Source organism: Aquarana catesbeiana, linkage group LG01, assembly GCF_042186555.1.
Source record: "Aquarana catesbeiana isolate 2022-GZ linkage group LG01, ASM4218655v1, whole genome shotgun sequence".
Taxonomy (NCBI): domain Eukaryota; kingdom Metazoa; phylum Chordata; class Amphibia; order Anura; family Ranidae; genus Aquarana; species Aquarana catesbeiana.
Window position 1 is genome coordinate 4911395 of NC_133324.1, and position 133693 is coordinate 5045087.

Consider the following 133693-nt stretch of genomic DNA (forward strand, 5'->3'; position numbering starts at 1 on the left):
CTGAGGAGGGTTCAGGTGAAGGTTGGTGATGAATTCCTGCCCCCCCTCCCCCCTCCCCTCCCTGCCCCCCCCTTTGTATAAACATTCGGCCCCTTGATCTGGTTAAGTGTTAAAAACAGCTTGCAGCGGGTTCAGACAATGGGGGGGCTGAGGGGGGTCTCTATAGAGTCACATTCATTATCTACCTAATCAATTCTTATTCATGAGCCCCCAGGAATGGGGAGGGGGGGGGGGGTCTCAGATCAATCTTCATGAGCCAAGAATGCTGTACAACCCACAAACCATATGGTGCCCCCCCTCCCCTCCCCCCCCCCATTCACATCTTCATTACTCCTAATTGAATTGTTGATAGAGACACGTGTGAGAATAGAAGGGGGGGGGGGGGGCCTCATGTATCACACAACCAATACTTGTATCAGAGGGGCCCCTGAGAGCCCGTCACAGGAGCGGAGACCGGGTGGGGGGGGGTCAAACCTCGGGGGGGCCCCCACTGACAATATGGAAAACCTGGGGACCCCAAAGCGTAATTTATTCCTCTTCACAGCCACCAAAATAACCCTACTTTCTCCTCTACAGCTTAGAAAAGATCTCAGCCATCAAATAATCATATAAAAAAAAAAAACGTTACCAAAATAAAAATAAAAAAATAAATAAAAATAGTAAAACCATTGTTTAAAAAAAAAAAGAATAATATTACAAATAAAAATAATAATAAAAATAAAGAATAATACTACAATAAAAAAATAAAAAAGAATTCATAAATGGGACGAAGTTAAAAAAAAAAGTACATAAAGACTGCCAAGCATAATATAAAAGAAAAAAAAAAGCAAAGGTTACAGATGAAAACACATAGGTAAATGCTTAGAAACAATTTAAGAAAATAAATAACACTATACAAAAAAAAAAAAAAACTGGCAAGAATCAGAACAATGAATGAAAAAAAGAAAGCATAAGTTCTAAATGAAAAAAATGAAATGTTTAGAGGATATTTTAGAAATTAAAACAACACAACAATGAAACACAACTGCTAAGAATGAATAAAAGAAAAACAAAATCCAGTGACATGGATTGCTTGCAAAAAAAATAAAAAAAATAAAGAACAATATTAAAATGAGAAAAAAAAAGGATCCATAAATGGTTAGAGAAGTTGTTAAAAAAAAATAAAAATAACTATAAAAAGAAAACTGCCAAGAAGCATAACAATAGGGAAAAGCAAAACTTCTAAATAATAAAAAAAAAAACATGTTTAGAGGATATTTTAGAAATTAAAATAACACAACAGTGAAAACCAACTGCTAAGAATGAATAAAAGAAGAGAAAAACAAAAAACATTTACACCCATTCTTTGCAAAAAGAATCAAAGAAAGAAATAAAGAACAATATTAAAAAGAGAAAAAAAAAAGTATTCATAAATGTTTAGAGAAATTGTTAAGAAAAAGAAAAATAACTATTAAAAAAAAAACCGCCAAGAATCAGAACAATAAAGGAAGGCATAAGTTCTAGATAAAAAAAAAAATATGTTTAGAGGATATGTTAGAAATTTAAACAACACAACAGTGAAAAAAAAAACTGCCAAGAATCAGAACAATAAGGAAAAGCACAGGCTCTAAATAAAAATAAAAAATGTTTAGAGGATATTTTAGAAATTAAAATAATGCATCAGTGAAAAACAACTCCCAAGAATAAATAAAAGAAAAGAAAAACAAAATCCAGTGACACCCATTGTTTGCAAAAAAATAGAAATAAATAAAGAACAATCTAAAATGAGAAAAAAAAGTATTCGTAAATGGTTAGAAAAGTTGTTAAAAAAAAAAAAAAAAATAGCTATAAAAAGAAAACTGCCAAGAATCAGAACAATAAAGGAAAGCATAGGTTCTAAATGAAAAAAAATAGATGTTTAGAGAATATTTTTTTAAATCAAAATAACACAACAGTGAAAACTGCTTAAAATGGACAAAATACAATTTTAAACAATCCAGCAACACCTATTGTTTGCAGAAAAAAGAAAAAAAAAAAAGAAATAATAATATTAAAATTAGAAAAAAAAATCATAAATGTCTAGAGAAGTTATTAAAAATTAAAATTTATATTAAAAAATGAAGAAGAAAAAAAAACAAAGGTTACAAAGTAATTCAATGCTTAGGGAAGAGTTTAGAAGATAATGAACGCAATATGTACAAAAACTGCCAAGAATTATTATTATTATTATTATTAAGAATGAGAACAATAGAAGAAAAAAAATATTTAGAGAATATTTTAGAAACTAAAATTACATAACAGTGAAAAACTGCTGCTAAGAATGGATAAAATTCAAGAAACAAAAAAAAATCCATGTCTTCTATTGTTTCTCAAATAAAAACGGAAATTATAAATGCTTACATAGGATGTTGAATTTTTCAGTTGAATAATGGGAAACATGAAAAGGAAGTGCGATCGTTTCACTCATTTTTACAAATTGGTCCCTGAGATTTGCCTGGAAAAAAAAAAATATTTTGGAAAAATACCCCCCCCCCACTATTTTGGGCAAACAGAAGATTATTATTATTAATTATTATCATATTATTCTGGAATATTGAAACATTGTACATCTGTGCCCTACACAATTGCACCTTGTAGACCATCTTCCCATAATGGGGGCATTTTATATAAGTTATGAGGGGAGATCGTCCCGACATAGAAACCCCCTCCCCCCCCCCAGCCTTCCCCTCTACTGCTCATCAGAAATGTGTATATGGTTTAATTTAATATCCAATATATAATTTAACCTTTATTATTTATATTTTTTTTAATTGCTTGAAGGGTTAAATATTTTTTAAATGTAATGTCCAAATATAACTTAACCTTTATTATTTCTATTTATTAATTGCTTAGGGATGAACATTTTTATTTTCTCTATTTTTTGTTTCCTATAAAACTATTTTAGGAAGACAATTCCTTTTTATGGTCAGTACTTTTTATTTTCTTAATTTTTATCCGAGCTGCAGAACCAAACCAAATATTTTATTTTTTTTTCCCTTGGCCACCGGTGAAAATAGTAAAAAAGAAATCTTAATTTTTTTTTTTTAAAGTTTTATTTTTTATTTTTTTTATATAGCACAAAAAAAAAAATAAGTTCTGTCTTTAAAAATTGGAAAATAATTTCTCCAAAATGTTATGCATGAAAATGATCTCTACGAGGAGAAGTAGCAGAGGGGGGAATAAATCTTATGGGAAAGGGAGAGAAATATCAGTGGGTGAAATAAATTCGGGTGGCTTGCGGTAATCTTACCGAGCCGAATGCAGCGGATTGGTGTCTGTGACACATTAGTTTATGTCAAAAATAATAATATCCAGAAAATGTCCGGGTCACGGTCCCTGGTGTTTCTTACAACGGTATTTCTATAGATTCTACTCCCGTCTACCAGGCAGTGCAGTCAGCACCCAGTCAGTAAGCCAGATGGAGAGCGGCATTGATGACCTGAGTTGAAGAACGGTAAAGTAGAATCACCGTGTGACACCACTCAGGCAGGAGGTGGACATCACACCCGTAATATCAAATTATGGGCACCCCCTGGGCACAGGTAACTCTGCATGTCCATGGAGATAGTTCTATAAAACACACAATAATCTTATAAATCTAGCTGTTCCCAATCAGGTCTAGAAAATACTAAAGAGCCAACAGCCCCCCCCCCCCCCCCCCCTCCTGCTGGCCCTATTTATGTCGGTAAATGGCCCCCATAAGGATTTGTGTTGGAAGGCACAGGCTGATAGTCAGGGACGGTCCCGAATTGTAACTGTTTGAGGAAATGTCTACTTTCCAAATTTAGACATTCTCATTGTGACATCGGGAACCCCCCCGGCCTGAATGAGTCACCACAAACAACTGGTCCATGCAGTGCGGCCATTCTACGTCTCAGGCAACTCCGGTACAGAGGAAGTTGAGAAGCTACCAGAGCTCATCATTTGTTCCATCAAAGATCTCTATACCGTACAAGGGGTTATCTACCAACGACCCCTCATATCTGATCTAGAAACTTCAGTGAGATGGTGATGAGATCAGGAGATATTGCCGGTGTCCTTGCTGTTATCACGATGTTAATCAATGGCAATTGGAACCTTTGGATGTGCAGCCATCTCTTTTTTTAGTTCAAGAAAAATACCCGACCACAAGGCGGACCTGATGAAACAAATCAGAGCTAAAAATATATCTGACCGCAGGTGGACCTAATAATACGAGGTCTAGAAGTATATCTGACCAAAGTTGGACCTCATAAAACCCTCATGAGATCTAGAAATATATCTGACCACAGCTGGACCTAATAATATGAGATCTAGAAGTATATCTGACCACAGGTGGACCTGATAATATGAAATCTAGAAACATATCTGACCACAAGAGGACCTGATAAAATTCTTATGAGATCTGGAAACATATCTGACCACAGCTGGAACTAATAAAACACTTATGAGATCTAGAAGTATATCTGACCACAGCTGGATCTGATAAAACACGTATGAGATCTAGAAATAAATCCGACCACAGCTGGATCTGATAAAGCATGAGATCTAGAGATATACCTGACCACAAGTGGACCTCATAAAACCCTTATGAGATTTAGAAATATATCTGACCACAGTTGGACCTGGTAAAAAACATACGATCTAGAAATATATCTGACCAGAGGTGGACCTAATAATATGAGATCTAGAAGTATATCTGACCACAAGTAGACATGATAATATGAGATGTATAAATATATCTGACCACAGATGGACCTGGTAAACCCCTTATGAGATCTGGAAATGTATCTAACCACAGGTGGACCTAATAATCTGAGATATAGAAGTATATCTGACCACAGGTGGACCTAATAATATGAGATCTAGAAGTATATCTGACCACAGGTGGAACTGATAATATGAGATCTAGAAGTATATCTGACCACAGGTGGAACTGATAATATGAGATCTAGAAATATATCTGACCACAGGTGGACCTGATAAAACCCTTATGAGATCTAGAAATATATCTGATCACAGCTACACCTGATAAAACCCATATGAGATCTAGAAATATAGCTGACCACAGTTGGACCTTGTAAAACCCTTTTGAGATCTAGAAATATATATGACCACAGCTGGACCTTGTAAAACCATTGTGAGAGCTAGAAATATATCTGACCACAGTTGGACCTTGTAAAACCATTTTGAGATCTTGAAGCATATCTGACCACAGGTGGACCTGATAATATGAGATCTAGAAATATATCTGACCACAGATGGACCTGATATAACCCTTATGAGATCTAAAAATATATCTGACCACAGCTGGAGCTGATAAAACCCTAATGAGATCTAGAAATATATCTGACCACAGTTGGACCCGATAAAACCTTTATTATATTCAGAAATATATCTGATCACAGTTGGACCTTATAAAACACTTATGAGATCTAGAAGTATATCTGACCACAGGTGGACCTGATATAACCCTAATGAGATCTAGAAATATATCTGACCACAGCTGGATCTGATAAAACCCTTAAGAGATCTAGCAATATATCTGACCACAGCTAGGCCTGTTAAAACCATTAGAGGAGGGTCAGACCTTACCATCTATCCTGCACCGTACCAATGAGGGAGGCTTGGAAGCCAATAATATTACCAAATACGGCCATGAAAGGAAGGCGGCTCAGAAGATGAAAATGGCGGTAATCCCCACATTGATAATGAGCAACAATGTACACCATCCCCCCACCACCACCTCCCCAGCTTGGATCTGGAGGCTCCAGTCACTACACACAGTTGAGTATGAAAACATTGATAATTTATTGAATGATCACAGACCATGTATATTGGCGGACTACGAGTCCTGGATTGTGTCCTCGTCACAGTTCAGAAAACTCTGCATCCATTATAGAATTCTCTCTATCACCTCTGGAATGGATGACCCATCCACTGACCAGCAGCTAAGGTGCAGTCCCTGTACTCCGGTCTTGGATCCTTGTCCACGAATCCCCAACCTTGAACCCCTGTCCACTGAGCCTCCATTTCTGGATTGCTGTTCCTGGACTTCCGTCCATTGGGCCTCAACCTCCGGATTGCTGTTCCTGACCTTCTGTCTATTCAACTCCTTGTCCCATTCCTGAATCTCTGTCTTTAGATTCTGTCCCCTATTCTGGATTCCTGTCCATGTATTCCCTGCCTGAACCCCTGACCATTGAGCTTCAATCCCTGGACTGCTGTTCCTGGACTCCTGTCAATTGAGCTCATCATCCCATCCCTGGATCTCTGTCTTTGGATACTGTCCCAATCCCTTTTCTGGATCCTTGTCCATGTACCCCTACCCTGAACACTTGTGCATTGAGCCTCCATCTCTGGATTGCTGTTCCTGGACTTCTGTCCATTGAGCTCCTTGCTCCATCTCTGAATCTTGTTTGGATTTGATCCCAATCAATTTTCTGGAACCCTGTCCATGTAACCCCATCCTGAACCCCTGTCCACTGAGCCTTCACCCCTGGACTGCTGTTCTGGACTTCTGTTGGTTGAGCTCCTCATCTTATCTCTGGATCTCTGTCTTTGGATACTGTCCTAACCCCTTTTCTGGATCCCTGTCCCTGGCCTGAACCCTTGTCTATTGAGCCTCCATCCCTGGAGTGCTGTTCCTGGACTACTGTCCGCTGAACTCCTCATCCCATCCCTGGATGTCTGCCTTTGAATTCTGTCCCAATACCTGGACCCCCTTTGCTGGATTCCTATCTATGGATCATTCTGTTTCTGGACCCCCATCCCTGGCAGGTGTATAACTTGACTGATGTATGAAAATAACCAGCGCTGGAGTCCTGAGTTTAAAATCTGGGCTCTACCTGCATGGGTTTTTCCTCATTATTCCTGAGGGGAGATTTATGCTCTGTGTGATAATACGAGTGTCTTGAGGAAGGAAAAGAAGTCCCAAGAGCCTCGCATAACACAAAACCCTCATGAAAAGAGTGGGAGCAGGCTTGTCCTATACTCCCTCCAGGCCTCACTCCCAACATCTTTCACCTCACCCATGGAGCTTAGTCATGGGATAGGGTGAAATATGTTGGGGTGTGGCCTGGGTAGAGTCTAGGCTGAGACTGCTTCCACTCTTTAAATGAGGGTTTTGTGTGATGTCCTGGGACTTATTTTCCTTATTCCTTGACTCCTATGGAGCTGAGACAAGCTCTTTCCCTGCCTGCACCCCCAGAGGTTGTCAGCATATAAGGACCTACTAGAGCCTGAAGCGCCACCCTTAATTTCTTTATTATGGGGTCACAGCGAGTACGAATGTCTGGGGCATTCCATTTTAAGCTCCTCAGGGGTGGGACTTTTATTTTATTTCTACCAATTAAGCTCCAGCAGAACACCTCCACCTCTACTGTAATGTGATCATGGAGCAAATGACCACAGGAGGAGGACTTACAGTGCCAGCATACAAGTTATCTTTGAGTCCTGTATGCAGGAACTTTAAGTCACGTGACACACTACCATACCCAACCATATAAAAGAGGGTCTGCATAACACCCTTGAAACTCTGGTGTTTCTACTGACATAGGGCTGCAGGTAACAGCCATCTTGGAAGTTCAGTTGAGTCCCCTTTAGATCTAAAGATCAAACAGATAACTAAGCCCACCAGGTTTTACCCATTATACTTGGCCATGCTGGACACCCAAGATTTATACCAGGACCACATTACTGGTGAAAGAAGATTCTTTCCTATTCTGTATATTTGTGCGCTGCACAGTAGTACTTATTTAGTTTTGTATGCTGAGTGTATTTAATCTTCTATCTGGGTGTAATTCTCAGTACTTGTGATGCCCCTGTTCAACATGAATTGTCCATGGACTAGGAACATACAGGTGTACCCATTGGTCGTTAATATTAATTGATGGGTGATTGTGTTTCTTGCCAGGTTACTGATGGGACTGCACCTTAGCCCGTCCCCCCAACAGAAGATCCAGAAGAACAATGCTGTCCCATATCATGAGTTCCTCCAGCCTGTTGCCCCCCTAAACGTCCACCTCAATTTCTTCTTCTTCTGAGAACTCATCAGCTGTGCGCTCCATGGAGGAACACCGAGGCGAATGGAGGTAAAGTCCTTGTGAAGTTGGGGAACACCCTCTTCCTATGGCTTCATCGTCCTCTTCTCCCACTCCAACCTCCGGCATGGAGACCAGTTTCTCCAGAGCATGTGGTGGAATCTTCTTAAGGGACTCTACATCAGCCTTCATCTCCTCCAGGTCCCTTTTTAGCTTGGCCCGTCTGTTCTGAAACCAGGTTATCACCTGGGCATTGCTAAGTCCCAGCTGCTGGGCAATGTGGTCCCGGTCTGCGGGCGACAGGTATTTCTGGTAGAGAAAACGCTTCTCCAGTTCATAGATCTGATGGTTGGTGAAGGCTGTCCGGGATTTGCGTCTCTTCTTAGAAGTTGGCCGGTGTCCAAACGAGCTGAGCGGGTCACGGCCTTTGAGTGTGAATGAAAGAGATGGTGATGACGATGGAGGTGATGATGATGGAGGTGATGATGATGGAGGAGATGATGATGATGATGGGGATATAATCAAATGATGAAGAAAAGAAAAAAGAGAACATTGTTTAGTAAAACTCAAATAACATTATTTCATAGAGAAGTAAATCAATGCATGTAAACGTAGCCAAAGTTATCAGTCATAAGTCCATGAATAAAATTTTAAAAAGTCAAATTTCAAATATCCTTCAGGAAAAGAGAATGTAACATCCGTATGATGAATGGGATACAACGTTTTCTATGTTTGGAATCCACGGATATAGTATTACCATCAATTGGGGTCCTTCAGAGGGGCTCTTCCTTCTAGGGAACAATTCCTATACAGTGTTGTATACTGCTAGCCGGACACTTTATAAAGCTTTCTCTTCTTTAGTTGCATGTTATATATTTCATAGAATCTAAACTTTTATCTAATATTGAACACCATCAACCACAAGGGAAGAGCCACGTAGAACACTATCAGTAACTGGAGAAGAATAACACAAAATGACATCAGCAACAGGTGGAGAGCCAATGGGACATCATAAACCACATGGAAAGAGCCAAAAAAGACTTTCATCCATCAAAGGGGAATGCCACACAGAAAACCACCAAGCATAGGCAAAGACCCACACTGAATGCCACCAGCCACAGGGGAAGAGCCATATTGAATGCCATCAGCCACAGAAGAAGAGGAACATCATCAGCCACAAAGAGCCACACTGAATGCCACCAGCCACAGAGGAAGAGCCACACTGAATGCCACCAGCCACAAGGGAAGAGCCACACTGATCGCCACCAGCCACAGGGGAAGAGCCACACAGAATGCCATCAGCTATATTAGGAAAGCCACAAAGGGTGCCATCATCCACATTGGAATGGCCCAACAGAATACCATCATCTACATTGGAATGGCCCTACAGAATACCATTAGCCACAATAGAGGAGGCCCCACAGAATACCATCAGCCACAAGAGAAGAGCCACGCAGACATAATTGACCTTGCTGTAGAAGCCCCGCAGAACATCATCAGCCACACCAGAAACACTACACAGAATGTGGTCAGTCACAGGTGAAGAGACACAAAGAATGTCACCAGAGGGGTAAAGCTGAACTGAATATTATCAGTAAGAGAGGTAAAACCACACAGCCATCGGTCACTGTGGAAAATCCTTATCCAATGTCACCAGACACATAGAACGCCATCAATCACACGAAGAGAGACCCACCGAATGTCCTCAACCACAGGGCAGAGCCACATGTAGACCTCTCAGCCACGAGGGAAAAGACATAGGGAACACCATCAGCCACAGGGGTAAAGAAACAATAAATGGATTAAGTGATACGCAATTACCAAAAATGCCACAGAGAATTCATTTCAATATTTATCACCCATCTATTTTGACCCAAGAACACCCCTGCAATACCTTTCTATAAATTCTCTGTTCCATCTCTGCACTCTCCTTCCACTCAAATATCTTACCATCCATCTATTTATCCATTGCTCCATCCATCCTTCTATCCATGCATCCATCCCTTCATTGCTCCAGCACTCCATCCATCTACCCATCCATCCATTCATCCATCGCTCCATCCATCCACCCCAAAACAAGGATATCAAGTCCACTAACATGTATACATATCTGCACACTTTGTACGAATGAATAAACAACCTCTCATGCAATTATTTTTATGAGATGACTTTTTGTTCTTCCACCTCTAGGCACTGGCCAGATCTGCCCTACAAGTCTGGGTCTGACCTCCCTCCATCTTGCTGGCTATTCGCTGCCCTCCTTCTACATATCTCAGAACTCTACCACCGGACACGTAGGAAACACAGTAAAGATGGCGGGCGAGATCCATCAAATGAGATCCAATCTGGAGATGTATAAAGTGCTTGACATGGATCTCATTCTGATAAATATTCTAATATGTGCCTATAATATCATTTAGGATTCTCATTTACATCCAAAAAAAAACCTCTGAAAATGCAGAAATTTCCTCTAAACTCTTTTTGCACAAACTCTAATCCCCCTATTAGTTCCCATGGTGGGACAGTGAGGTGAAAAACCCCATATTTCCTTCCCCTCAATGGGAGAATGAGGCTAATAATGAGTTTCTTCTCTTGACTGCTCCCCATTCCCTTAACACCCCAAATTTACCTCCTCTCCATGGGAGAATGGGGCCATTACTGAGTGCCTTTCCTTGGCTGATCCTCATTCTCAAATTACCCCAAATTTCCCTCTCTCTATGGGAGGATAGGGCCATTAATGAGCGCCTTCCCTTGGCTGATCCAAATTATCTAATAACCCCAAATTTCCCTCCTCTCTATGGGAGAATGGGACCATTAATGAGTGCCTTCCCTTGGCTGATCTCCATTCCCTAAACACCCCAAATTTCCCTCTCACTATGGGAGAATGGGACCATTAATGAGTGCCTTCCCTTGGCTGATCCCAATTTCCTAAACACCCCAAATTTCCCTCTCACTATGGGATAATGGTACCATTAATGAGTGCCTTCCCTTGGCTGATCCCAATTTCCTAAACACCCCAAATTTCCCTCCACTCTATGGGAGGATGGGGCCATTAATGAGTTCCTTCCCTTGGCTGATCCTCATTCTTGAATTGCCCCAAATTTCTCTAATTTCTATGGGAGAATGGGGTTATTAATGAGTTCCTTCCCTTGGCTGATCCTCATTCTCTAAACAGCCCAAATTTCCCTCCCCTCTATAGGAAATTGTAGCCATTAATGAGCACCTTCCTGTGGCTGATCCCCATTCTATTTCCCTTTCCTCTATGAGAGAATAGAGCCATTAATGAGCGCCATCCCTTGGCCGGTCCTCATTCTCTATACACCTGCGTACGTACAGAATGCAGAATGTTTTGGAATGAAAGATACGTCTCTGGGTTTTGGAGAAATAAAATGGCCTTCTCTAAAGTTTTCATCTCTGGGCGATGCTGTGATGCCTCTTTCCGGTGTTGGTGTCGTAGGGTAAGGTGCGGAGAAATGAAAGCCTACGGCGTATTTTGTCTTCATAATTAATCTCCGGAAGTTTCTATAATCCCGGACTCGGGGTACATAAAATGTATTTATTATCTCCTCCGAACTATTAATAAACTCCAGATTCTCCTACATCATGTCTCACAGCTTCTAATGTTCCAGATAATATCATGAAGGCTCCCCCACCCCATCCCCGTGTTTTCTTCCCCTTCCTGGAATTTCTATTGCTCTGGCGAGGGATGGAGGGGGGGATTATATTCACCCCCTCGGATGAAGAATGAAAGGAACATTTATAACTCAATCCGCCACAAGCCACCCTTGCTATTCTGGTAGACACGATGCCTCACACTTGTGCCCACAGATGGGAGGCTGGAGGGTGGTGGGTCTGGGTTGGCATCGGGCGTTTTCGAGGTAGACAGATGATACGTGATCTGTGACAAATCACAGAGTCTTCTCTGGATGTGGTAATTTTATAACGACACAGAAGATGTCTGAACTCATCGCTGGGGACAGCAGCTGTTACTCGCTGGTCACCTGACAGCGCCGGCGGCGTCTCCAGAGAATTTGGAATTACTCAGAACAGACCAATGTGCGGGACGGGGGGTTTCTGATAAACGATCTAACCATTGTTTAAAGACTGTAGATGTGTAGAAAAAAAGACAACAATGTCTGAAATGGGGGGGCACATGTCGACTGAGCACAGCAAGAAAGAGGAGACTGGGGAAGCCAACAAGGGGGAAAATGGGGCAAAATATTCCAGAAAAACTTCTGATTTGGGGATTTGGGGCCACAATTGTACTACTTCCACTGAGCAGCCATGGAGCATCTTCATAGTCAAGACCTCCTCCGCAAAGTCCAACATTAAAATTGGCATCCCTGCATCCACAACCAGGACAATCTGTCTGCCTGCCATGGACATGTGGATTCCGGAAAGCCAATTTTGATGTCACTTGTTTGTTGGAGAGTAACCACATTCCATAGAGAGAAGCCAGGCAGATGGAACATAGACCCCTATAGGAGGGCCTTGGCCATGTGTGGTTGTACGAGGAACAACATCTGGAATTTTATCCCTATCAGCCATTTGCGAAAACTGATCATTGACTCTCAGTCTCAGCACCTCCATTAAGCTCCTGGGACATTGAGCTGGGGAGGGGGGCTACTCCTACATTCCTGGGCTGGAAAGTGGGGAACCATAAAGTGGCCGAGCCACACTCAATGTCAAAGTGTCCTCCTCCTGGCAGCACAGTGGCTAAGTGGTTAGCAACAACAAAGCCTGGGGAATGCCCAGGAAAAAATCCAAGCCTACTTACCACCAGCTCACAGACAACCAAATAAACCTGTCTAACAGTATGCGTTAAAAACAGGGGTTTAGTCCTCACGCATTTGCACCCTGGTATCTGTGGTTAGCACTTCTGGCTGGCAGCACTAGGGTCGTTGGTTCGATCCCCAACCAAGGCACTACCTGCACGGAGTTTGTATGCGTTCCCTGTTCCTGCGTGGGTTTCCTCACACATTCCAAAGGCATGCTAAAAAAAGTGTCCTCCTACAAAATACGAAAGACATATGAAAAGGAAGTCTCCATTCTGTCAGAAACCAACCGGGTTCCAAAGGTCCAGGATCCAATATGAAAACCAAGGATTCTGATTGGTTGGAACGGGTGACAAGAAGTTTGATTTCCCCCATTCCATATGTATGCTGCATTGTGTACTGCAGGCAGATGATGTCTGGTAGACATCGGAGGTTTATTGATTAGAAGCAAGCTCAGTGTCTAAGAACGTCGGTCTCCAACCAGGGGGGGCCAAGTACTGGGGGCCCAGCCCTCAGACTATCTTCAGGGAGGAGAGCCATACAATACATATGACTGGCCCTATGAATACCACTGGACCTACTACATACAAATGACTCTACTACATATGACTGGCCTGCCCTATACATACCACTGACCCTACTACTTACCACTGACTAGACTACATAGGACTGGCCCTATACATACCACCGAACCAACTACATACCACTGGATCTACTACATATGACTGGCCTGCCCTATATATACTACTGGCTAAACTACATAGGACTGGCCCTATACATACCAATGAACCAGCTACATACCACTGGACCTACTACATATGACTGGCCTGCCCTATACATACTACTGGCTAAACTACATAGGACTGGCCCTATACATACCAATGAACCAGCTACATACCACTGGACCTACTACATATGACTGGCCTGCCCTATACATACTACTGACTAGACTACATAGGACTGGCCCTATACATACCACTGAACCAACTACATACCACTGGACCTACTACATATGACTGTCCTGACCTATACATACTACTGACTAAACTACATAGGACTGGCCCTATACATACCAATGAACCAACTACATACCACTGGATCTACTACATATGAATGGCCTGCCCTATACATACTACTGGCTAAACTACATAGGACTGGCCCTATACATACCAATGAACCAGCTACATACCACTGGACCTACTACATATGACTGGCCTGCCCTATACATACTACTGGCTAAACTACATAGGACTGGCCCTATACATACCACTGAACCAGCTACATACCACTGGACCTACTACATATGACTGGCCTGCCCTATACATACTACTGACTAGACTACATAGGACTGGCCCTATACATACCACTGAACCAACTACATACCACTGGACCTACTACATATTACTGGCCTGTACTATACATACTACTGACTAAACTACATAGGACTGGCCCTATACATACCAATGAACCAGCTACATACCACTGGACCTACTACATATGACTGGCCTGCCCTATACATACTACTGGCTAAACTACATAGGACTGGCCCTATACATACCACTGAACCAACTACATACCACTGGACCTACTACATATGACTGGCCTGACCTATACATACTACTGACTAAACTACATAGGACTGGCCCTATACATACCAATGAACCAACTACATACCACTGGATCTACTACATATGAATGGCCTGCCCTATACATACTACTGGCTAAACTACATAGGACTGGCCCTATACATACCAATGAACCAGCTACATACCACTGGACCTACTACATATGACTGGCCTGCCCTATACATACTACTGGCTAAACTACATAGGACTGGCCCTATACATACCACTGAACCAGCTACATACCACTGGACCTACTACATATGACTGGCCTGCCCTATACATACTACTGACTAGACTACATAGGACTGGCCCTATACATACCACTGAACCAACTACATACCACTGGACTTACTACATATTACTGGCCTGTACTATACATACTACTGACTAAACTACATAGGACTGGCCCTATACATACCAATGAACCAACTACATACCACTGGACCTACTACATATGACTGGCCTGCCCTATACATACTACTGACTAGACTACATAGGACTGGCCCTATACATACCACTGAACCAACTACATACCACTGGACCTACTACATATGACTGGCCTGCCCTATACATACTACTGGCTAAACTACATAGGACTGGCCCTATACATACCACTGAACCAACTACATACCACTGGACCTACTACATATGACTGGCCTGCCCTATACATACTACTGGCTAAACTACATAGGACTGGCCCTATACATACCACTGGACCTACTACATATTGCTGGGCTTGCTACATACAAATGACTGTACTACATATGACTGGCCCTATACATACCACTGGACTTGCTACATACTGCTGACTCTACGACTGGCCTGCCCTATACATACCGTTGGACCGGCTACATACAACTGACCCTACAACATATGACTTTATATACAGATTACCGATTGATCACTGCTTCCTCCTCCACTCCCTGACCAGACCTCATACAAAGCCTTTACTTTTGCCCCCCCCCCCCCATTCCCTCCAGGGACTCTTCTCTCAGCGTTTCCTCAGAGTTGTAAATGTTTTTTCTGTATTTCTGTATTCAGTTTTGAAATGATTTTTGTGTTTTTCTATTTTTTTTTTTCTCCTCCGGTTTCTATGTCTCACTACATCACCCAGCATGGAAGGAGGGGAGAGTATTGCGCGTATCACGAATAACAATGATAATGATGCCGTTCCACTTTCAGCCTGCAGACGGCAGCAGAGAGCCGTGTGATCTGTGCCGTGCGGTCACGGGGTAATTCGAATTATCCGGGAATGACGCTCAGCATTCCAGTCTGTGGGAAATCTGCATTATAATGGTTTTCTCAGTTTATAGAGCTTCTCGACTTAACCACTTGAGTACCGGACACCAGAGACCCCCTTCATTACCACGTTACTTCTCGGTTTTCTTGACTGACAATTGCTCATCAAACGCGGGACACCAATCAATGTTTTAAATTGTGTTCTTTTTTTTTGGTGGTATTTAACAACCACTGATTTTTATTTATTTTTTCAAATTTTTTTAAACTTTAGAACGGAAATAATAGTGACACGTGGTTAAACGATGCCTCTACATATACCAGAAAAAAAAGGGGGCAAGGTGTTTTCCACCAATACAATATCCATGTACATGTATATATGATATGATAGCACTTGGGTTTGGTTCTGTTTATTTTCTTCACTGTTTGGGTATTTGTTTTTCATTATTTTACCACCAATATCTACACATTAATAGGGTAATATTACTTTCATTATGGGTTTTCCAGCTGGGATTCACTCACCAATGATGGCCACCAATTTCACTCTATTTCTCGACAATGGACCCTTATTTGACTCCTTTTTTAACCAATCACTCATTTTATACATTTTTTATATTTCTACGAATTCCACCCCAAGATAGATGCCCAACGAGGTCCACATATCATCGATTGCACCCATGCACAATCACCCTCTGGGAAAGTGCCCAGTTTCCCTCATATTGTTCAGACTCTATACTACATTTTTTTCTTCATTATTCAGTATTTACATTCGCCTATACCGTTTTGTTTTTTTGAACTATTACACATGGGGTGTGATGTTTAGGAGTTTGTTACTTGTAACAAGTACTTTTTCCCCCCTTCATTGAGGTTTTACTGTTGCTGTTTTCCAACTTTCAGTATTTGCACACCCTGGACCATCGTGACACCTGGTCATTTCCTTGGACGTTTGCCTGTCTGGCTGGCCCCCTCCCCTCCACAGCCCCCAGGGGAGAACTATACAGACCATTCGGGGATCTTCTTTTGTTTTCCTTTATCTTCATTTCCACTAGGGAGAATTATGGGAACCAAGAATCCACTTGACTTTTTACCCTTTAGTCCTTCATTAGGACTAATATACACAATTGTAAATTTTTGTTTTCCCTCTCCCTTCTTTGCCTGTTTCCTCTCCCCCTGAGGAAGAGGAGTCAGAGGAAGAGAAGCTGGAGGAAGAGGAGCCGGAGGAAGTGGAGCCGGAAGAAGAGGAGCTGGAGGAAGTGAAGCCGGAGGAAGAGGAGCTGGAGGAAGAGGAGCCGGAAGAAGATAGGCTGGAGGAAGAGGAGCCGGAGGAAGAGGAGCCGGAGGAAGATAGGCTGGAGGAAGAGGAGCCGGAGGAAGAGGAGCCGGAGGAAGAGGAGCCAGAGGAAGAGGATCCGGAGGAAGTGGAGCTGAAGGAAGTGAAGCTGCAGGAAGAGGAGCTGGAGGAAGTGGAGCTGGAGGAAGACAAGCTGGAGGAAGAGGAGCCAAAGGAGGAGGAGCCGGAGTTAGAGAAGCTAGAGCAAGAGGAATTAAAGGAAGAGGAGCCAGAACATGAGAAGCTGGAGGAAATGGAGCCAGAGGAAGAGAAGCTGGAGGAAGTTGAGCCGGAGGAAGTGGAGCCAGAGGAAGAGAAGCCCGAGGAAGAGGAACCAGACCAAGAGAAGCCTGAGGAAGAGGAGCCGGACAAAAAGGAGCCAGAGCAAGATGACCCGAAGGAAAAGGAGCCACACCAAGAGGAGCCAAAGGAGGAGAGGGAGAGGGGCCATAGAAAGAGAAGCTGAAGGAAGAAGAGCCTGGGGAAGAGAAGCTGGAGGAAAAGGAGCCGGAGGAAGAGGAGCCAGAGGAAGAGAAGCTGGAGGAAGAGGAGTCGGAGGAAAAGGAGCCAGAGGAAGTGGAGCCGGAGGAAGTGGAGCTGGAGGAAGAGGAGCCGGAGGAAGAGGATCCAGAGGAAGTAGAGCTGGAGGAAGTGGAGCCACAGGAAGAGGAGCTGGAGGAAGTGGAGCTGGAGGAAGACAAGCTGGAGGAAGAGGAGCCAAAGGAGGAAGAGCCGGAGTTAGAGAAGATAGAGCAAGAGGAATTAAAGGAAGAGGAGCTGGTGGAAGAGGAGCCAGAGGATGAGAAGCTGGAGGAAAAGGAGCCAGAGGAAGAGATACTGGAGGAAGTTGAGCCGGAGGAAGTGGAGCCAGAGGAAGAGAAGCCAGAGGAAGAGGAACCAGACCAAGAGAAGCCGGAGTTAGAGGAGCCAGACAAAAAAGAGCCAGAGCAAGATGACCCGGAGGAAAAGGAGCCACACCACAAGAGCCGGAGGAAGATGAGCCATAGAAAGAGAAGTTGAAGGAAGAAGAGCCTTGGGAAGAGGAGCTGGAGGAAAAGGAGCCGGAGGAAGAGGAGCCGGAGGAAGAGAAGCTGGAGGAAGAGGAGCCAGAGGAAAAGGAGCCAGAGGAAGTGGAGCCGGAGGAAGTGGAACCACAGGAAGAGGAGACGGAGGAAGTGGAGCTGGAGGAAGAGGAGCCGGAGGAAAGAAGCTGGAAGAAGAGGAGCCATAAGAAAAGGAGCCAGAGGAAGTGGAGCCGGAGAAAGTGGAACCGCAGAAAAAGTAGCCGGAGGAAGTGGAGCCGGAGGAAGATAAGCTGGAGGAGGAGGACCGAAGGAAGAGGATCCGGAGGAAGTGGAGCTGGTGGAAGTGGAGCAGCAGGAAGAGGAGCCAGAGGAAGTGGAGCTGGAGGAAGATGAGCTGGAGGAAGAGGAGCCAAAGGAGGAAGAGCTGGAGTTAGAGAAGCTTGAGCAAGAGTAATTAAAGGAAGAGAAGCTGGAGGAAGTTGAGCTGGAACAAGTGGAGCCAGAGGAAGAGGAGCCAGACCAAGAGAAGCCGGAGGAAGAGGAGCCGGACAAAAAGGAGCCAGAGCAAGATGACCCGGAGGAAAAGGAGCCACATCAAGAAGAGCCAGAGGAAGAGGAGCAATAGAAAGAAAAGCTGAAGGAAGAAGAGCCTGGGGAAGAGTAGCCGGAGGAAAAGGAGCCGGAGGAAGAGGAGCTGGGGAAAGAGGAGCCAGAGTTAGAGAAGCTAGAGCAAGAGGAAGAGAAGCTGGAGGAAGAGGAGCCAGAGGAAGAGAAGCTGGAGGAAGAAGAGCCTGGGGAAGTGTAGCCAGAGAAAAGAGAAGCTGGAGAAAGAGGAGGCGGGGGAAGAGGGGCTGGAGAAAGAGGATCTGGAGGAAAAGGAGCCAACGGAAGAGGAGGTGCAGTTAGAGAAGCTACAGCAAGAGGAATTAAAGGAAGAGGAGCTGGAGGAAAAGGAGTCAGAGGAAGAGAAGCTGAAGGAAGTTGAGCCGGAGGAAGTGGAGCCGGAGGAAGAGGAGCCAGGGGAAGAGAAGACAGAGGAAGAGGAGCCAGAGGAAGAGGAGCCGGAGGAAGAGAAAGAGGAGCCAGAGGAAGTGGAACCACAGGAAGAGGAGCCAGAGGAAGTGGAGCTGGAAGAAGAGGAGCCGGAGAAAGTGGAGCCAGAAGAAGAGGAGCCGGAGCAAAAGGAGAAGCTGAAGGAAGTTGAGCCGGAGGAAGTGGAGCCGGAGGAAGAGGAGCCAGGGGAAGAGAAGACAGAGGAAGAGGAGCCAGAGGAAGAGGAGCCGGAGGAAGAGAAAGAGGAGCCAGAGGAAGTGGAACCACAGGAAGAGGAGCCAGAGGAAGTGGAGCTGGAAGAAGAGGAGCCGGAGAAAGTGGAGCCAGAAGAAGAGGAGCCGGAGCAAAAGGAGCTGGAGGAAGAGGAGCCAGAGAAAGATAAGCTGGAGGAAGAGGATCTGGAGGAAGTGGAGCTGGAGGAAGTGGAGCCGCAGGAGGAGGAGCCGGAGGAAGTGGAGCTGGAGGAAGACGAGTTGGAGGAAGATGAGCCAAAGGAGGAGGAGCCGGAGTTAGAGGAGATAGAGCAAGAGGAATTAAAGGAAGAGGAGCTGGAGGAAAAGGGGCTGGAGAAGGAAGAGCTGGAGGAAGAGGAGACAAAGGAAGAGGAGCCGGAGTTAGAGAAGCTAGAGCATGAGGAATTAAAGGAAGAGGAGCTGGAGGAAAAGGAGCCGGAGGAAGTTGAGCCGGAGGAAGTGGAGCCAGAGGAAGAGAAGCCAGAGGAAGAGGAGCCAGAGGAAGAGGAGCCAGAGGAAGAGGAGCCAGACCAAGAGAAGCCGGAGGAAGAGGAGCTGGACAAAAAGGAGCCGGAGCAAGATGATCCGGAGGAAAAGGAGCCACACCAAGAAGAGCCAGAGGAAGAAGAGCCATAGGAAGAAAAGCTGAAGGAAGAAGAGCCTGGGGAAGACACTTTCTCTATGGGTGAATGTGAGCTCTCCTGGTGGAATGTTCAGACACTTTCTCTATGGGTGAATGTGAGCTCTCCTGGTGGAATGTTCGGACACTTTCTCTATGGGTGAATGTGAGCTCTCCTGGTGGAATGTTCAGACACTTTCTCTATGGGTGAATGTGAGCTCTCCTGGTGGAATGTTCAGACGCTTTCTCTATGGGTGAATGTGAGCTCTCCTGGTGGAATGTTCAGACGCTTTCTCTATGGGTGAATGTGAGCTCTCCTGGTGGAATGTTCGGCCGCTTAATGGGTGAATGTGAGCTCTTCTGGTGGAATGTTCAGACGCTTTCTCTATGGGTGAATGTGAGCTCTCCTGTTGGAATGTTCAGACACTTTCTCTTATGCCGTGTACACACAAGCAGAACTCCGAAGGACTTTTCGATGGAGTTCCGACGATCGGGACTTGCCTACACACGATCACAACAAAGTCCGATCCTTTCATACGTGATGACATACGACAGGACTAGAATAAGGAAGTTCATAGACAGTAGCCAATAGCTGCCCTAGCGTCGTTTTTTGTCCGTCGGACTAGCATACAGACAATCGGACTTTTCGATAGAAACTGGGTCGGTCGGAAAGATTTGAAACTTTTCTATTTCGAAGGTCCGTCAGATTTTTAGACAGAAAAGGTCAGATGAAGCCCACACACGATCGAATTGTTCGACGGATTCGTTCAGTCGGACCTTTGATGCTGAAAAGTTCGATCGTGTGTATGCGGCATTAGGATGAAATGTTGAGGGAAAATTACATTTGGCCGGCGAAAGGAAACAAGAAAAACGTTCCACACAATTTACAAACATTCCATCAATTATTATTATGTCGGGACGATCGTAAAGTGAATTTTTTCTTTATAAGCAAACCCCCCCGGGGGGCGCTCTGCAGATATAAATTGTGATTGATCCATGGGGGGGGGAATAAAATCCTACAAACTAACTGGTTCCTGTGCGGATGGCGAGAAAACAAAAGTCCGATCTAAAAATAATTATAAGAACAAGAATACTAAGAATGATAAAAATAATAAAAAGAACAACAAGAATAATAGGAAGAATAAGGATATTATTTCTAAAAATAGGAACAACAATTTTACTACCACTAAGAACGATAATAATAAAAAGTACAACAAAAACAACAACAGCAATAAAAGTACTACTAATAATAACAATAACCACAACAATACTGCTACTACAACTAAAATCAATAATAACAATAATAATAACAGCAACAAAAACTACTACTACAAAAAATAATAATAAAAATAAACATTATCATCATCATAATCACAACATCACCAATACTACTAATAATAAAAAATAACAACGAGCACAACAATAATATTGCTACTACTACCAATATTATCAATATTAATAATAAAAACAACAACAATAATATTACCGCTAGTGTTAATAATAATGATAACAGCAACAAAAACTACTACTACTAAAAATAATATCTTTAAATATTTACAACAACAACACTACTGCTACTATGAAAATTATTAATAATAATAATAATAATAATAATATTCATAATGATATAAAAAAAACACCAACACCAATCGTATTACCACTACTATTAATAATAATGATAATAATAAAAATAATAATAACAAAAACTACTACTACTAAAAATAGTAATAATAAATAACAATAACAGCAGCAGCAACAACAGCAAGTAGTACCAGTAGTAATAATTATTATTATTAATATAAAAATAAACATTATCATAATCATCATCACCATCATCACTATAACATCACCAATATCACCAATAATAAAAAATATAGCAAGCACAACAATAATAATAGCCCTACTATGAATAATATCGATAATAATACTATTATAACAACAACAAAAAGTACTATTATTAATAACAACAACACCATTAATATAATCACTACTCTTATTATTCTTCTTATTATTATTAATAATAATAATAATAATAATAATAAAAAAAAACAACAAAAAGCATTACTACTGAAAATAATAATAATAAATTATAATAACAACAACAATAATATTACTACTATTAGTACTAATAATAATTAAAAAAATAAACATTATCATCATCATTATATCGTCACCAATACCACTAATAATACAAATAGCAATTACAACAATAATATAATTACTACTTCTACTACTTATAATCATAATAATAATATTTATAATTATAACAATAACAAGGATATTAATACTACTAAAAAGAAATAATAATAGTAATAATAATAATAATAGGAAAAAACACAATAATATTATTACTACTATTAATAATCATCATCAAATGATATCACCAATACTACTAACAATAATAACAATAATATAATTACTACTTCTAAAACTAATAACAATAATATTCATAATTATAGTATTAGCCATTATATTAATAGTACTAAAAAGAAATAATAATATAAAAAAAGAGAATAACAATCTAAAAATTGTGACAAAAAAAGAAAATGGGGGGGTTGGGGGATGTTTTCAGAGGATTTTTTGAGGGGGAAGTTTTGGGGGGCAGTTTTCGGCGGGGTGTGGGTTGATATTTCACCTTTCTGTAGTGAAATATGTGATAGAATGGAGTGAGGAGTCTGATGAGACATGGGGGGCGGGGTGGGGTGAGGTGGGGGATGGGAGGGGGGGTGGGGAGGGGAGGGGAAGGTTGCTGTTTTGGTGGAGATCTGTAGTCACCATGCTGGATGGTTGGGATGACATTTCACAATAAAAACGATCATCGTGTGAATAAATAATAATAATAATAATGGGGGATAATGTCGGGACATTCACAGCATACAGAGATAGCGCTGAGATCACCACATATCTCCACTATGATGTCATACATCTCATAGAATGGGGGGAGGGGGGACAAGAAGACACGACTCAGAATTGGCTCCTCAGATCCGGAATAATACAGAAATGGAGGATCAATAATACAAGACTGACCAAGAACCGGAATATTCCGGAGGAGTATAAAATAAATTATAATTGAATCTGCAACCAATCAGACGCAAATTATGGGTGGAGCCACTGTCATGAGGGTGTGTCTAAAATACAAGTAATAATAAGGTCCCTATACACCCCCATCCCTATACACCCCCATCTCTATACACCCCCCATCTCTATACACCCCACCCCTATACACCCCCCATCTTTATACACCCCAATCCCTATACACCCCAATCCCTATACACCCCCATCTCCATACACCCCCATCCCTATACACCCCCATCTCTATACACCCCCATCCCTATACAACTACATCCCTATACACCCCCATCTCTATACACCCCCATCCCTATACACCCCATCCCTATATACCCCCATCTCTATACACCCCAATCCCTATACACCCCCATCTCTATACACCCCCCATCTCTATACACCCCAATCCCTATACACCCCAATTCCTATACACCCCCATCTCTATACACCCCCATCCCTATACAACCCCATCTCTATACACCCCAATCCCTATACACCCCCATCCCTATACACCCCATCCCTATACACCCCACATCTCTATACACCCCAATCCCTATACACCCCCATCCCTATACACCCCATCCCTAAACACCCCCATCTCTATACACCCCCATCTCTATACACCCCCATCCCTATACAACCCCATCTCTATACACCCCAATCCCTATACACCCCCATCCCTATACACCCCATCCCTATACACCCCACATCTCTATACACCCCAATCCCTATACACCCCCATCCCTATACACCCCATCCCTAAACACCCCCATCTCTATACACCCCCCATCTCTATACACCCCCATCCCTATACACCCCCATCTCTACACACCTCATCTCTACACACCCCATCCCTATACACCCCCATCTTTATACACCCCAATCCCTATACACCCCAATCCCTATACACCCCCATCCCTATACACCCCCATCTCTATACACCCCCATCCCTATACACCCCCATCTCTATACACCCCCCATCTCTATATACCCCAATCCCTATACACCCCCATCCCTATACACCCCATCCCTATACACCCCCCATCTCTATACACCCCAATCCCTATACACCCCCCATCCCTATACACCCCCATCTCTATACACCCCCATCCCTATACACCCCCATCCCTATACAACCCCATCTCTATACACCCCCATCCCTATACACCCCCAACTCTATACACCCCCCATCTCTATACACCCCAATCCCTATACACCCCAATCCCTATACACCCCCATCCCTATACACCCCCATCTCTATACACCCCCATCCCTATACACCCCCATCTCTATACACCCCCATCCCTATACACCCCCATCTCTATATACCCCCATCCCTATACAACTACATTCCTATACACCCCCATCCCTTTACACCCCCATCTATATACACCCCATCCCTATACACCCCCCATCTCTATACACCCCAATCCCTATACACCCCAATCCCTATACACCCCCATCTCTATACACCCCCCATCCCTATACACCCCCATGTCTATACACCCCATCCCTATACACCCCCATCTCTATACACCCCCATCTCTATACACCCCCATCCCTATACAACCCCATCTCTCTACACCCCCATCCCTATACACCCCATCCCTATACACCCCCATCTCTATACACCCCCATCCCTATACACCCCATCCCTATACAACCCCATCCCTATACACCCCATCCCTATACACCCCCATCCCTATACACCCCCATCCCTATACAACTACATCCCTATACACCCCATCTCTATACACCCCCATCCCTATACACCCCCATCCCTATACACCCCCATCTCTATACACCCCATCCCTATACACCCCCATCCCTATACACCCCCATCCCTATACACCCCATCTCTATACACCCCCATCCAGGGCTGGACTGGGACAAAAATTTGGCCCTGGACTTCATCCAGACTGGCCCACTTTAATTGTGCAAACAAGCACAAAAACAGTATATAAACTATACGCAATTGTGCAAAAAAAAATAAGTAGCATAACATAAGGAGTCCTCACTAACCTCTTTTATTATTTCACTTTAGGTGGGAAGGATCGTTCCCTTGTGGTGACGGTCCAGATGGAAAGGATCGTTCCCTTGTGGTGACGGTCCAGGTGGGAAGGATCGTTCCCTTGTGGTGACAGTCCAGATGGAAAGCATCGTTCCCTTGTGGTGACGGTCCAGGTGGGAAGGATCGCTCCTTGTGGTGCCGGTCCAGGTGGTAAGGATCGCTCCCTTGTGGTGACGGTCCAGGTGGGAAGGATCACTCCCTTGTGGTGTGGTGCCGGTCCAGGTGGGAAGGATCGCTCCCTTGTGGTGCCGGTCCAGGTGGGAAGGATCGCTCCCTTGTGGTGACGGTCCAGGTGGGAAGGATCGCTCCGTGTGGTGCCGGTCCAGGTGGTAAGAATCGCTCCCTTGTGGTGGTGTGCCGGTCCAGGTGGAAAGCATCGTTCCCTTGTGGTGACGGTCCAGGTGGGAAGGATCGCTCCTTGTGGTGCCGGTCCAGGTGGTAAGAATCGCTCCCTTGTGGTGGTGTGCCGGTCCAGGTGGGAAAGATTGCTCCCTTGTGGTGCAGGTCCAGGTGTGAAGGATTGCTCCCTTGTGGTGCAGGTCCAGGTGGGAAGGATCGCTCCCTTGTGGTGTGGTCCAGATGGGAAGGATGGTTCCCTTGTGGTGACGGTCCAGATGGAAAGGATCGTTCCCTTGTGGTGACGTTCCAGGTGGGAAGGATCGCTCCCTTGTGGTGCAGGTCCAGGTGGGAAGGATTGCTCCCTTGTGGTGTGGTCCAGGTGGGAAGGATTGCTCCCTTGTGGTGACGGTCCAGATGGAAAGGATCGTTCCCTTGTGGTGCCGGTCAAGGTGGGAAGGATCGCTCCCTTGTGGTGTGGTGCAGGTCTAGGTGGGAAGGATCGTTCCCTTGTGGTGCCAGTCCAGGTGGTAAGAATCGCTCCCTTGTGGTGTGGTCTAGGTGGGAAGGATCACTCCCTTGTGGTGTGGTGTCGGTCCAGGTGGGAAGGATCGCTCCCTTGTGGTGACGGTCCAGGTGGGAAGGATCACTCCCTTGTGGTGTGGTGCCGTTCCAGGTGGGAAGGATCGCTCCCTTGTGGTGCCGGTCCAGGTGGGAAGGATCGCTCCCTTCTGGTAACGGTCCAGGTGGGAAGGATCACTCCCTTGTGGTGACGGTCCAGGTGGGAAGAATCGCTCCCTTGTGGTGCTGGTCCAGGTGGGAAGGATTGCTCCCTTGTGGAGTGGTGCAGGTCCACGTGGGAAGGATCTCTCCCTTGTGGTGTGGTGCAGGTCCAGGTGGGAAGGATCGCTCCCTTGTGGTGTGGTGCAGGTCCAGGTGGGAAGGATCGCTCCCTTGTAGTGCCAGTCCAGGTGGAAAGGATCACTCCCTTGTGGTGTGGTGCAGGTCCAGGTAGGACGAATCGCTCCCTTGTGGTGTGGTGCAGGTCCAGGTGGGAAGGATCGCTCCCTTGTGGTATGGTGCCGGTGCAGGTGGGAAGGATCGTTCCCTTGTGGTGACGGTCCAGATGGAAAGGATCGTTCACTTGTGGTGACGGTCCAGGTGGGAAGGATCGCTCCTTGTTGTGATGGTCCAGGTGGGAAGGATCACTCCCTTGTGGTGTGGTGCAGGTCTAGGTGGGAAGGATCGTTCCCTTGTGGTGACGGTCCAGATGGAAAGGATCGTTCCCTTGTGGTGACGGTCCAGGTGGGAAGGATCGTTCCCTTGTGGTGACAGTCCAGATGGAAAGCATCGTTCCCTTGTGGTGACGGTCCAGGTGGGAAGGATCGCTCCTTGTGGTGCCGGTCCAGGTGGTAAGGATCGCTCCCTTGTGGTGACGGTCCAGGTGGGAAGGATCACTCCCTTGTGGTGTGGTGCCGGTCCAGGTGGGAAGGATCGCTCCCTTGTGGTGCCGGTCCAGGTGGGAAGGATCGCTCCCTTGTGGTGACGGTCCAGGTGGGAAGGATCGCTCCGTGTGGTGCCGGTCCAGGTGGTAAGAATCGCTCCCTTGTGGTGGTGTGCCGGTCCAGGTGGAAAGCATCGTTCCCTTGTGGTGACGGTCAGGTGGGAAGGATCGCTCCTTGTGGTGCCGGTCCAGGTGGTAAGAATCGCTCCCTTGTGGTGGTGTGCCGGTCCAGGTGGGAAAGATTGCTCCCTTGTGGTGCAGGTCCAGGTGTGAAGGATTGCTCCCTTGTGGTGCAGGTCCAGGTGGGAAGGATCGCTCCCTTGTGGTGACGGTCCAGATGGAAAGGATCGTTCCCTTGTGGTGACGTTCCAGGTGGGAAGGATCGCTCCCTTGTGGTGCAGGTCCAGGTGGGAAGGATTGCTCCCTTGTGGTGTGGTCCAGGTGGGAAGGATTGCTCCCTTGTGGTGACGGTCCAGATGGAAAGGATCGTTCCCTTGTGGTGCCGGTCAAGGTGGGAAGGATCGCTCCCTTGTGGTGTGGTGCAGGTCTAGGTGGGAAGGATCGTTCCCTTGTGGTGCCAGTCCAGGTGGTAAGAATCGCTCCCTTGTGGTGTGGTCTAGGTGGGAAGGATCACTCCCTTGTGGTGTGGTGTCGGTCCAGGTGGGAAGGATCGCTCCCTTGTGGTGACGGTCCAGGTGGGAAGGATCACTCCCTTGTGGTGTGGTGCCGTTCCAGGTGGGAAGGATCGCTCCCTTGTGGTGCCGGTCCAGGTGGGAAGGATCGCTCCCTTCTGGTAACGGTCCAGGTGGGAAGGATCACTCCCTTGTGGTGACGGTCCAGGTGGGAAGAATCGCTCCCTTGTGGTGCTGGTCCAGGTGGGAAGGATTGCTCCCTTGTGGAGTGGTGCAGGTCCACGTGGGAAGGATCTCTCCCTTGTGGTGTGGTGCAGGTCCAGGTGGGAAGGATCGCTCCCTTGTGGTGTGGTGCAGGTCCAGGTGGGAAGGATCGCTCCCTTGTGGTGCCAGTCCAGGTGGAAAGGATCACTCCCTTGTGGTGTGGTGCAGGTCCAGGTAGGACGAATCGCTCCCTTGTGGTGTGGTGCAGGTCCAGGTGGGAAGGATCGCTCCCTTGTGGTGTGGTGCAGGTCCAGGTGGGAAGGATCGCTCCCTTGTGGTGCCAGTCCAGGTGGAAAGGATCACTCCCTTGTGGTGTGGTGCAGGTCCAGGTAGGACGAATCGCTCCCTTGTGGTGTGGTGCAGGTCCAGGTGAGAAGGATCGCTCCCTTGTGGTGTGGTCCAGGTGGGAAAGATCGTTCCCTTGTGGTGTGGTGCAGGTCCAGGTGGGAAGAATCGCTCCCTTGTGGTGATGGTCCAGGTTGGAAGGATCGCTCCCTTGTGGTGTGGTGCAGGTCCAGGTGGGAAGGATTTCTCCCTTGTGGTGCAGGTCCAGGTGGGAAGGATGGTTCCCTTGTGGTGATGGTCCAGATGGAAAGGATCGTTCCCTTGTGGTGTGGTGCAGGTCCAGGTGGGAAGGATTTCTCCCTTGTGGTGCAGGTCCTGGTGGGAAGGATTTCTCCCTTGTGGTGCAGGTCCAGGTGGGAAGGATCGCTCCCTTGTGGTGATGGTCCAGGTGGGAAGGATCGCTCCCTTGTGGTGTGGTGCAGGTCCAGGTGGGAAGGATCGTTCCCTTGTGGTGCCGGTCCAGGTGGTAAGAATCGCTCCCTTGTGGTGTGGTGCAGGTCTAGGTGGGAAGGATCGCTCCCTTGTGGAGTGATGCAGGTCCAGGTGGGAAGGATCTCTCCCTTGTGGTGTGGTGCAGGTCCAGGTGGGAAGGATCGCTCCCTTGTGGTGTGGTGCAGGTCCAGGTGAGAAGGATCGCTCCATTGTGGTGCCGGTCCAGGTGGAAAGGATCGCTCCCTTGTGGTGTGGTGCAGGTCCAGGTTGGAAGGATCACTCCCTTGTGGTGTGGTGCAGGTCCAGGTGGGAAGGATCGCTCCCTCGTGGTGCCGGTCCAGGTGGGAAGGATCGCTCCCTTGTGGTGACGGTCTAGGTTGGAAGGATCGCTCCCTTGTGGTGTGGTGCAGGTCCAGGTGGGAAGGATCGCTCCCTTGTGGTGCCGGTCAAGGTGGGAAGGATCGCTCCCTTGTGGTGTGGTGCAGGTCTAGGTGGGAAGGATCGCTCCCTTGTGGTGCCGGTCAAGGTGGGAAGGATCGCTCCCTTGTGGTGTGGTGCCGGTCAAGGTGGGAAGGATCGTTCCCTTGTGGTGCCAGTCCAGGTGGTAAGAATCGCTCCCTTGTGGTGTGGTCTAGGTGGGAAGGATCACTCCCTTGTGGTGTGGTGTCGGTCCAGGTGGGAAGGATCGCTCCCTTGTGGTGACGGTCCAGGTGGGAAGGATCACTCCCTTGTGGTGTGGTGCCGTTCCAGGTGGGAAGGATTGCTCCCTTGTGGTGCCGGTCCAGGTGGGAAGGATCGCTCCCTTCTGGTAACGGTCCAGGTGGGAAGGATCACTCCCTTGTGGTGACGGTCCAGGTGGGAAGAATCGCTCCCTTGTGGTGCTGGTCCAGGTGGGAAGGATTGCTCCCTTGTGGAGTGGTGCAGGTCCACGTGGGAAGGATCTCTCCCTTGTGGTGTGGTGCAGGTCCAGGTGGGAAGGATCGCTCCCTTGTGGTGCCAGTCCAGGTGGAAAGGATCACTCCCTTGTGGTGTGGTGCAGGTCTAGGTAGGACGAATCGCTCCCTTGTGGTGTGGTGCAGGTCCAGGTGGGAAGGATCGCTCCCTTGTGGTGTGGTGCAGGTCCAGGTGGGAAGGATCGCTCCCTTGTGGTGCCAGTCCAGGTGGAAAGGATCACTCCCTTGTGGTGTGGTGCAGGTCCAGGTAGGACGAATCGCTCCCTTGTGGTGTGGTGCAGGTCCAGGTGAGAAGGATCGCTCCCTTGTGGTGTGGTCCAGGTGGGAAAGATCGTTCCCTTGTGGTGTGGTGCAGGTCCAGGTGGGAAGAATCGCTCCCTTGTGGTGATGGTCCAGGTTGGAAGGATCGCTCCCTTGTGGTGTGGTGCAGGTCCAGGTGGGAAGGATTTCTCCCTTGTGGTGCAGGTCCAGGTGGGAAGGATGGTTCCCTTGTGGTGATGGTCCAGATGGAAAGGATCGTTCCCTTGTGGTGTGGTGCAGGTCCAGGTGGGAAGGATTTCTCCCTTGTGGTGCAGGTCCAGGTGGGAAGGATTTCTCCCTTGTGGTGCAGGTCCTGGTGGGAAGGATCGCTCCCTTGTGGTGATGGTCCAGGTGGGAAGGATCGCTCCCTTGTGGTGTGGTGCAGGTCCAGGTGGGAAGGATCGTTCCCTTGTGGTGCCGGTCCAGGTGGTAAGAATCGCTCCCTTGTGGTGTGGTGCAGGTCCAGGTGGGAAGGATCGTTCCCTTGTGGTGCCGGTCCAGGTGGTAAGAATCGCTCCCTTGTGGAGTGATGCAGGTCCAGGTGGGAAGGATCTCTCCCTTGTGGTGTGGTGCAGGTCCAGGTGGGAAGGATCGCTCCCTTGTGGTGTGGTGCAGGTCCAGGTGAGAAGGATCGCTCCATTGTGGTGCCGGTCCAGGTGGAAAGGATCGCTCCCTTGTGGTGTGGTGCAGGTCCAGGTTGGAAGGATCACTCCCTTGTGGTGTGGTGCAGGTCCAGGTGGGAAGGATCGTTCCCTCGTGGTGCCGGTCCAGGTGGGAAGGATCGCTCCCTTGTGGTGACGGTCCAGGTTGGAAGGATCGCTCCCTTGTGGTGTGGTGCAGGTCCAGGTGGGAAGGATCGCTCCCTTGTGGTGACGGTCCAGGTTGGAAGGATCGCTCCCTTGTGGTGTGGTGCAGGTCCAGGAGGGAAGGATTGCTCCCTTGTGGTGCAGGTCCAGGTGGGAAGGATTGCTCCCTTGTGGTGCAGGTCCAGGTGGGAAGGATCGCTCCCTTGTGGTGCCGGTCCAGGTGGAAAGGATCGCTCCCTTGTGATGACGGTCCAGGTGGGAAGGATCGTTCCCTTGTGGTGACGGTCCAGGTGGGAAGGATCGCTCCCTTGTGGTGACGGTCCAGGTGGGAAGGATCACTCCCTTGTGGTGTGGTGCCGGTCCAGGTGGAAAGGATCGTTCCCTTGTGGTGCCGGTCCAGGTGGGAAGGATCGCTCCCTTGTGGTGCCGATCCAGGTGGGAAGGATCGCTCCCTTGTGGTGCCGGTCCAGGCGGGAAGGATCGCTCCCTTGTGGTGCCGGTCCAGGTGGGAAGGATCGCTCCCTTGCGGTGACAGTCCAGGTGAGAAGGATCGCTCCCTTGTGGTGACGGTCCAGGTGGGAAGGATCGATCCCTTGTGGTGACGGTCCAGGTGGGAAGGATCGCTCCCTTGTGGTGCCGGTCCAGGTGGGAAGGATCGATCCCTTGTGGTGACAGTCCAGGTGGGAAGGATCGCTCCCTTGCGGTGACAGTCCAGGTGGGAAGGATCGCTCCCTTGCGGTGACAGTCCAGGTGGGAAGGATCGCTCCTTTGCGGTGACGGTCCAGGTGGGAAGGATCGCTCCCTTGTGGTGACGGTCCAGGTGGGAAGGATCGCTCCCTTGTGGTGACGGTCCAGGTGGGAAGGATCGCTCCCTTGTGGTGACGGTCCAGGTGGGAAGGATCGCTCCCTTGTGGTGACGGTCCAGGTGGGAAGGATCGCTCCCTTGCGGTGACGGTCCAAGTGGGAAGGATCGCTCTCTTGTGATGACGGTCCAGGTGGGAAGGATCGCTCCCTTGTGGTGACGGTCCAGGTGGGAAGGATCGCTCCCTTGCGGTGACGGTCCAGGTGGGAAGGATCGCTCCCTTGTGGTGACGGTCCAGGTGGGAAGGATCGCTCCCTTGCGGTGACGGTCCAGGTGGGAAGGATCGCTCCCTTGTGGTGACGGTCCAGGTGGGAAGGATCGCTCCCTTGTGGTGACGGTCCAGGTGGGAAGGATCGCTCCCTTGTGGTGCCGGTCCAGGTTGGAAGGATCGCTCCCTTGTGGTGACGGTCCAGGTGGGAAGGATCGCTCCCTTGCGGTGACGGTCCAGGTGGGAAGGATCGCTCCCTTGTGGTGACGGTCCAGGTGGGAAGGATCGCTCCCTTGTGGTGACGGTCCAGGTGGGAAGGATCGCTCCCTTGTGGTGACGGTCCAGGTGGGAAGGATCGCTCCCTTGTGGTGACGGTCCAGTCCGCAGCCTGAATAACAGCCAATGGTTGAAGAAAGCTGGACCGCCCTCCCGGGTATGAAGCTCTGATGATTAGTTTATTGAAGATAAAAATCCATCAAGATACTTCATAAGACATCATGAGACCTCTCTGCAGGCATTGCAAGATCAACGCGTTTCACAAATTAAGGTTCACTTAGACTGGGTGCCCCTTGATTCATGAAACGCGTTGATCTTGCAATGCCTGCAGAGAGGACTCATGATGTCCTATGAAGTATCTTGATGGATTTTTCCCCTTTACAGTACTTTGATGTAAAGGAAAACTAGAAGGACTCTGATGTAAGGGAGAACTTTGTGGTTTGTGATATAAAGGAGAACCCTGAGGTCTCTGATGTAAAGGGGTATGCTGTGGTGTAATGGGAGAGTCTGATGTCCACAGAGCTTCTCTTTACATCACAGTCCACAGAGTCCCCCCTTACATCAGACTCCACAGAGTTCCCCCTTACATCAGACTCCACAGAGTTCCCCCTTACATCAGACTCCACAGAGTTCCCTCTTACATCAGACTCCACAGAGTTGCTCCTTACATCACAATCCACAAAGTTCTCTCTTATATCAAAATATCAGAGTGCACAGAGTTCCCCTTTACCTTAGAGTCCATAGACTTCCCCCTACATTAGAGTCCACAAAGTTCTCCTTTACATCAGAGTCCACAAAGCTCCCCTTTACATTATAATCCACAGAGTTCCCCTTTACCTCAGAGTCCACAGAGCTCCCCTTTACATCAGAATCCACAGAGTTCCCCTTTACATCAGAGTCCACAGAGTTCCCCTTTACATCAGAGTCCACAGAGTTCCCCCTTACATCAGAGTCCACAGAGCTCCCCTTTACATCAGAGTCCACAGAGATCTCCTTTACATCAGAGTCCACAGAGTTCCCCTTTACATCAGAATCCACAGAGCTCCCCTTTACATCAGAGTCCACAGAGCTCTCCTTTACATCAGAGGCCACAGAGTTGCTCCTTACATCACAATCCAAAAAGTTCTCCCTTATTTCAGAATATTTTAATATCAGAGTCCACAGAGGTTTGCCTTCCATCAGACTTCACAGAGCTCCCATTTACAACAGAGTCCACAAAGTTCTCCTTTACATCAGAGTCCACATCAGAGTCCACAGAGCTCCCCTTTACATCAGAGTGCACAGAGCTCCCCTTTACATCAGAGTCCACAGAGCTCCCCTTTACATCAGAATCCACAGAGCTCCCATTTACAACAGAGTCCACAAAGTTCTCCTTTACATCAGAGTCCACATCAGAGTCCACAGAGCTCCCCTTTACATCAGAGTGCACAGAGCTCCCCTTTACATCAGAGTCCACAGAGCTCCCCTTTACATCAGAATCCACAGAGCTCCCCTTTACATCACAATCCACAAAGTTCTCCCTTACATTAGAGTCCACAGAGTTCTTCCTTATATCAGAATATTAGAATCCACAGAGTTCCTCTTTACCTTACACTCTACAAAGTTCTCCCTTACATCAGAGTCTCTAGAGTTCTCCTTTACATCAGATTGCACAGAGCTCCCTTTTACATTACAATCCACAAAGTTCTCCCTTACATCAGATTCCACAGAGTTCTCCCTTATATCAGAATATCAGAGTCCACAGAGTTACTCTTTACCTTGCAGTCCACAAAGTTCTCCTTTATATCAGAATGCACAGAGCTCCCCTTTATATCAGACTTCACAGAGCTTCCATTTACATTGCAGTCCACAAAGTTCTCCTTTATATCAGAATGCACAGAGCTCCCCTTTATATCAGAGTCCACAGAGCTCCCCTTTACATTACAGTCCACAAAGTTCTCCTTTATATCAGAATGCACAGAGCTCCCCTTTATATCAGAGTCCACAGAGCTCCCCTTTACATTACAATCCACAAAGTTCTCCCTTACATCAGAGTCCACAAAGTTCTCCCTTACATCAGAGTCCACAAAGTTCTCCCTTACATCAGAATGCACAGAGCTCCCATTTACATCAGAATCCATAGAGCTCCCCTTTACATTACAATCTACAAAGTTCTCCCTTACATCAGAGTCCACAGAGCTCCCCATTACATTACATTCCACAAAGTTCTCCCTTACATCAGAGTCCACAGAGCTCCACTTTATATCAGATTGCACAGAGCTCCCCTTTACATTACAATCCACAAAGTTCTCCCTTACATCAGAGTCCACAGAGCTCCCCTTTACATCAGATTGCACAGAGCTCCTCTTTACATTACAATCCACAAAGTTCTCCCTTACATCAGAGTCCACAAAGTTCTCCCTTACACCAGAGTCCACAAAGTTCTCCCTTACATCAGAGTCCACAGAGTTCTCCCTTATATCGGAATATCAGATCTCCTCTTTACATTACAGTCCACAAAGTTCTCCCTTACATCAGAGTCCACAGAGCTCCCCTTTACATTACATTCCACAAAGTTCTCCCTTACATCAGAGTCCACAGAGCTCCACTTTATATCAGATTGCACAGAGCTCCCCTTTACATTACAATCCACAAAGTTCTCCCTTACATCAGAGTCCACAGAGCTCCACTTTATATCAGATTGCACAGAGCTCCCCTTTACATTACAATCCACAAAGTTCTCCCTTACAACAGAGTCCACAGAGCTCCCCTTTACATTACATTCCACAAAGTTCTCCCTTACATCAGAGTCCACAAAGCTCCACTTTATATCAGATTGCACAGAGCTCCCCTTTACATTACAATCTACAAAGTTCTCCCTTACATCAGAGTCCACAGAGCTCCCCTTTACATCAGATTGCACATAGCTCCCCTTTACATTACAATCCACAAAGTTCTCCCTTACATCAGAGTCCACAGAGCTCCACTTTACATTACATTCCACAAAGTTCTCCCTTACATCAGAGTCCACAGAGCTCCACTTTATATCAGATTGCACAGAGCTCCCCTTTACATTACAATCCACAAAGTTCTCCCTTACATCAGAGTCCACAGAGCTCCCCTTTACATTACATTCCACAAAGTTCTCCCTTACATCAGAGTCCACAGAGCTCCGCTTTATATCAGATTGCACAGAGCTCCCCTTTACATTACAATCTACAAAGTTCTCCCTTACATCAGAGTCCACAGAGCTCCACTTTATATCAGATTGCACAGAGCTCCCCTTTACATTACAATCCACAAAGTTCTCCCTTACATCAGAGTCCACAGAGCTCCCCTTTACATTACATTCCACAAAGTTCTCCCTTACATCAGAGTCCACAGAGCTCCACTTTATATCAGATTTCACAGAGCTCCCCTTTACATTACAATCCACAAAGTTCTCCCTTACATCAGAGTCCACAGAGCTCCACTTTATATCAGATTGCACAGAGCTCCCCTTTACATTACAATCCACAAAGTTCTCCCTTACATCAGAGTCCACAGAGCTCCCCTTTACATTACATTCCACAAAGTTCTCCCTTACATCAGAGTCCACAGAGCTCCGCTTTATATCAGATTGCACAGAGCTCCCCTTTACATTACAATCTACAAAGTTCTCCCTTACATCAGAGTCCACAGAGCTCCCCTTTACATTACATTCCACAAAGTTCTCCCTTACATCAGAGTCCACAGAGCTCCACTTTATATCAGATTGCACAGAGCTCCCCTTTACATTACAATCCACAAAGTTCTCCCTTACATCAGAGTCCACAGAGCTCCACTTTATATCAGATTGCACAGAGCTCCCCTTTACATTACAATCCACAAAGTTCTCCCTTACATCAGAGTTCACAGAGTTCCCTTTTACATTACAGTCCAAAAAATTCTCCCTTACATCAGAGTCCACAGAGCTCCACTTTACATCAGAGTGTGGGGCGGCACAGTGGTGTAGTGGGTAACACAGTGGTGTAGTGGGTAGCACAGCGGTGTAGTGGGTAACACAGTGGTGTAGTGGTTAGCACTCTCACCTAGCAATAAAAAGGGTCGCTGGTTTGAATCCCAACCACGACACTACCTGCCTGGAGTTTGCATGTTCTCCCTGTGCCTGCGTGGGTTTCCTCCGGGTACTCCAGGTTTCCTCCCAAACTCCAAAGACATCCTGGTAGGTTAATTGGCTTCTGTCCAAAACTGGCCCTAGTATGTGAGTTGGGGACCTTGGATTGTGGGCTCCTTGAGGGTAGGGTGCGATGTATGTGTGGAGCGCTGTGTAAAATTGACGGCGCAATATGGGTACCTTAAATAAAAAATAAAAAAATAATATAATAGATGAGCATCTTAATGAGACGCAATGTGCAGGGATAGGGACAATTGTAGACACTCACTCAGGTTGAACTGGATGGACTGGTGTCTTTATTCAACCTTACTAACTATGTAGCTAAGAGGTCCCCTTTACATCAGAAACCACAGAGTTCCCCTTTACATCAGAGTCAACAGAGCTCCCCTTTCATTAGATTCCACAGAGTTCCGCTTACATCAGGGTCTAAGGGGGAACTCTGTGGACTCTGATGTAAAGGGGAACTCTATGCACTCTGATGAAAAGGGGGATGTTGCACACAATGATGTAAGATGGAATGCTTCAGACTCTGGTGTAAAGGGGAACTCTGGTGGAAAGTGGTCTCTGGTCCCCAGAGCTTCCTTACATTAGAGTCCAAATCATTCCCCTTTACATCAGAGCTTCCACTTATATCATAGTCTGCAGCATTGCCCTTTATATCAGAGTTTCCCTTGGATGTAGGGGAGATCAGAACCATAAGTCCAGCCATTTTACCAGAGACCGAGGGGCTCCCGCCATGTTACAAGAGACCGAGGGGCTCCCGCCATGTTACAAGAGACCGAGGGGCTCCCACCATGTTACCAAAGACCGAGGGGCTCCCGCCATGTTACCAGAGACCGAGGGGCTCCCGCCATGTTACCAGAGACTGAGAAATTCCCGCCATGTTACCAGAGACCGAGGGGCTCCCACGATATTACCAAAGACCGAGGGGCTCCCACCATATTACCAAAGACCGAGGGGCTCCCACCATATTACCAAAGACCGAGGGGCTCCCGCCATGTTACCAGAGACCGAGGGGCTCCCACCATGTTACCAAAGACTGACGGGCTCCGCCATGTTACCAGAGACCGAGGGGCTCCCGCCATGTTACCAGAGACTGAGGGGCTCCCGCCAAGTTACCAGAGACTGAGAAATTCTCACCATGTTACCAGAGACCGAGGGGCTCCCACCATATTACCAAAGACCGAGGGGCTCCCACCATGTTACCAGAGACTGAGGGGCTCCCGCCATGTTACCAGAGACCGAGGGGATCCCACCATGTTACCAGAGACCGAGGGGCTCCCGCCATGTTACCAAAGATTGAGGGGCTCCCGCCATGTTATCAGAGACTGAGGGGCTCCCGTCATGTTACCAGAGACCGAGGGGCTCCTGGCATGTTACCAGAGACTGAGGGGCTCCCACGATGTTACCAGAGACCAAGGGGCTCCCGCCATGTTACCAGAGACCGAGGGGCTCCCGCCATGTTACCAGAGACAAAGGGGCTCCTGCCATGTTACCAGAGACTGAGGGCTCCCATCATGTTACCAGAGACCGAGGGGCTCCTGACATGTTACCAGAGACTGAGGGGCTCCCACCATATTACCAAAGACCGAGAGGCTCCCACCATGTTACCAGAGACTGAGGGGCTACCGCCATGTTACCAGAGACTGAGGGGCTCCCACCATATTACCAAAGACCGAGGGGCTCCCACCATATTACCAAAGACCGAGGGGCTCCCGCCATGTTACCAGAGACAGAGGGGCTCCCACCATGTTACCAAAGACCGAGGGGCTCCCGCCATGTTACCAGAGACCGAGGGGCTCCCGCCATGTTACCAGAGACTGAGGGGCTCCCGCCAAGTTACCAGAGACTGAGAAATTCACACCATGTTACCAGAGACCGAGGGGCTCCCACCATATTACCAAAGACAGAGGGGCTCCCGCCATGTTACCAGAGACCGAGGGGCTCCCACCATGTTACCAGAGACCGAGGGGCTCCCGCCATGTTACCAAAGATTGAGGGGCTCCCGCTATGTTATCAGAGACCGAGGGGCTCCTGGCATGTTACCAGAGACCGAGGGGCTCCCACCATGTTACCAAAGATTGAGGGGCTCCCACCATGTTATCAGAGAATGAGGGGCTCCCGCCATGTTACCAGAGACCGAGGGGCTTCCACCATGTTACCAGAGACCGAGGGGCTCCAGCCATGTTACCAAAGATTGAGGGGCTCCCGCCATGTTATCAGAGACTGAGGGGCTCCCGTCATGTTACCAGAGACCGAGGGGCTCCCGGCATGTTACCAGAGACCGAGGGGCTCCCACCATGTTACCAGAGACTGAGGGGCTACCGCCATGTTACCAGAGACTGAGGGGCTCCCACCATATTACCAAAGACCGAGGGGCTCCCACCATATTACCAAAGACCGAGGGGCTCCCGCCATGTTACCAGAGACAGAGGGGCTCCCACCATGTTACCAAAGACCGAGGGGCTCCCGCCATGTTACCAGAGACCGAGGGGCTCCCGCCATGTTACCAGAGACTGAGGGGCTCCCGCCAAGTTACCAGAGACTGAGAAATTCACACCATGTTACCAGAGACCGAGGGGCTCCCACCATATTACCAAAGACAGAGGGGCTCCCGCCATGTTACCAGAGACCGAGGGGCTCCCACCATGTTACCAGAGACCGAGGGGCTCCCGCCATGTTACCAAAGATTGAGGGGCTCCCGCTATGTTATCAGAGACCGAGGGGCTCCTGGCATGTTACCAGAGACCGAGGGGCTCCCACCATGTTACCAAAGATTGAGGGGCTCCCACCATGTTATCAGAGAATGAGGGGCTCCCGCCATGTTACCAGAGACCGAGGGGCTTCCACCATGTTACCAGAGACCGAGGGGCTCCAGCCATGTTACCAAAGATTGAGGGGCTCCCGCCATGTTATCAGAGACCGAGGGGCTCCCGTCATGTTACCAGAGACCGAGGGGCTCCCGGCATGTTACCAGAGACCGAGGGGCTCCCGGCATGTTACCAGAGACCGAGGGGCTCCCGTCATGTTACCAGAGACCGAGGGGCTCCCGGCATGTTACCAGAGACCGAGGGGCTCCCACCATGTTACCAGAGACCAAGGGGCTCCCACCATGTTACCAGAGACCGAGGGGCTCCCGCCATGTTACCAAAGACCGAGGGGCTCCCACCATGTTACCAGAGACCAAGGGGCTCCCACCATGTTACCAGAGAACGAGGGCCTCCCGGCATGTTATCAGAGACCGAGGGGCTCCCACTATGTTACCAGAGACCGAGGGGTTCCCACCATGTTACCAGAGACCGAGGGGCTCCCGCCATGTTACCAGAGACTGAGGGGCTCCCACCATGTTACCAGAGACGGAGGGGCTCCCACCATGTTACCAGAGACCAAGGGGCTCTCGTCATGTTACCAGAGCCGAGGGACTCTCGTCATGTTACCAGAGACCGAGGGGCTCCCGCCATGTTACCAGAGACTGAGGGGCTCCCATCATGTTACCAGAGACTGAGGGGCTCCTGTCATGTTACCAGAGACCGAGGGGCTCCCGCCAAGTTACCAGAGACTGAGGGGCTCCCACTATGTTACCAGAAACCGAGGGGCTCCAGCCATGTTACCAGAGACTGAGGGGCTCCAGCCATGTTACCAGAGACTGAGGGGCTCCCGCCAAGTTTACCAGACACAGAGGGGCTCCCACCATGTTACCAGAGAACGAGGGCCTCCCGTCATGTTACCAGAGACCGAGGGGCTCCCGCCATGTTACCAGAGACCGAGGGGCTCCCGCCAAGTTACAAGAGACTGAGAAATTCCCACCATGTTACCAGAGACCGAGGGGCTCCCGCCATGTAACCAGAGACTGAGGGGCTCCCGCCAAGTTACCAGAGACTGAGAAATTCCCACCATGTTACCAGAGACCGAGGGGCTCCCACCATATTACCAAAGACCGAGGGGCTCCCGCCATGTTACCAGAGACCGAGGGGCTCCCACCATGTTACCAGAGACCGAGGGGCTCCCGCCATGTTACCAAAGATTGAGGGGCTCCCGCCATGTTATCAGAGACCGAGGGGCTCCTGGCATGTTACCAGAGACCGAGGGGCTCCCACCATGTTACCAAAGATTGAGGGGCTCCCACCATGTTATCAGAGAATGAGGGGCTCCCGCCATGTTACCAGAGACCGAGGGGCTTCCACCATGTTACCAGAGACCGAGGGGCTCCCGCCATGTTACCAAAGATTGAGGGGCTCCCGCCATGTTATCAGAGACTGAGGGGCTCCCGTCATGTTACCAGAGACCGAGGGGCTCCCGGCATGTTACCAGAGACCGAGGGGCTCCCGTCATGTTACCAGAGACCGAGGGGCTCCCGGCATGTTACCAGAGACCGAGGGGCTCCCACCATGTTACCAGAGACCAAGGGGCTCCCACCATGTTACCAGAGACCGAGGGGCTCCTGCCATGTTACCAGAGACCGAGGGGTTCCCACCATGTTACCAGAGACCGAGGGGCTCCCGCCATGTTACCAGAGACTGAGGGGCTCCCACCATGTTACCAGAGACGGAGGGGCTCCCACCATGTTACCAGAGACCAAGGGGCTCTCGTCATGTTACCAGAGCCGAGGGACTCTCGTCATGTTACCAGAGACCGAGGGGCTCCCGCCATGTTACCAGAGACTGAGGGGCTCCCATCATGTTACCAGAGACTGAGGGGCTCCTGTCATGTTACCAGAGACCGAGGGGATCCCGCCAAGTTACCAGAGACTGAGGGGCTCCCACTATGTTACCAGAAACCGAGGGGCTCCAGCCATGTTACCAGAGACTGAGGGGCTCCAGCCATGTTACCAGAGACTGAGGGGCTCCCGCCAAGTTTACCAGACACAGAGGGGCTCCCACCATGTTACCAGAGAACGAGGGCCTCCCGTCATGTTACCAGAGACCGAGGGGCTCCCACCATGTTACCAGAGACCGAGGGGCTCCCGCCATGTTACCAGAGACCGAGGGGCTCCCGCCAAGTTACCAGAGACTGAGAAATTCCCACCATGTTACCAAAGACTGAGGGGCTCCCACCATATTACCAAAGACCGAGGGGCTCCCACCATGTTATTAGAGAATGAGGGGCTCCCGCCATGTTACCACAGACCAAGGGGCTCTCGTCATGTTACCAGAGCCGAGGGACTCTCGTCATGTTACCAGAGACCGAGGGGCTCCCGCCATGTTACCAGAGACTGAGGGGCTCCCATCATGTTACCAGAGACTGAGGGGCTCCTGTCATGTTACCAGAGACCGAGGGGCTCCCGCCAAGTTACCAGAGACTGAGGGGCTCCCACTATGTTACCAGAAACCGAGGGGCTCCAGCCATGTTACCAGAGACTGAGGGGCTCCAGCCATGTTACCAGAGACTGAGGGGCTCCCGCCAAGTTTACCAGACACAGAGGGGCTCCCACCATGTTACCAGAGAACGAGGGCCTCCCGTCATGTTACCAGAGACCGAGGGGCTCCCACCATGTTACCAGAGACTGAGGGGCTCCCGCCATGTTACCAGAGACCGAGGGGCTCCCGCCAAGTTACCAGAGACTGAGAAATTCCCACCATGTTACCAAAGACCGAGGGGCTCCCACCATATTACCAAAGACCGAGGGGCTCCCACCATGTTATCAGAGAATGAGGGGCTCCCGCCATGTTACCAGAGACCGAGGGGCTTCCACCATGTTACCAGACACAGAGGGGCTCCAGCCATGTTACCAGAGACCGAGGGGCTCCAGCCATGTTACCAAAGATTGAGGGGCTCCCGCCATGTTATCAGAGACTGAGGGGCTCCCGTCATGTTACCAGAGACCTAGGGGCTCCCGGCATGTTACCAGAGACCGAGGGGCTCCCGGCATGTTACCAGAGACCGAGGGGCTCCCGTCATGTTACCAGAGACCGAGGGGCTCCCGGCATGTTACCAGAGACCGAGGGGCTCCCACCATGTTACCAGAGACCAAGGGGCTCCCACCATGTTACCAGAGACCGAGGGGCTCCCGCCATGTTACCAAAGACCGAGGGGCTCCCACCATGTTACCAGAGACCAAGGGGCTCCCACCATGTTACCAGAGAACGAGGGCCTCCCGGCATGTTATCAGAGACCGAGGGGCTCCCACTATGTTACCAGAGACCGAGGGGTTCCCACCATGTTACCAGAGACCGAGGGGCTCCCGCCATGTTACCAGAGACTGAGGGGCTCCCACCATGTTACCAGAGACGGAGGGGCTCCCACCATGTTACCAGAGACCAAGGGGCTCTCGTCATGTTACCAGAGCCGAGGGACTCTCGTCATGTTACCAGAGACCGAGGGGCTCCCGCCATGTTACCAGAGACTGAGGGGCTCCCATCATGTTACCAGAGACTGAGGGGCTCCTGTCATGTTACCAGAGACCGAGGGGCTCCCGCCAAGTTACCAGAGACTGAGGGGCTCCCACTATGTTACCAGAAACCGAGGGGCTCCAGCCATGTTACCAGAGACTGAGGGGCTCCAGCCATGTTACCAGAGACTGAGGGGCTCCCGCCAAGTTTACCAGACACAGAGGGGCTCCCACCATGTTACCAGAGAACGAGGGCCTCCCGTCATGTTACCAGAGACCGAGGGGCTCCCGCCATGTTACCAGAGACCGAGGGGCTCCCGCCAAGTTACAAGAGACTGAGAAATTCCCACCATGTTACCAGAGACCGAGGGGCTCCCGCCATGTAACCAGAGACTGAAGTGCTCCCGCCAAGTTACCAGAGACTGAGAAATTCCCACCATGTTACCAGAGACCGAGGGGCTCCCACCATATTACCAAAGACCGAGGGGCTCCCGCCATGTTACCAGAGACCGAGGGGCTCCCACCATGTTACCAGAGACCGAGGGGCTCCCGCCATGTTACCAAAGATTGAGGGGCTCCCGCCATGTTATCAGAGACCGAGGGGCTCCTGGCATGTTACCAGAGACCGAGGGGCTCCCACCATGTTACCAAAGATTGAGGGGCTCCCACCATGTTATCAGAGAATGAGGGGCTCCCGCCATGTTACCAGAGACCGAGGGGCTTCCACCATGTTACCAGAGACCGAGGGGCTCCCGCCATGTTACCAAAGATTGAGGGGCTCCCGCCATGTTATCAGAGACTGAGGGGCTCCCGTCATGTTACCAGAGACCGAGGGGCTCCCGGCATGTTACCAGAGACCGAGGGGCTCCCGTCATGTTACCAGAGACCGAGGGGCTCCCGGCATGTTACCAGAGACCGAGGGGCTCCCACCATGTTACCAGAGACCAAGGGGCTCCCACCATGTTACCAGAGACCGAGGGGCTCCTGCCATGTTACCAGAGACCGAGGGGTTCCCACCATGTTACCAGAGACCGAGGGGCTCCCGCCATGTTACCAGAGACTGAGGGGCTCCCACCATGTTACCAGAGACGGAGGGGCTCCCACCATGTTACCAGAGACCAAGGGGCTCTCGTCATGTTACCAGAGCCGAGGGACTCTCGTCATGTTACCAGAGACCGAGGGGCTCCCGCCATGTTACCAGAGACTGAGGGGCTCCCATCATGTTACCAGAGACTGAGGGGCTCCTGTCATGTTACCAGAGACCGAGGGGATCCCGCCAAGTTACCAGAGACTGAGGGGCTCCCACTATGTTACCAGAAACCGAGGGGCTCCAGCCATGTTACCAGAGACTGAGGGGCTCCAGCCATGTTACCAGAGACTGAGGGGCTCCCGCCAAGTTTACCAGACACAGAGGGGCTCCCACCATGTTACCAGAGAACGAGGGCCTCCCGTCATGTTACCAGAGACCGAGGGGCTCCCACCATGTTACCAGAGACCGAGGGGCTCCCGCCATGTTACCAGAGACCGAGGGGCTCCCGCCAAGTTACCAGAGACTGAGAAATTCCCACCATGTTACCAAAGACTGAGGGGCTCCCACCATATTACCAAAGACCGAGGGGCTCCCACCATGTTATTAGAGAATGAGGGGCTCCCGCCATGTTACCACAGACCAAGGGGCTCTCGTCATGTTACCAGAGCCGAGGGACTCTCGTCATGTTACCAGAGACCGAGGGGCTCCCGCCATGTTACCAGAGACTGAGGGGCTCCCATCATGTTACCAGAGACTGAGGGGCTCCTGTCATGTTACCAGAGACCGAGGGGCTCCCGCCAAGTTACCAGAGACTGAGGGGCTCCCACTATGTTACCAGAAACCGAGGGGCTCCAGCCATGTTACCAGAGACTGAGGGGCTCCAGCCATGTTACCAGAGACTGAGGGGCTCCCGCCAAGTTTACCAGACACAGAGGGGCTCCCACCATGTTACCAGAGAACGAGGGCCTCCCGTCATGTTACCAGAGACCGAGGGGCTCCCACCATGTTACCAGAGACTGAGGGGCTCCCGCCATGTTACCAGAGACCGAGGGGCTCCCGCCAAGTTACCAGAGACTGAGAAATTCCCACCATGTTACCAAAGACCGAGGGGCTCCCACCATATTACCAAAGACCGAGGGGCTCCCACCATGTTATCAGAGAATGAGGGGCTCCCGCCATGTTACCAGAGACCGAGGGGCTTCCACCATGTTACCAGAGACCGAGGGGCTCCCGCCATGTTACCAAAGATTGAGGGGCACCCGCCATGTTATCAGAGACTGAGGGGCTCCCGTCATGTTACCAGAGACCGAGGGATTCCTGGCATGTTACCAGAGACCGAGGGGCTCCCACCATGTTACCAGAGACCGAGGGGCTCCCGCCATGTTACCAAAGATTAAGGGGCTCCCGCCATGTTATCAGAGACTGAGGGGCTCCCGTCATGTTACCAGAGACCGAGGGGCTCCCACCATGTTACCAGAGACCGAGGGGCTATCGCCATGTTACCAGAGACCGAGGGGCTCCCGCCATGTTACCAGAGACCGAGGGGCTCCCACCATGTTACCAAAGACCGAGGGGCTCCCACCATGTTACCAGAGCCCGAGGGGCTCCCACCATGTTACCAGAGAACAAGGGCCTCCCGGCATGTTATCAGAGACCGAGGGGCTCCCACCATGTTACCAGAGACCGAGGGGTTCCCACCATGTTACCAGAGACCGAGGGGCTCCCGCCATGTCACCAGAGACGGAGGGGCTCCCACCATGTTACCAGAGACCAAGAGGCTCTCGTCATGTTACCAGAGCCGAGGGATTCTCGTCATGTTACCAGAGACCGAGGGGCTCCCGCCATGTTACCAGAGACTGAGGGGCTCCCATCATGTTACCAGAGACTGAGGGGCTCCTGTCATGTTACCAGAGACCGAGGGGCTCCCGCCAAGTTACCAGAGACTGAGGGGCTCCCATCATGTTACCAGAGACTGAGGGGCTCCTGTCATGTTACCAGAGACCGAGGGGCTCCCGCCAAGTTACCAGAGACTGAGGGGCTCAAGCCATGTTACCAGAGACTGAGGGGCTCCAGCCATGTTACCGGAGACTGAGGGGCTCCCGCCAAGTTTACCAGAGACTGAGGGGCTCCCACCATGTTACTAGAGAACGAGGGCCTCCCGTCATGTTACCAAAGACCGAGGGGCTCCCACCATGTTACCAGAGACCGAGGGGCTCCCGCCATGTTGCCAGAGACCAAGGGGCTCCCGCCATGTTACCAGAGACTGAGGGGCTTCCGCCAATTTACCAGAGACTGAGAAATTCCCACCATGTTACCAGAGACCGAGGGGCTTCCACCATATTACCAAAGACCGAGGGGCTCCCACCATGTTATCAGAGAATGAGGGGCTCCCGCCATGTTACCAGAGACCAAGGGGCTTCCACCATGTTACCAGAGACCGAGGGGCTCCCGCCATGTTACCAAAGATTGAGGGGCTCCCGCCATGTTATCAGAGACTGAGGGGCTTCCGTCATGTTACCAGAGACCGAGGGGCTCCTGGCATGTTACCAGAGACCGAGGGGCTCCCACCATGTTACCAAAGATTGAGGGGCTCCCGCCATATTATCAGAGACTGAGGGGCTCCCGTCATGTTACCAGAGACCGAGGGGCTCCCGCCATGTTACCAAAGATTGAGGGGCTCCCGCCATGTTATCAGAGACTGAGGGGCTCCCGTCATGTTACCAGAGACCGAGGGGCTCCCGCCAAGTTACCAGAGACTGAGGGGCTCAAGCCATGTTACCAGAGACTGAGGGGCTCCAGCCATGTTACCGGAGACTGAGGGGCTCCCGCCAAGTTTACCAGAGACTGAGGGGCTCCCACCATGTTACCAGAGAACGAGGGCCTCCCGTCATGTTACCAAAGACCGAGGGGCTCCCACCATGTTACCAGAGACCGAGGGGCTCCCGCCATGTTGCCAGAGACCAAGGGGCTCCCGCCATGTTACCAGAGACTGAGGGGCTTCCGCCAATTTACCAGAGACTGAGAAATTCCCACCATGTTACCAGAGACCGAGGGGCTTCCACCATATTACGAAAGACCGAGGGGCTCCCACCATGTTAACAGAGAATGAGGGGCTCCCGCCATGTTACCAGAGAACAAGGGGCTTCCACCATGTTACCAGAGACCGAGGGGCTCCCGTCATGTTACCAAAGATTGAGGGGCTCCCGCCATGTTATCAGAGACTGAGGGGCTTCCGTCATGTTACCAGAGACCGAGGGGCTCCTGGCATGTTACCAGAGACCGAGGGGCTCCCACCATGTTACCAAAGATTGAGGGGCTCCCGCCATATTATCAGAGACTGAGGGGCTCCCGTCATGTTACCAGAGACCGAGGGGCTCCCGCCATGTTACCAAAGATTGAGGGGCTCCCGCCATGTTATCAGAGACTGAGGGGCTCCCGTCATGTTACCAGAGACCGAGGGGCTTCCGCCATGTTACCAGAGACAGAGGGGCTCCCACCATGTTACCAAAGACCGAGGGGCTCCCGCCATGTTGCCAGAGACCGAGGGGCTCCCGCCATGTCACCAGAGACTGAGGGGCTCCCGCCAATTTACCAGAGACTGAGAAATTCCCACCATGTTACCAGAGACCGAGGGGCTCCCACCATATTACCAAAGACCGAGGGGCTCCCGCCATGCTACCAGAGACCGAGGGGCTCCTGCCATGTTACCAAAGATTGAGGAGCTCCCGCCATGTTATCAGAGACCGAGGGGCTCCTGGCATGTTACCAGAGACCGAGGGGCTCCCACCATGTTACCAAAGATTGAGGGGCTCCCGCCATGTTATCAGAGACTGAGGGGCTCCCGTCATGTTACCAGAGACCGAGGGGCTCCCGGCATGTTACCAGAGACCGAGGGGCTCCCACCATGTTACCAGAGACCAAGGGGCTCCCACCATGTTACCAGAGACCGAGGGGCTCCAGCCATGTTACCAAAGACCAAGGGGCTCCCACCATGTTACCAGAGACCAAGGGGCTCCCACCATGTTACCAGAGAACGAGGGCCTCCCGGCATGTTATCAGAGACCGAGGGGCTCCCACCATGTTACCAGAGACCGAGGGGTTCCCACCATGTTACCAGAGACCGAGGGGCTCCCGCCATGTTACCAGAGACTGAGGGGCTCCCACCATGTTACCAGAGACGGAGGGGCTCCCACCATGTTACCAGAGACCAAGGAGCTCTCGTCATGTTACCAGAGCCGAGGGACTCTCGTCATGTTACCAGAGACCGAGGGGCTCCCGCCATGTTACCAGAGACTGAGGGGCTCCCATCATGTTACCAGAGACTGAGGGGCTCCTGTCATGTTACCAGAGACCGAGGGGCTCCCGCCAAGTTACCAGAGACTGAGGGGCTCCCACCATGTTACCAGAAACCGAGGGGCTCCAGCCATGTTACCAGAGACTGAGGGGCTCCAGCCATGTTACCAGAGACTGAGGGGCTCCCACCAAGTTTACCAGAGCCTGAGGGGCTCCCGTCATGTTACCAGAGACCGAGGGGCTCCCACCATGTTACAAGAGACCGAGGGGCTCCCACCATATTACCAGAGACTGAGGGGCTCCCATCATGTTACCAGAGACCGAGGGGTTCCCACCATGTTACCAGAGACCGAGGAGCTCCTGCCATGTTACCAAAGACCGAGGGGCTCCCGGCATGTTACCAGAGACCGAGGGGCTCCCACCATGTTACCAGAGACCGAGGGGCTCCCGCCATGTTACCAGAGACAAAGGGGCTCCCGCCATGTTACCAGAGACTGAGGGCTCCCATCATGTTACCAGAGATCGAGGGGCTCCTGTCATGTTACCAGAGACTGAGGGGCTCCCGCCATGTTACCAGAGACTGAGGGGCTCCCACCATATTACCAAAGACCGAGAGGCTCCCACCATGTTACCAGAGACTGAGGGGCTACCGCCATGTTACCAGAGACTGAGGGGCTCCCGCCATGTTACCAGAGACCGAGGGGCTCCCACCATGTTACCAAAGACGAGGGGCTCCCACCATGTTACCAGAGACCGAGGGGCTCCCACCATGTTACCAGAGAACGAGGGCCTCCCGGCATGTTATCAGAGTCCGAGGGGCTCCCACCATGTTACCAGAGACCGAGGAGTTCCCACTATGTTACCAGAGACCGAGGGGCTCCCGCCATGTTACCAGAGACTGAGGGGCTCCCACCATGTTACCAGAGATGGAGGGGCTCCCACCATGTTACCAGAGACCAAGGGGCTCTCGTCATGTTACCAGAGCCGAGGGACTCTCGTCATATTACCAGAGACTGAGGGGCTCCCGCCATGTTACCAGAGACTGAGGGGCTCCCATCATGTTACCAGAGACTGAGGGGCTCCTGTCATGTTACCAGAGACCGAGGGGCTCCCGCCAAGTTACCAGAGACTGAGGGCTCCCACCATGTTACCAGAAACCGAGGGGCTCCAGCCATGCTACCAGAGACTGAGGGGATCCCGCCAAGTTTACCAGAGACTGAGGGGCTTGCACCTTGTTACCAGAGAACGAGGGCCTCCCGTCATGTTACCAGAGACTGAGGGGCTCCCACCATGTTACCAGAGACCGAGGGGCTCCTGCCATGTTACCAGAGACCGAGGGGCTCCCGCCATGTTACCAGAGACTGAGGGGCTCCCGCCAAGTTACCAGAGACTGAGAAATTCCCACCATGTTACCAGAGACCGAGTGGCTTCCACCATATTACCAAAGGCCGAGGGGCTCCCACCATGTTATCAGAGAATGAGGGGCTCCCGCCATGTTACCAGAGACCGAGGGGCTTCCACCATGTTACCAGAGACCGAGGGGCTCCCGCCATGTTACCAAAGATTGAGGGGCTCCACCCATGTTATCAGAGACTGAGGGGCTCCCGTCATGTTACCAGAGACCGAGGGGCTCCCGGCATGTTACCAGAGACCGAGGGGCTCCCACCATGTTACCAGAGAACGAGGGGCTCCCGCCATGTTACCAGAGACCGAGGGGCTCCCGCCATGTTACCAGAGACCGAGGGGCTCCCACCATGTTACCAAAGACCGAGGGGCTCATACCATGTTACCAGAGACCGAGGGGCTCCCACCATGTTACCAGAGAACGAGGGCCTCCCGGCATGTTATCAGAGACCGAGGGGCTCCCACCATGTTACCAGAGACCGAGGGGTTCCCACCATGTTACCAGAGACCGAGGGGCTCCCGCCATGTTACCAGAGACTGAGGGGCTCCCACCATGTTACCAGAGACAGAGGGGCTCCCACCATGTTACCAGAGACCAAGGGGCTCTCGTCATGTTACCAGAGCCGAGGGACTCTCGTCATATTACCAAAGACCGAGGGGATCCCGCCAAGTTTACCAGAGACTGAGGGGCTTGCACCTTGTTACCAGAGAACGAGGGCCTCCCGTCATGTTACCAGAGACTGAGGGGCTCCCACCATGTTACCAGAGACCGAGGGGCTCCTGCCATGTTACCAGAGACCGAGGGGCTCCCGCCATGTTACCAGAGACTGAGGGGCTCCCGCCAAGTTACCAGAGACTGAGAAATTCCCACCATGTTACCAGAGACCGAGTGGCTTCCACCATATTACCAAAGACCGAGGGGCTCCCACCATGTTATCAGAGAATGAGGGGCTCCCGCCATGTTACCAGAGACCGAGGGGCTTCCACCATGTTACCAGAGACCGAGGGGCTCCCGCCATGTTACCAAAGATTGAGGGGCTCCACCCATGTTATCAGAGACTGAGGGGCTCCCGTCATGTTACCAGAGACCGAGGGGCTCCCGGCATGTTACCAGAGACCGAGGGGCTCCCACCATGTTACCAGAGAACGAGGGGCTCCCGCCATGTTACCAGAGACCGAGGGGCTCCCGCCATGTTACCAGAGACCGAGGGGCTCCCACCATGTTACCAAAGACCGAGGGGCTCATACCATGTTACCAGAGACCGAGGGGCTCCCACCATGTTACCAGAGAACGAGGGCCTCCCGGCATGTTATCAGAGACCGAGGGGCTCCCACCATGTTACCAGAGACCGAGGGGTTCCCACCATGTTACCAGAGACCGAGGGGCTCCCGCCATGTTACCAGAGACTGAGGGGCTCCCACCATGTTACCAGAGACAGAGGGGCTCCCACCATGTTACCAGAGACCAAGGGGCTCTCGTCATGTTACCAGAGCCGAGGGACTCTCGTCATATTACCAAAGACCGAGGGGCTCCCGCCATGTTACCAGAGACTGAGGGACTCCCATCATGTTACCAGAGACTGAGGGGCTCCTGTCATGTTACCAGAGACCGAGGGGCTCCCGCCAAATTACCAGAGACTGAGGGGCTCCCACCATGTTACCAGAAACCGAGGGGCTCCAGCCATGTTACCAGAGACTGAGGGGCTCCAGCCATGTTACCGGAGACTGAGGGGCTCCCGCCAAGTTACCAGAGACTGAGGGGCTCCCACCATGTTACCAGAGAACTAGGGCCTCCCGTCATGTTACCAGAGACCGAGGGGCTCCCACCATGTTACCAGAGACCGAGGGGTTCCCACCATGTTACCAGAGACCGAGGGGCTCCAGCCATGTTACCAGAGATGGAGGGGCTCCCACCATGTTACCAGAGACCATGGGGCTCCCGCCATGTTACCAGAGACTGAGGGCTCCCATCATGTTACCAGAGACCGAGGGGCTCCTTTCATGTTACCAGAGACTGAGGGGCTCCCACCATATTACCAAAGACCGAGAGGCTCCCACCATGTTACCAGAGACTGAGGGGCTACCGCCATGTTAACAGAGACCGAGGGGTTCCCACCATGTTACCAGAGACCGAGGAGCTCCCACCATGTTACCAAAGACAGAGGGGCTCCTGCCACGTTACCAGAGACTGAGGGGCTCCCGGCATGTTACCAGAGACCGAGGGGCTAACACCATGTTACCAAAGACCAAGGGGCTCCCACCATGTTACCAGAGACTGAGGGGCTCCCGGCATGTTACCAGAGACCGAGGGGTTCCCACCATGTGACCAGGGACCGAGGGGCTCCCGCCATGTTACCAGAGACTGAGGGGCTCCCATTTTACCAGAGATGGAGGGGCTCCCGCCATGTTACCAGAGACGGAGGGGCTCCCGCCATGTTACCAGAGATGGAGGGGCTCCCCCCATGTTACCAGAGATGGAGGGGCTACCACCATGTTACCAGAAACCGAGGGGCTCCCGCCATGTTACCAAAGATTGAGGGGCTTCCGCCATGTTATCAGAGACTGAGGGGCTCCCGTCATGTTACCAGAGACCGATGGGCTCCCGGCATGTTACCAGAGACTGAGGGGCTCCCACCAAGTTACCAGAGACTGAGAAATTCCCACCATGTTACCAGAGACCGAGGGGCTTCCGCCAAGTTACCAGAGACTGAGGGGCTCCCGCCAAGTTACCAGAGACTGAGAAATTCCCGCCATGTTACCAGAGACTGAGGGGCTCCCATCATGCTACTAGAGACTGAGGGGCTCCCGCCATGTTACCAGAGATTGAGGGGCTCACTCCATGTTACCAGAGACTGAGGGGCTCCCACCAAGTTACCAGAGACCGAGGGGCTCCCACCATATTACCAAAGACTGAGGGGCTCCCACCATGTTACCAGAGACTGAGGGGCTCCCATCATGTTACCAGAGACCGAGGGGTTCCCACCATGTTACCAGAGACCGAGGAGCTCCTGCCATGTTACCAAAGACCGAGGGGCTCCCGGCATGTTACCAGAGACCGAGGGGCTTCCACCATGTTACCAGAGACCGAGGGGCTCAAGCCATGTTACCAGAGACCGAGGGGTTCCCACCATGTTACCAGAGACCGAGGGGCTCCTGCCATGTTACCAGAGACAGAGGGGCTCCCACCTTGTTACCAGAGATCTAGGGGTTCCTGCCATGTTACCAGAGAATGAGGGTCTCCCGCCATGTTACCAGAGACTGAGGAGCTTCCACCAAGTTACCAGAGACTGAGAAATTCCCACCATGTTACCAGAGACTGAGGGGCTCCCACCATGTTACCAGAGACTGAGGGGCTCCTGCCATGTTACCAGAGACCGAGGCGCTCCCGCCATGTTACCAGAGATCGAGGGGTTCCCGCCATGCTACCAGAGAACGAGGGGCTCCCGCCATGTTACCGGAGACTGAGGAGCTCCCACCAAGTTACCAGAGACTGAGAAATTCCCACCATGTTACCAGAGACTGAGGGGCTCCCGCCATGTTACCAGAGACGAGGGGCTCCCGCCATGTTACCAGAGACCGAGGGGCTCCCGCCATGTTACCAGGGACCGAGGGGCTCCCGCCATGTTACCAGAGACCGAGGGGCTCCCGCCATGTTACCAGGGACCGAGGGGCTCCCGCCATGTTACCAGAGACCGAGGGGCTCCCACCATGTTACCAGAGAACGAGGGGCTCCCGCCATATTACCAAAGACTGAGGGGCTCCCACCATGTTACCAGAGACTGAGGGGCTCCCATCATGTTACCAGAGACCGAGGGGTTCCCACCATGTTACCAGAGATCGAGGAGCTCCTGCCATGTTACCAAAGACCGAGGGGCTCCCACCATGTTACCAGAGACCGAGGTGCTCCAGCCATGTTACCAGAGACCGAGGGGTTCCCACCATGTTACCAGAGACCGAGCGGCTCAAGCCATGTTACCAGAGACTGAGGGGCTCCCACCAAATTACCAGAGACTGAGGGGCTCCCGCCATGTTACCAGAGACCGAGGGGCTCCCACCATATTACCAAAGACTGAGGGGCTCCCACCATGTTACCAGAGACTGAGGGGCTCCCATCATGTTACCAGAGACCGAGGGGTTCCCACCATGTTACCAGAGACCGAGGAGCTCCTGCCATGTTACCAAAGACCGAGGGGCTCCCGGCATGTTACCAGAGACCGAGGGGCTCCCACCATGTTACCAGAGACCGAGGGGCTCAAGCCATGTTACCAGAGACCGAGGGGTTCCCACCATGTTACCAGAGACCGAGGGGCTTCTGCCATGTTACCAGAGACGGAGGGGCTCCCACCTTGTTACCAGAGACCGAGGGGCTCCCGCCATGTTAACAGAGACCGAGGGGCTCCTGTCATGTTACCAGAGACCGAGGGGCTCCCGCCAAGTTACCAGAGACTGAGGGGCTCCCACCCTGTTACCAGAAACCGAGGGGCTCCCGCCATGTTACCAGAAACCGAGGGGCTCCCGCCATGTTATCAGAGACTGAGGGGCTCCCACCAAGTTACCAGAGACTGAGAAATTCCCACCATGTTACCAGAGACTGAGAGGCTCCCGTCATGTTACTAGAGACTGAGGGGCTCCCGCCATGTTACCAGAGATCGAGGGGTTCCCGCCATGTTACCAGAGAACGAGGGGCTCCCGCCATGTTACCAGAGACTGAGGAGCTCCCACCAAGTTACCAGAGACTGAGAAATTCCCACCATGTTACCAGAGACTGAGGGGCTCCCGCCATGTTACCAGAGACTGAGGGGCTCCTGCCATGTTACCAGAGACCGAGGGGCTCCTGCCATGTTACCAGAGATCGAGGGGTTCCCGCCATGTTACCGGAGACTGAGGAGCTCCCACCAAGTTACCAGAGACTGAGAAATTCCCACCATGTTACCAGAGACCGAGGGGCTCCCGCCATGTTACCAGAGACCGAGGGGCTCCCGCCATGTTACCAGAGACCGAGGGGCTCCCGCCATGTTACCAGAGAACGAGGGGCTCCCGCCATATTACCAGAGACTGAGGGGCTCCCGTCATCTTACCAGAGACCGTGGGGTTCCCACCATGTTACCAGAGACCGTGGGGTTCCCACCATGTTACCAGAGACTGAGGGGCTCCTGCCATGTTACCAGAGACGGAGGGGCTCCCACCTCGTTACCAGAGACCGAGGGGCTCCCGCCATGTTACCAGAGACCGAGGGGCTCCTGTCATGTTACCAGAGACCGAGGGGCTCCCGCCAAGTTACCAGAGACTGAGGGGCTCCCACCATGTTACCAGAAACCGAGGGGCTCCCGCCATGTTACCAGAAACCGAAGGGCTCCTGCCATGTTACCAGAGACTGAGGGGCTCCCACCAAGTTACCAGAGACTGAGAAATTCCCGCCATGTTACCAGAGACTGAGGGGCTCCCGTCATGTTACTAGAGACTGAGGGGCTCCCGCCATGTTGCCAGAGATCGAGGGGTTCCCGCCATGTTACCAGAGACCGAGGGGCTCCCGTCATGTTACCAGAGACTGAGGGGTTCCCACCATGTTATCAGAGACCCAGGGGCTCCCGCCATGTTACCCGAGACTGAGGGGCTCCCACCATGTTACCAGAGACCGAAGGGCTCCCGCCATATTACCAGAGACTGAGGGGCTCCCGCCATGTTACCAGAGACTGAGGGGCTTCTGCCACGTTACCAGAGACCAAGGGCTCCCGCCATGTTACCATAGACCGAGGGGCTCCTGCCATGTTACCAGAGACCAAGGGCTCCCGCCATGTTAAAAGAGACCGAGGGGCTCCCGCCATGTTACCAGAGACTGAGGGGTTCCCACCATGTTACCGGAGACTGAGGGCCTCCGCTCCCGCCATGTTACCAGAGACTGAGGGGTTCCCACCATGTTACCGGAGACTGAGGGCCTCCCGGCATGTTACCAGAGACCGAGGGGCTCCCACCATGTTACCATAGACCGAGGGGCTCCCGCCATGTTTCCAGAGACTGAGGGGCTCCCACCATTTTACCAGAGACGGAGGGGCTCCCGCCATGTTACCAGAGACGGAGGGGCTCCCGCCATGTTACCAGAGATGGAGGGGCTACCACCATGTTACCAGAAACCGAGGGGCTCCAGCCATGTTACCAGAGACTGAGGGGCTCCCACCAAGTTACCAGAGACTGAGAAATTCCCACCATGTTACCAAAAACCGAGGGGCTTCCGCCAAGTTACCAGAGACTGAGGGGCTCCCTCCAAGTTACCAGAGACTGAGAAATTCCCGCCATGTTGCCAGAGACTGAGGGGCTCCCATCATGTTACTAGAGACTGAGGGGTTCCCACCATGTTACCAGAGACCGAGGGGCTCCCGCCATGTTACCAGAGACTGAGGGGCTCCCACCATGTTACCAGAGAACGAGGGGCTCCCGCCATATTACCGGAGACTGAGGGGCTCCCGTCATCTTACCAGAGACCGTGGGGTTCCCACCATGTTACCAGAGACTGAGGGGCTCCTGCCATGTTACCAGAGACGGAGGGGCTCCCACCTCGTTACCAGAGACCGAGGGGCTCCCGCCATGTTACCAGAGACCGAGGGGCTTCCGCCAAGTTACCAGAGACTGAGGGGCTCCCGCCAAGTTACCAGAGACTGAGAAATTCCCGCCATGTTACCAGAGACTGAGGGGCTCCCATCATGCTACTAGAGACTGAGGGGCTCCCGCCATGTTACCAGAGATTGAGGGGCTCACTCCATGTTACCAGAGACTGAGGGGCTCCCACCAAGTTACCAGAGACCGAGGGGCTCCCACCATATTACCAAAGACTGAGGGGCTCCCACCATGTTACCAGAGACTGAGGGGCTCCCATCATGTTACCAGAGACCGAGGGGTTCCCACCATGTTACCAGAGACCGAGGAGCTCCTGCCATGTTACCAAAGACCGAGGGGCTCCCGGCATGTTACCAGAGACCGAGGGGCTTCCACCATGTTACCAGAGACCGAGGGGCTCAAGCCATGTTACCAGAGACCGAGGGGTTCCCACCATGTTACCAGAGACCGAGGGTCTCCTGCCATGTTACCAGAGACAGAGGGGCTCCCACCTTGTTACCAGAGACCGAGGGGCTCCCGCCATGTTACCAGAGACCGAGGGGCTCCTGTCATGTTACCAGAGACTGAGGGGCTCCCACCAAGTTACCAGAGACTGAGAAATTCCCGCCATGTTACCAGAGACTGAGAGGCTCCCGTCATGTTACTAGAGACTGAGGGGCTCCCGCCATGTTACCAGAGATCTAGGGGCTCCCACCATGTTACCAGAAACCGAGGGGCTCCCGCCATGTTACCAGAAACCGAAGGGCTCCTGCTATGTTACCAGAGACCGAGGGGCTCCCGCCATGTTACCAGAGACTGAGGGGCTTCTGCCACGTTACCAGAGACCAAGGGCTCCCGCCATGTTACCATAGACCGAGGGGCTCCTGCCATGTTACCAGAGACCAAGGGCTCCCGCCATGTTAAAAGAGACCGAGGGGCTCCCGCCATGTTACCAGAGACTGAGGGGTTCCCACCATGTTACCGGAGACTGAGGGCCTCCCGGCATGTTACCAGAGACCGAGGGGCTCCCACCATGTTACCATAGACCGAGGGGCTCCCGCCATGTTTCCAGAGACTGAGGGGCTCCCACCATTTTACCAGAGACGGAGGGGCTCCCGCCATGTTACCAGAGACGGAGGGGCTCCCGCCATGTTACCAGAGATGGAGGGGCTACCACCATGTTACCAGAAACCGAAGGGGTCCAGCCATGTTACCAGAGACTGAGGGGCTCCCACCAAGTTACCAGAGACTGAGAAATTCCCACCATGTTACCAAAAACCGAGGGGCTTCCGCCAAGTTACCAGAGACTGAGGGGCTCCCTCCAAGTTACCAGAGACTGAGAAATTCCCGCCATGTTGCCAGAGACTGAGGGGCTCCCATCATGTTACTAGAGACTGAGGGGTTCCCACCATGTTACCAGAGACCGAGGGGCTCCCGCCATGTTACCAGAGACTGAGGGGCTCCCACCATGTTACCAGAGAACGAGGGGCTCCCGCCATATTACCGGAGACTGAGGGGCTCCCGTCATCTTACCAGAGACCGTGGGGTTCCCACCATGTTACCAGAGACTGAGGGGCTCCTGCCATGTTACCAGAGACGGAGGGGCTCCCACCTCGTTACCAGAGACCGAGGGGCTCCCGCCATGTTACCAGAGACCGAGGGGCTCCTGTCATGTTACCAGAGACCGAGGGGCTCCCGCCAAGTTCCCAGAGACTGAGGGGCTCCCACCATGTTACCAGAAACCGAGGGGCTCCCGCCATGTTACCAGAAACCGAAGGGCTCCTGCCATGTTACCAGAGACCGAGGGGCTCCCGCCAAGTTCCCAGAGACTGAGGGGCTCCCACCATGTTACCAGAAACCGAGGGGCTCCCGCCATGTTACCAGAAACCGAAGGGCTCCTGCCATGTTACCAGAGACTGAGGGGCTCCCGTCATGTTACTAGAGACTGAGGGGCTCCCGCCATGTTGCCAGAGATCGAGGGGTTCCCGCCATGTTACCAGAGACCGAGGGGCTCCCGTCATGTTACCAGAGACTGAGGGGTTCCCACCATGTTATCAGAGACCCAGGGGCTCCAGCCATGTTACCCGAGACTGAGGGGCTCCCACCATGTTACCAGAGACCGAAGGGCTCCCGCCATATTACCAGAGACTGAGGGGCTCCCGCCATGTTACCAGAGACTGAGGGTCTTCTGCCACGTTACCAGAGACCAAGGGCTCCCGCCATGTTACGATAGACCGAGGGGCTCCCGCCATGTTACCATAGACCGAGGGGCTCCTGCCATGTTACCAGAGACCAAGGGCTCCCGCCATGTTAAAAGAGACCGAGGGGCTCCGCCATGTTACCAGAAGACTGAGGGGTTCCCACCATGTTACCAGAGACTGAGGGCCTCCCGGCATGGTACCAGAGACCGAGGGGCTCCCACCATGTTACCATAGACCGAGGGGCTCCCACCATTTTACCAGAGACGGAGGGGCTCCCGCCATGTTACAGAGACGGAGGGGCTCCCGCCATGTTACCAGAGATGGAGGGGCTACCACCATGTTACCAGAAACCGAGGGGCTCCAGCCATGTTACCAGAGACTGAGGGGCTCCCACCAAGTTACCAGAGACTGAGAAATTCCCACCATGTTACCAAAGACCGAGGGGCTTCCGCCAAGTTACCAGAGACTGAGGGGGCTCCCTCCAAGTTACCAGAGACTGAGAAATTCCCGCCATGTTACCAGAGACTGAGGGCTCCCACCATGTTACCAGAGACCGAGAGGCTCCTGCATGTTACCAGAGACTGAGGGGCTCCCACCATGTTACCAGAGATGGAGGGGCTCCCACATGTTACCAGAGACCAAGGGGCTCCCGCCATGTTACCAGAGACTGAGGGCTCCCATCATGTTACCAGAGACCGAGGGGCTCCTGTGATGGTACCAGAGACTGAGGGGCTCCCGCCATGTTACCATAGACCGAGGGGCTTCTGCCATGTTACCAGAGACCGAGGGGCTCTCGCCATGTTACCAGAGACTGAGGGGTTCCCACCATGTTACCGGAGACTGAGGGCTCCCGCCATGTTATCAGAGAACGAGGGCCTCCCGGCATGTTACCAAAGACCGAGGGGCTCCCACCATGTTACCATAGACCGAGGGCTCCTGCCATGTTATCAGAGACCGAGGGCTCCCGCCATGTTACCAGAGACCGAGGGGCTCCCGCCATGTTACCCAGAGACTGAGGGGTTCCCACCATGTTACCGGAGACTGAGGGCCTCCCGGCATGTTACCAGAGACCGAGGGTCTCCCACCATGTTACCGGAGTATGAGGGGTTCCCACCATGTTACCGGAGACTGAGGGGCTCCCGCCATGTTATCAGAGAACGAGGGCCTCCCGGTATGTTACCAGAGGCCGAGGGGTTCCCACCATGTTACCAGAGACCGAGGGGCTCCCGCCATGTTACCAGAGACTGAGGGGCTCCCATCATGTTACCAGAGATGGAGGGGCTCCCGCCATGTTACCAGAGACTGAGGGGCTCCCACCATGTTACCAAAGACCGAGGGGCTCCCACCATGTTACCAAAGACCGAGGGGCTCCCAGCATGTTACCAGAGACTGAGGGGCTCCTGCCATGTTACCAAAGACCGAGGTGCTCCCAGCATGTTACCAGAGACTGAGGGGCTCCCGCCATGTTACCAGAGACAGAGGGGCTCCCATCATGTTACCGGATACTGAGGGGCTCCCACTACGTTACCAGAGATCGAGGTTGGTGGGGTCTCCTCGTGCGATCCACTATTTGGACTCCACCTCATTCTATTGGATTGTTTTCAGTTCTGGGTGGAGTCTGAATTAGAGTTATTGTTTGTAGTTCCATGCTGTGCCCTCAGGTAAAGTGTGGAGGGTGCAGCAGGAGGAGTGAGACTTCACAAGAGATGGTTCTGAACTCCTCCACCTCATCCTATAGGAGGATAATTCTCAGTTGTGGGTGGAGTCAGATTTAGATTCTATCCCTGCCCTCTGCGGGTGCAGCGGGAGGTGTAAGACTCCCTTTATGCTGCGATGGAGAGAATGTTTCTGTCTCAGAGTCATAGAACTACAATACACATCGCCCCACCTGACCCATCACACGTGTCCCGATCTTATGCGATCACATCGGGTGGAGAACAGATGATCGGATGTAGGAGGGACTCTTATCCCCAGCCCGACCACCAACCCCCCCACACATACACACAGGATCCGACCCCCCCCCCACACACACACAGGGTGCAACCCCCCCACACACACACACAGGGTCCAACCCCCCCCCCACACACACACAGGATCCGACCCCCCCAAACACACACACACAAACACAGGGTCCAACACCCCCCCACACACACACACAGGATCCGACCACCCCCCCCACACACACAAACACAGGGTCCAACACCCCCCCCCCCCACACACACACAGGATCCGACCACCCCCCCCACACACACACACAGGGTCCAACACCCCCCCACACACATACACAGGGTCCAACCCCCCCACACACACACACACACACAGGGTCCAACCCCCCACACACACACACACAGGATCTGACAACCCCCCAACAACACACACAGAGGGTCCAACACCCCCCCCACACACACACACACACAGGATCCGACACCCCCCCCCACACACACACACATACACAGGGTCCAACCCCCCCCACACACACCCACACAGGGTCCAACCCCCCCACACACACAGGATCCGACCCCCCCCCCCCCCACACACACAGGGTCCAACCCCCCCACACACACACAGGATCCGACAACCCCCCCCCCCCATATACATGGATTCGGCCGATGTCTGGTGATCGGATGTTATATAATACACATCGCCCGATAATAGGACAGATCTCCCGGAATTTACATTTCACAAATCCCCTGATGTGGTCGGATTGGTGTCAGGATATCTGGAAGATCGTTCTGAGAGGAGACAATTCCTATTCAGATCGGAGGAGATTCCCATCCACACACCCACACCGATTATTATCGGAGGAGAAATACTATCACATCGCAATACACACAATGATTTCATATATCGCCCGATAATTATCTCCACCATCACACTGTGTATATGGACTGCGATAATTATATAAGTCCTCATTATTATTTATATACCAATAATATAATACTACTACCTCCATCATCCCTACTACTATCATCCCTACTACTACCACCATCATCCCTACTACTACCACCATCATCCATCATCCTACTACTATCATCCCTACTACTATCATCATTATCATTCCTACTACTACCATCATTATCCCTACTACTATCATCCCTACTACCACCATCATCATCAACATCATCATCATCATCATCCCTACTACTCTCATCCCTACTACTACCTCCATCATCATCATCCCTACTACTATCATCACTACTACTATCATCACTACTACTACCACCATCATCATCATCATCATCCCTACTACTATCATCCCTACTACTACCTCCATCATCATCATCCTTACTACTATCATCACTACTACTATCATCACTACTACTACCACCATCATCCCTACTACTACCACCATCATCATCATCCCTACTACTATCATCACTACTACTACCACCCTCATCATCCCAACTACTACCATCATCATCATCCTACTACTATCATCCCTACTACCACCATCATTATCATCCCTACTACTATCATCGCTACTACTATCATCACTACTACTACCACAGCCATCATCATCATCCCTACTACTATCATCACTACTACTACCACCACCATCATCATCCCTACTACTACCACCATCATCATCATCCCTACTACTATCATCACTACTACTACCTCCATCATCATCATCCCTACTACTACCACCATCATCATCATCCCTACTACTATCTTCCCAACTACCACCATCATTAACATCATCATCCCTACTACTACCTCCATCATCATCATCCCTACTACTACCACCATCATCATCATCCCTACTACTATCATCACTACTACTACCACCATCATCATCCCTACTACTATCACCATCATCATCATCCCTACTACTATCATCACTACTACTACCACCATCATCATCCCTACTACTACCACCATCATCATCATCCCTATTACTATTATCACTACTACTACCACCACCATCATCATCCCTACTACTACCACCATCATCATCATCCCTACTACTACCACCATCATCATCATCCCTACTACTATCATCACTACTACTACCACCACCATCATCATCCCTACTACTACCACCATCATCATCATCCCTACTACTATCATCACTACTACTATCTCCATCATCATCATCCCTACTACTACCACCATCATCATCATCCCTACTACTATCTTCCCAACTACCACCATCATTAACATCATCATCCCTACTACTACCTCCATCATCATCATCCCTACTACTACCACCATCATCATCATCCCTACTACTATCATCACTACTACTACCACCATCATCATCCCTACTACTATCACCATCATCATCATCCCTACTACTATCATCCCTACTACTATCATCACTACTACTACCACCATCATCATCCCTACTACTATCACCATCATCATCATCCCTACTACTATCATCCCTACTACTATCATCCCTACTACTACCTCCATCATCATCATCCTTACTACTATCATCACTACTACTATCATCACTACTACTACCACCATCATCCCTACTACTACCACCATCATCATCATCCCTACTACTATCATCACTACTACTACCACCATCATCATCCCTACTACTACCATCATCATCATCATCCCTACTACTATCATCCCTACTACCACCATCATTATCATCCCTACTACTATCATCGCTACTACTATCATCACTACTACTACCACAGCCATCATCATCATCCCTACTACTATCATCACTACTACTACCACCACCATCATCATCCCTACTACTACCACCATCATCATCATCCCTACTACTATCATCACTACTACTACCTCCATCATCATCATCCCTACTACTACCACCATCATCATCATCCCTACTACTATCTTCCCAACTACCACCATCATTAACATCATCATCCCTACTACTACCTCCATCATCATCATCCCTACTACTACCACCATCATCATCATCCCTACTACTATCATCACTACTACTACCACCATCATCATCCCTACTACTATCACCATCATCATCATCCCTACTACTATCATCACTACTACTACCACCATCATCATCCCTACTACTACCACCATCATCATCATCCCTATTACTATTATCACTACTACTACCACCACCATCATCATCCCTACTACTACCACCATCATCATCATCCCTACTACTACCACCATCATCATCATCCCTACTACTATCATCACTACTACTACCACCACCATCATCATCCCTACTACTACCACCATCATCATCATCCCTACTACTATCATCACTACTACTATCTCCATCATCATCATCCCTACTACTACCACCATCATCATCATCCCTACTACTATCTTTCCAACTACCACCATCATTAACATCATCATCCCTACTACTACCTCCATCATCATCATCCCTACTACTACCACCATCATCATCATCCCTACTACTATCATCACTACTACTACCACCATCATCATCCCTACTACTATCACCATCATCATCATCCCTACTACTATCATCACTACTACTACCACCATCATCATCCCTACTACTACCACCATCATCATCATCCCTACTACTATCTTCCCAACTACCACCATCATTAACATCATCATCCCTACTACTACCTCCATCATCATCATCCCTACTACTACCACCATCATCATCATCCCTACTACTATCATCACTACTACTACCACCATCATCATCCCTACTACTATCACCATCATCATCATCCCTACTACTATCATCACTACTACTACCACCATCATCATCCCTACTACTACCACCATCATCATCATTTCTATTACCACCACCATCATCATCATCCCTATTACTATTATCACTAGTATTAACACCATCATCATCCCTACTACTACCACCATCATCATCATTAATACTACTATCATCATCATCATCATCCCTACTACTATCACTATCATCATCATCCCGACTACTATCATCATCATCCCTACTGCTATCACCATCATCATCATCCCTACTACTATCATCCCTACTACCACTATCATCATCCCTACTGCTATCACCATTATCATCATCCCTACTACCACCATCATCATCCCTACTGCTATCACCATCATCATCATCCCTACTACCACCATCATCATCCCTACTACTATCATCATCATCATCCCTACTGCTATTACCATTATCATCATCCCTACTACCACCATCATCATCCCTACTGCTATCATCATCATCATCATCCCTACTACTATCATCCTTACTACCACCATCATCATCCCTACTGCTATCACCATCATCATCATCCCTACTACCACCATCATCATCCCTACTACTATCATCATCATCATCCCTACTACTATCATCCCTACTACCACCATCAACATCCCTACTACCACCATCATCATCATCCCTACTACTACCACCATCATCATCCTCATCGCTACTAATATCATCCCTACTACCACCATCAACATCCCTACTACCACCATCATCATCATCCCTACTACTACCACCATCATCCCTACTACTACCTCCATCATCATCATCATCATCATCACTACTACTATCATCCCTACCACTAACACTATCATCATCATCATCCCTACTGCTATCGCCATCATCATCATCCGTACTACTATCATCCCTACTACCACCATCATCATCCCTACTGTTATCACCATCATCATCATCCCTACTACTATCATCCCTACTACCACCATCATCATCCCTACTACCACCATCATCATCCCTACTACTACCAACATCATCATCCCTACTACTATAATCCCTACTACCACCATCATCATCCCTACTACTACCATCATCATCATCCCTACTACTATCATCCCTACTACCACCATCATCATCATCCCTACTACTACCATCATCCCTACTACTACCTCCATCATCATCATCATCATCATCACTACTACTACCACCATCATCATCATTCCTACTACTATCATCATAATCCCTACTAAAAATATAAATCAGTGTAGTGCATGTTGTTGTTGTTGTTGATTTATATTTGTATTTCTTTTGAGGTGTGAAATCACTTTCCATTGGTTGGCGGGACAGCAAATTATTACTATTATTATTATTATTACTATTATGATTATTACACACATTTGTTTTTTTCCTTCTTTGTGCTGATTGATATAATTTGTTATCATCACTACTACTACCACCATCATCGTTAACCCTACTACAACTATCATCATCATCACACTGTGTACATGGACTCCGATAATTATATAATTCCTCATGATTATTTATATACCAATAATATAATACTACTACCACCATCATCATCATCCCTGCTACTATCATCACTACTAATATCACCATCATCATCCCTACTACTATCACCATCATCATCATCCCTACTACTATCATCACTACTACTACCACCATCATCATCCCTACTACTACCACCATCATCACCGTGTATATCTATGGATCTCCATATTTCCATATAGAATGTGATCGGTGGAGTGGGGGAACGTTGTGTTTTATTATATATTGTTATGTTTTCTTTTTCTTCTTTCTATCTTATAATTTATTTATTTATTCGTTCCTCTCCATGTGATTTCTCCGCATCGGATCGGATCGTACGATGGAGACATTTCTAGATTTGTATATTAACTGAAATTATATAAAACAACATCGGACTCCGATCATTACATATTCCATCATTATTATAAGACTACTACCACCATCATCGCCGCTACTACCCACATCTATAATAATAATCAGATTGTGTACATGGACACCGATAATTACATATTTCATCATTATAATATACTAATAATATAATACTACTTACTACTACTACCATCATCACTACTACTACCATCATCATTACTACTACCATCATCACCACTACTACCCACATCTATAATAATAATCAGATTGTGTACATGGACTCCGATAATTACATATTTCATCATTATAATATACTAATAATATAATACTACTTACTACTACTACCATCATCACTACTACTACCATCATCATCACTACTATCATCATCACTACTACTACCATCATCACCACTACTACCCACATCAATAATAGCAGTAATTATCAGAATGTGTACATGGACACGGCCTATGTCAGAGATATTCTATAATAATACAGATCTCCTCCTCCGTATACAATACTACTACTACTACCATCATTATTACTACTACTAACGATAATAATGAAGAGACGGTATAGTCTGTGACATCAGACCAGTGCTAATTATCATTATTATTAGTAGTATTGGTAGTATTGTTGGTGGTATATATTACGGCTAAATTACTAAATATAATTAACAATAATTATCGGACTGTGTACATGGACACAGCACATGTCAGAGATATAAAAATAAAATACAATATTGAACGAGAAAAAAAAGAAATAAATCATTAAAATACAGATCTTCTTCCTTCTACACCCCGCACACAATATATAATATCATTTACTAATAATAGATTTCCCCTTCATAATATACAGACACTAGAATTCTACTACTACTACCATCATCTTCATCATCACTATACTAAGAATGATAGTAATAATAATAATGGGGGGGGGGGGGGTATAGTTCTAATTATTACAAGTCTGATATCACCGATAAGTTGTCATTATAGTCATTGTTCATTATTATTATTATTATTAATAGTAGTAGTGATGATGGGGGTAGTAGTAGTAGAATTCTATTTTCTGTATATTATGAAGGGGAAATATATAATTAATAAATAATATTATATAATGTGTTCGGAGTGTAGAAGGAAAGACGATCTGTATTATTAGTAGTAGTAGTAGTGATGATGAAGATGGTGGTAGTAGTAGTGATGATGAAGATGGTGGTAGTAGTAGAATTCCATTATCTGTATATTATAGGGGAAATATATCATGAGTAAATAAGATAATATATTGTGTGTGTGCGGAGTGTAGAAGGGATAAAAATCTGTATTATTATTATATCTCTGACATAGGCCGTGTCCATGTACACAGTCTGATTGTTATTATATTATATATATATATATTATATTGTTATTATTAGTAGTAATACTGGTAGTAGTAGTAGTAGTAGTAGTAGTAGTAGTAGTAGTAGTATGGGCTCATGGAGGATAATCAGAGTGGCCGATCTGGTCGGATGGAGATGTGCGATGTGTACAATTATTCTCATCAGATTACCGAACTCCTCCAACCTTATATTACATCAATCATACAATATACATATATATCCTTATCGTGATAATAATAATGATGTGCCGGGTATATTATACACATCATACACACTGTATATTTAATCTAATATAGGGTATAAAATATAATATAATGGGGGGTGTATATACCATGATATGGGAGTATATATAATATAAAATATGGGATTTATATAATATAATACAAGGGGTATATATACCATGTTATGGGGGTATATATAATATAATAAAATATAATATATGGAGTTTATATAATATTATACAGGGGGTGTATATACTGTGATATGGGGTGTATATAATATAATGGGGGGTTATATACTGTGATATAGGGGTGTATATAATATAATGGGGGGTGTATATACTGTGATATGGGGTGTATATAATATAATGGGGGGTGTATATACTGTGATATAGGGGTGTATATAATATAATGGGGGGTGTATATACTGTGATATGGAAGTGTATATAATATAATGGGGGGTGTATATACTGTGATATGGGGTGTATATAATATAATGGGGGGTGTATATACTGTGATATGGAAGTGTATATAATATAATGGGGGGGTGTATATACTGTCATATGGGGTGTATATAATATAATGGGGGGTTATATACTGTGATATAGGGGTGTATATAATATAATGGGGGGTTATATACTGTGATATAGGGGTGTATATAATATAATGGGGGGTGTATATACTGTGATATGGGGTGTATATAATATAATGGGGGGTGTATATACTGTGATATAGGGGTGTATATAATATAATGGGGGGTGTATATCCCGTAGTTTGTACTCGTACTATCGCACCGGGTATACAGCGGAGGGTGTAATATTATAACCGGGTGTATAGACAGTAATATTGGGGGCGTATAAGTAATATTTTGGGGTGATATGGGGTGTAGAATAATATAATTTAGGGTGTTATGAGGAAATGTAGCAGTAACATTTTGGGGTGTTAATATTATGAGGTGTTTTGGGGGTGTAGAATTGATATCATAGGATTTATAAGGGTATAAAAAAATTATAAATATTATATATTAATTCAATTTATAGAATATTTCGGGGTGTTAGGACGGTGTACAAGTTATATTTCCGGCTATTATGGTGGTAATAAAGTAAAATTGTGGAGTGTTATCGGGGTGTAGAAGTAATATTTTGGGGTGTTAGGGAGGACTTTGGGGTATTAAGGGGTGTAGAAGTAATATTTTGGGGTTTTATGGGGACCTTTGGGGTATTATGGGGTGTAGAAGTAATATTTTGGGGTGTTATGGAGGACTTTGGGGTATTATGGGGTGTAGAAGTAATATTTTGGGGTGTTATGGAGTGCACCCACCTTCTGCCGCCTGCAGCACAGTCACCTCCAATCCTTGGAAAGTCTTGCTGGCCAGTTCCTCCAATGCACAGAGGGGGGAGGATTGGGGGAGAGCTCCGGGTCGGGGGGGCCCCTTATGTGCCGGTTGGGGGGCCCCCTGGCAGGTCGGGGTCCTCCTGGATGTTGGTCGGCTGAGAATATCCTCTATACTGAATGGGGTGAGGGGTTTAGTGGTGGCCGGGTCCATCATCCCCCTCCTCCTCTCCTTCATCTCCCCCCCACAGCTCATAACTGCCCCCCAGGATGGGAGACCCCAACATACATCTCCTCACATCGCCCGACACCCTCTGTGTGTGTGTGAGAGGAGAGAGAGGAGCGAGGAGGAGGAGGAGGAGGGAGGAGAAGAGGGAAGACTCCTCACTGGATCCTACCCCTCCTACTACAGGGATATCCCCACTACTCCTCCTACAGGGGTCCCCCACACCACTCCTACAGGGGTCCCCCCACTACTCCTACTATAGGGTCCCCCCTAATATTCCTCCATACTACAGATCAGAGAGGAGAAGGAGGGGGAAGACTCCTCACTGGATCCTACCCCTCCTACTACAGGGATATCCCCACTACTCCTCCTACAGGGGTCCCCCCACCACTCCTACTATAGGGCCCCCCCTAATATTCCTCCATACTACAGATCAGAGAGGAGGAGAAGAGGGAAGACTCCTCGCTGGATTGTACCCCTCCTACTACAGGGATATCCCCACTACTCCTCCTACAGGGGTCACCCCACCACTCCTACTATAGGGTCCCCCCTAATATTCCTCCATACTACAGATCAGAGAGGAGGAGAAAAGGGAAGACTCCTCACTGGATCCTACCCCTCCTACTACAGGGATATCCCCACTACTCCTCCTACAGGGGTCCCCCCACTACTCCTACTATAGGGTCCCCCCTAATATTCCTCCATACTACAGATCAGAGAGGAGGAGAAAAGGGAAGACTCCTCACTGGATCCTACCCCTCCTACTACAGGGATATCCCCACTATTCCTCTTACAGGGGTCCCCCCACCACTCCTACTATAGGGTCCCCCCTAATATTCCTCCATACTACAGATCAGAGAGGAGAAGGAGGGGGAAGACTCCTCACTGGATCCTACCCCTCCTACTACAGGGATATCCCCACTATTCCTCTTACAGGGGTCCCCCCACCACTCCTACTATAGGGTCCCCCCTATTATTCCTCCATACTACAGATCAGAGAGGAGAAGGAGGGGGAAGACTCCTCACTGAATCCTACCCCTCCTACTACAGGGATATCCCCACTACTCCTCCTACAGGGGTCCCCCCACTACTCCTACTATAGGGTCCCCCCTAATATTCCTCCATACTACAGATCAGAGAGGAGAAGGAGGGGGAAGACTCCTCACTGGATGCTACCCCTCCTACCACAGGGATATCCCCACTACTCCTCCTACAGGGGTCCCCCCACTACTTCTACTATAGGCCCCCCCTAATATTCCTCCATACTACAGATCAGAGAGGAGGAGAAGAGGGAAGACTCCTCACTGGATCCTACCCCTCCTACTACAGGGATATCCCCACTATTCCTCTTACAGGGGTCCCCCCACCACTCCTACTATAGGGTCCCCCCTAATATTCCTCCATACTACAGATCAGAGAGGAGAAGGAGGGGGAAGACTCCTCACTGAATCCTACCCCTCCTACTACAGGGATATCCCCACTACTCCTCCTACAGGGGTCCCCCCACTACTCCTACTATATTGTCCCCCCTAATATTCCTCCATACTACAGATCAGAGAGGAGAAGGAGGGGGAAGACTCCTCACTGGATGCTACCCCTCCTACCACAGGGATATCCCCACTACTCCTCCTACAGGGGTCCCCCCACTACTTCTACTATAGGCCCCCCTAATATTCCTCCATACTACAGATCAGAGAGGAGGAGAAGAGGGAAGACTCCTCACTGGATCCCACCCCTCCTACTACAGGGATATCCCCACCACTCCTACAGGGGTCCCCCCACTACTCCTAATATAGGGTCCCCCCTAAGATTCCTCCATACTACAGATCAGAGAGGAGAAGGGGGGGGAAGACTCCTCACTGGATCCTACCCCTCCTACTACAGGGATATCCCCACTACTCCTCCTACAGGGGTCCCCCCACCACTCCTACTATAGGGCCCCCCCTAATATTCCTCCATACTACAGATCAGAGAGGAGGAGAAGAGGGAAGACTCCTCGCTGGATTGTACCCCTCCTACTACAGGGATATCCCCACTACTCCTCCTACAGGGGTCACCCCACCACTCCTACTATAGGGGCCCCCTAATATTCCTCCATACTACAGATCAGAGAGGATAAGGAGGGGGAAGACTCCTCACTGCTGACAGATCCTACCCCTCCTACTACAGGGTTCCCCACTTCTCCTACTACAGGGATCCCTCTATTCCTCCTACTACAGCCCCCACCCCCACCCCCCACCACTCCTGCTATAGAGTTCCCCTTATAATATTCCTCCTACTACAGTTCAGAGAGGAGGAGGGGGGCAGACTAGGTAGAGGAAGAGGGAAGACTCCTCACTCATGACAGACCCTACTTCTCCTACTACAGGGGTCCCTCATTCCTCCTACTACTACAGAGGTCCCCCCACTGCTCCTACTTCAGGAATACCCCCATAATATTCCTCCTACTACAGGGATCCCTCTATTCCTTCTACTACGAGGTTCCCCCACCACTCCTGCTATAGGGTTCCCCTTATAATATTCCTCCTACTACAGATCAGGGATACCCCCATAATATTTTTCCAGCTACAGGGATACCCTCACTATTCCTATTACAGGGTTACTCCCACTATTCCTACTACAGGGATATCCCCACTACTCCTACTACAGGGGCCCCCTATTCCTCCTACTACAGGGATGCCCCCACTACAGAGTTCCCTCACCACTCCTGCTATAGGGGTTCCCCTTATATTATTCCTCCTACTACAGATCACAGGAGGAGGGGGGGACCAGGGAGGAGCAGAGGGAAGACTCCTCATTGATGACAGCTCCTACTCCTCCTACTACAGGGCTATCCCCACTACTCCTACTACAGGGATCCCCCGACTAGTCCTCCTACTACTGGGGTTCACCTATTCTTACTACTACAGGGATCCCCCCATGATATTCCTCCTACTACAGATGGAGGAGGAGGGGCAGACCAGGGAGGAGAAGAGGGAAGACACCTCACTAATTACAGATTCTACCCCTCCTACTACAGGGATATCCCCACTACTCCTACTAAAGGGTTCCCCTATTTCTCCTACTACAGGGATCCCTCCACCCCTCTTACTACAGGGTTCCTCCAATTCATCCTACTACAGGGATTCCCCTTAACTATTCCACCACTACAGGTGTCCCCACACGCTTCTTATTACAGAGACCACCATTCCTCCTACTACATGGGTCCCATTATTTCACCTACTACAGGGATCCTCCCTTGCCTTCAACTAGAGGGGTCACCACATACCCCCTACTACAGTGGTCCCCCATTTCTCCTATTATAAGGATCCCCTCTATTCCTCCTACTATAAGGATCCCCCATTCCTCCTACTACAGGGATCCCACATTTCTCCTACTACAGGGATCCCTCTTTCCTCCTACTACAGGGATCTCCCCACCCCTCCGAATACATGGACCCCCCTAATTTTTCTTTCTACAACAGGGTCCCCCCCCACCATCCTTCTACAGGTGTCTCCCCCATCCTTTCTACTACAGGGGTCCACCTACTCCTCCTACTACAGGGATACCCCACCCCTCCTACTACATGGACCCCCCTAACTTTTCTTTCTACAACAGGGTCCCCCCCACTCTCCTTCTACAGGTGTCTCCCCCATCCTTTCTACTACAGGGGTCCACCTACTCCTCCTACTACAGGGATACCCCACCCCTCCTACTATAGGGATTCCCCTAACTTTTCTTCCTACTACAGGAGTCCCCCCTCCCATCATCCTTCTACAGGGGTAGATCTACCCACCCTTTCTACTACAGGTATCCTTTCTTTCCTCCTACTGCAGCAACCCCCCATTCTTTCTACTACAGTGGTCCCCCCTCCATCTATTTTACTATAGGGGTTCGCCATCTATCCCTTAGACTTCTGGGGTCTGCTACCTTTTCTCTTCTAGTACATGGGGCCCCCCATTCTACCCATTATGGGGTAACAAATCTTCCGACAACCCCGCCCCTTATCACTAAATCCACACAACGCATTACTCCAATCAGGACTGATCCCACTTTACAAGGTTCCTCCTCTTACCCCCTACTCTGCTTTAACTCATACCCCACCCATATCTAATATTAATAGACCCCTAGGCTGATTATACCTCCCTTCTCACTACAAGGGTTCCACCTACATATTGATCAAACCCATATCCCATTTAATGCAGGGCCCCCCTAATATCTTACCTACACCAGGGCCCCCCCTAATATCTCACCTACACCAGGGCCCCCCTAATATCTCACCTACACCAGGGGCTCCCCTAACATCTCACCTACACCAGGGACCCCCTAATATCTCACCTACACCAGGGACCCCCTAATATCTCACCTACACCAGGGGCTCCCCTAACATCTCACCTACACCAGGGACCCCCTAACATCTCACCTACACCAGGGGCTCCCCTAACATCTCACCTACACCAGGGACCCCCTAATATTTCACCTACACCAGGGCCCCCCTAATATCTCACCTACACCAGGGACCCCCTAATATTTCACCTACACCAGGGCCCCCCTAATATCTCACCTACACCAGGGACCCCCTAATATTTCACCTATAGAAGGGACCCCCTAATATCTCACCTATACCAGGGCCCCCCTAATATCTCACCTTCACCAGGGCCCCCCTAATATCTCATCTATACCAGGGACCCCCAAAATATCTCACCTACGCCAGGGGCCCCCCTAATATCTCACCTACAACAGGGGCTCCTCTAACATCTCACCTACACCAGGGACCCCCTAATATCTCACCTACACCAGGGGACCCCTAATATCTCACCTACGCTAGGGGCCCCCCTAATATCTCAACTACACCAGGGGACCCCTAATATCTCACCTACACTAGGGCCCCCCAATATCTCACCTACGCCGTGGGCTCCCCTAATATCTCACCTATGCCAGGGGCCCCCCTAATATCTCACCGACACCAGGGACCCCCTAATATCTCACCTACACCAGGGGCCCCCTAATATCTCACCTATACCAGGGCCCCCTAATATCTCATCTACACCAGGCCCCCCTAATATCTTACCTACGCCAGGGGCTTCCCTAATATCTCACCTACACCAGGGCTTCCCTAATATCTCACCTACACCAGGGGCCCCCTAATATCTCATCTACGCCAGGGGCCCCCCTAATATCTCACCTACACCAGGGGCCCCCTAATATCTCACCTACACTAGGGCCCCCCAATATCTCACCTATGCCGGGGGCTCCCCTAATATCTCACCTACGCCAGGGGCTCCCCTAATATCTCACCGACACCAGGGGCCCCCCTAATATCTCACCTACGCCAGGGGCCCCCCTAATATCTCACCTACGCCCGGGGCTTCCCTAATATCTCACCTACGCCAGGGGCCCCCTAATATCTCACCTACACCAGGACCCACCTGATATCTCCCCTACATCAAGGGCCCCCCTAATATCTCACCTACGCCAGGGGCTCCCCTAATATCTCACCTACACCAGGGCCCCCCGGATATCTCACCTACACCAGGGGCCCCCCTAATATCTCACCTACGCCAGGGGCTCCCCTAATATCTCACCTACACCAGGGCCCCCCTGATATCTTACCTACACCAGGGGCTCCCCTAGTATCTCACCTACGCCAGGGGCCCCCCTAATATCTCACCTACAGCAGGGGCCCCCTAATATCTCACCTACACTAGGGCCCCCCCAATATCTCACCTATGCCGGGGGGCTCCCCTAATATCTCACCTACGCCAGGGGCTCCCCTAATATCTCACCTATGCCAGGGGCCCCCCTAATATCTCACCGACACCAGGGGCCCCCCTAATATCTCACCTACGCCAGGGGCTCCCCTAAATTCTCACCTACACCAGGGCCCCCCCTAATATCTCACCTATGCCAGGGGCCCCCCTAATATCTCACCTACGCCCGGGGCTTCCCTAATATCTCATCTACACCAGGGGCCCCCTAATATCTCACCTACACCAGGGCCCCCCTGATATCTCACCTACACCAAGGGCCCCCCTAATATCTCACCTACGCCAGGGGCTCCCCTAATATCTCACCTACACCAGGGCCCCCCGGATATCTCACCTACACCAGGGGCCCCCCAATATCTCACCTACACCAGGGGCTCCCCTAATATCTCACCTACACCAGGGGCCCCCCTAATATCTCACCTATGCCAGGGGCTCCCCTAATATCTCACCTACACCAGGGCCCCCCTGATATCTTACCTACACCAGGGGCTCCCCTAGTATCTCACCTACACCAGGGGCCCCCCTAATATCTCACCTACACCAGGGGCCCCCCTAATATCTCACCTATACCAGGGGCTCTACTAATATCTCACCTACACCAGGGGCTCCCCTAACATCTCACCTACACCAGGGACCCCCTAATGTCTCACCTACACTAGGGGCCCCCTAATATCTCACCTATACCAGGGCCCCCCTAATATCTCACCTACTCCAGGGCCCCCCTATCTCATCTACACCAGGGCTCCCCTAATATCTCACCTACACCAGGGACCCCCTAATATCTCACCTACACCAGGGGCCCCCTAATATCTCACCTACACCAGGGGCTCCCCTAAAATCTCACCTATAGCAGGGGCCCCCCTAATATCTCACCTACGCCAGGGGCTGCCCTAATATCTCACCGACACCAGGGCCCCCCTAATATCTCACCTACACCAGGGGCTCCCCTAGTATCTCACCTATGCCAGGGGCTCCCTAATATCTCACCTATGCTAGGGGCCCCCCTAATATCTCACCTACGCCAGGGGCCCCCCTAATATCTCACCTACACTAGGGGCCCCCCTAATATCTCACCTACACCAGGTGCTCCCCTAATATCTTACCTACACCAGGGGCTCCCCTATTATCTCACCTACACCAGGGGCCCCCTAATATCTCACCTTTGCCAGGGCCCCCCCTAATATCTCACCTATGCCAGGGGCCCCTAATATATCACCTACACTAGGGCCCCCCTAATATCTCACCTACGCGAGGGGCTCCCCTAATATCTCACCAATGCCTGGGGCTCCCCTAATATCTCACCTACGTCAGGGGCTCCCCTAATATCTCATCTACACCAGGGGCCCCCTAATATCTCACCTACACCAGGGCCCCTCTGATATCTCACCTATGCCAGGGGCTCCCCTAGTATCTCACCTACACCAGGGACCCCCTAATATCTCACCTATGCCAGGGGCCCCCCTAATATCTCACCTATGCAGGGGCCCCCCTAATATCTCACCTACGCCAGGGGCTGCCCTAATATCTTAGCTACACCAGGGGCTCCCCTAGTATCTCACCTTTGCCAGGGCCCCCCCTAATATCTCACCTATGCCAGGGGCCCCCTAATATATCACCTACACCAGGGCCCCCCCTAATATCTCACCTACGCAAGGGTCTCCCCTAATATCTCACCTATGTCTGGGGCTTCCCTAATATCTCACCTATGCCTGGGGCTCCCCTAATATCTCATCTACACCAGGGGCCCCCTAATATCTCACCTACACCAGGGCCCCTCTGATATCTCACCTACACCAGGGGCTCCCCTAGTATCTCACCTACACCAGGGACCCCCTAATATCTCACCTATGCCAGGGGCCCCCCTAATATCTCACCTATGCCAGGGGCTCCCCTAATATCTCACCTACACCTGGGGCCCCCTAATATCTCACCTATGCCAGGGGCTCCCTTAATATCTCGCCTACACCAGGGCTCCTCTAGTATCTCACCTACACCATGGCCCCCTAATATCTCACCTACACCAGGGCCCCCTAATATCTCACCTACACTAGGGCCCCCTATTATCTCACCTACACCAGGGGCTCCCTTAATACCCCACCTACACCAGGGCCCCTTAATATCTCACCTATGCCAGGGGCTCCCTAGTATCTCACCTACACCAGGGGCTCCCCTAATATCTCACCTATGCCAGGGCCCTCTAATATATCACCTACACCAGGGGCCCCCTAATATCTCACCTTTGCCAGGGCCCCCCCCTAATATCTCACCTATGCCAGGGGCCCCCTAATATATCACCTACACTAGGGCCCCCCTAATATCTCACCTACGCAAGGGGCTCCCCTAATATCTCACCTATGCCTGGGGCTCCCCTAATATCTCACCTACATCAGGGGCTCCGCTAATATCTCATCTACACCAGGGGCCCCCTAATAGCTCACCTACACCAGGGCCCCCCTGATATCTCACCTACGCCAGGGGCTCCCCTAGTATCACACCTACACCAGGGACCCCCTAATATCTCACCTATGCCAGGGCCCCCCCTAATATCTCACCTACGCCAGGGGCTCCCCTAATATCTCACCTACACCTGGGGCCCCCTAATATCTCACCTATGCCAGGGGCTCCCTTAATATCTCACCCACATCAGGGCTCCCCTAGTATCTCACCTACACCATGGCCCCCTAATATCTCACCTACACCAGGGCCCCCCTGATATCTCACCTACACTAGGGCCCCCTATTATCTCACCTACACCAGGGGCTCCCTTAATATCTCACCTACACAAGGGCCCTCTAATATCTTACCTACATCAGGGCCCCTTAATATCTCACCTATGCCAGGGGCTCCCTAGTATCTCACCTACACCAGGGGCTCCCCTAATATCTCACCTATGCCAGGGCCCTCTAATATATCACCTACGCCAGGGGCTCCCCTAATATCTCACCTATGCCAGGGGCTCCCCTAATATCTCACCTACACCTGGGGCCCCTAATATCTCACCTATGCCAGGGGCTCCCCTAGTATCTCACCTACACCAGGAACCCCCTCATTCCTCACCCAATTCAGGGGTTTTCCTAATATTCTTTCTACTCTAACGATCCCCCTATTATGCCACCCACCTCAGGTGTCTTTCTCAAATCCTGGCCACCTGAACAGGGTCCTCGGAACACGCACCCATTCCAGGAGCCCCTTATATACTACCCCCCTCTGGGTAGCTCCCTCATATTCTGCCCCCCTCTAAAGGTCTCCCTCATATGCCACCCAATGCAGGGATGCCCCTCAAATCACACATTCTGGGGGACCCCCAAATATCCCACTCACACCATGGTATTTCCCCTCATATGGCACCAACTCTAGGGGTGACCCTTTATATCCCACCCACTCCAGGGAGCCCCTCATGTCCCTGTCATGCCAGGGATCCCCCTCAAATTTCATTCACATTAGGAGTTCTCCTTATATACCACCCACTATAGGAGAGTTGCCTCATATCTCACCTACTTTAGGGGTCCTTCACAAATCCTGCCAACTCCAGAAGTCCCTCTCATATCCCACTCACCCCAGAGGTCCCTCACATATCCCACCAACTCAAGAGGTGCCCTCTCATATCCCACCCACTCCAGGGGTCCTTCACATATCCCACCAACTCCAGGGGTCCTTCACATATCCCACCAACTCCAGGGGTCTCTCTCATATCCCACCCACTCCAGGGGTACTCTTTCATATCCCACCCACTCCAGGGGTCCTTCACAAATCCTACCAACTCCCGGAGTCCCTCTCATATCCCACCCACTCCAGGGGTACTCTCTTATATCGCACCAACTCAAGAGGTACCTTCTCATATCGCACCAACTCCAGGTGTCCCTCTTATATACCACCCACTCCAGGGGTACTCTCTCATATCCCACCCACTCCAGAGGTCCTTCACATATCTCACCCACTCCAGGGGTCCCTCTCATATCCCACCCACTCTGGAGGTCCTTCACATATCTCACCCACTCCAGGGGTCCCTCTCATACCCCACCCACTCCAGTGGTCCCTCTCATATCCCACCCACTCTGGAGGTCCTTCACATATCTCACCCACTCCAGGGGTCCTTCTCATAGCCCCACCCACTCCAGAGGTCCTTCACCTATCCCACTAACTCCAGTGGTCCCTCTCATATCCCACCCACTCCAGGGGTCCTTCGCATATCCAACCAACTCCAGGGGTCCCTCTCATACCCCACCCACTCCAGAGGTCCTTCACATATCTCACCCACTCCAGGGGTCCCTCTCATATCCCACTCACTCCAGAGGTCCTTCACATATCTCACCCACTCCAGGGGTCCCTCTCATATCCCACCCACTCCAGAGGCCCTTCGCATATCTCACCCACTCCAGGGGTCCCTCTCATATCCCACACACTCCAGGAGTTTCCTCTCCTGTCCCCTTCATCCATCACAACACATACAATGCACCATAGCTCCCAACTGTCCCTGATTTCGAGGGACTGTCCCTGATTTTGAGGGACTGTCCCTGATTTGGAGCAATGTCCCTCTGTCCCTCATTGCTCCTTATTTGTCCCTCATGTTGGTCTGATCTATATAGTTCTATATGAAATGCACTTTTTATCTATCAAAAAGTGTTTTCCAGCACTAAACCTTTCATCTGATTTCCAAATTGCTGCATTTGTAAATTCCAAAAGCCAATATAAAGGAATAGTAGTGGTAAAAACTTGTTGGTTTAACCAATCTTATTTTAAGGGAGGTGTGGCAGGGGGTGTGTCCTATGCCTGCATACTTGTGCTGATAGGTGTCTCTCATTCCCATCTCAAAAAGTTGAAAGGTATGATGCACTACTTATGTTCTCAGAAACCCCCACCCTTCCTTTCACCACAATAGACTCCCTTCACCCCCTACACTGTCCCAACTCTTCTCCACCCATAACTATTGTGAGGGGACCCCCATACTCATCCCACTATCCCTTCTGACTACAGAGATCTCATATGTACCCTATATAATGTTCTACTCCACCCATAACTAATTTCAGGAGATCCCTACACTGGTTCTACCATCCCTCCTATACACAGAAAGTCCAGCCCCTACACTGCTCCAACTCTACTCCACCCATAACTAATTTTAGAAGACTCCTACACTGGTCCCACCACCCTTCCTATACACAGAGGTCCAGCCCCTACACTGCTCCAACTCTACTCCACCCATAACTAATTTCAGGAGATCCCTACACTGGTTCTACCATCCTTCCTATACACAGAAGTCCACCCCCTACACTGCTCCAACTCTACTCCACCCATAACTAATTTTAGAAGACTCCTACACTGGTCCCACCACCCCTCCTATACACAGAGGTCCAGCCCCTACACTGCTCCAACTCTACTCCACCCTTAACTAATTTCAGGAGATCCCTACACTGGTTCTACCATCCTTCCTATACACAGAAGTCCAGCCCCTACACTGCTCCAACTCTACTCCACCCATAACTAATTTCAGAAGATCCCTACACTGGTTTTACCATCCCTCCTATAAACAGAAGTCCAGCCTTTACACTGCTCCAAATCTACTCCAATCATAACTAATTTCAGAAGACTCCTACACTGGTCCCACCACCCTTCCTATACACAGAGGTCCAGCCCCTACACTGCTCCAACTCTACTCCACCCATAACTAATTTCAGGAGATCCCTACACTGGTGCCATCACCACTCTTAACCACAGAGGTCCAACCCCAAAACTGCTCCAACTCTACTCCACCTATAACTAATTTCAGAAGACCCCTACACTGGTTCTACCATTCCTCCTATACACAGAAGTCCAGCCCCTACACTGCTCCAACTCTACTCCACGCATAACTAATTTCAGAAGACACCTACACTGGTGCCATCCCTGCTCCTAACTACAGAGGTCCAACCTCAATACTGCACCAATTCTACTCCACGCCTAACTAATTTCAGAAGACTCCTACACTGGTCCCACCACCCTTCCTATACACAGAGGTCCAGCCCCTACACTGCTCTAACTCTACTCCACCCATAACTAATTTCAGAAGACTCCTACACTGGTGCCATTCCCGCTCCTAACTACAGATGTCCAACCTCAACACTGCTCCAATTCTACTCCACCCATAACTAATTTCAGAAGACCCCCTACACTGGTTCTACCATCCCTCTTATACACAGAAGTCCAGCCCCTACACTGCTCCAACTCTACTCCACCCTTAACTAATTTCAGGAGATCCCTACACTGGTTCTACCATCCTTCCTATACACAGAAGTCCAGCCCCTACACTGCTCCAACTCTACTCCACCCATAACTAATTTCAGAAGATCCCTACACTGGTTCTACCATCCCTCCTATAAACAGAAGTCCAGCCTTTACACTGCTCCAAATCTACTCCAATCATAACTAATTTCAGAAGACTCCTACACTGGTCCCACCACCCTTCCTATACACAGAGGTCCAGCCCCTACACTGCTCCAACTCTACTCCACCCATAACTAATTTCAGGAGATCCCTACACTGGTGCCATCACCACTCTTAACCACAGAGGTCCAACCCCAAAACTGCTCCAACTCTACTCCACCTATAACTAATTTCAGAAGACCCCTACACTGGTTCTACCATTCCTCCTATACACAGAAGTCCAGCCCCTACACTGCTCCAACTCTACTCCACGCATAACTAATTTCAGAAGACACCTACACTGGTGCCATCCCTGCTCCTAACTACAGAGGTCCAACCTCAATACTGCACCAATTCTACTCCACGCCTAACTAATTTCAGAAGACTCCTACACTGGTGCCACCACCCTTCCTATACACAGAGGTCCAGCCCCTACACTGCTCTAACTCTACTCCACCCATAACTAATTTCAGAAGACTCCTACACTGGTGCCATTCCCGCTCCTAACTACAGAGGTCCAACCTCAACACTGCTCCAATTCTACTCCACCCATAACTAATTTCAGAAGACCCCCTACACTGGTTCTACCATCCCTCTTATACACAGAAGTCCAGCCCCTACACTGCTCCAACTCTACTCCACACATAACTAATTTCAGAAGATCCCTACCCTGGTCCTACTATACCTCATATACACGGAGGTTCAGCCCCTGCACTGTTCCAACTCTACTCTATGCATAACTAATTTCAGAAGACCCCTACACTGGTCTCACCATTCTTCTTAACTACAGGGGTCTAGACTCCACGCTGCTCCAACCCTTCTCCAACTATAACTAACTATATAGGGTCCCTACACTGGTCCCACCATCCCTCCCCACTCCAGGGGTCCAAACCCCACACTGCTTCTACACTACTCCACCCATAAGTAATGTCAGATGTTCTTCACACTGATCCCAGCACCCCCCACCCTTCTCCATGTAGAAGGTCATCCCCTCACCCTTGTATCACCCCTTCATTTCTGCCTATGATCACCCAGTGAGCCCCCCTCCCCCTCCTCTCTGGGATGAGGTCTCATTTATCACCCACTTATGCAGACGCGCAGTATCCCAGGCTGGCCTCTGATGTGAGGGGAGGGGTGGTGGTAATGAGACAATGAGAGACAAGCAGCCCCCCCCCCCCTTCAACTAATTAGATGCTGAAATCACAGAAACATCTGGAGTAGACAGACTACACAATACATAGCTGGTCCTTTATCCAAGGAGCCACATTATGCCTCATGCCTCAGGTCATTGTAATTCACCGACAACTGCTATTTCTGAAAGTTTGTTATACCTGAGGTTAATCTCCTCACCTGATTGGCTGGGTGTGGAGAATGATGATGTCAGTAATTAAATTAACAATACATGTAAGATTGCCATAAAATTGCCTTTGTGGGGTCAGGGAGGATTTTTTTTCCTCTGTGAAGTTGGAGTCTTAACATAATGGACAGGTTACCACAAGGCCACTGAAGTCACAGTCTGACCATTCAGGTCATGGCATGACCACTGAGGTCGTTTTCCGACCACTAAGATCACAACATGGCCACTGAGGTCATTTTCAGGATCACCAAGATTAAAATATGTCCACTGATTTCATTTTATGGCCACTAAGATCACAACATGGCCACTGAGGTCATTTTCAGAACCGCAAAGATTACAACATGGCCACTGAAGTAATTTTCAGGACCACTAAGATTACAACATGGCCACTTAGGTCATTTTCAGGATCACCAAGATTACAATATGGCCACTGAGGTCATTTTCTGACCACTAAGATCCCAACATGACTGCTGAGGTCATTTTCTGACCACTAAGATCCCAAAATGACCGCTGAGGTTATTTTCTGACCACTAAGATCACAACATGACCACTGAGGTCATTTTCTGACCACTAAGATCACACCATGGCTGCTGAAGTCATTTTCTGACCATTATGATTGTAACATGGCCACTGAGGTCATTTTCCAACCACTAGATCCCAACATGACCACTGAGGTTATTTTCCTACCACTAAGATCACAACATGACCACTGAGGTCATTTTCTGACCACTAAGATCCCAATATGACCGCTGAGGTCATTTTCTGACCACTAAGATGTTACACAGTCTGGCTGAAAAAATACACAAGTCAATCTAGTTCAGTGGTCTCCAAACTATGGCCTAAGGGCCGGATGTGGTCCTTTGCTTGCCTTTGTCCAGCCCTTGAGGCATTATTCCTTCTATTGATACCAATGATGGAGCACTATTCCTTTTCCTGACACCAACAGTTGAGCTATATTCCTCCCACTGACACCAACAATGGGGCACTATTCCTTCCACTGACACCAAAAATAGGGCATAACTCCTCCTACTAGCATCAATGATGGGGCACTGTTCCTGCCACTAATACCAACGATGGAACACTATTCCTACACCTAAAGACAACCAAGCCTGAGACACTGTGGACTTCCATAGATGCTGTAGAATTTTCCATTTTCACTGGTCGTAGTCCGACCCCCCCTAAAGCCTGAGAAGCAGTCTGGCCCATTGTTTAAGAAGTTTGGAGACCCCTGATCTAGTTTAACCAATAAGTTGAACAACAGTATAGTCACAGAATGGCTGCTGAGGTAATGGTGTGGCCAACTAGATAACTGGGTTTACAGTGCTACTAATCTGGTAAAAGATATACAATGGGGATATATGTAGGCAAATGATCCCATTGTCTTTAAGGAGTTAGGAAGGATTGTTTCTCTCTGTGAGTGGAATTTTACACAATGGACAAGTCGCAGTCTGACCACTAGGGTCTAGCCACTGGAGGTCATGGACTGGCTCCTGAGGTCATAGTCTTGCCACTGAAGTCACAGACTAGCTCCAGAGGTCATGGTCTGGTCTTTAAGGCTACTGGTAAGTCACTGAGATCATAGTGTTACCAGTAAGGTTACAGTCTGGCCACTCAGGTCACATACTGGACACTAAGGTCATGGACTAGCCACTAAGGTCATGAACTGACCGCTGAGGTTATGGTCTGACCACTGAGGTCACGATTCTACCACTTGGTTTCAGACTGCCCATTAAGGTCAAGGATTAGCCATTGACATTCACAGTCTTGCCACTAAGGTCACTGTCTAGCCGATAGAGTGAAGATCTGACCACTGAGGTCAAAGTCTCATCACATAGGTCACAGTCTTACTCCTGAGGTAATGGTCTGGTCATTGAGACTACTGGTAAGTCACTGAGGTCATGGTGTGACCAGTTAGGTCACAGTCTGGCCACTCAGGCCCTGTACTTGCCGCTAAGGTCATGGACTAGCCATTGAGGTTCACAGACTTGCCACTGAGGTCATGAACTAGTCATGGTCTGACCACTGAGGTCACAATCTTACCACTTAGGTCACAGTCTGAGGTCATGGACTAGCTAAAAAGGGGTTGGTCTGACCATTGAGGTCAAAGTCTTGCCAGATAGGTCATGGTCTTGTTTCTGAGGAAATGGTCTGGTCTTCAAGACTACTGGTAATTTAGTGAGGTAATGGTGTGACCAGTAAAGTCACAGACTAGCCACTAAGGTCATGGACTATCCACTGAGGTTCACAGTCTTGCCACTGAGGTAATGGTCTGGTCTTTAAGGCTACTGGTAAGTCAATGAGGATATGCTCTGAACAGTAAAGTCACAGTCTGGCTACTCAGATCACAGATGGGCTACTAAGGTCATGGACTATCCACTGAGGTTCACAGTCTTGCCACTGAGGCCACAAACTGGCCTCTGAGATCATGGTCTGACCACTGAGGTCACAATCTCACCACTTAGGTAATAGTTTTGCACTGAGGTCATGTGACTACTGGTAAGTCACTGAGGTCCTGGTGTGACCAGTAAGGTCACAGTTTGGCCACTCAGGTCATGGACTAGCCCCTGAGGTTCACAGTCTTGCCACTGAGATCACGAACTGGCAACTGAGGTCCTGGTCTGACCACTGAGGTCACAATCTTACCACTTAGGTTACAGACTACCCACTAAGGTCATGGGCTAGCCAATAAGGTGACGGTCTGACTACTGAGGTAGAAGTCTTGCCACAGTCTTGCTCATGAGGCAATGATTTTGTCTTTAAGGCTACTGCTAAGTCACCAAAGTCACAATAAGACCAGTAAAGTTACAGACAGTCTACTAAGGTCATGGACTATCCACTGAGGTTCACACAGTCTTGCCACTAAAGTAATGGTCTGGTCTTTAAGGCTACTGGTATGAAACAGATGTTATGGTCTGAACATTAAAGTCACAGTCTGGCCACTCAGGTAACAGATGGGCTCCTAAGGTCATGGACTATCCACTGAGGTTCACAGTCTTGCCACTACGGCCACAAACTGGCCTCTGAGATCATGGACTGACCACTGAGGTCACAATCTTACCACTTAGGATGTAGTTTTGCACTGAGGACATGAACTAGCCAAGGAGGTGATGGTTTGACCACTGAGGTAAAAGTATTGCCACATAGGTCACAGTCTTGCTCCTGAGGTAATGATTTTACCTTTAAGGCTACTGGTAAGTCACTGAGGTCATGTTAAGACCTGTAAAGTCACAGACAGGCTACTAAGGTCATGGACTATCCACTGAGGTTCACAGTCTTGCCATTGAGGTCACAAACAGGCCACTGAGGTCTTGGTCTGACAACTGAGGTTAAGATCTTTCCACTTAGGTCAAAGTCTTGAACTGGGGTCATGAACTAGCCAATAAGGTCACGGTCTGACCACTGACGTCAAAGTCTTGCCACATAGGTCACAGTCTTACACCTGAGGTGATGGTCTTGTCTTTAAGGCTACTGGAAAGTCATTGAGGTCATGGTTTGACCAGTAAGGTCACAGTTTGGCCACTCAGGTCATGGACTAGCCACTGAGGTCACAAACTGGTCGCTGAGGTCATGGTCTGACCACTTAAGTTACAGGCTTAGAATGGGGCAGAGAGTAGGTTTAGCATTAGTTTTTGGTTTTGGTTGGAATTCCACTTTAAGAACTTGGTTTATGTGTCTTTGGATGTATGAATCATTTTTCTGGACACATTGTTTGTGAATGGAGCTGTATCATTTTTGGAGCACAATATTTGTGAAAGTGGATATGTTTTAGATACATTGTTACACTGTGTTATTTATATAACTTTCTTCTTACAGGGGTTTTAACACCTAATATTTAAAGTGCAGTCGCACTCATAATTATTTGGCATTCTCCACAGAGAACATACTGTAGTGACTGGCACTGAATAATTATTTTAATACACCTTTGGGGCAGAGTTAATGAGTTATTATATTTATATTGTCCTCACCACTTGGCTCAATAAAGCTTTTTAGAAGAAATGGATTTGGGGCGTTCAGTCCAAAATAATTTGTACGTTCGTTGCGCGAAGAGGTTGGTGGTACATGGCGTACGTGGAGATAATGAAGATGCGTCATCAGATTCGCACACGGGGGGAAATTTTCTGTTGCGTTTGGTTGTGAGCGCCCCTCTGTCACCACCCATGTGTGCTATAACTTGATCAGCAGCTGCCATTATCATGTTGTGGCCAGGCCGCGCTCACAAGCATTTTTGGCGTACTCAGCATGATGCTGAAGATGGTTTTCCCTCAGGGTACACCCCAATTCTCTCCATTATCCATGGCTTGGAGAGATCTCTGCCTACACACCATGGAATGGATGGAAGTCCAGCAAACTTTTGTTGTTTTCTCTGATGGTTTACTGACTAACATACTAATAGACAAGCCACAGTACAACCAGCAGCTCCCAATCATATGCTACAGGCGTGCTATTTCTGGACACTCAACTCTGCCCCCTGCTGGCCTAAATGCAGTATGCAGTTTAGTATGCTTGTGATATTACCTGGTGTGAGATATATATATTCTGCTTGGAGTACTAAGATTCCAATTCCCAATTTTTAGTCTTTTGTTGCACTTCAGTACTCTGGGGGGGGGGGAGTTATTTTTGGTATTCTGTCTATAATCCCACCCTGTTCCTAGAGTCCATCTTTTGCCTGCCCTTAAGCTGTGATATAACTCTGCCCAAACACCACCCATCTGGGTCCATTTGTTAGCAGGCCCGCTGATTCATTGCAAGCTCCCCTCAAGCAGGCCAGGGACACCTCTCTCCTTCTTTATGCTCAGGAATGATACAGGGTATGCACACACCTGTAATATGGAGAAACACCACCATCTTGGATCATCTACATTCTCCTGGCCTGAGGCTCATCTTTGGAAATGAAGGAACATCCACATGTTCAGCCTTTTAACAATTTTTACTGTGGCAAGAGCATAACAATAGTTCCTCAAACCAAGACCTTCACCTCAAATACTTCGAGTCCAGCATCAGTAATTCACCACAGTGTACAACCAACATTAACATAGTGTGGTCGCCCAACTCTTCCAATATCCTTACTACAGGTCCCCCAAAGGTGGGTTCTCCAATTGGACCTACCCAAAAGGGTCCACTTCCTCAGGCAACAGGCTTACATATTATTATATAAGGGGTAACCTTTTCCCATCACCCTCTGCCCCACGCTCTTCCGGTCCTAGATTATATATGGCAGAATAGCTCCACCCACTATACCCACCAAAGGGAAGGGGCCTTACTAAAAAGGGTACTAACCCCTGCTTACATGTTCATGACCTGTTAATCTGCTCTGACCATATCTTGTTCACAGATTATATTATTGTCCATTGACAGTACTTTGCTTTGACTTTCTATTTCCGGTGGACCAGTCCCAAAGGTCGCATACTGGAGCATATTCATTGTAAATGTCTTTCTGGTGAAGACTGTGTGACTTCATACCATGGAGGAGCCCACAATGGCCACTTTCTATGTACAGAAGGCAGTCTTTGTTTTGTGACAGTAATGTTTCTACTAGATGGAGGCATGTCAGTGTGGGACCCCTTGGATTGTGGGAAAAGACATTCTCTGAGACATCTTGAAGGTAGGTGACCCCAGCAGATGGGATTCTCCCATTATATTGGCTATGGCCTTTGCCAACCTCTCTTGAAACGTGTGTGACGTCTATTTCTTTCCCATCTTGGTCCATTATTTCCCTTACATTTCTCTCAGGTCATCCTGGCTTTTAGTCTTCTCTAGATACAATTTATTGCTAATAAAGACTGTATGACTGTATGCCATGGACAAGCTCTCAATGGCCACTGCCAGACCTGTCAGTGTGGGACCCCATGGATTGTGGGAAAAGACATTCTCTGGGACCTCTTGAAGGTAGGTGACCCCACTAAATGGGATTTCCTATTATATTGGCTGTGTCCTAAGACAACCTCTCCAGATACGTGTGTGACGTCTATTTCCTTCCTATCTTGGTCCCTTATTTATTTTCCATTTCTCTCAGCTCATCCTGGCTTTTTTTCTTTTCTGTATACAATATCTTTCCAGTAAAGACTGTGTGACTGAATGAGCTCTCACTGGCCACTGGGGGAGCTGCAAATGTGGGATCTCTTGAAGGTAGGTGACCCCAGCAGATGGGATTCTCCTGTTATATTGGCTGTGTCCTTCACCAACCTCTCTAGAAAGTGTGTGATGTCTATTTCCTTTCCATCTTGGTCCAAAATTCTCTTCCATTTCTCTCAGCCTTTAGTCTTCTCTGGATACTGAATTTCAAAAGAGCCAACTTCCCTAAACTACAAACCTTGCTAAAAGGCATAAATTGGGATAAAATATTAGGAACAAAGAATACGGAGGAGAGATGGGTTTGCTTTAAGAGCATATTAAATAAGGGCATTAGCCAATGTATCCCATTGGGTAATAAATTTAAAAGAGCGAACAAAATGGATGGCTTAACTCCAATGTAAAAATGCATATAAAAGCAAAGGAGAAGGCCTTCAAAAAATACAAGGTTGAGGGATCATCCTCAGCATTCAGACTTTATAAAGAATGCAACAAGAAATGTAAGGGTGCAATTAGGACGGCTAAGATAGAATATGAAAGACACATAGCGGAGGAGAGCAAAAAAAATCCCAAGAAATTCTTTAAGTATGTAAACAGTAAAAAAGGGAGGACAGACCATATTGGCCCCATAAAGAATGAGGAAGGACATCTGGTTACAAAGGATGGGGAGATGGCAAAGGTATTGAATTTATTCTTCTGCTCAGTCTTCACGAGTGAATCGGGGGGCTTCATTAACCAAAACTGCAGTGTTTATCCTCATGACACAACACAGGAAGCACCTCCATGGTTAACAGAGGACAGAATTAAAATTAAACTTGAGAAACTTAACGTTAATAAATCACCGGGACCAGATGGCTTGCATCCGAGGGTACTTAGGGAACTCAGTCAGGTGATTGCCAGACCGTTGTTCCTAATTTTTACAGACAGTCAATTGACTGGAATGGTACCAGCTGATTGGAGAAAAGCCAATGTAGCACCAATATTTAAAAAGGGCCCAAAAAACATCCCTGGGAATTACAGACCAGTTAGCCTAACATCAATAGTATGTAAACTCTTGGAGGGGATGATAAGGGACTATATACAAGATTTTAGTAATGAGAACAATATCATTAGCAGTAATCAGCATGGATTCATGAAGAATCGTTCTTGCCAAACCAATCTATTAACCTTCTATGAGGAGGTGAGTTGCCATCTAGATAAAGGAAGGCCCGTAGACGAGGTGTATCTGGATTTTGCAGAAGCATTTGACACAGTTCCCCATAAACGTTTACTGTACAAAATAAGGTCCGTTGGCATGGACCATAGGGTGAGTACATGGATTGAAAACTGGCTACAAGGGCGTGTTCAGAGGGTGGTGATAAATGGGGAGTACTCAGAATGGTCAGGGGTGGGTAGTGGGGTTCCCCAGGGTTCTGTGCTGGGACCAATCCTATTTAATTTGTTTATAAACGACCTGGAGGATGGGATAAACAGTTCAATCTCTGTATTTGTGGACGATACTAAGCTAAGCAGGGCAATAACTTCTCCACAGGATGTGGAAATCTTGCAAAAAGACCTGAACAAATTAATGGGGTGGGCGACTACATGGCAAATGAGGTTCAATGTAGAAAAATGTAAAATAATGCATTTGGGTGGCAAAAATATGAATGCAATCTATAGACTGGGGGGAGAAACTCTGGGGGAATCTAGGATGGAAAAGGACCTGGGGGTCCTAGTAGATGATAGGCTCAGCAATGGCATGCAATACCAAGCTGTTGCTAATAAAGCAAACAGAATATTGGCATTAAAAGGGGATCAGCTCCAGAGATAAAACGATAATTCTCCCGCTCTACAAGACTCTGGTCCGGCCGCACCTGGAGTATGCTGTCCAGTTCTGGGCACCAGTCCTCAGGAGGGATGTACTGGAAATGGAGCGAGTACAAAGAAGGGCAACAAAGCTAATAAAGGGTCTGGAGGATCTTAGTTATGAGGAAAGGTTGCGAGCGCTGAACTTATTCTCTCTGGAGAAGAGACGCTTGAGAGGGGATATGATTTCAATTTACAAATACTGTACTGGTGACCCCACAATAGGGATAAAACTTTTTCGCAGAAGAGAGTTTAATAAGACTCGTGGCCACTCATTACAATTAGAAGAAAAGAGGTTTAACCTTAAACTACGTAGAGGGTTCTTTACTGTAAGAGCGGCAAGGATGTGGAATTCCCTTCCACAGGCGGTGGTCTCAGCGGGGAGCATTGATAGCTTCAAGAAACTATTAGATAATCACCTGAATGACCGCAACATACAGGGATATACAATGTAATACTGACACATAATCACACACATAGGTTGGACTTGATGGACTTGTGTCTTTTTTCAACCTCACCTACTATGTAACTATGTAACTATGATACAGTGTCTTTCTAGAGAAGGCTAAGTGACTCCATGCCATGGAGCCCACAATGGCCACTTTTGGTGCACAGAAGGTGGTCTTTGTTTTGTGACAATAATGTTTATACTAGATGGAGACCTGTCTATGTGGGACCCCTTGGATTGTGAGAAAAGACATTCTCTGGAACCACTTAAAGGTAGGTGACCCAAGAAGATAGGATTCCCCCATTATATTGGCTGTGTCCTTCACCAACCCCTCCAGAAAAGTGTGTGATGTAGATTTCCTTCCCATCTTGGTCCATTATTTCCCTTCCATTTCTATCAGCCTTTAATCTTGTCTGGATACAATGTATTCCCAATGAAGACTGTGTGACTCCATGCCATGGACAAGCTCTCAATGGCCACTGGGAGACCTGTCAGTATGGGACCCCTTGGCTTGTGAGAAAAGACATTCTCTGGGACCTCTTGAAGGGTAGATGGTAGATGACCCCAACAGATTGGATTTTCCCATTGTTCTTCGCCAACCTCTCTAGAAACGTTTGTGATGTCTATCTCCTTCCCATCTTGGTCCATTATTTCCCTTCCATTTCTTTCAGCTCATCCTGGCTTTTAGTCTTCTCTGGATACAATGACTTTTATGGTTCCCGTCCACTCAAACATTCCTTTAATAAAGCGTTATAATAAACCCAGTGCCGATTGAAAGCAGCTCCAGTCACGTCGAATATGGAACGATTGTCTTGGGGTCAGGCTGGGTCCCCTCTCCCCCCTATTCTCCCAGCAGGTTCTATTAGATAAATTTATTGTGCACTCTTCATGGTAATAGCTATAAAGAGCAAGAGAAGCTGGGACTGATTAGGGGAAGATGGGATTCAGTTACATGCTATAAAATCCCACTACAAATAACTCTGATAGATCTACTTGTAAAAGAGAAAGAGATACATTATCCCTAAACTGGTCCATGTGTGAGAGCATCAGGTGAACACACACTTCCATCCATGCTCTCCTCAGTCCAACCATCGTCTCCTTTTATAGGGCGTTCCGGCTACAGGGACAAAGACGCCCTTAGATCTGCAATTGGAAGATGAATAAATCATTGACGGTTTCTGCCTCTTCTGGAGGGTTTGGTGGAAACATCCCATCATTATGAACCAACTTTTCTATGAGATTCAGTGTCATCACCGTCCTTGGCTGGTTTCTCAGCGGCCTGATGAGAGGATTTTATTTCTTTATAACAGGAATGGGAGAGAAAAGCAGACCATGAGGAAATGCCTTCCATGCATCCCAAAGGAAATTATTGGTGGTGGGATCTTTATGGGCTTCTGAGAACAATGGTAGCTGATCTGGGACACCACCACATCCAGCCAAAAGACCCGAGGCCTCTGAGATGTAGGGGAAGTGGACAATGGGCAGAGGTACCTCTTGTCATATAAGCAGGGCCGGTGCTAGACTATTTTGCGCTCTAGGCAAGACCAGCTACTTGCACCCCCCCCCACTCACCCTTGTGATGCTTTCTTACCTCCTTGCCAACATTAGCTCCATGTGGAGACTGACTGGGAAGCTGTGAGGAAGTGATGTTGTTCTCATGTTCTCAGCGCGGCTTGTGCGGCACCTCATTGGCTAGATCCATCTTCTTCACCGATTGGCTGAAATTTTGCAGGAGATGGCTTTGTTTCCAGCTAACATCATCCAGTTCTGCAGTGGCATGCGGAATGTCGGTGCAGTTTGTGGGGAACAGGGCAGCCATCAAATTTTGGAGCCCCTTACACAGATTTAGGCCTGGGCCCCCCCAGGCCCCTGGCAATTGTATTCCAGTCACAGTTAGGCAAAACTAATTGGCACCCTCCCATCTTGTGGACAAATAAAGTTGTGTAACATTGCCCCATGATACATACCCAAGATAGAGAAGTCAGTGCTCCCAACCTCTTCAGAGACTTCTTCTCCTCCCTCCTAGACAGTGGAGTCATTAGTGGGAGAAGCAGACATATACTGTAGGTGGTGTGCTATCCTGTCTGACAAGCTCTGCACCATATGCTGATATACAGAGAATAGATTTAAACTAAATATAATTAGAAGGTAATATAATAGTGCAGAATGTCGGTTTCCTAACACTTATTCCATGCCCCAGGAGGCACAAATCTCAGGGTGCTCTGGTATGCAAATATAAAAGCATGTTTTCTAGCTGAGAGGATGGCCCTGGTCTTGTCCCGGGCCTAAATCTAACAATTGGCGGGCAAGGCTGTCCATCACTCCAAGAGTGAGGCTTAGGGAGGACCTAGTATTCATTATCAGAATTAAAAGGACACCACAGGCTATAGGGGGAGAATAGGTTCCTTCAAGGTAAAGTCCTGCCTAGGGTTGTGTAATGGAGGTGGGTTCTCCCTGTTTTATTGTTATATATATATATATATATATATATATATATATATATATATATATATATATAAAATGCCTTCTTAGGTGGAGCCTCCGAGATTTGTGGGAATAACTGGCCTCAAGTGGTCATTATTGTAGGGTAAGGGGAAGTTGAGAAGAAGCCCCTCCGGGGTAGGTCTTGGGGTGCTCCTCATAGAAGGGACTTACATAAAGGGTTGTTGCTGGAGAAATGGAAAGACTGTGAGAAACCCCCAGTTCTTGTGATTGTGTAAAGTATTGATGAAGTGGGAAAGGAGCTTGGCATTGTGCTGCTTTCTGGAGTGAGTTTAGGTTTGTGGTTCAAGTAAAGTATTTAAAAAGCATTTGGTGCGGATATTTCTTTATTACAGAGCTCCTCCGGTGGGCCTAAGGCCAGATGATTGGAAGCTGCCAAGATGGCAGAATGGTTTTCAGATACAGGTATGTGCATGCCTTGCCCGAGTCTTGCAGTAAGGAGATGAGTGGAGGTGGCCAGCTTGGAGAGAACTGGTGGAGAATCAGGTCTGCCAACAGGCCCTGAGTAAAGAAAGCACCCATCATGCACTTACCTGGGGGTCTTCTTTAGGTGAAGAGGGTAAGGTATTACTTTCCCATTGCAGACACAGTTTAATAGACAATAGTGAATGTGCAGCTCGGAGCACTAAGGTTTATAAATACTACTTTGCAGCTGGTGGTAAAAACAATGTCCCGTAAATACCATCAGATAATCGCATTAAACATGAAGACACAAATCCCAAAAACTGATTAATAGAAGGAATGGAGGAGTTTTCTGATTTGATGACAGGAGAACTAAAATTCAACATTTTTATTGATAAAACTCTTCGAAAGTCCAAATAATCCAGTTGGAAGATGAAACCTGATCTTCTTCTCGTGGCTGCAGTCAGTGACCGGCCAGGGGAGAGTAGAGCACTATGGAGGAAGATTAGAGGACTGTGGAAGGTCTGGTAATCGAAGGAAGAGTAGAGGACTGGGGAAGGTCTGGTGATGGAAGGAAAGTATAGAACTCTGGAAGGTCCAGTGATGGAAGAAAGCGTAGAGGACCGTGGAAAGTCTGGTAAAGGAAGGAAGAGTAGAGGACCATGGAAGGTCTGTTGATTGAAGGAAGATTAGAGAACTGTGGAAGGTCCAGTGATGGAAGCAGGAGTGGAGGACTGTGGAAGGTCTACTGATGGATGGAAGAGTGGAGGACAATAGAAGGTCCAGTAATGGAGGGGAGAGTGGAGGACTGTGGAAGGTCTACAGATGGATGGAAGAGTAGAGGGACAATAGAAGGTCCAGTGATGGAGGGGAGAGTGGAGAACTGTGGAAGAAGGATAGGAAGGAGAATAGGAAGAGAGCGGAAGGTGGGAAGATGGGGAGGAAAGAAGATGATGAGCAGGTAAGAGAAAGGAAAGATGGAAATAGGGATGAAGAGAAGAGGGAGAGGGAAGGTAGGGAGGATGTAGTAGGGGAGGAAGAGGAAAGGGTGGTAAGGAAGGTGAGGATGGCAAGAGAGGGGAAGGGAAGAATGTGAAGGGAGGGGAACAATGGGGAAAGGGATGGGGGGGGGAGGCCAGAGGACAGGGACAGCAGAGGAAGAGGGAAAGCAATGAGAAGGGCAGGGATGGGAGAAATATGGAAGAGAAGGGAAGGGGGTGGTAAAGGGTAGGAATGTGAGGATGGGAAGGAATGGGGATAAGGAAGGAGCAAGTTTTTATTAATAAAAAACTAGACATCTGCAGATCCGGACATTGTGAACAGCATTGTACCAACAGATGGAGACACTGAGCACTGACACATCTCTCCTCTCTGGCCCCAACTGTCCTACATGGGTCAGCATTGCTCCATAGTGCACCCCAGATGTGTCCTGCATTAGGCAGCATTACTCCACAGCATTCTCTGGCCTGTGTGGGCCAGCATTGCTCTATAGCACCCCCTGCCTTTGTGGGGACCCCAAAACTGTTCAGAATTGGCTGACATTGCTTCATAGTGCTCCTCAGCCTGTGTAGGGACCACAGATGCATCCTGCATATGCCAGCATTGTTCTACAACTCCTGCTGGCCTGTGTGGGGACACCAGGATTGTCCAGCATGGGTCAACATTGCTCTATAGCACCCCCTGACTTGTGTGGAGACCCCAGAACAGTCCGGCATGGGTCAGCCTTCCTCTATAGCACCCCCTGACTTGTGTGGAGACCCCAGAACAGTCCAGCATGGGTCAGCCTTCCTCTATAGCACCCCCTGGTCTATGTGGTGACCACAGAACTGTCCAGCATGGGTCAGCATTGCTCTATAGCACCCCCTATGTGAGGACCCCAGAACTGTCCAGCATGGGTCGGCATTGCTCTATAGCGTCCCTCATGTGGGGACCCCATAACTGTCCAGTATAGGTCGGCATTGCTCTATAGCACCCCCTATGTGGGGACCCCAGAACTGTCCAGCATGGCTCAGCATTGCTCTATAGCACCCCCTATGTGGGGACCCCAGAACTGTCCAGCAAGGGTCAGCATTGCTCTATAGCACCCCCTATGTGAGGACCCCATAACTATCCAGCATGGGTCAGCATTGCTCTATAGCACCCTCTATGTGAGGACCCCAGAACTGTCCAGCAAGGGGCAGCATTGCTCTATAGCACCCCCTGTGTGGGGACCCCAGAACTGTCCAGCATGGGTCAGCATTGCTCTATAGCACCCCCTATGTGAGGACCCCAGAACTGTCCGGCATTGCTCTATAGCACCCCCTATGTGGGGACCCCAGAACGGTCCAGCATTGCTCTATAGCACCCCCTATGTGGGGACCCCAGAACTGTCCGGCATTGCTCTATAGCACCCCCTATGTGGGGACCCCAGAACTGTCCAGCATTGCTCTATAGCACCCCCTATGTGGGGACCCCAGAACTGTCCGGCATTGCTCTATAGCACCCCCTATGTGGGGACCCCAGAACTGTCCAGCATTGCTCTATAGCACCCCCTATGTGGGGACCCCGGACGTTCTGCAGATGATGATATAATGGGAAGACTTCGATTTTTATGGTTTTCTTCAGTCGGAATTCTCTGGATTATCTCAGAGTCAGGCGGATTCATTAATAATATAATTGGCTCCGTCTGTCATGGCGACGACTCTGCACCCCCCCACCTCCCCCCCACCCCGGCCAAGAAGGAGTTAAGAGACTGAATCCACTCTGTCAGCACCCCCCACCCCCACCCCCCAACATCACAGAGCGTTACCTGTGGAAGACGGATGGCTGATTTGTGGGGAATCTGGAAACCTGAGAACCAATGAGACATGAGCCGAAAAATGCGCTCCGTGTCCCCACCGCAACCCCGAGAATCCCCCCCCCCCCGGGGAGAGAGCTGGGGGGGAGGGGATCGCTGTGTGATCCAAGAGCTGACAATCTATCCAGAGTGTATTATAGAGCTCTGACCCCCAGAGCTGACAATCTATCCAAAGTGTAATTATAGAGCTCTGACCCCCAGAGCTGACAATCTATCCAGAGTGTATTATAGAGCTGTGACACCAGAGCTGACAATCTATCCAAAGTGTATTATAGAGCTGTGACCCCCAGAGCTGACAATCTATGCAGAGTGTATCATAGAGCTGTGACCCCCAGAGCTGACAATCTTCCAGAGTGTATTATAGAGCTGTGACCCCCAGAGCTGACAATCTATGCAGAGTGTATTATAGAGCTGTGACACCAGAGCTGACAATATTTTTAGAGTGTATTATAGAGCTGTGACCCCCAGAGCTGACAATCTATGCAGAGTGTATCATAGAGCTGTGACCCCCAGAGCTGACAATCTATCCAAAGTGTATTATAGAGCTGTGACCCCCAGAGCTGACAATCTATCCAAAGTGTATTATAGAGCTGTGACCCCCAGAGCTGACAATCTATGCAGAGTGTATTATAGAGCTGTGATACCCAGAGCTGACAATCTTCCAGAGTGTATTATAGAGCTGTGACCCCCAGAGCTGACAATCTATGCAGAGTGTATTATAGAGCTGTGACCCCCAGAGCTGACAATCTATGCAGAGTGTATTATAGAGCTGTGACACCCAGAGCTGACAATCTATGCAGAGTGTATCATAGAGCTGTGACCCCCAGAGCTGACAATCTATCCAGAGTGTATTATAGAGCTGTGACCCCCAGAGCTGACAATCTATCCAGAGTGCATTATAGAGCTGTGACCCCCAGAGCTGACAATCTATCCAGAGTGTATCACAGAGCTGTGACCCCCAGAGCTGACAATCTATCCAGAGTGCATTATAGAGCTGTGACCCCCAGAGCTGACAATCTATGTAGAGTGTATCATAGAGCTGTGGCCCCCAGAGCTGACAATCTATCCAGAGTGCATCATAGAGCTGTGACCCCCAGAGCTGACAATCTATTCAGAGTGTATTATAGAGCTGTGACCCCCAGAGCTGACAATCTATCCAGAGTGTATTATAGAGCTGTGACCCCCAGAGCTGACAATCTATCCAGAGTGTATTATAGAGCTGTGACCCCCAGAGCTGACAATCTATTCAGAGTGTATTATAGAGCTGTGACCCCCAGAGCTGACAATCTATGCAGAGTGTATCATAGAGCTGTGACCCCCAGAGCTGACAATCTATTCAGAGTGTATTATAGAGCTGTGACCCCCAGAGCTGACAATCTATCCAGAGTGTATTATAGAGCTGTGACCCCCAGAGCTGACAGTCTATCCAGAGTGTATTATAGAGCTGTGACCCCCAGAGCTGACAATCTATCCAGAGTGCATTATAGAGCTGTGACCCCCAGAGCTGACAATCTATCCAGAGTGTATTATAGATCTGTGACTCCCAGAGCTGACAATCTATCCAGAGTGTATTATAGATCTGTGACCCCCAGAGCTGACACTCTATCCAGAGTGTATCATAGAGCTGTGACCCCCAGAGCTGACAATCTATTCAGAGTGTATTATAGAGCTGTGACCCCCAGAGCTGACAATCTATCCAGAGTGTATTATAGATCTGTGACTCCCAGAGCTGACAATCTATCCAGAGTGTATTATAGAGCTGTGACCCCCAGAGCTGACAATCTATCCAGAGTGTATTATAGAGCTGTGACCCCCAGAGCTGACAATCTATCCAGAGTGTATTATAGAGCTGTGACCCCCAGAGCTGACAATCTATCCAGAGTGTATTATAGAGCTGTGACCCCCAGAGCTGACAATCTATCCAGAGTGTATTATAGAGCTGTGACCCCCAGAGCTGACAATCTATGCAGAGTGTATTATAGAGCTGTGACACCCAGAGCTGACAATCTATGCAGAGTGTATTATAGAGCTGTGACACCAGAGCTGACAATATTTTCAGAGTGTATTATAGAGCTGTGACCCCCAGAGCTGACAATCTATCCAGAGTGTATTATAGAGCTGTGACCCCCTGACAATCTATGCCGCATGTGTAGCACCCTCGTCCTAGAATAGGGCTACAGGTAAATTTAGTTGGGTGGTAGCCAGCCTGGCTGATTTGTAGTGTTTAATGGTCAAATGACTTCTGTCCTAATCCTATTCAGCTGTGGTTTTCCCTTCTGTCAGTAGGTGGTGCTGTTGCCTTTGACTTTAGTGTGATGAGCTACAGTTCAGGTTATGGATAAACATATCTTTCTCAGCCAATCATATTTGCTGCTATGCATGCTGGGAAAGGGTATTTATTCGGAAAGGAGTCAGGTGATCGAGGTCTTCTCGCCCAGGGCTGCGGCCTGGGTGGATGTGTGTGTGGAGGAGATCCTGGCTGCTAGGCCTGAAGCCTATCCAGGTGGTCTCCTGGCTGCTAGGCCTGAAGCCTAAGGCCTATCCGGGTGTTGAAGGTTCTGCTGAGGAAAGCCTGCTAATGATCCGGAAACAATTCTGAGATGGATGAAGTTCTAAGGAAGCACCAAAACTGAACCAGCACCAGAACCAGAGCTGAAGGCTATGAAGTGGCTGGGAGGACTTCAAGCGAGAACTCATCCAAAGGAGTCTACCTTACCTCACCTATTTTTGTCTAAGTAGTCTGCCAATCTGCCTGTTTGCTGATCATTATTAAGGGTGTCCTGTGCCCTATCCCCTCTCTCCCACATTTTTCCTGTTTGAGAAATAGACTTCTCTCTTGTTCAAGCATAAAAGTGACTGGCGCCCAATGTTCTTTCTTGTTCATTACACACCATGCCTAGTAACCTGCACCCTGAGAATGTTTGTCAGCCCTCCCTACCCAGAGGGTGGGCACTACACATGTATCATAGAGCTGTGACACCAGAGCTGACAATCTATGTAGAGTGTATTATAAAGCTATGGCACCAAAGCTGACACTCCCCAGGGGGTCTCTGATCTGTGCCCACCCACCCATATACAGTACGAGATAGGATATTCTGAGTTAACGCTGATATCTCTCCGGGGTCTCCACATCAAATCCATGAAAACACAGAAGATGAATGAGGTCTGAGGGAGGAGAGCCTTTCATCTTCAGGAGGGGGGCCTGTGACCAATTACAGGAGGGGCCCACCAGGGACCACAGCACTCTCTATACCTCACATCCCAGGGATAGGGTGTCCGAATAACCTCCTGCCGACCCCAACTGTGAGAACTTTGTCTGAGCGACCTGACTAGGAAACCTCCAATCTCACCGACTGGGAGACCTCCGATTCCACTGACCTCGGCCAAGAGACCTCTTACTCCACAGACCGGGAGACCTGAGAACACACCAACTGGGAGACCTCTGAACCCACCAACTGGGAGACACCCTATCCCGCCGACCCCGATTGGGAGACCTCCTATTTCACCGACTGGGAGAGACACCCTATCCCACTATTGGGGAGACACCCTGTCCCATGACTGGGAGACCTCCAACCCCGAATTGAGAGACCTCCGATCCAACCAACTGGGAGACCTCCTGTCCCACCAACTGGGAGACCTCCTGTCCCATCAAATGGGAGATCCCCTGTCCAACCAAATGGGAGATCCCCTGTCCAACCAAATGGGAGATCCCCTGTCACACTGACTGGGAGAAATCCAAACCCACTGACTCTGATTGGAAGACCTCCGATTCCACGGACTGAGAGACCCCCTATCCTACTGACGCCGGCTAAGAGTCCTCCGATCCCACCAACTGGAAGACCTCCTATTCTACTGACTGGGAGACCTCCGATCCCAATGACCCCGATTGGGAGACCCCCTATCCCACCGACTGAGAGACCTCCTATGCCGCTGACCCCGGCTAAGAGACCTTCGATCCCATCCACTGTGAGACCTCCTATACCAGCCAGCAGTGGAATCCTATGACTCCGCCCTCCATATTCCACCTATCTGCTGATAAGGATGGGGGTGGTGGGAGGTCTAAGGAATTTTTGGAATGTAAAGCTCCTCCTCCTGGCTGCTCTGACAGCAGTCATGTGACCTTGAAAGCCTACATCACATGATCTATGACTGCCAAGAGCATTGTGGACCTTTCATGTTATTAGAGACTGCAGGAAGTCCAGCTTCCATTTCATTAGTTCTCTGTGTGTCACACGACTTATCACATGACTGACCACAGGCCCGGGACTCCGCCAATCGCCCTGAGATCGGTAATTGAGGGAGTTCCTAAGGTTCATAAATTCTGAGCGGCTGATGGGCGATGGAACTGCAAAGATTTTCTGGAAGGTGCTTTCCGGGAACGGTGAAATATTTATGACCCAGTGAAGACGCAGCGAGAGATTTATGTGAATATTCCCGATGATAACATAAATATGGACGTATAATATCACATACTGAGCACGGGAATCGTGTGCGGTCTGAGCAGAGCACAGCGCCAAGTACAGTGCGGTCTATGTGTCATACATGGTGCTGGGCTCCGGGGGGCACTAATAACGTCTCTGAACTAAGACCTGGGGATGAGCCTAACAGTCTTTAATATTTATTTCACTACAAGCCCCATCATCCAGATCTCCATCCACAGACCTCACATCGTACTATACACACTACAACCCCCATCATCCAGATCTCCAACCACAGACCTCACACCGTACTATACACACTACAACCCCCATCATCCAGATCTCCACCCACAGACCTCACATCGTACTATAAACACTACAACCCCCATCATCCAGATCTCCATCCACAGACCTCACACCATAATATACACACTACAACCCCCATCATCCAGATCTCCATCCACAGACCTCACACCGTACTATACACACTACAACCACCTTTATCCAGATCTCCATCCACAGACCTCACACCGTACTATACACACTACAACCCCAATCATCCAGATCTCCATTCACAGACCTCACACCGTAATTATACATACTACAACCCCCATCATTCAGATCTCCATCCACAGACCTCACATCGTACTATACACACTACAACCCCCATCATCCAGATCTCCATCCACAGACCTTACACCGTACTATACACACTACAACCCCCATCATCCAGATCTCCATCCACAGACCTCACACCGTACTATATACACTACAACCCCCATCATCCAGATCTCCACCCACAGACCTCACACCGTACTATATACACTACAACCCCCATCATCCAGATCTCCATCCACAGACCTCACACCGTACTATACACACTACAACCCCCATTATCCAGATCTCCATCCACAGACCTCACACCGTAATTATACACACTACAACCCCCATTATCCAGATCTCACACCGTACTATACAAACTACGTCCCACATCGTCCAGATCTCCACCCACAGACCTTACACCGTACGATACACATTACAACCCCCATCATCCAGATCTCCATCCACAGACCACACATCATACTATACACACTACAACCCCCATCGTCCAGATCTCCATCCACAGACCTTACACCGTACTATACACACTACAACCCCCATCATCCAGATCTCCACCTACAGACCTCACACCGTACTATACACACTACAACCCCCATCATCCAGATCTACACCCACAGACCTCACACCGTACTATACACACTACAACCCCCATCATCCAGATCTCCATCCACAGACCTCACACCGTACTATACACACTACAACCCCCATCATCCAGATCTCCATCCACAGACCTCACACCGTACTATACACACTACAACCCTCATCATCCAGATTTCCATCCACAGACCTCACACCATACTATACACACTGCAACCCCCATCATCCAGATCTCCATCCACAGACCTCACACCGTACTATACACGCTACAACCCTCATCATCCAGAATTCCATCCACAGACCTCACACTGTACGATACACACTACAACCCCCATCATTCAGATCTCCATCCTCAGACCTCACACCGTACTATACACACTACAACCCTCATCATCCAGATCTCCATCCACAGACCTCACACCGTACTATACACACTACAACCCCCATCATCCAGATCTCCATCCACAGACCTCACACTGTACTATACACACTACAACCCCCATCATCCAGATCTCCATCCACAGACCTCACACCGTACTATACACACACTACAACCCCCATCATCCAGATCTCCACCCACAGACCTCACATCGTACGATACACACTACAACCCCCATCCTCAGACCTCACACCGTATGATACACACTACAACCCCCATCATCCAGATCTCCACCCACAGACCTCACACCGTACTATACACACTACAACCCCCATCATCCAGATCTACACCCACAGACCTCACACCGTACTATACACACTACAACCCCCATCATCCAGATCTCCATCCACAGACCTCACACCGTACTATACACACTACAACCCTCATCATCCAGATTTCCATCCACAGACCTCACACCATACTATACACACTGCAACCCCCATCATCCAGATCTCCATCCACAGACCTCACACCGTACTATACACGCTACAACCCTCATCATCCAGAATTCCATCCACAGACCTCACACTGTACGATACACACTACAACCCCCATCATTCAGATCTCCATCCTCAGACCTCACACCGTACTATACACACTACAACCCTCATCATCCAGATCTCCATCCACAGACCTCACACCGTACTATACACACTACAACCCCCATCCTCAGACCTCACACCGTATGATACACACTACAACCCCCATCATCCAGATCTCCATCCACAGACCTCACACCGTACTATACACACTACAACCCCCATCATCCAGATCTCCATCCACAGACCTCACACTGTACGATACACACTACAACCCCCATCATCCAGATCTCCATCCACAGACCTCACACCGTACTATACACACTACAACCCCCATCATCCAGATCTCCATCCACAGACCTCACACCGTACTATACACACTACAACCCCTATCGTCCAGATCTCCACCCACAGACCTCACACCGTACTATACACACTACAACCCCCATCATCCAGATCTCCAACCACAGCCCTCACACCATAATATACACACTACAACCCCCATCATCCGGATCTCCATCCACAGACCTCACACCGTACTATACACACTACAACCCCCGTCATCCAGATCTCCATCCACAGACCTTACACCATGCTATATACACTACAACCCCCATCATCCAGATCTCCACCCACAGACCTCACACCGTACTATACACACTACAACCCCCATCATCCAGATTTCCATCCTCAGACCTCACACCGTACGATACACACTACAACCCCCATCATCCAGATCTCCATCTACAGACCTCACACCGTACTATACACACTACAACCCCCATCATCCAGATCTCCATCCACAGACCTCACACCGTACTATACACACTACAACCCCCATCATCCAGATCTCCACCCACAGACCTCACACCGTACTATACACACTGCAACCCCCATCATCCAGATCTCCATCCAGACCTCACACCGTACTATACACACTACAACCCCCATCATCCAGATCTCCACCCACAGACCTCACACCGTACTATACACACTGCAACCCCCATCATCCAGATCTCCATCCACAGACCTCACACCGTACTATACACACTACAACCCCCATCATCCAGATCTCCATCCACAGGCCTCACACCGTACTATACACACTACAACCCCCATCATCCAGATCTCCATCCACAGACCTCACACCGTACTATATACACTACAACCCCCATCATCCAGATCTCCACCCACAGACCTCACACCGTACTATACACACTACAACCCCCATCATCCAGATTTCCATCCTCAGACCTCACACCGTACGATACACACTACAACCCCCATCATCCAGATCTCCATCCACAGACCTCACACCGTACTATACACACTACAACCCCCATCATCCATATCTCCACCCACAGACCTCACACCGTACTATACACACTACAACCCCCCATCATCCAGATCTCAATCCACAGACCTCACACCGTATGATACACACTACAACCCCCATCATCCAGATCTTCATCCACAGACCTCACACCGTACTATATACACTACAACCCCCATCATCCAGATCTCCACCCACAGACCTCACACCGTACTATACACACTACAACCCCCATCATCCAGATTTCCATCCTCAGACCTCACACCGTACGATAAACACTACAACCCCCATCATCCAGATCTTCATCCACAGACCTCACACCGTACTATATACACTACAACCCCCATCATCCAGATCTCCACCCACAGACCTCACACCGTACTATACACACTACAACCCCCATCATCCAGATCTCCACCCACAGACCTCACACCATACTATACACACTACAACCCCCATCATCCAGATCTCCATCCACAGACCTCACACCGTACTATACACACTACAACCCCCATCATCCAGTTCTCCACCCACAGACCTCACACCGTACTATACACACTACAACCCCCATCATCCAGATCTCCACCCACAGACCTCACACTGTACTATACTCACTACAGCCCCCATCATCCATACTATACACACTACAACCCCCATCATCCAGATCTCCACCCACAGACCTCACACCGTACTATACACACTACAACCCCCATCATCCAGATCTCCACCCACAGACCTCACACTGTACTATACTCACTACAGCCCCCATGATCCATACTATACACACTACAACCCCCATCATCCAGATCTCCACCCACAGACCTCACACCGTACTATACACACTACAACCCCTATCGTCCAGATCTCCACCCACAGACCTCACACCGTACTATACACACTACAACCCCCATCATCCAGATTTCCATCCACAGACCTCACATCATACTATACACACTACAACCCCCATCATCCAGATCTCCATCCACAGACCTCACACCGTACTATACACACTACAACCCCCATCATCCAGATCTCCATCCACAGACCTTACACCGTGCTATATACACTACAACCCCCATCATCCAGATCTCCACCCACAGACCTCACACCGTACTATACACACTACAACCCCCATCATCCAGATTTCCATCCTCAGACCTCACACCGTACGATACACACTACAACCCCCATCATCCAGATCTCCATCCACAGACCTCACACCGTACTATACACACTACAACCCCCATCATCCAGATCTCCATCCAGACCTCACACCGTACTATACACACTACAACCCCCATCATCCAGATCTCCACCCACAGACCTCACACCGTACTATACACACTGCAACCCCCATCATCCAGATCTCCATCCACAGACCTCACTCCGTACTATACACACTGCAACCCCCATCATCCAGATCTCCATCCAGACCTCACACCGTACTATACACACTACAACCCCCATCATCCACATCTCCACCCACAGACCTCACACCGTACTATACACACTGCAACCCCCATCATCCAGATCTCCATCCACAGACCTCACACCGTACTATATACACTACAACCCCCATCATCCAGATCTCCACCCACAGACCTCACACCGTACTATACACACTACAACCCCCATCATCCAGATTTCCATCCTCAGACCTCACACCGTACGATACACACTACAACCCCCATCATCCATATCTCCACCCACAGACCTCACACCGTACTATACACACTACAACCCCCCATCATCCAGATCTCAATCCACAGACCTCACACCGTACGATACACACTACAACCCCCATCATCCAGATCTTCATCCACAGACCTCACACCGTACTATATACACTACAACCCCATCATCCAGATCTCCACCCACAGACCTCACACCGTACTATACACACTACAACCCCCATCATCCAGATTTCCATCCTCAGACCTCACACCGTACGATACACACTACAACCCCCATCATCCAGATCTTCATCCACAGACCTCACACCGTACTATATACACTACAACCCCCATCATCCAGATCTCCACCCACAGACCTCACACCGTACTATACACACTACAACCCCCATCATCTAGATCTCCACCCACAGACCTCACACCGTACTATACACACTACAACCCCCATCATCCAGATCTCCATCCACAGACCTCACACCGTACTATACACACTACAACCCCCATCATCCAGTTCTCCACCCACAGACCTCACACCGTACTATACACACTACAACCCCCATTATCCAGATCTCCACCCACAGACCTCACACTGTACTATACTCACTACAGCCCCCATCATCCATACTATACACATTACAACCCCCATCATCCAGATCTCCACCCACAGACCTCACACCGTACTATACACACTACAACCCCCATCATCCAGATCTCCACCCACAGACCTCACACCGTACTATACACACTACAACCCCCATCATCCAGATCCTCATCCACAGACTTCACACCATACTATACACACTACAACCCCCATCATCCAGATCTCCACCCACAGACCTCACACCGTACTATACACACTACAACCCCCATCATCCAGATCTCCATCCACAGACTTCACACCATACTATACACACTACAACCCCCATCATCCAGATCTCCACCCACAGACCTTACACCGTACTATACACACTACAACCCCCATCATCCAGATCTCCACCCACAGACCTCACACCGTACTATACACACTACAACCCCCATCATCCAGATCTCCATCCACAGACCTCACACCGTACTATACACACTACAACCCCCATCATCCAGATCTCCATCCACAGACCTCACACCGTACTATACACACTACAACCCCCATCATCCAGATCTCCACCCACAGACCTCACACCATACTATACACACTACAACCCCCATCATCCAGATCTCCATCCACAGACTTCACACCATACTATACACACTACAACCCCCATCATCCAGATCTCCATCCACAGACCTCACACCGTACTATACACACTACAACCCCCATCATCCAGATCTCCATGCAGAAATCCACAGAATAATAATGACTTGCTGAGGACTGAAATGTTGTACAGAATGTAGCAATGGTGTGCATACAGAGGGCAATAATCGAGTGGTGAGGACAGCAATGGCGTGCAGAGGGTAGAAATGGAGTGCAGAGGGCAATAATGGAGTGCAGAGGGTAGAAATAGCATGCACAGGGCAGCAATGGAGTGTTGATGGCAGCAATGGAGTACAGAAGGCAGCAATGGAGTGTAGAGGGCAATGATGGAGTGTAGAGGGCAACGATGGAGTGCAGAGGGCAGCAATGGAGTGCAGAGGGCAGCAATGGAGATGAAAGGGCAATAATGGAGTGCAGAAGGCAGCAATAGAGTGCAGAGGGCAATAATGGAGTGCAGATGGTAGAAATGGCATGCAGAGGGCAGCAATGGAGTGTTGAGGGCAACAATGGAGTGCAGAGGGCAGCAATGGAGTGTTGAGGGCAACAATAGAGGGCAGCAATGGAGTGCAGAGGGCAGCAATGGAGTGTTGAGGGCAGCAATGGAGTGTTGAGGGCAACAATGGAGTGCAGAGGGCAACAATGGAGTGCAGAGGGCAACAATGGAGTGCAGAGGGCAACAATGGAGTGCAGAGGGCAGCGATGGAGTGCAGAGGGCAATGATGGAGTGCAGAGGGCAGCAATTCCTTCTAATCCATGATTACTCTGGATGGTTGAAGATGACAGGATGAGGTTTGTTGCCGTCAGGGAATATCCCGGCTCCGGTTTATAATATGGAGATTATATATACACATCCCATTAGTGGTATCCTACGCTGTCCATACACGGAGTCCATGGTAAATCTGTGCAGTCCCTCCTCCCCGGGGACCTTTCATCAGAATAGAATTGTGATGAGGAGAAGATTTGTATTCCTCATTATAAAATCTGCCGTCTCTCTTCGGTTTCCGCCTTGTGCGGTTCTGTAACGGCCCTCCTGGGAGCGGATGCTCTTTAGACTACTTCTATTAATATCCACCTTTAACCGGAGGAGGGGAAGGAAGGTCCGTCTGGTTTCCACCTTTTATAGCGTCCCCTCCCCACCACCTCCATATCCTGCGTCTGGATCTCAGGCCCAAAGTGTTAACCTCAACCTCTCTGGTTGGGGAATTTGTCCATTAGTGTTATTTCAAAATCTGGCCTGCAGAGCTTGGAATCAGCCCGTGCCTTGACCTGTACACAACAGGACAGAAGTCTCAGGATCATCTCTTGTTTTATTTTTTTGCTGTTGACAGTAAGAGGTTGGTGACAGGTTGTGTCCAAGGATCGGTTCTTTACAACAGATCCCCAGGAGGATGTAGAGAGGAGGAGATCCACCATGTACATGACTGGTGAGATCCCAGGTAGTGTCCAAGGATCAATTCTTTACAACAGATCCCCAGGAGGACATAGAGAAGAGGAGATCCACCATATAAATTACTGGTGAGATCCAAGGTAGTGTCCAATGATTAGTTCTATACAACAGATCTCCAAACGGACATAGAAAAGAGCAGATCCACCATATACATTACTGGTGAGATCGCATGTAGTGTCCAAGGATTAGTTCTATACAACAGATTTCCATTAGGACATAGACAGGAGGAGACCCAGCATATACATGACTGGTAAAATCCCATGTAGTGTCCAAGGATTGGTTCTACAATATACAACAGATCCCCAGGAGGACATACAGAGGATGGAGATCCACCACTATATGAGATCCCATGTAGTGTCAAAGAATCAGTTCTATACAACAGATCTCTAGGAGGAAATGCACCATATACATCACTGGTGAGATCCCATGTAGAGTTCAAGGATCAGTTCTAGACAACAGATCCCCAGGAGGACATAGAGAGGATGGAGATCCACCACCATATGCATGACTGGTGAGATCCATTGTAGTGTCCAAGGATCGATTCTATACAGTAGATCCCCAGGAGGACGTAGAGAGGATGGAGATCCACCATATACATGACTGGCGAGATCCCATGTAGTGTCAAAGCATCAGTTCTATACAACAGATCTCTAGGAGGAAATCTACCATATACATGACTGGTAAGATCCCATGTAGAGTTCAATAATCTTTATTATACAGCAGATCCCCAGGAGGACATAGAGAAGATGGAGAGCCACCATATACATGACTGGTAAGATCCCATGTAGTGTCCAATGATTGGTACTATACAACAGATCTCCAGGAGGACATAGAGAAGAGCAGATCCACCATATACATTACTGGTGAGATCGCATGTAGTGTCCAAGGATTAGTTCTATACAACAGATCTCCAGGAGGACATAGACAGATGGAGATCCACCATATACATGACTGGTGAGATCCCATGTAGTGTCTAAGGATCCGTTCTATACAACAGACTGGTAAGATCTCATATAGTGTCTGAGTGTTGATTTTATACAACAGATCCCCAGAAACAGATCCCCATAATTCGCCATAAACGGGAACAATCAGGAAGCAGAATTCAAGGCACTGTTCTGAGCAAACTCTGCCCACGGTAATAGGTCTGACCAGTTGTTATGATGGTCAGAAATATAGCAACGTAGGAATTGCTCCAAGGACTGATTGGCTCGTTCTGCGGCCCCATTAGACTGCGGGTGATACGCAGAGGAGAAAGCAAGCTGAATTCCCAACTGTGCACAAAAGGCTCGCCAGAACCGGGACACAAACTGACTACCCCTGTCCAAGACAATCATCTTGGGTAGCCCATGTAAGCGAAAGATCTCCCGAGCAAAAATGGAAGCCAGTTTCTTTGAAGTGGGCAGCTTCTTAAGTGGAATACAATGACACACCTCTGAGAACCGGCAACCACCATAAGGATATCAGTGTTGCCTTGGGAGTTGGGTAACTCCCCAATGAAATCCATAGACAGGTGGGTCCAGGGCCTCTCTCCATTGGGTATGGGTTGTAGCAGGCCCACTGGAAGGTGTCGTGGAGTCTTACTCTGAGCACACATGGAACAGGCAGCTACGAAGGCAGTAACATCAGCCCATAGACTAGGCCACCAGAATTGTTGGTAAATGGCCCAAACGAGTTGATTCCTCCCAGGGTGGACAGTTGCCTTGGGAGAATGGTAAGTCTGGAGCATGGCAGTACGGAGACTCTCTGGGACAAAGCAGCGGTCACAAGGTTTCTCAGGAGGAGCATGGACCTGAGCAGCAAGAATTTTGTCACCCAAAGGAGACGTGAGACTTGTGCGAACCGTAGCCAGAATATGATCAGGAGGAATCACAGAAACCGGAACCGACTCCAACTTGGAAGTGGAGAAAAATTGTCATGACAGGGCGTCAGCCCTTACATTCTTAGTACCGGGTAAGAATGAGACAATGTAATTAAAACTTGACAAGAATAGAGCCCATCGCGCCCTTCTGGGAGAGAGGCGTTTAGCCTCATACAAGAATGAGAGAGATTCTTATGGTCAGTAAGAATGAGAACCGGCACAGTGGTACCTTCAAGGAGATGTCTCCATTCTTTCAGGGCTAAAATGATCGCCAACAGCTCTCTGTCACCAATCTCGTAATTGCACTCTGCAGGTGACAATTTCTTGGAAAAGTAGCCACAAGGATGCATAGCGCTCTCAGAGGTAGGACGTTGAGACAGAATGGCACCAACTCCAGTCTCAGAAGCATTAACTTCTAGGATAAAAAGCAACATAGGATCAGGATGTGCCAACACAGGAGCAGAAACAAAGGCAGCCTTGAGACTCTCAAAGGCCTTAATGGACTCCGGAGACCAACTCTGTGGGTTACAGTCCTTTCTGGTCATATCGGTCAGGAGCTTGACCAGAGAGGAGAAGTTACGAATAAACTTCCGATAATAGTTGGCAAAGCCCAGGAAACGCTGCAGAGGATGTAAACCCACTGGTCGGGGCCACTGTAGGACTGCCGAAAGTTTTACTGGGTCCATCGAAAAAACCAGCAGTGGAAATGACATAGCCCAGGAATTTAACCTGTTCATGATGGAACTCACACTTCTCCAGTTTACAGTAGAAATTGTTTTCTCTTAGTTTCTGAAGCACACGACAGACATCTGTGTGGTGGCTCTCCAGGGACTTGGAAAATATGAGGATATCATCGAGATAAACCACCACACATAACTACAACAAATCTCGGAGGACATCATTAATAAATCATGGAAAACTGCCGGGGCGTTACAAAGGCCAAAAGGAATTACAAGGTACTCATAATGGCCTGTTCGGGTATTAAACGCAGTTTTCCACTCGTCGCCCTCCTTAATCCTCACGAGATTGCATGCCCCTCTCAAATCAAGCTTCGTGAAAACCGTTGCTCCCTTGAATTCAACGGAATTGGGTAGGCATTCTTAATCGTGAAACGATTGAGACACCTATAATCAATACAAGTTCTCAGTTCACCACTCTTCTTCACAAAAAAGAAACCAGCACCAGCAGGAGACAATGATTTGCTGATGAAACCCCGAGAAAGTGTGTCTGCAACATACTCCTCCATGGCTTTATCCTCCAAGACCGACAAAGGGTAAATCCAGCCATGAGGTGGTATGGCATCAGGTTGAAGGTCAATTGCGCAATCATACAGCTGGTGTGGAGGCAAACTACCAGTTTGAGCTTTGTCAAAGACATTGCTAAAATCGCGTTACTCCTCCGGCAGGGAGGAGAATGAAGAGGTGCACAGGACCTTGGCTACCTTCTGGAAGCATGTCTCACTGCATTGTGGTGACCAGGAGAGAACCTCAGCACAAAGCCAATCAAAAGAGGGGTTGTGCCTCTGTAACCAAAGATAACCAATAACCAGCGGAAACCTAGGTGAGGAAATAACTTGGAATTGGATTATCTCATGGTGAAGAGCCCCTACGGCCATGGACAACGAAACCGTCTCATGAGTCACATGAGCAGGCTGTAGAGGTCTCCCATCAAGAGCCTCAATGGCAAGTGGAGTGTCATGCAGCTGCAGCAGAATCGAGTGCTGCGATACAAAGGTAGCATCAATGAACAGGCCTGCAGCCCCAGAGTCGATTAGAGGCTGCATCTCGACAGACGACTCAGCCCAAGAAAGGGTAACAGAAACCAGGGGCTTATCCTTCTGGATAACTGGGGATGAAACAACGCCACCCAAGGTCTGTCCATGACAGATCCTCAAGGTTCGGGCGTTCCCTGGACGGATAGGACAAGACTTTAAAAAGTGACCTGCCTGGCCACGATAAAGGCACAATCTCTCCCTCCTCCTAAAGGCTCTCTCATCCGAAGAGAGACGCGTGAAGCCCAAGTGCATGGGTTCACCTTCACTGACCGACTCGGTACCAGGAGGCATGGGAGGTGAGGGAGGCACGGGTGGGACTGCAAAGCTCGGAGGCAAATGTACAGGAGGGGCTTCCGCAAGCGCTTCTTAAAAGAAAGTCTTTCTCTGAGTCTGGAGTCAATGAGGATGGCAAACGTGATCAACTTCTCCAGCTCAGTGGGTATATCGGGCTGCTATCTCATCCTTGATGGAATCTGAGAGACCATGAGAAAAAGCAGCCACGAGGGCCTCATTGTTCCAAGCAACCTCTACTGCCAAAGTACGGAATTTAATGGCATAGTCGGCAACAGTTCCTGTACTCTGATGGACATGAGGCACTTGGCAGCAGAAGTGGAGCGTGCGGGAACGTTAAATACCCTTTTGAAGGAGGCCACAAAGTCAGGGTAACTCAAGACAACAGGTTTTTGCGTCTCCCATAGAGGGTTTGCCCAGGCCAAGGATCTCTCAGAGAGCAAAGATATCACAAAAACTACTTTGCTTCTGTCCATGGGAAACGCCTGGGGCAGCATCTCAAAGTAAATCTCAACCTGGTTGAGAAACCCCCTGCATTGAATTTGGATTCCCCAAATCGCTGGGGAAGTGGAGCAGAACCAGACATACCTCTTATAGAGGTAATACTCGAGGCGGGTGCCTGCATAGAGATTGGCGCAGCAGCAGGGACGTCCTGCAACTCAGGTTGTAGCGGAGCAGCCACTGTGGAAGTTTCCAGGTGAGCCGTGCGACTCAGGAGCATTTGTAATGCCATGGCAAACTGATCCATGTGGTGATCCTGTCTATCCAATCTGGAAAAAATAATACCAACAAGTGGATTGACTGTATCTTCTGAATTCATGGCCTTCGCCTACTGTCAGGAACCATGAATCAGACCGAGACAGAAGTACAGTTAAATCACACTTGTTTAATAATAATAATAATAATAATAATAAGGTAAACAGAGTAAGCGTAGTCAAAACAAGCCAGAGTTCAGTAACCGAATCGGGTAGTCAGCCAAGCAAATGTCAGAGAGCCAGAGATAAACGTAGTAGTACAGCAAGCAGGATCAGGAGCCAGAAGGAACTTCAGCTGAGCAAGTCTTCAACAGGAACGCAGGAGAAAGTCTCTGTGATTTTGACAAAGGCGAAGGCAGAGATCAAGTGAGCTGGATGACTTTAAGTAGGCAGGACTGACGAGCAGAATCAACAACAGCTGGTTAACTGTGGAGAGAGATGGGAGCTGGCAATTAGCCAACAGCTGAGTGGCCAGCTCAGAGAAAGAAGGGCTGAGCCCAGCCCTGACAAGGACTTAGAGTGGATGAAGATCCACCACCATATGCATGACTGGTGAGATTCCATGTAGTGTCCAAGGATCGGTTCTATACAGTAGATCCCCAGGAGGATGTAAAGAGGATTGAGATCCACCATATACATGACTGGTGAGATCCCATGTAGTGTCCAAGGATTGGTTCTATACAGTAGATCCCTAGGAGGACATAGAGAGGATGGAGATCCACCATATACATGACTGGTGAGATCCCAGGTAGTTTCCAAGGATCAGTTCTATACAACAGATCTCTAGGAGAAAATCCACCATATACATCACTGGTAACATCCCATATAGAGTTCAATAATCTTTATTATTAGCAGATCCCCAGGAGGACATATAGAGGAGGAGATCTCCCATATACATCGTTTGTGAGATCCCAAGTAGATTAATATAATTGGTTTTATACAGGGGAACCCCAGGAGGATATATAGAAGGAGATCTACCATATATATTACTGGTGAGATTCCATGTAGAGTACAAGGATTAGTTTTATACAGTAGATCCCCAGGAGGGCACAGAGAGGAGCAGATCCATCATACGCATTACTGGTGAGATCCCATGTAGTGTCTAAACATTGGTTCTATACAGTTGATCCTCAAGAAGACAGAGAGAGGAAGATCCACCATATACATGACTGGTGAAATCCCATGTAGAGTACAAGAATTACTTTTATACAGTGGATCTCCAGGAGGACATAAAGAGAAGATGATCCAGCATATACTGTATATTACTTGTTAGATCCCATAGAGAGTACAAAGATTGGTTCCATGCAGTAGATCCCCAGGAGGACTCGTGAGGAGACACACTGTAAATATTACTGGTGAGATGATCCCATGTAGTATACGAGGATCCCATGCAGTATACTAGAACTGGTTCTTTACAGCAGATCCCCAGTAGGACATAGAGAGGAGTTCCACCATATACATCACTGGTGAGATCCCATGTAGTATACAAGAATGGATTCTATACAGAAGATCTCTGGATGTTTATATACATCAGTGATCAGATTCAATCTAATTTATATAAAGAGAATGAAGGTGTATTTCATGTTGTAGCATACGTATGGGATGGATGAATAGAAGATGGGTGGATGGAAAGATGGATGGGTGGTGGGATAGATATGATGATTGAATAAGGATGGATGGGCATGTAGACAGTGGGATGGATATGATGGATGGATGAATAGAGGATGTATGGATCATGGTGGGATGGATGGACGTGTAGACAGTGGGACAGATGTGATGGATGGATGAATAGAGGATGGATTGATGAATAGGATGGATAGACAGGAAGGATAGATATAATGGATGAATAGAGGATGGATGGATTATAGTGTAGAATGAGGGAGCACAGGACAGAATAGGAAAGAATTGTTGGTTTGGATCTGTGGGAATGTAGAGGGATGCAGATTCCTCTGGTGGGATGTTTAGGAAAAGGGGAATGGGGCCTTCCACAGCTGTTCCCCCGAGTGCAGAGAATCTCCAGATGGGACGTGACTGGAACGCAATGTCACCCTGTATTACATTACCCCAAAGGGGGGAGTTGGCGCGGTCACATACACTGATTACCTGAACACATCTTTCCAGATACTGGTGACAGGATAGACACCCTGACAAGATCAGAGCTGGAATACAAGAAAGAAATGGGGGGGGGATACAGACACACAGTAAAAACAGAAAAAGGAGTAAAAAATAAGGGAAAGCTAGAGTGCTGAGGACCGATATGGTACTTTGGATCTGTGTTACTGGGGACACTAAGAATAAAGAATAAAGGATGCAATAGAGGGAGCCTGGTAGGAGGACAGAATAAAGGGAGTCTGAAGAAGTAGGATGGAGATGGAGCCTGCAGAAAGATGACAGAGCCCAGGGAAGGGAGACAAACATGGAGCCTGGAAGAATCCGGACATAGACTGGACCTGTATATGCAAGGTGGAGATGGAGCCTGAGGACCTAAAGAAGAACCTAAAAAAAGTAGGATGGAGATGGAGTCTCAGAGAAGGAGGACATGGATTGAACCTGGGAAAGAAGGATGGAAATGGAGTGTGGGAGAAGGAGGACATTGATTGAACCTTGAAGAGTACGATGGAGATGGTGTCTGGGAGGAGGACCATTGATTGAACCTGGAAAAGTAGGATGGAGATGAAGTCTGGGAGGTGAACATTGAACCTGGAAAAGTAGGATGAAGATAAAGTCTGGGAAAAAAAGGACATTGAACCTGAAAAAGTAGGATGAAGATGAAGTCTGGGAAAAAGAGGACATTGAACCTGAAAAAGTAGAACATAGATGGAGTCTGCGAGAAGGAGGACATTGAACCTGTAAAACTAGGATGAAGATGGAGTGTGGGAGAAGGAGGACATTGATTGGACCTGGAAAAGTAGGATGGAGATGGAGTCTAGGAGGAGGAGGATGACATTGAATCTGGAAAATTAGGATGGAGATGGAGTCTGGGAGAAGGAGGACATTGATTGAACCTGGAAAAGTAGGACGTAAATGGTGTCTGAGAGTAGGAGGTAATTGAATCTGGAAAAGTAGAATGGAGATGGAGTCTGGAGAGAGGAGGAAATTGAACCTGGAAAAGTTAGGATGAAGATGGAGTCTGGGAGAAGGAGGGCATTGATTGAACCTGGAAAAGAAGGATGCAAATGGAGTCTGGAGGAAGGTCATTGAACCTGGAAAAGTAGGATGGAGATGAAGTTTATGAAGTCTGGGAGTAGGAGGACATTGAACCTGGAAAAGTAGGATTGAAATGGAATCTGGGAGGAGGACATTGACTGAACCTGGAAAAGTAGGATGGGAATTGAGTCTGGGAGAAGAAGGATATTGATTAAACCTGGAAAAGTAGGATGGAGATGGAGCCTGAAAGAAAAACAATGGAGGCTTATCACAGCTCACCTATCCAGAATCCCCTTTAAAAGGAAACCTGAAAGAAACCTGAGGACTGCCATGACTGGCCTCTCCTGACAATCCTGGTTCATGGTTGTGATCTAGGTGGAGCCAATTGGTCATCCAAATAACGAAACATTGCTCAGTGAAACAGACAAAAGGACCCAAACACTCATCACACCGCTACCTACCTTATCCGACACAGCGTCTTACCATAGGATAGTGTGAACCTGACCCAGATGTCTCAGAGACTCGGACAGTGAGAGTCTTCCCATCGAGTTTAGGATGTTCCAGGGATAGTAGAAATCTCTAACAATGGGCACGGTGGGTGTACAGACTCGGGAACTCAGCACAGGGATGAAGGGAACCCCTCATAGGGGGCACAGCGGGTGTACAGACCCGGGAACTCAGCACAGGGATGGTGGGACTTCCTCACAATGGGCACAGCAGGTGTACAGACTCGGGAACTCAACACAGGGATGGTGAGAACCCCTCATGAAGGACACATCAGGTGTACAGGCCTGGGGCACGGGGATGGTGGGAACCCCTCATAAAGGGCACATCTAGGAGGAGGAGGACATTGATTGAACCTGGAAAAGTAGGATGGAGATGGTGTCTGGGAGGAGGAGGATGACATTGAACCTGGAAAAGTAGGATGGAGATGGAGTCTGGGAGAAGGAGGACATTGATTGAACCTGGAAAAGTAGGACATAAATGGAGTCTAGGAGTAGGAGGTCATTGAATCTGGAAAAGTAGGATGGAGGTGGAGTCTGGAAGGAGAAGGAAATTGAACCTGGAAAAGTTAGGATGGAGATGAAGTCTGGGAGAAGGAGGACCTTGAACCTGGAAAAGTAGGATGGAGATGGAGTCTGGGAGAAGGAGGACATTGACTGAACCTGGAAAAGTAGGATGGGAATGGAGTCTGGGAGAAGAGGGACATTGATTAAACCTGGAAAAGTAGGATGGAGATGGAGCTTGAAAGAAAAACAATGGAGGCTTATCACAGCTCACCTATCCAGAATCCCCTTTTAAAGGAAACCTGAAAGAAACCTGAGGACTGCCATGACTGGCCTCTCCTGACAATCCTGGTTCCTGGGTGTGATTTAGGTGAAGCCTATTGGTCATCCAAATAACTAAACATTGGTCAGTGGAACAAACAAAAGCACCCAAACACTCATTACACCGCTACCTACCTCACTCGACACAACGTCTTACCATAGGATAGTGTGAACCTGACCCAGATGTCTCAGAGATTCGGACAGTGAGAGTCTTCCCATTGAGCTTAGGATGTACCAGGGATAGTAGAAATCACTAACAATGGGCACGGTGGGTGTACAGACTCGGGAACTCAGCACAGGGATGAAGGGAACCCCTCATAGGGGGCACAGCAGGTGTACAGACCCGGGAACTCAGCACAGGGATGGTGGGAACCCCTCATAATGGGCACAGCAGGTGTACAGACCCAGGAACTCAGCACAGGGATGGTGGGAACCCCTCCTAATGAGCACATCTGGGAGGAGGAGGACATTGATTGAACCTGGAAAAGTAGGATGGAGATGAAGTCTGGGAGAAGGAGGACAATGAACCTGGAAAAGTAGGATAGAGATGGAGTCTGGGAGGAGGAGGACATTGATTGAACCTGGAAAAGTAGGACGCAAATGGAATCTGGGGAAGGTCATTGAACCTGGAAAAGTAGGGTGGAGATGGAGTCTGGAAGGAGGAGGAAATTGAACCTTGAAAAGTTAGGATGGAGATGAAGTCTGGGAGAAGGAGGACATTGAACCTGGAAAAGTAGGATGGGATAGACATGAAGTCTGTGAAAAAGAGGACATTGATTGAACCTGGAAACTTAGGATGGAGATGGAGCCTGGGAGAAAGACAATTGAAGCTTATCCCAGCTAACCTATCCAGGATTTCTTTTTAAAGGAAACCTGAGGACTGCCATGACTGGCCTCTCCTGACAATCCTGGTTCCTGGTTGTGATCTAGGTGGAGCCAATTGGTCATCCAAATAACGAAACATTGGTCGGTGAAACAGACAAAAGGACCCAAACACTCATCACACCACTACCTACCTCATCCGACACAGCGTCTTACCACTGGATAGTGTGAACCTGATCCAGATGTCTCAAAGGCTTGTACAGTGAGAGTCTTCCCACCGAGCTTACGATGTTCCAGGAATCGTGGGAACCCCTCATTATGGGCACAGCAGGTGTACAGACCCGGGAACTCAGCACAGGGATAGTGGGAACCCCTCATAATGGAGGTCTCCATTGATCAATTCATCTCGGGGTGTGCGGCTTTTCTTTGTATTCTTGTTTCACTCCCCTAGATTTTCAAGATCAAATATATTTTTGATAAAAGGCTACATGCATGGTGACGGTGATGTTCCTTAGTCTGGTTCTCCCGTAGGGATTGTGTTGTGCGCAATTTGGTTTGTACCATTTATTATGTTCTTGTTTTGTATAATCATATTCAATTATTTTGTAAATATGTTTTATTTATTTATTAGGGTATTAGGGCAAGGAAACTTCTTGAGAAGCGGATCATGAGTTCTGCTTTTTGCGAGCCACTGGCCTTGAGTGATTGCCCAAGCCTGGTTTTGGGGGTGGGTTTGCGATTGATTAATTTGGAGAGAATCCCAATGAAGTTTAGGGATCAGGCTTGGCTTGCCTTTCATGGAAAACTATATGTGAAGGGCAACTTGAAGTTTCTTTCCATGAGTGATCGGAGCTGCCCGAGAGTGGAGTGTGGAGGAGTGGTGGAGTCCATGGATCACTTTCTACTTCAATGCCCTTTTAATATAGAGGTGTACAAGAGGGTGGAGAGGGCTCTGAGTATACCCTTCCTCCCCCATATGAGTTATGCAGAGTGGGTGTATGGGGCATTCCAGACTCGTCGGGATTATGATTTGGAAACACTTTTTTTAGTTAGTCTGGTAGTCCGTTATTTCACGTGGAGTGCACGGTGTCAGGTATCCTTACGGAGTAAAATCCTCCCTGTCGAAGTGGTGGTGCAGGACATTCTGGGTGAGGTTGGGAAGATTCGGGGTCTTGAGAAAGGCAGGTGGCAGAAGGAGGTCTGGATAAGGGCGTGGAGGAATATCAGGACTCTGTAGCTGCTGCCTGTTGATCTCGGGGTGTGCGGCTTTTCTTTCTATTCTTGATTCACTCCCCTAGATTTTCAAGATGAAATCTATTTTTGATAAAAGGCTCCATGCATGGTGACGGTGATGTTCCTTAGTCTGGCTGTCCTGTAGGGATTGTGTTGTGCGCAATTTGGTTTGTACCATTTATTATGTTCTTGTTTTGTAGAATCATATTCAATTATTTTGTAAATATGTTTTATTTATTTATTATGGTTTTATTGTATATAAGTTGTTGTTTGTAAGATTTTTTCAATAAACAAAATTAACCCCTCATAATGGGCACAGCGGGTGTACAGACCCGGGAACTCAGCACAGGGATGGTGAGAACCCCTCATAATGGGCACAGCGGGTGTACAGACCCAGGAACTCAGCACAGGGATGGTGAGAACCCCTCATAATGGGCACAGCGGGTGTACAGACCCGGGAACTCAGCACAGGGATGGTGGGAACCTCTCATAATGGGCACAGCGGGTGTACAGACCCGGGAACTCAGCACAGGGATGGTGGGAACCCCTCATAATGGGCACAGCGGGTGTACAGACCCAGGAACTCAGCACAGGGATGGTGAGAACCCCTCATAATGGGCACAGCGGGTGTACAGACCCAGGAACTCAGCACAGGGATGGTGGGAACCCCTCATAATGGGCACAGCGGGTGTACAGACCCGGGAACACAGCACATGGATGGTGGGAACCCCTCATAATGGGCACAGCGGGTGTACAGACCCGGGAACTCAGCACAGGGATGGTGGGAACCCCTCATAATGGGCACAGCGGGTGTACAGACCCGAGAACTCAGTACAGGGATGGTGGGAACCCCTCATAATGGGCACAGCGGGTGTACAGACCCAGGAACTCAGCACAGGGATGGTGAGAACCCCTCATAATGGGCACAGCGGGTGTACAGACCCAGGAACTCAGCACAGGGATGGTGGGAACCCCTCATAATGGGCACAGCGGGTGTACAGACCCGGGAACTCAGCACAGGGATGGTGGGAACCCCTCATAATGGGCACAGCGGGTGTACAGACCCGGGAACTCAGCACAGGGATGGTGGGAACCCCTCATAATGGGCACAGCGGGTGTACAGACCCAGGAACTCAGCACAGGGATGGTGGGAACCCCTCATAATGGGCACAGCGGGTGTACAGACCCGGGAACTCAGCACAGGGATGGTGGGAACCCCTCATAATGGAGTGGTGGGGACATAGAAGAGACCGTGTCCGGTGGTGAATCTCTACAGCAGACCGATCTTCTCTAAAAATCGCTCTCAGAGGTAACCTCCATGTCTGATGTCCATTCGGCACATCCGCCATATGATTCTGCCACCTCCTGGTTCCAGTGCCTCACTACAAACAATATAAGACTGCTGGGAGTGGGGTCTGATCAGCTGTGCATGTAATCTGATCTCCCTCCTTGGTAGAATAGGAAGTCTGGTGAGGAGTTGGCTGTGACCTGAATCATCGATATCCAATGTTTCACATTCCCCGACAAAAAGGAAATAAACCACAAATTATTCTTCAGTCCTGAACATTGTATGTGATTACAAAGCTCTCATGCCACCCCACAGGTACAGGGAACTGCCGTCGGGGAATGTGGTACACCAGCCTGCTGGCTCCATTTCCACCAACTGTCATCACCCACATGTGTACAGAGCCACTGCATATATTCTGTATAATTGGGGCAGATGAGTGAAGCCAAAGGATGAGTATGAAGGGGGGGGGGGGGGTCAGCAATGGGAGGCCTCATAGTCTCTTCTGATAAGTCTCCTTAAAAAAAAAGACAGTAAATGGACACCTGGGTTACGATACCAGACCGCACTGTACGGCAGGAGGGAGCCCGGGTCACATAACCAGGGGGAGAGCAGCCAGAGAAACCCCCATTATCCAGATTCATCTTCCTCCTTCATATAACAATTCAGATTCCTCACAGCAGACTAATAACGGGGGGGGCAGTCAGAGAGAGACCACCAGGATAGAGTTAAGAGGGGAAAGAGACGGCCAGGATGAAGGTCAGAGGAGAAGAGAGACGGCCAGGATGAAGGTCAGAGGAGAAGAGAGACGGCCAGGATGAAGGTCAGAGGAGAAGAGAGACGGCCAGGATGAAGGTCAGAGGAGAAGAGAGACGGCCAGGATGAAGGTCAGAGGAGAAGAGAGACGGCCAGGATGAAGGTCGGAGGAGAAGAGAGACGGCCAGGATGAAGGTCGGAAGAGAAGAGAGACGGCCAGGATGAAGGTCAGAGGAGAAAAGAGATGGCCAAGGCTGAAGGTCAGAGGAGAAGACATGGCCAGGATGAAGGTCAGAGGAGAAGACTTGACCAGGATGAAGGTCAGAGGAGAAGACTTGACCAGGATGAAGGTCAGAGGAGAAGACTTGGCCAGGATGAAGGTCAGAGGAGAAGACTTGGCCAGGATGAAGGTCAGAGGAGAAGACTTGGCCAGGATGAAGGTCAGAGGAGAAGACTTGGCCAGGATGAAGGTCAGAGGAGAAGACTTGGCCAGGATGAAGGTCAGAGGAGAAGACTTGGCCAGGATGAAGGTCAGAGGAGAAGACATGGCCAGGATGAAGGTCAGAGGAAGAAAGATGGCTTGGATGAAGGTCAGAGGAGAACAGAGAGTCAGGATGAAGGTCAGAGAAGAGAGATGGCCAGGATGGAGGTCAGAGGAGAAGAGAGACGGCCAGGATGGAGGTCAGCGGAGAAGAGAGACGGCCAGGATGGAGGTCAGAGAAGAGAGACGGCCAGGATGGAGGTCAGAGAAGAGAGACGGCCAGGATGGAGGTCAGAGAAGAGAGACGGCCAGGATGGAGGTCAGAGAAGAGAGACGGCCAGGATGGAGGTCAGAGAAGAGAGACGGCCAGGATGGAGGTCAGAGAAGAGAGACGGCCAGGATGGAGGTCAGAGGAGGAGAGAGACAGCCAGCATGGAGGTCAGAGGAGGAGAGAGACAGCCAGGATAGCATAGAAATTATTATGGGGATGAAAAGACAGATCTGGGTGTCACATTGGGATGAAGACAGCTGTAGAGAAAGTTGGAGGAAAGTGTGGCCCCCGTAGAGGGTGGGTGGGCTGGGACACTGCTGGGTTCTGGTCTTTGTATCTCATCTCCTCAGCAAGGTGATGAGAGAAGCATAAAAGAGAGCGAGGACGGAGATAACCCTTCACAGCTCCACTCCAACTATGAGCTCACAGAATACTCTGCAGAGTCCAGAGGAGGGAAGGGCAACACAGCTCAGCAACGATTTCCACCCAGCCAGCATTTCTCATTTACCAGAGGACTCCATCCATAACTGAAATCCTAGATTAAATAGATGGGCACAAATCATAACCCATGTCCAGTTAGACTCCACTAGATTGGCCAGAATTATATCACTAGAGGGGGCAACTGCAGGAGGAAGGAGGTCCCAATTCTTCTATATAGATCTTTATATCACTAGAGGGGTCACCGGCAGGAGGAAGGAGGTCCTGATTCCTCTATATAGATCTTTATAATCACTAGAGGGGTCACCGGCAGGAGAAAGGAGGTCCCGATTCCTCTATATAGAACTTTATAATCACTAGAGGGATCACCTACAGGAGGAAGGAGGTCCCGATTCCTCTATATAGATCTTTATAATCACTAGAGGGGTCACCAGCAGGAGGAAGGAGGTCCTGATTCCTCTATATAGATCTTTATAATCACTAGAGGGGTCACCGGCAGGAGGAAGGTGGTCCTGATCCCTCTATATAGATATTTATATCACTAGAGGGGTCACTGGCAGGAGGAAGGTGGTCCTGATCCCTCTATATACATATTTATATCACTAGAGGGGTCACCAGCAGGAGGAAGGAGGTCCCAATTCTTCTATATAGATCTTTATATCACTAGAGGGGTCACCAGCAGGAGGAAGGAGGTCCTGATCCCTCTATATAGATATTTATATCACTAGAGGGGTCACCAGCAGGAGGAAGGAGGTCCCAATTCTTCTATATAGATCTTTATATGACTAGAGGGATCACCAGCAGGAGGAAGGAGGTCCTGATTCCTCTATACAGATCTTTATAATCACTAGAGGGGTCACCGGCAGGAGAAAGGAGGTCCCGATTCCTCTATATAGATCTTTATAATCACTAGAGGGATCACCTACAGGAGGAAGGAGGTCCCGATTCCTCTATATAGATCTTTATAATCACTAGAGGGGTCACCGGCAGGAGGAAGGAGGTCCTGATTCCTCCCAAATAAATCTTTATAATCACTAGAGGGATCACCAGCAGGAGGAAGGAGGTCCTTATTCCTCTATATAGATCTTTATAATCACTAGAGGGGTCACCGGCAGGAGGAAGGAGGTCCTGATCCCTCTATATAGATATTTATATCACTAGAGGGGTCACCGGCAGGAGGAAGGTGGTCCTGATCCCTCTATATAGATATTTATATCACTAGAGGGGTCACCAGCAGGAGGAAGGAGGTCCCAATTCTTCTATATAGATCTTTATATGACTAGAGGGATCACCAGCAGGAGGAAGGAGGTCCTGATTCTTCTATACAGATCTTTATAATCACTAGAGGGGTCACCGGCAGGAGGAAGGAGGTCCCGATTCTTCTATATAGATCTTTATATCACTAGAGGGATCACCAGCAGGAGGAAGGAGGTCCTGATTCCTCCCAAATAAATCTTTATAATCACTAGAGGGATCACCAGCAGGAGGAAGGAGGTCCTTATTCCTCTATATAGATCTTTATAATCACTAGAGGGGTCACCGGCAGGAGGAAGGAGGTCCTGATCCCTCTATATAGATATTTATATCACTAGAGGGGTCACCGGCAGGAGGAAGGTGGTCCTGATCCCTCTATATAGATATTTATATCACTAGAGGGGTCACCAGCAGGAGGAAGGAGGTCCCAATTCTTCTATATAGATCTTTATATGACTAGAGGGATCACCAGCAGGAGGAAGGAGGTCCTGATTCCTCTATACAGATCTTTATAATAACTAGAGGGGTCACCGGCAGGAGAAAGGAGGTCCCGATTCCTCTATATAGATCTTTATAATCACTAGAGGGATCACCTACAGGAGGAAGGAGGTCCCGATTCCTCTATATAGATCTTTATAATCACTAGAGGGGTCACCGGCAGGAGGAAGGAGGTCCCGATTCCTCTATATAGATCTTTATATCACTAGAGGGATCACCAGTAGGGGGAAGGAGGTCCCGATTCTTCTATATAGATCTTTATATCACTAGAGGGATCACCAGCAGGAGGAAGGAGGTCCTGATTCCTCCCAAATAAATCTTTATAATCACTAGAGGGATCACCAGCAGGAGGAAGGAGGTCCTTATTCCTCTATATAGATCTTTATAATCACTAGAGGGGTCACCGGCAGGAGGAAGGAGGTCCTGATCCCTCTATATAGATATTTATATCACTAGAGGGGTCACCTACAGGAGGAAGGTGGTCCTGATCCCTCTATATAGATATTTATATCACTAGAGAGGTCACCAGCAGGAGGAAGGAGGTCCCAATTCTTCTATATAGATCTTTATATCACTAGAGGGGTCACCAGCAGGAGGAAGGAGGTCCTGATCCCTCTATATAGATATTTATATCACTAGAGGGATCACCAGCAGGAGGAAGGAGGTCCTGATTCCTCTATATAGATCTTTATAATCACTAGAGGGGTCACCAGCAGGAGGAAGGAGGTCCTGATCCCTCTATATAGATATTTATATCACTAGAGGGATCACCAGCAGGAGGAAGGAGGTCCTGATTCCTCTATATAGATCTTTATATTACTAGAGGAGTCACCAGCAGGAGGAAGGAGGTCCTGATTCCTCTATATAGATCTTTATAATCACTAGAGGAGTCACCAGCAGGAGGAAGGAGGTCCTGATTCCTCTATATAGATCTTTATAATCACTAGAGGGGTCACCAGCAGGAGGAAGGAGGTCCTGATCCCTCTATAACATCACCTCCTGTACCAGCGCTGAAGGATATTTATGACGGTTCTGACGTTTTTACCATTTCGCTTGATTTTTACTGTAAAAGTGTGAGTACCCTTTCATTTTGTGTAATAAAACTTTTTTAAAGCAATTTTACGCTATGGGCACTCCCTCTCTCTTTATATATGATATACCACGATCCTGAGCCCGCCAGCGATCGCTGTACAGTGGCGATAAAACTGTAACTGCCTACTACCCCCGCAGGGGTGAAGTGATCTGGTGAGTGGCTGCACTTTCAGAGCAAAGAGATATTATAAGTGAAGGATTATCACCACAGCACAAGAATATGGCACAAGAGACTTACTAAAGAATTTTGAAGCACGTTTGCACCTTATCTTGTCACTGTTGCCTTTTGGATTGCACCAGCACATTTGCACTTTATCTTGTTATTGTAATTTTCCTTAGGAACAGACTTCCTACACCCCCTCCCCACTTCCCTATCTCACTCCCTTCTCCCTCCCCCCCCCCCCCCTTTCTTCCCCCCTTAGCAATATTACATATGTAAGCATTTAAGTTATGTCTATGTATCACCTATGATTGCACAATATTGCAGCAGAATATTTAATTGTCTCATGCACGGTATACTTGGGAATCCATATTGTATTTAATATTTGATATATGCACGGTGCACCTAAGAATTTATTTTAATCTAGTAACCTATATGGAGGTAGGAAACTAAATAGGAACAGCGCCAAACCCTTCTACCATTTCTAATAGATCTTTATATCACTAGAGGGATCACCAGCAGGAGGAAGGAGGACCTGATTCCTCTATATAGATCTTTATATCACTAGAGGGGTCACCAGCAGGAGGAAGGAGGTCCTGATCCCTCTATATAGATATTTATATCACTAGAGGGGTCACCGGCAGGAGGAAGGAGGTCCTGATTCCTCTATATAGATCTTTATATCACTAGAGGGGTCACCAGCAGGAGGAAGGAGGTCCTGATTCCTCTATATAGATCTTCATATCACTAGAGGGATCACCAACAGGAGGAAGGAGGTCCTGATTCCTCTATATAGATCTTTATATCACTAGAGGGGTCACCAGCAGGAGGAAGGAGGTCCTGATTCCTCTATATAGATCTTTATATCACTAGAGGAGTCACCAGCAGGAGGAAGGAGGTCCTGATTCCTCTATATAGATCTTTATAATCACTAGAGGAGTCACCAGCAGGAGGAAGGAGGTCCCGATTCCTCTATATAGATCTTTATATCACCGGCAGGAGTAAGGAGGTTCTGATTCCTCTATATAGATCTTCATATCACTAGAGGGATCACCAACAGGAGGAAGGAGGTCCTGATTCCTCTATATAGATCTTTATATCACTAGAGGGGTCACCAGCAGGAGGAAGGAGGACCTGATTCCTCTATATAGATCTTTATATCACTAGAGGGGTCACCAGCAGGAGGAAGGAGGTCCTGATCCCTCTATATAGATATTTATATCACTAGAGGGGTCACCGGCAGGAGGAAGGAGGTCCTGATTCCTCTATATAGATCTTTATATCACTAGAGGGGTCACCAGCAGGAGGAAGGAGGTCCTGATTCCTCTATATAGATCTTCATATCACTAGAGGGATCACCAACAGGAGGAAGGAGGTCCTGATTCCTCTATATAGATCTTTATATCACTAGAGGGGTCACCAGCAGGAGGAAGGAGGTCCTGATTCCTCTATATAGATCTTTATATCACTAGAGGAGTCACCAGCAGGAGGAAGGAGGTCCTGATTCCTCTATATAGATCTTTATAATCACTAGAGGAGTCACCAGCAGGAGGAAGGAGGTCCCGATTCCTCTATATAGATCTTTATATCACCGGCAGGAGTAAGGAGGTTCTGATTCCTCTGTAGATGATTACGGATGGACCACTTGGTCATTTTCTTCTATACTTCTCACACTATTGTACATTTAGAGTGGAGGGTCCCTTTTACTTCCGATTTACAGCCATGGATATTAATCCCAGCAAATATTTCAGTGCTGTACATCCCCTGAGATCGCCATCTAGTGTACAAAGCCCAGAGACACTGCACAGTATACATAATATATACAGCAAGGAGATGTTGCCATCTAGTGGAGAGAGGACAATATCACACCAACCCTTACTTACAGAGAAGGGTGAGAGTCTGGTGCCGTCCTCTAAGGACGGTACACAACAGGGCGGAGTCCTGGGACTATCAGGGTAGAGTATTGTTCCTCATAACACTGCTTGGATTATTATATAAAGTAGACCGGTCAGGAATAAATCCCGGAAAGGTCCCAATATACAACACAATCATCTGGAAATCTCCACTCTATATCATCAGAAAGGTGTCCTTGAGCTCCAGTCAGTGACGGTGCCTAGGCTGTGATGAGGCCATCAGTCTGCTGCAGGCAGGGGTAAGCATTTCCTCAGTCTCCCCTCCCCCAGTGATCAGACCGTACATTGTAACTTTGTAGCGAGTCACAAGGTAAGAGGCTGCAGCAGGGGGCCGATCTGTGTCAGACATTTGTGGCCACATCCAAGAACTGTCTCACCTCTGAAGACAGGTACACTTTAACAATGAGCTGAGCAGGACCAGTCATTGCCAGGAGATATGAAAAGGATCGGGGGGGAGTCACCGACCGGCAAAGCTTCCGCCCATCACCCTCCACTACCTAAAGATAACTAACAGTACAAAAGTGGGGAGTGGGCCGTCGGGGCCATGACTACGAAGGAAAGGGGGGGCGCTGGGGCCAGGTGTGCGGAGGTGGTCTGGGGGGGGGGGGTGAGGGGGGTAACGATTTGCCAGGGCCATGCCCGCAGGGGAAGGGGGGGGAAATGGTCCACCTGGGCCATGCCCGCAGGGGGAAGTGGAATGGTCCGTCTGAGCCATGCCCGCAGGGGGAAATGGAATGGTCCGTCTGGGCCATGCCCGCAGGGGTGGGGGGGGTGGAATGGTCCGCCTGGGCCATGCCCGCAGGGGTGGGGGGGGTGGAATGGTCCGCCTGGGCCATGCCCGCAGGGGTGGGGGGGTGGAATGGTCCGCCTGGGCCATGCCCGCAGGGGGAAGTGGAATGGTCCGTCTGGGCCATGCCCGCAGAGGGAAGTGGAAGGGTCCGTCTGGGCCATGCCCGCAGGGGTGGGGGGGGGTGGAATGGTCCGCCTGGGCCATGCCCGCAGGGGTGGGGGGGTGGAATGGTCCGCCTGGGCCATGCCCGCAGGGGTGGGGGGGTGGAATGGTCCGCCTGGGCCATGCCCGCAGGGGGAAGTGGAATGGTCCGTCTGGGCCATGCCCGCAGGGGGAAGTGGAAGGGTCCGTCTGGGCCATGCCCGCAGGGGTGGGGGGGGTGGAATGGTCCGCCTGGGCCATGCCCGCAGGGGTGGGGGGGTGGAATGGTCCGCCTGGGCCATGCCCGCAGGGGTGGGGGGGTGGAATGGTCCGCCTGGGCCATGCCCGCAGGGGTGGGGGGTGGAATGGTCCGCCTGGGCCATGCCCGCAGGGGGAAGGGTGGGTGGAATGGTCCGCCTGGGCCATGCCCGCAGGGGGAAGGGGGAGTGGAATGGTCCACCTGGGCCATGCCCGCAGGGGGAAGGGGGAGTGGAATGGTCCGCCTGGGCCATGCCCGCAGGGGGAAGTGGAATGGTCCGCCTGGGCCATGTCCGCAGGGGGAAGTGGAATGGTCCGCCTGGGCCATGCCCGCAGGGGGAAATGGAATGGTCCGTTTGGGCCATGCCCGCAGGGGAAGGGGGGGTGGAATGGTCTGTCTGGGCCATGCCTGCAGGGGTGGGGGGGTGGAATGGTCCGCCTGGGCCATGCCCGCAGGGGGAAGTGGAATGGTCCGTCTGGGCCATGCCCGCAGGGGGAAGTGGAAGGGTCCGTCTGGGCCATGCCCGCAGGGGTGGGGGGGTGGAATGGTCCGCCTGGGCCATGCCCGCAGGGGTGGGGGGGTGGAATGGTCCGCCTGGGCCATGCCCGCAGGGGTGGTGGGGGTGGAATGGTCCGCCTGGGCCATGCCCGCAGGGGTGGGGGGTGGAATGGTCCGCCTGGGCCATGCCCGCAGGGGGAAGGGTGGGTGGAATGGTCCGCCTGGGCCATGCCCGCAGGGGGAAGGGTGGGTGGAATGGTCCGCCTGGGCCATGCCCGCAGGGGGAAGGGGGAGTGGAATGGTCCGCCTGGGCCATGCCCGCAGGGGGAAGTGGAATGGTCCGCCTGGGCCATGTCCGCAGGGGGAAGTGGAATGGTCCGCCTGGGCCATGCCCGCAGGGGGAAATGGAATGGTCCGTTTGGGCCATGCCCGCAGGGGAAGGGGGGGTGGAATGGTCTGTCTGGGCCATGCCTGCAGAGAGAAGGGGTGGAATGGTCCACTTGGGCCATGCCTGCAGGGGGAAGGGGGGGGGGTGGAATGGTCCGCCTGGGCCATGCCTGCAGGGGGAAGGTGGAATGGTCCGCCTGGGCCATGCCTGCAGGGGGAAGGGGGGGGGGGGGTGGAATGGTCCGCCTGGCCATGCCTGCAGGGGGAAGGGGGGGTGGAATGGTCCGCCTGGGCCATGCCCGCAGGGGTGGGGGGTGGAATGGTCCGCCTGGGCCATGCCCGCAGGGGTGGGGGGGGTGGAATGGTCCGCCTGGGCCATGCCCGCAGGGGTGGGGGGTGGAATGGTCCGCCTGGGCCATGCCCACGGGGGGAAGGGTGGGTGGAATGGTCCGCCTGGGCCATGCCCGCAGGGGGAAGGGTGGTGGAATGGTCCGCCTGGGCCATGCCCGCGGGGGGAAGGGTGGGTGGAATGGTCCGCCTGGGCCATGCCCCGCGGGGGGGGAAGGGTGGGTGGAATGGTCCGCCTGGGCCATGCCCGCGGGGGGAAGGGTGGGTGGAATGGTCCGCCTGGGCCATGCCCGCGGGGGGAAGGGTGGGTGGAATGGTCCCGCCTGGGCCATGCCCTCAGGGGGAAGGGGGGGGTGGAATGGTGCGCCTGGGCCATGCCCGCAGGGGGAAGGGGGGGTGGAATGGTGCGCCTGGGCCATGCCCGCAGGGGGAAGGGGGGTGGAATGGTCCGCCTGGGCCATGCCCGCAGGGGTGGGGGGTGGAATGGTCCGCCTGGGCCATGCTCGCGGGGGGGAAGGGGGGGGTGGAATGGTCCGCCTGGGCCATGCTCGCGGGGGGGAAGGGGGGGGTGGAATGGTCCGCCTGGGCCATGCCCGCAGGGGGAAGGGGGGGTGGAATGGTCCGCCTGGGCCATGCCCGCGGGGGTGGAATGGTCCGCCTGGGCCATGCCCGCAGGGGTGGGGGGGTGGAATGGTCCGCCTGGGCCATGCTCGCGGGGGGGAAGGGGGGGTGGAATGGTCCGCCTGGGCCATGCCCGGAAGGGGGGGTGGAATGGTCTGCCTGGGCCATGCCCGCGGGGGTGGAATGGTCCGCCTGGGCCATGCCCGCAGGGGGAAGGGGGGGGGTGGAATGGTCCGCCTGGGCCATGCCCGCAGGAGGAAGGGGGGGGGTGGATTGGTCCGCCTGGGTCATGCCCGCAGGGGGAAGGGGGGGTGGATTGGTCCGCCTGGGTCATGCCCGCAGGGGGAAGTGGAATGGTCCACTAGGACCATGTCTCGGGGAATAAGGGGGGGTGGAATGGTCCACCAGGACCATGTCTCGGCGAGTAGAGGGGGTAGCAGTCCACCGGGGCCATGTCTGTGGGGGAAGAATACAGTGATGAGTGACTGGTGGATACCAAAGGCAGAGGGGAGGCGCAGGTGTTGGGGGCTTAGGGGCCCATTTTATCTTCCAATGTTGGGGCCCCTTTCCTGGCTCTCCTCACTATCTCCAGGTAGAAGAGAGGACTATCCCTCCTTGTCCTCCCTCCGACAGGGAGGTCAGCTTCCTGTCCCTTGTGCTGATCCTGCAGCTTCTGATTCATATACCGGGTACAATCACGGGACAGAGTGGATACCACCACTATGGGAAGGAGAGGTCGGTAATAGGGGCCCATGGCTTCCTCCGGGGCCAATAGACTTGGTGCATTTTTCCTCCACAACAGCGACATCTCCAAAGTCAGAGTCCCGGGGGAAGCAAGTACAGAACCACACGCTGCCACGCAGAGCTTCTACCCGGTACAGTCACTCCAAAACGGGCACCGCCCAGTGAGCAGAAAAAAAAGCATTCCAGGTAATAAAAACAAAACCTTTTTATTGTGACCAGAGGAGGAAAACCAGAAATCATTGCATGACACCATCTCATTGTTCTACCACGCCCTCCCAGAGGCCATGTCTTCTAAGAGACCACGTCTTCTAAGAGACCACGCCCTCCCAGAGGCCATGTCTTCTAAGAGACCACGCCCTCCCAGAGGCCATGTCTTCTAAGAGACCACGCCCTCCCAGAGGCCATGTCTTCTAAGAGACCACGCCCTCCCAGAGGCCATGTCTTCTAAGAGACCACGCCCTCCCAGAGGCCATGTCTTCTAAGAGACCACGCCCTCCCAGAGGCCAAGTCTTCTAAGAGACCACGCCCTCCCAGAGGCCAAGTCTTCTAAGAGGACCACGCCCTCCCAGAGGCCAAGTCTTCTAAGAGACCACGCCCTCCCAGAGGCCAAGTCTTCTAAGAGACCACGCCCTCCCAGAGGCCATGTCTTCTAAGAGACCACGCCCTCCCAAAGGCCATGTCTTCTAAGAGACCACGCCCTCCCAAAGGCCATGTCTTCTAAGAGACCACGCTCTCCCAGAGGCCATGATGTCTTCTAAGAGACCACGCCCTCCCAGAGGCCATGTCTTCTAAGAGAGCACAATCTCCCAGAGGCCATGTCTTCTAAGAGACCACAACCTCCCAGAGGCCATGTCTTCTAAGAGACCACGCCCTCCCAGAGGCCATGTCTTCTAAGAGACCACGCCCTCCCAGAGGCCATGTCTTCTAAGAGACCACGCCCTCCCAGAGGCCATGTCTTCTAAGAGACCACGCCCTCCCAGAGGCCATGTCTTCTAAGAGACCACGCCCTCCCAGAGGCCATGTCTTCTAAGAGACCACGCCCTCCCAGAGGCCATGTCTTCTAAGAGACCACGCCCTCCCAGAAGCCATGTCTTCTAAGAGACCACGCCCTCCCAGAGGCCATGTCTTCTAAGAGACCACGCCCTCCCAGAGGCCATGTCTTCTAAAAGACCACGCCCTCCCAGAGGCCTTGTCTTCTAAAAGACCACGCCCTCCCAGAGGCCATGTCTTCTAAGAGACCACGCCCTCCCAGAGGCCATGTCTTCTAAGAGACCACGCCCTCCCAGAAGCCATGTCTTCTAAGAAACCACACCCTCTTGATGGCCATGTCTTCTTGAGGGCCAGAACGAATAGACCACCGCTCTAAGATACCACACCCTCCTGGGACAATGCTAAGAGACCACACCCTCTTGGTGACCATGTCTTCTTGAAGGCCAAAAAAGACACATCTTCCCAGAGGCCACCTTTTATGAGACCACATCCTCTTGATGGCCATGTCTTCTTGAAGGCAAAATCTTCCCAGAGGCCACCCTTCTCTGAGATCACATCCTCTTGATGGCCGTGTCTTCTTGAAGGCCACCCTTCTATGCGATCACATCCTCTCGGAGGGCACGCCTTTTAATAAACCACCCCTCCCTAAGAGGCCACCATCCCACCCACTGGCCAGTCAGGAACCTCCATGTGACTTGTCCTGGGATATAGAATTGAAGAGAAGGCAGAGTCTCCGGTCCTGCAGTCCTTCATGGTGGGGTGCAGGGAGGGCACCGGCAGGATGGGGTTCCCCAGGAAAATTAATCGGAGTATAAATAGCTGCAAGGTGCTGACTCCACCCACCCACAATCTGTCCAATCAGTCTGATAAATTGATCTGTATGTACATATGAACACGTATGACGGTACAAAGTCTCTCATGTGCGTCCGTCAC

At 49.8% G+C, this 133693-nt stretch overlaps 1 protein-coding gene across 1 annotated transcript; it reads right to left on the reverse strand.

Moving 5' to 3' along the window:
• Nucleotides 1–5841: 5841 nt before the first annotated feature.
• LBX2 (ladybird homeobox 2) lies at nucleotides 5842–68899 on the reverse strand. Its single transcript, XM_073617791.1, has 2 exons — nucleotides 68450–68899; nucleotides 5842–8464 (listed from the first exon to the last, which is right to left on the reverse strand). The coding sequence occupies exons 1-2, from the start codon at nucleotides 68715–68717 to the stop codon at nucleotides 8010–8012; spliced, it is 723 nt and encodes a 240-aa protein (XP_073473892.1). The 5' UTR covers nucleotides 68718–68899; the 3' UTR covers nucleotides 5842–8009.
• Nucleotides 68900–133693: the final 64794 nt, after the last annotated feature.

What these genes read in the sequence shown, in the direction of transcription:
- LBX2 (XM_073617791.1), bottom strand. Translation starts at nt 68,717, where the DNA reads ATGAGCTGTGGGGGGGAGATGAAGGAGAGGAGGAGGGGGATGATGGAC. An exon ending in TGTGCTGCAGGCGGCAGAAG is followed by an intron (nt 8,465 to 68,449) that starts GTGGGTGCACTC and finishes TCACACTCAAAG; the next exon opens with GCCGTGACCCGCTCAGCTCG.